Below are 144,179 nucleotides of genomic sequence, written 5' to 3' on the forward strand. Positions count from 1 at the left end.
GCCAGTACATTAGGAACATGCTCCATGATTACATTTTTTAACACAAATCATTAAATTTGCTTAAGGTTATTTCTGGTCAATAGTATTTTTCATTAAGTAGTATTCACTCTTGGGGGAAGATAATCTATGGTCTATACAAAGGTGGCATAAAAATACTGCTTTGTTTCTGGTACCCCCTTGATGTGGCTCAATATCTTGTGGGATTGTTCGTTTCTTTGTTTTAGCCCCAGCCACCACATTGAACTAAAATCTTCAGGGAACAAGGATTCTTAAGTCTGTTACCTTGCTATGGGACTTCCCTGGCGGTCCAGTGGCTAAGACTTCACCTTCCAATGAAGGGGGTGCAGGTTCGATCCCTGGTTGGGGAGCTAAGATCCCACATGCCTCGCGGCCAAAAAACCAAAACAGAAGCAATATTGTAACAAATTCAGTAAAGACTTTAAAAATGGTCCACATCCATTGGTTCTGTTTTATGTTTTGTTTTTTTGGCCGTGAGATATGTGGGAGATCAGCTTGGAGCTTTGTGTCCACCTAGACGGGTGGGATAGGGAGGGTGGGAGGGAGATGCAAGAGGGAGGGGATATATGTATATGTATAGCTGATTCACTTTGTTATAAAGCAGAAACTAACACACCACTGTAAAGCAATTATACTCCAATAAAGATGTTAAAAAAAAATGGTCCAGGGCTTCCTGGTGCGCAGTGGTTAAGAATCCGCCTGCCAATGCAGGAGACATGGGTTCGATCCCTGGTCTGGGAAGATCCCACATGCCACGGAGCAACTAAGCCCGTGCACCACAACTACTGAGCCTGTGCCCTAGAACCTTGGAACCACAGCTACTGAAGCCTGCGCGCCTAGAGCCCGTGCTCCGCAAAAACAGAAGCCACCGCAATGAGAACCCACGCACAGCAATGAAGACCCAACGCAGCCATAAATAAATAAATAAATTAAAAAAAAAAATGGTCCACATCAAAAAAAACTTAAAAAAAAAAAAAGTCTGTCACTTGGTTAGTAAACCCTAATGCAAAGAGTATAGAGCATGGTGTTTCAAACCTTGGCACCATGGACATGTTGGGCAGGCTAATCCTTTGTTGTGAGGGCAGCCCTGTGCATTGGAGTATGGTTAGCAGCATCTCTGGCCCCTACCCACTACCACTAGCACCCTTCCCCCCAATTCATGACAACCAACAATGTCTCCAGGAAGCAAATTTGCTCCTGGTTGAGAACCATGGCCCTAATGCATTACCTCACTATTGCCTAAATTAAAGTTTGGCCATTTCTGTCTACCTACACTTTAGCTATGAACCCAGTCCATTCAGTAAATATAAACGTGGGAAGAGTTAAATATTTAATATTGAGGGTATGACAAATGTCAGGAAACCGAAGCCACAGATTGTAAATTTAAATTAGTAACTCTTATTGGGTTCAAGGGCACAGTCTAACTTGGAATTCACTGACTTTGCTTAATCTGCATATAATTTTGCTTTATTTATGTGGTTATTAAGTATTCATACCCACTCAGGTATGAATCAAGCAGGTACCAAATCCGATCTGATACACTATGTCACACTCTATGCAGCTACTCAGAACATAAGATGTGGTGTCTCCCCTCAAGCTGTGGAAACACATTGTAATATGTTATTAGATTCTAGGCTGACATTTTGGAGTAAAAATATTCAAGTGTCGTTTTTGGGGGGAATAACAAAAGCATATTTGAATTTCTTGTCATTTTGTTCAAATTAAGAAATAGACACGTGAAAAAGCATAAGCAAACTACGAGGAACTCCATATAAAAACTCAAGTGATCTCTATCAATAATAACAACAACAGTTTATTTAATAGCAGGAAACATAAAGAAAGATCAGAAAGTTCACTAAGATCTCAAAAGCAGTGTTTTTAAGGAAATTTCTCAATAGTTCAGGTCTCAAAATTTACCATTCAGTCTTCCACAGGTTTACATAACTCTGGCCCAGAATCATGTCAAGAAAAGTCACTTCTTAGATATGCTTACCTTATTTATTAAAATTACACAACTTGCTCTTATGTAGTTGTGAAATTAAAGTAATGGAAAATAATTTAGGAGACAAAAAAAAGAAAGATGTAACATATAGTAAAGTGAACAATTTAAAGATTCAGCAAGAGCAGTGCCTAGGAGTTAAACCAGGCCATCAATAAAACACTATAACAACTAGCACTATGCCAACCTCAGTGAAGAGTTCAAAGGAAATCCATCCATCCATTCATTCAACAAAATCTATTGAGGGCTTCCTATGTGCCATACACTGTTCTAGGCTCTGAGGATACAGCAATGAACAAAACTGACAAAAATCTTGCCTTCAGAAAGCTGACATTCTATCTGAATAATTCTTACATAAGAGAAGCAAATGAAATGCATGAAATAAGAAGAAAGAACTGGGCTTCCCTGGTGGTGCAGTGGTTGAGAGTCCGCCTGCCAATGCGGGGGACGCGGGTTCGTGCCCCGGTCCGGGAAGATCCCACATGCTGCGGAGCGGCTGGGCCCGTGGGCCATGGCCGCTGGGCCTGCGCGTCCAGAGCCTGTGCTCCGCAATGGGAGAGGCCACAACAGTGAGAGGCCCACATACTGCAAAAAAAAAAAAAAAAAGAAGAAGAAAGAACTACAATGTGAGTGCTGCTTCCACCAACATGCAATAGGAGGAGCTTGAAGGAGGGCTTCGATCAATGAGGAAGAGTCAGTGGGGGTGGGACTTGAGATGAGCCTTAAATGATGGAGCTTGATTCAGACCCTTGCTACTCAAAGTGTGGTCTAAGAATCAGCACTATATGCACCACCTGGGAAATTGAGAGCAATGCAGAATCTTGGGCCACTCCAAACTTGCTAAGTCAAAATCTTCAGTTTAAAAATATCCCAGGGAATTTCTATGGACATTAAAGTTTAGATGGCACTGCAGGTTTCTGGTCAAGCTGGCATTAAGTGTGAACTGAGCTGGTGGGAAATAGAGACTGGATTGTGGCCTATCGTCAGTTTAGAAGTGGTGAGGGCCTGGACTTGAGGATGATATCCTTTGCCATCTGAATGGATAAAGAAAATGTGGTGTACATACATGAAATGGAATGTTATTTGGCAATAAAAAAGGAAATCCTGCCATTTGTGACAACATGGTTGGACCTTGAGGGCATTATGCTAAGTGAAATAAGGCAGACAGAGAAAGACAAATACTGTATGATCTCACTTATATGAGGAATCTAAATAAATACCAAACTTATAGAAACAGAGAGTAGATTGGTGGTTGCCAGGGGAGGGTGATGGGGGAAGTAGGTGAAGGTGGTCAAAGGGTTCAAACTTCCAGTTAGAAGATTACTAAGCTCTGGGGATGTAATGTATGGCATGGTGACTTATAGTTAACAATACTATTTTGTATACTACTTGACAGTTGCTAAGACAGCAGATCTTAAAAGTTAGAAGGACCTGGGTTTGAATTCCCAGCCCTACCACTTCTTAATTATGCGATATTTGGCTCAAATTATTTAACCTCACTGAGCCTTTTTCTGCATTTCTGCAAAATGGAAGAAAAGCAATGTGACCTCAGGGGATCCTTGTAAAGATTTAATAAGGTAACATATATATAGCACTTAGTGGTCCCTGGCACAAAGAAAATGGCACCCATTAACAATAACTATATTGATAACAATAATTTGCTATCTTTTGAGACAGATTCTAAAGGAACAAGAGAAACATTTATTGTCTGCCGGAGTCCCAACACTGTGTTCGGTACAGACCTACAACAACCTGCAAGTTAGGGAACTCCATCCACATTTTAAACTGGCACTTGTATTACATATTACAACCCCTTGTGGGTTCTCAAAGGTTCCTTCATAATGAGATGACCATAACTGCTATTATTATTATAGCGGTTGTTATTGTTAGGTTATTCTCAAAAGAGCCTGTCTCCCTGCTGGAGTGAAACTTCAAATGGGGTGGAGGCAGGGAGTTGCTAAAACCACTGCTGTGTATGCTGAGTTCAGTAATACGCCCATCTAATGACCCAAGCTCATTTCCCATGCCTCTATTTCCTCATTAATTTTTCTGCCGATGTACCATCTGTTTTCCAACTTCTCTCTCTCTTACATGTGCAGAACTTGTGATGAAGAGAAGCCCCAGTCTGGTCGCCCTCACCAAACCCCCCAACTGACAGCCCAAGAGATAGGTAGGGGTAGCCTCAGTTCTAAGTCACCTGAAGCCTGTCTGGGGGCGGGGAATCCGGAAAGAGGAGAGTGGTCACGGACCCGCCCAGTGGCCCGGCCCCAAGCTGGGGAAAGAGCAGGGGTCCACCGACTCGGCGGCTCTCTGCGTCCCCGCCCTCGACCAGATCGGGGAGTCAAGAAGGACTTCCAACACCCGCCAAGTTTCAACTCAAGACTTCTGAGAGGCCGCGTGTGCCCGAGCCCTTGCACGCCTGCCTGCAACGTGGCCGCGTCCGGGACGCCCTCGGACCCCGAGGGTCACCCGAACTCTTCCCTTCTCTCTCCAGGCCGAGCCGTGTTCCAGGCCCCCCTGTCCGCGGGTTCTCCTCTCCGTGGGCCGGGAAAGCCTCCCTCCTCTCGGGCTCCAACCACCCCAGCCGAGCCCCTTCCCTGCGCGGAGCCTTAGCTCTCCTGACACCGCCCGGCTGCAGGGCGGAGGCAGGGCCAGCGGCGGAACCGCCCCCAACCGCCTCCCCGGCCCGGCGAGCAGGCGGGTGGCTGGGGCGCCTCCACCTCCTCTTCCTAAAGCGGCGAGGAGCAGACGAGCGGCATCACTCGAGCCCAGGTCCCGGCCACCGCCACACACGGTGCCCAGCGTTCAGTAGGGGGAGCAGCAGCTGAGGCGGCTGCCACAGCGGCGGGCCGGCGCCAGAAAGGTAGACTGAGTCTCGGGGAGCCGCGCCGCGGACCGCCCACCTCCCGTCCCCGGGCCGCGCGCGCCACCCGCCCCGTAACCCCACTCGTATGTGTCCTTCCAGGCCCCGGTCGAAAAGCCTGGGAGGGCCGCCGACCTACCCCCGGAGGAGGAGCCAGTCGGAGCCCAAGGCGCCACCGCCGCCGAAGCCGCGCGGAGCTGCTTTCGCCTTCATGGCCCACTCACCGGTGGCGGTCCAAGTGCCCGGGATGCAGGTGAGGACGCCCGGGCCTCCCCCGCCGTCCACGTGACTGCCCGGGAGCCGGGGGCGCGCTCCGCGCTGGGCACGGGCGACGAGAGGCGGCCCAGGGCTTCCCCGAAGCCGGGCCGGGCGCTCCGGCCAGGTGACCCGGGAAGAGCGTTCTCAGTGTTTCCCGGCGTGTAAGCTAGGTGGTGCACTGCGCCGGCCGGGCGCGGAGGGACTGGGGGCGCGGCGAGGTGGGGATGCTGGGGGACGAGGGGGGGTGCACGAAATAGCCCGGAGCGAGACACCTGCGCCGGCTGAGCGTGGTACGGTTGGGGGTTGGAGGTGGGAGCACTTCACTTGGGAGAGATGGAGGTGTCTCGGAATTCGTGGGGTAAAACGCAAGTGGTGCTCCCCCCTCACACACACACACACACACACACACACACACACGACACAAGTTGGGGCGGAGCAAGGCAACGGGGTGTCGGTGGTGGCGGCTTTGAATTGGGCTCTTCCTGTATGCGTAGAGCAAAGAGCGAGGTGAGTTCTTTTCCCCTTTTGGTGCTGCTGCTTCAGGGCCAAGTTGTATCTCGCTCCCCCAACCTGGTCCAGCCCATAGGGTGGCGTGAGAAATGCAGGGTCCTAAGTTAGAGTAGCGGAGGTGATGACTCCCTCGCCCCGCCCCCTGCCTTTCCCACAGGAGGTCTGTTGCAATGCGGTTAAAGGAAGCTTTTTGTCCTGAACAAGGGACTACTTGCCTGGGACCCAACTTTTTATTCGACATCTTCCCAGCTCTCTCCCATTATATTTTCATTTTATTGAAGAAGAAATAAGCTATGGCCACACACTTTTTATGCTGTTATGTTTTTAAATCGGTGCATTTCAAGCTATCTACTAAATGTTATCCAAGTTTACTGACTTTTAAGCGTTCACATTTTTTTTTTTTTCCTTTGCTAGACAGTCTAAACAACCTAGTTATGAATAGGTCAGAGACTAGAAACACTTAAGCCTCATTACCTTCTAAAAATGTGAAAGCAAACTTTTTCTACGTTCAGAAAAAATGTTTAGAGTAGTAAACAGCTTATGTTTCTAGTAGAAATCAAAGTGCTATGGATTGGGGCCTCAGTTTACTAATTAATTAATGGAATTCATTTTTTTAAAAAAGCAGTTGGTTACATTTGATGCATGGTCACACAAAAAAAGGGATTTTTAAAATACTTTCCCCCAAAAGGACCGTTTGTGTCGGACATATATCTAACCTAGGACGCCTGTGTCTCCTAAGCACCAGGCCTTTTAGCTAAATATAGGGCAAGTCTGGGTTGAGTCCCAGGAAGTCGCTGTGTAGTTAATAAAAAAGAAAGGAAGAAAAAGGGAAATGAGAAATATTAGGGCCTTTTTATAGGTTGATCCATTCAAGCTTTACAAAATGCCTCAAACTTCCTTCTTCTCACGCCACCCCCCTCCTTCCCTCCCTCTTTCCCCCAGCCACTGCCCCTCACCCCATTCATTCAGTTCTGCCTTTGATTATATCAAGAGAATTAGTAATTTGCGTTACTAACTACAGTTTTGCTCTGTCTGATGTGGAAGAAAGTGCGAAATTTTTCCCACCGTGCTCTCCTTTCCATTCTGTGAAGAGTAGAACGTTACGGATGTGTAGTTTGTCTCTGAGGGTCTCGGTACTTCTCTCTCCATTGTGCACGCGCTGCCTGCGTGCGTGCGTCAGCAGATTGAGTGCCTCCCGTTCATCAAGTTTGTGATTCTGGGGAACTCTGTGTGCTGAGGAGAAAATGGTTTCTGGTCTTTATTTCATTTGTCTTGACTTTATTTGATTTATATGGTTTCTGGTCCTTATTTGATTTGTCTTTATTTGATTTATATGGTGTAGGAACTGCTTGCTGTTCAGTATTTATTATGGCTCCCTGCTTTGTTTCATTATCTGAGTTCCCTATCTCTTGAATTTTAAAATCTTAATTAAGGTGGTTTAGAATGTGAATCACATATTTTGAATGATAAATTCTGCTTTTCACTTTATGTCTGCCCAAAGTTGTGATTACTTTGTCTACCCTGATTTGGAGAGGGCAATCATCTCAATATTAGAAAAGAGGAGAGGAATATTTATTTGTCATTTTCTCTGTCTGAATGAAATGGTAAATTCTTAACTTCTTATTTCCATTTTCTTTGTATATGTGGTTCTTACGCACTTGGTGCAACACAAAAGTTTTCCACTTTTAAAATTGTGGAGTATCCTAAAAATAAATTTGATGGCATGCAGTGCGACTCTTGAGCCTAGACTACTTTGACTATTCTTTTGTTTAAAAATATTGCAGATGAGATGCAGAAATATATCACGAGCTTGTAGAATTCTCCTCGTGTTTTGTGAAAGAGGGGCAACTTTTAGACCTATAGAGTAGTAAGAAAATGTGAGTTAGCCATGTGTTCTTGAAATTCATGTATATTATTTCCACAAATCTGGGTGAAGTGGTCGACTGGCCTATTACTTTTTAACAGTTTATTTTAGGGAATTATGAAGATTGATGGAAAAAATGATTTTTCCAGAAATAAAAACAAATTTACTTTATCCACAGTGTTTTTCTCCCCCCTGAGGAGAGACGTGAAGTCGAGCTACCTGTTCTATCACTTAAGACTTCCAGCATTCCTGACTTTCAAACAAAGAAATTTCTGTTGCCACTAGTTTAAAATAGAAAAGAAACTTGGAGTGATGAAAGAAAACCCAGGATTTGGTCCAGTTCAAACCCTTCCTTGTGAATTAGTTATTCAGACTCATATTGTTAATATTTCTTAATATTGTGGTAATGAACTTTTTGCCATATTACACCAAATGTGGAGGGTATGAATTTTTGGGGTACTTAATTTGTGCTTACTTCTCTAGTATATAACTAATTTTCCATACCGGGAGCTAAACTCTTGAAAAATATTTAAAGCACAACTTAAAAAAATAAGCCAATAAACCTGTTTCTTTCCACTCAAATATTTACTCTTTAATGATTTAAAACATGTTTTTTCTTTGAAGTTCTCAGTTGTAAATCATACTTAAGTTTAAGATATTTCCCCTTAGAACCTGCATTAGTATTTATGAAGACAAGTGTTCTAAATTGGGTGTTAAATCTTTCATAAAATGTGGGTGGGAGAATAAGGTTAAATGTTGAATTAGAGTACTAAGTATTATTATGTTATGCTTTGTGTTATGCCTTTTGTGAAAGAATTTTTTAAACTTCCTGCTAAAGAATTTAAACATTAGTCTTCATGTATCTTTAAATATGATCAGGGTGGTACAGTTTGTAAATGGTAGTTATTTGAGATGTGAGATGGAAATGAAGTTTAAGGATTAATGAACACTTTATTGGAGACTTTTATCTAAGAGTTGGAAAACATTGCCTTGCATTGGTGAACCTAGTTACTGGGTTCTGGGAAGGATACAGAAGTATACTACATGATGTCTGCCCTTAAAGATCTTAAAATGTTGTTGGGGAGACAAATCTAGCACATGAAATATCAAATAATGCAAAATCTGTGATACTTTATAATAGAAGTTGCTGACTGGAAGAGTTGAAGGCTTGCCCCCAAAGGATTTTTAGGATCCATATTGGGGAGGGCATTTCCAAGCAGGGAAATACCCTGAGCAAGTGTGTGCGCGCACACGATCTTTGAGCGTGGGATAAAATCACTTGACCTATGATGAAGAATTACACTAGAGAAATAATAGGGGGTAAGATTGGAAAACTTGACTGCGTCCAGATTATGGTGGTTCTTGAATGCTAGGGAAGGGTTTTGGCCTTCAGACTAGCCACTAAACATTTCTAAGTAAGGGAGGCTCAACGAACAAAGTTGTATGTAGGAAGAGAAATCTTAAGATTGGTTGAATGGATGAGCTGGAGGATTGAGAGACTTGAGGCAGTTTGATCTACTGAGACTACTTCAACAAGGTATTCATATCTGTACAGATGTAATGGACCTTGCATTGACTGATTGCCTTCCCTATGCCTAGTACTATGAGGTAGAAAATATAATTACCAGACTTGTAATTAGCTAGTTACAGGAGGAAGAATCGAAGCCTTTGTGATGTTGAATATGGGCAACTGGGACAATTATGGTACATCCAAAAGAAATCGGAAAGTCAGGGAGAAGAGCCAGATCCAGTAGAACATTAATGATTTCTGTTCTAGGCTTGTGAAATTCGAGGTAACAGTGGGATGACAAAATAAAAATGTAGAGCTGTATGTCTATCATCTTGATTGTGGTGATGGTTTCAAAGGTGTATACATATGTCCAAACCCATCAAATCGTATACATTAAATATGTACAATTTTTTTGTATCTCAACATGCCTCAGTAAAGCTGTTTTTAAAAATGTCCAGCAAATACTTGAAGATATAGATCTGGAGCTCTGGTCATTCATCGGACATTTACTGAGCATTTACTATATGCCAGTTTCTTTACTTGAAACTGAAGGGTGGGAGCCACCAAGGAGGGAAAGGTCATAGTGCCAGAGAGCATGTGGAAGTGAGGGCACTTGTGAGGCAGGAAGCATAGGTGGAGGGTTGGCTTGTAAGAAAAGGAAGGGTGACTTAAGATGCATGGCGGGGGGGGGGGCTTCCCTGGTGGCGCAGTGGTTGAGAGCCCGCCTGCCGATGCAGGGGACACGGGTTCGTGCCCTGGTCCGGGAAGATCCCACATGCCGTGGAGCGGCTGGGCCCGTGAGCCATGGCCGCTGAGCCTGCGCACCCAGAGCAACGGGAGAGGCCACAACAGTGAGAGGCCCGCGTACCGCAAAAAAAAAAAAAAAAAAGCATGGAGGGATGAGAAAATGTGTCAGGATCGGGAAGGAGTTAACTGGGGTGAGGGAACTTCTTAATTTAACTCTCATCATGAAACCTAAATTGGAGAAAGAATTCAGTTTGGTGTCAGAATCTAGTATGTAGGCTTCTTACCTTCCTTTCACCTTCTGAAAGGACTGATCAGCTTTGCAATTTGAGGTGGAAAGAGGTAGAGAGCAATGCTTGCACTAATAGATAAAGCCAAACCATTGTCCTCGTTGGTGGGAAGCATATTCAGAGATGTTGAATATGCTAATGATAGTGGCAGAAGACCAGCTGAAACAGAATAATCAAAGACAACTGTGAGCTGGGAGAGTTGGAGGTAGTTGCAGGGTATGGGGTAAGCAGGCTGGGGGCTGAACGGAGAGTAAACAGGAATTGGGCATGGTAGGACATGTGCCTTGAACACTAATGAGGGTCTAAAAATGGCACATGAGGACAAATGTCCATCATGTACCTCCCTTGCTTGAGTTATAGAAAATGAGAGAATATAATTTAGCTGGTACCTAGGAACCATTGAACATTGTGATACTGTCTTTTTTTATTCTGCCTTTCATTTATTCAGTGACCTTGAGCAAATCATCTACAAAATGGGGAATAATAAAAGCTGCATTTCCTTTGCCTCAGTGAGGTGCTATTAGGATGAATTAGCTATCATCTGTGGAGTGTATTTTGAACTCCTTCATCAAAGGTGTTATGATGTATGTGGGCAGTTCATCCTACAGAACAATGCTAGGCTAATCACATGAAAACACTGTCATTATCCCCTCTCACTCCTGCTTGACAACCCATGTTTTTCTATTGAAATCCAGTCTCCCCACCCCCGCAAAACACCCACACACATACCACCACCACCAGACCCAAAGTCTCCTGCTCAGCTTTCCAGACTTTCTGTTATCTGGCTCCTCTCTACAGATCTGTACTTAGTTATTTCTACTCCCCAACAAGAAATCCCTTTTGTTCTACCATGCCAGTTGCAATTCAGCAATCACTGACTGGCCAAATCCTACCTGATTTTCAAGGTCTCCATCTTGCTTTCCCCATGAACTTTCTCTGAGTGTTCCAGGCTACAGAAATCACTCCCATTTCCAAGCACCTGTTATATCCCTTGTCAGTAGCAGACAGTCCAGTCCTTGATTTATATACTGCCTTAGATTTTCCCTAATTATATATGTTATACTTGTCTCCCAAACTAGGTTGTAAATTTCTTGAAAGCAGGGACCATGTATCTTACTTTTATTTATACCGTTAGGTATGAATTATATGTAAAAGTGTAGGCTAGTGAGTGCAGTACATATAGACTAGACTTTTCTGACTTTTTTCCATTCTGTTTCTGTAAATATATTGTGTAATGCTTGAATTCTTCTAGCTCATGAAGGCTAATTTATGTGTGTACAATGTAGAGATTTTATACTTAGTAAAATGATTTTAATGTATTACATGTAATAGGTCTAACAAAATATACTTGTAACTAATCAGCTGTCCACACACTGAAGCTCTCATTCTCATCTTGCAAGACCTTTGAGAGAAAAAGGAGCCCTCATTCCTTTCCTAGTAACTAGGGCTGATTTCAGACAAATTTATGGCTTTGGGAGAAATAACCTCTTGTTCCTTCCCTTTGTTCCCCCGTCCCCCAAATATACAAACAAATAAATAAAAGAAACTTCTTTACTTCTCTGTCTCAGCCGTCACATTAGAAAGAATCTGATACATTTCACTGATATTAAGGTGCTTTTGATTAATGGCTCACTATGTGACCTCTCCCACGGATGTTCACATGTTACAGGAAGTAATGCCTTTTAAAAAGAAATATAATAGTAGAATTTCAAACTGCTTGGTGATAATTTTTGAATGAATTGTATCTTTTGAAAGAGTCGTGGTTTTACTCATTTGTTGCTAGAAAGCAGAGTTAGGAGAACAAAAACTAACACTATTATTAGGTGTGATGCAACAAACTCCTTTTCATTTCTTGTAGTTAAGACCCAAAGAATTTCTACCACAGGTACATATAAAACAATGTCTCTGGAGGAATGCCATGAGGTAACTCATTTTTAAAAGAACAAAAATCAATAAAATATGCACAGCTAAAATTTTCACTCCATCATATGTACATTTCTCATTTGGTCATCTGCCACTTTAGACCAAGGTGTTATATGGTAGGGACCACAGAAAGCAAACATTTAAATAAGATATTAACTAATTCCTCTCAACAATCCTATGAAATAGGAAGAGTTCTCCAATAGGAAAATGACTTCAAATTTATATTTAAAAACAGAAGAGCATATTGCTGGCCAACTCTACCCATCATCCTCTTTGTTGTCCCTCCCCCAAATCCCATATATTTCAAGCAGATCTTCTGAAATGCACATTCAGAGAAACCAGGAAACCTAGTGCAGAGCAGATCCCATCCTTCTCCTCTATTCCTGCTTGTCTCTCCCCATTACCTCTCACCAGCATTTACCTTACTGGGGATAGAGCTATACTCTCCCTCAGCCTTTTCTGGACTTGTTCCAGCAGACTTCTGACAGCAGCCTGCTGGCCTTTCTTTTCCTTCATTTATCATACGATCATGGATTAGAATGATTCGTGTCCTAAAATATTGGATTAGCCATTGGTACGACAGCTTTGGATATTCTAGCAAAATATGAACAAAATTGTGGTTCATACTTCCTGGGGACTAGAGTAAACAAAACTATAGACAGCTTAGGTGTAAGAGTTAAAAATATTCTAATTCTCTTTTTTAAAATGTCCACTCTCCTCCTTTTTGATCAAGTACCTTCAAGAATGTGCTGCTGAGGAAATCCAAGGCATTGTGTTTTTATCTTTTTCTCATGAAAAATGTTTACAGAAAAAAACTTCTCAACCTTTCTTTAAGATCCTTGTAACAGAGATCGTGTGTTCGTAGTGGTATTTTTTCCCCTCTTCCCCTTTCACCTGTTTTATAAAAAAGTGAGGAAAAGAAATCTGTAAAACCCTATCAATTTAAAATGTAAAGGACTGAAAAAAGTAGGGTTCAAATCAACTATCATTGAATTTTTCAATTTGTTTATTACAGAACAATAGAGTGTCTAGCTGAAGAATAACAGTTGCTTTGAATTATAGAAATAGCTTCCCAGTATCAACTTAATGAAGTTTTTACTGGATTTGAAATCCATACCATACTAGATATGTTAGGGAATTTCTAAGCACGCTAGTGAATTACTCTACCAGATTTCAATAGTGCCTAGTAACACAATCCTAGGAGTGAATTTTTGGCAGGTGGAGTAAAGACTTCAAGGACATTTAGACGCATCCAGATTTTTCTTTGAAAATGCATTTTTGAGTTGCTCTGTTAGTGCCTTTTTATCTCCCTCCCCCGGCTTTCCATTAAGCCATTGGCTTTGGGACATATCACTTTACAGTATGTTATATTAAGCTAGGATTTAACTGCTTGCTGCAGTATAGTATAAATAACATAGCAGTGGGTGATAGGGAAGGGATGGGCAACGTAGATAATCAAGTGGGACATAAGTTGTTATTAATGCAAGAAAATTTGGGGCAGCTGAGCCAGTAGAAACCATAAAGTCATAATTTCTTCCCAGAGCTAGGTTCATCATTATTGTTGCCCCCTAGAGCTGGGAAAGTTTCTGGCCTCCCTGGTCTCAATTTCCTGCTGCCTGCCTTAACTTTAAGTAGAAGCATAAAAGAAACCAATCAGCAAAGCATGCACACATGCTACTAAGTATAGGGATAGAAAATAGAACTTTGACCTCTTGTGGTTAAGGAGACTACAGTCAGTGTGTCTAGCAGCCTCAGGGAAAGAAGCATATTTCAAACGTATGCTTTTTAAGTGCTACCGACCCCATGGGAAGAACAGTTAGCAAGCTCATTAATTAGGGTCCTGTTTGCTTCTCTAGTTTTATTTCAAATCCTTTGTTTGAACTTTGCTCTGAGCCTTCCTATGTGCCTGTCAGTTAATGGTAATATATTAGACTTTCCCAAGTTGGACGCTGGTGATCCAGGTTTAATGTCTTTACACGCTTAGTCTTCATGAAACAACTGGGTGTGATTTAAGCTAGAAAATTATTAGCAGCAAAGTTTGGAAGACCCACATTGTGTAGGACATAGTGCTTGATACCTATCTTTGAGATACAAAAAGTATAAAGGAGTCCCTGACCTCAAGAAGTTTATACTGAAACTGAAGAGATTAGACATCTACACATTTAGGCATCTAACAATGCAGAGCAATAGTAATGAATCCCAAATGTGATAGAAACTGACATAGTAGCATTCCAAGGAACATCAGACTAAGGAAGGGAATTATCATTTATAGAATGCCTTTATGCTAGGCACTTGTGCTTTTGTCACTGCACTACCTTGCTTCTGGGCAGGGCATCCCTGAACAGACCCTTAAAGGAGAGTGGGAGACAGGCAGGAGAAAAGGCATAAAGGGACACACACAAGGTTCCTTCCATAACAGAGGTGTGAGGTAGGTGCTTGTTGCCATGAACTACGTTAGGACCAAATTATGAAAGGCCTTGAATGCCAGACTGAGACAGTTATTTTTAACTCAGTCTACAGCAAGTTGTTGTTGTTTTTGTTGTTGTTTTTTAATCAAGAAAGTGAACTGATGAAAGCAATGGCTCGTTGTCTGTTTTTGGAAGATTACATTAGGCTTCCAAACTAACAGGCTGGGTTGGAGAGGGAAAGGCTAGATATAATAAGTGGATGTTGTAATAGCCCCCGCTTTAGCTGTTAAGGGTGTGATCTAGGGCAGTGATGGTCAAGCTTGAGCATGTATCAGAACCACCTGGAGGGTTTTTTAAAACACAGATTGCCAGGCCTCATCTCCAGAGTTTCTTTTTTTCTTTTCCTTTTTTTCTTTAAACATCTTTATTGGAGTATAATTGCTTCACAATGTTGTGTCAGTTTCTGCTGTATAACAAAGTGAATCAGCTATACATATACATATATCCCCATATTTCCTCCCTCTTGTGTCTCCCTCCCACCCTCCCTATCCCACTCCCCTAGGTGGTCACAAAGCACCGAGCTGATCTCCCTGTGCTGTGCAGCTGCTTCCCACTAACTGTCTATTTTACGTTTGGTAGTGTATGTATGTCCATGCCACTCTCTCACTTCGTCCCATCTAACCCTTCCCCCTCCCCATGTCCTCAAGTCCATTCTCTACGTCTGCATCTTTATTCCTGTCCTGCCTCTAGGTTCATCAGAACCTTTTTTTTTCTTTTAGACTTCATGTATATGTGTTAGCATACGGTATTTGTTTTTCTCTTTCTGACTTACTTCACTCTGTATGACAGACTCTAGGTCCATCCATCTTACTACAAATAACTCAGTTTTGTTTCTTTTTATGGCTGAGTAATATTCCATTGTATATATGTGCCACATCTTCTTTATCCATTCATCTGTCGATGGACATTTAGGTTGCCTCCAGAGTTTCTGATTCAAGTAGGTCTGCAGTGTCCGTGAATTTGCATTTCTAATGAGTTCCCAGCTGCTCCGTTGATCTGGGGACCACTCTGAGCACCATGTAAGGAAGACTTGACAGACCTTGGTGACTAATTGGATATGGGAAGGGCAAGAACATGATGGGAGAGTAAAGACTCAAAGATATTGTCGAGTTTGGGAGAAAATGGGTTTATTTTTAAAACTTGAATTTGAAGCACTGGCCACACAACCAAGCAGAAGCAATTAGTAACAGGTTTGTTCAGGAGTGAAGATGGAGATGGGAGGTCCTACATGGAGAGACATAGTAGATGAAATTGTGAGAAATCAAAATAACATGATTTTCAGTCATCCTTCCAAGAAGCTGAACTCAATTTTGTATTAAGTTTTGTAGCTTCCAAAATCTCGCCGTCACCCACCACTTCTGTGCTCCTTGATCCAGGTAGGTTTGACAGCTCAGTAAATGCTCTTCAAATGCAAACACTTTTATTAAGAACATGAAATCTATTTATGCTTATACTTGTGAAAATGCAGTTTGACTAAAGTGAAATAAAATGCCAATTTCCTAAATGCCAGTAAGTGGCACCATTTACCCCAAAGATAGACATTTTAAAGACTTTTTCCAATTTTGATACATCTCATCAATTTTGTTGTACAGAATCCCTTTCCCTCACTCTGTATTCCCGCCTCCCAACAAAACCCGGATGTAATAACTCTGAGCTGCTATTATGTCAAAAATACCCATTCAAAGTTATCATATTCCAAAGCCACCTTGTGTTTACATATGGAAATTCTTGGAGGGGAGAGGACGTTACTTCTGAATCATTAAGGAAATATCAAACCACTTCCTAAATGGCCTTTCTGACTCCAGCTTCTGCTCTCTAAAATATTCTCTATACCTGTCAGATTAATATATTACCATTTGCCAACAGGTGCCGTGTAGGAAAGCTCAGAGCTCAGTTTAAACAAAGGATTAGAACTGAAAATAAGAGAAACAAATGGGCCTACTTAATGAGTTTGCCAACACCAAACAATGTGAGCAAACTTGATTCCCCACTTCATTCACCAGCCTTGGACCTAAGTCACTTTTCAATTTCTAAAATGAACACACAGCTAACAAAACCGAAATTATCCTTCAGAATCGAAGATGTGCCACCAGTGAGGTTGTTCAAAAACGTGTAGAAATGTACCTCTAAACACATTTTAGGTGATGTTTAATTGCCATTAAAATAAGTTCCTTGAGTACCTAGGGGACTTTCTCCCCCTTTAGGCAATACAATTTGTTTGGGTGTAAAATTCTGATATGTTTACCTTATACCTCTCACCTCTTTTTTTTTTTTTTTTTTTTTTGCGTATGTGGGCCTCTCACTGTTGTGGCCTCTCCCGCTGCGGAGCACAGGCTCCGGATGCACAGGCTCAGCGGCCATGGCCCACGGGCCCAGCCGCTCCGCGGCATGTGGGATCTTCCCGGACTGGGACACGAACCCACGTCCCCTGCATCGGCAGGTGGACTCTCAACCACTGCGCCACCAGGGAAGCCTCCCTCTCACCTCTTTTGGGGTAGCTATCTCTTTTCCAGGATACTTAATTACTTTTGTGACCCATTTTTCGTTATTTTGGATGGTAAATTAAGTTTTCATTGGGGAAAATTGATGGGGGCTGTGTGTATATGCACATGAAATGTATATTGTACATGAAGTATATTTTGTGTTTGAAAACACTGTTGATCTATTCAAGAAAATGAGGCTCAACATTGGCCAGTAGAGTTTTTAGTCAGCTGTACCAAATTTAGACATAACTATTTTAAAAAGTAGAAAAGTGCATTGTCAAAATAAAAATGGGTAAAAGATAGGATGAAGCAGGAAATGATGATTTGGTAATGTCATTTAAGAAGGTCTGCATATAAAAGGAATTCAGTAAAATTGATGTAAAAATTATGTACTCAGTAAAAATTATGGTATCCATGGATTTGCTAAATATTTTTATTATATAGTAAATATATAGAGTTCTTTACCACCTTTAAAAAGATTTATAAAAATCTTTAAATATGTATTTATAAAAGGTAAATACATATGCATATATGTACCTATGACTAAATACATAACAGTGTTATCAGGATTTTACACGTTGCAGTTTTATCATCACTAGTTCCTTTTTCTGTCTTTAATATTTAAACTATTACTATCCTTAAAGGAATTGGACTCACAGCAGTCTATTCCATACAGTAAACAGGTCATGGAAAACAACTTTTAATGAAATTCAGTACCAGTGTTAAGCTGTTTTAGTGAATTAGAATTGGATTGAACATTACGTAGGATTATATTAAGATTCTCAATTCTCTGCTTAATTTCTCCCATAGAATAGTCTTACAGAGAATCATTGCATCAAAGGAACTGCTTTTGATAGATATAAATCTGTTTACCTATTAGTAAAATCAGAGGCATATGAGTAGTATACAAATGACTTCTGGTTAACAGAAACTTGTGATCATTGTCTAAACTCTTATTTTGAAGCTAAAATTGTTATAGGTACTTTACACTAGATTCTAAGGTGGTAGGGAATGGAGGGGGTTAGGGCATTGGATTCTGTTTTAGTGGCAAACAAAATCTCATACAGGAGAGCTGCTTTTTTTTTAACTATTTATCTCTTCATGAAAAATGGTGACTGTCACTGAAAGATCTTTTTTTACTCTGTCACAGGCTTCCCAAAGGGTACATAAAATGAAAACGTGGGATTTAACAGGTTAAATAGTGAATCAGGTTTTAGCATAGGTGACACCTCCATCGTCGTCTTTTCGGACTGTGATTTCTGGTAATAGCAAGTGAAAAAAAACTATCACCGCTGTTGCTATGGCTCTTCTATGTGCTGAGGTTCAGACATCGTTTTGGAGGCTGCAGTGTAAACCGTGCTTTGGGAAGGTAGAATTTCATAATACCACAGGATTTCTGCTGCTCATGAGCAGACAGAAAATGTAGGTGAGGGAAAAGGTGTTGGACACTGGAAGAAGAGAAAGACAGTATTTCCTAGGAAGGGAAAAAGTAGTCTTTTGCTTTAAAGATTGAGAATTCTCTCTATATTTTTTAGAATGGGAAATTTCTCTACTTTCTGCAGAGAGGAGAAAAAGCTAACAGAAAAGGAAATTGGGGAGGTAATAGTAATTCATTTCTTTCTTGTTGCTTATGACTTCTGTGATAAAAGTTACATTTACGTAATCGACTTGTTATGGCAAGAAAATGTAAAGAGTCTTTTGTGGTTGGGAGAAAGCTTGTGAAAGATCAGGGGGAAGAGCTGACATCATAGGGATGGTGATTTCAGCTGCTTTTCTGTTTACGATGTGCAATTTTGGTGGCGTGTGTACTGCACCAATAAATTGTTTCTAGACACTTGGAGTCATTTTGGGTGGCCTTTTTTTCCCTCTGTAGGCAAAATGAATACTTTTCATTAACAAGGAAAAGTGCCAGATTATCACTGGATTATATCTGACTAATTTGGACTGTTATTTGGGGATGGGGAAGGGGAGGCTAAAGAGAAGAAATCTTTCTTCCAAATGACTGGAATTAATATGATTGTTACTTTTCCAGTAGGTTCTGGCCTTAAAATTCTCCCTCAGGGAATGATTAAAACAGTTTCTTGGAGCATTTCAAGGCTGTGTAGCATCTCAGATTTACTTTTAAATAAGTTTGCTTAATCACACTTTTTAGCACCACTTGATTTATGTCTTGGCTGGGAGAAGAATTCTAGAGAAGTTTGTAGTCCAATTATTTTTTTCTAAGAAGACTTATGGATACCAAATACTATATTATTCTATTGTTGGCTTTTAACTTTCCAATAGTTTAAAAGGTATAAATGTCTTCATACTTGGAAAAAAACAACAACAACATTGTATTTTGCCCAGGGATTGCAGCCCCCTCCCCACTTTCCAGGATAGAGACAGCTTTCTCCCATTGTCCATCCACGTGCCTGGGTTTTTGGGGAGAGTCAATCTGTATAACCCAAAGCAATTTAATTTGATTACTCTTGTGTGTTATTCTTTAATGGCAGTGTGTCGTGCAGTCATAGTGTAAGTATGATCCTGATTGAAAGATAAAGCACAGTTTTAGATGATTTTTTAAAAACCCCTTTAACTCAAAAGATGATCCATATATTGTAAAAGAATATTCTTATTTAATATGGCCGAGTGATTCCAAAGTTTGAGAATTTAATTCTTTTTTCCTAGTAGGACACTAAATTGTCTTCTCCTAATTACTAGAATGAAGAATGTAGTGTATTCTCTTCCTTTATACTGTGAAATAATGCCTGCACACATCTCCTCAAATGTAAAACTGTGAGCTTTGGGGATTCTGCTCAGGAGTCTGGACCTAGGCTATTATTTATAAAAGATAAGAGATCATGTATTCATTCCAAGCAAATTTTGAATTGGATGTAATTAATTTTCTCCTGAGGCAATTAATGTGTAATTACTTTTCTACTATGTGTAATTAATTTTCTACTAAGAGGTAGTAAGGCTGTAATGTTTGGCTTATGTTTTGTACAAAAGGAAGTTTCCTTGAAATTTTGCATTTTCCCCTCTCCCTTGTAAATATTTTTGAGTGCCTGTATTTTTTAAAAATAATAATGATCACCTTCTTCCAGTAGTGTTTTTGGAGCTTTGTTAATCTAATGCAGCCTTTCTCAATTGCAATTGTCATTCTGCACCACAAAACAGAGACAATGGTATGAGTTAATGTTTTCTCAATTCTCCCAAGAAGGACACAACTAAAACCATTCTAGATGCACTAGAGAGGAGTTTATTTATTACACACAGTAGATTCCTTAGAGCAGCAGTTGGCAAACTATAGTCAAGGGCCAAATCCTGCCTGCAGTCTGTGTGTAGCCTGAAAGCTAAAAAAATTTTTTTTTTTACATTTTAAAGAGTTGTTAAAAAAGAATATATGACAGAGACCAGAGACTGTTACCTGGCCCACAAAGCCTTTAAGACATTGACTACGTGGCCCTTTACAGAAAAAGTTTGCCAAGCCCCTGTCTTAGGGCATGGAACCTCATTGAGAATTGCTGATCTAAAAAAAGGAAGCATTATATAGTATTTCCTCTGGGATTAGGTATACAGTAAGATAATAGGAAAGTTTCTCTTTTTGAGGTAACTGACTTGTATATTGGTCCCATTATTGTAATGCTTAATTCAAGGAAAGACTCCAGATCATAGTTAATAGGGAAATACATTTTTATTTGTTTTCTAGACAAAATATTTAACGGTTGAGTGATATAGAAAGTTCTGTTGGTAACAGAAAATGAACGATAAATTATGTGTATGTATATACAAATATATTTTAATATTTTTCTTAGTTTCTATAGCAAAAAAATAAAAGTGACTGAATTTTATAGGACTATGAGGGAAGACATTGAGTGCTTTTATCACTATTTTAAATTAAGGAGCTATATCTATTAGAGAAGGAAAGTGAATAGAGAGAATTAGGCATCAGATATAATCACATTTGTTTCCTCCTTGTACTGAATAAGTGTCTTCACCCTACAATTAGCATCTCAGGTACCTTGTCAGCAGTAAGGAGAATAGTACTTAATCAAAACTGCATTAAAATTATCAGATCATAGCATATGAAGTAATTAGCCTCTACCAAATGCCACTTAACTACTTGATTTAGTAGGAGAGGTGCCATCAGCCATAAAACATATATTGGTCAATCACAAAATTATCAAGGGAGAAAAAGACCAGCAGGCATTATTTGTAATTTGCTGCTGATTTCCTTTATCTCCATATTTAGTTAATCATGAAGTTCTAGCAGTGCTTTTTTCTTGGGAAATGTCAGACATCATCCCTTCTTTTATCATGCCATTCTGGCCTCTGTCACTAAATACACTTGGAAAGTTGTGCTGACAACTTTCCAAGGCAATGTGCAGAAATAATGAAATTACCTGAAACACAGACTTTATTTTTTCACTCATCTGCTAAAAGCTTTCAGTGGCTCCCTACTAACCTGATCAGAAATTCCTAGGATGGATGAGTCAAGTGAGGCTTCTGAGATGGTCAGGAAAGGCATCACTGGATGGCTGAGCTGGCTTTAAGACTGGGTGGGAAGAAGGGAAAGAAAGGAAGGGAATGAAATTAGGCAAGACAAGGAAAGACAAATGGACGTCTAAGGTTGTGTTTTTCAAAATCTTCTGTGGGTCCTTTTGGGGAGGGCCATAAAGATTTGTTTGGTGAATGGTACTTTATCTCTGGTTAGGGCTGTAAAATGATAGGGTACCAGTCAGCTCAAGTTGTAGATCACAGATCTTTTTGGGTAGCATACTGTTCAAAGCATTCTAATTACTTTGAATTGCTCATCAAGATGATTTTCGCTATGGCAGTTCGCAAACTAATTAAGGAACTTTGCCATTTGTCTGCATCCTGAGGTTACTTGTTTGTCATTGCCCCCCCCCATCCCCAGCTAGAAATCACTCATTATAAAATCAAAACCGCCAAGTATTTTATAAAGATCACTTCCAGTTCTAAAATCCTATGGTCCTTTAAAGTTTCTAAACAGATTGTATAGCATATTTTTTGGAGGACAAAATCAGATTTTGTACATGTATTCAAATTTGGTACTGGATGTTGATTATCCTTATTGGAGAATTACAGTTTCGTTAAGTTGATTGCAAAGTGAACAGGACCATCTATTCCAACTACTAAAATATATTACCTTAGCCATGGTTTTATGGAGAATATGTAAACAGCCTTATGTTTATAATGGTATTTCTTAAAAATTAAAAAATTCAACTCATATTAGTAGGTATCTCATAATTTCAGTAGCATTTTCCCCTTTATTTGAAAATTTAGTTTTCTAATATTGTGCTTTGGTGACATGAATAGATTTCAGCAATGTCAGCACAGATCAATGGGGATTAAAAACTGATGAATCTGTACCTTTAGGGATAGGGATTAGAACATTCACAAATGTTATTGACAGTGGGGTGTAGGGTAGGATGGAGATGGGTTTGAGAAACAGTTACACATACACATCCCACTTTACTTCGTTTCTGAGTGCATTCCTATTTATTAATGCACTGCTCCAATTCTTTTAAAGAAGTAGATAGGTCATAAAAAATAATAAACATTATTCTTTTAGCCATGCACCCATACACACACATAAACACACATTGTGATGATATTTTTCACTTTGGGGAAATGAAAAGTGGGAAATGGATTGTTGAGAAATTAGGGAACATTCTTTCAGAGCATTCTATAATCTCTCTGCTCCATTCTTAGGGCTGGCCAAGATTAAAATTTTTGCTATTGACACATCATGCCATCGGTATCATTTTCTTGGGATCAAAGAATGTTAAAGCCAGCAGGACCCAAGAGATAAATTTCCTTAGTCCTAAGATTCCATTGGGTAACTCCTTGCAAATACTATTTGATTAAATTCGTTCAAAGTATAGATTTGATTAAAGAGGGAAATGTTGGAAGGAAATTATACTGCAACGACTTTCTCATGAAGAATGAAAAGGTAAGTCTATGTAAAATTCCACTTTTTCAGTGTTAATTTTCTAAAAGAACTCATGGTGTTAATAATTTAGTGCTGTGCTTACAAGTTTCAAACCTATTGATTTTAATTGGAGTTCCACATCGAGAAGGAAGATAGACAGTGAGCAAATCAATTTTGTTTTAATTCAATGCATTTTAATAAGTGTGCTGAAGATTCATTATAACATTATCCATGATAGTTTGATATTTGCTATAAGGGGCCTCTGCCTTAGATTCTATCCAAAGGTGTTTATTTCTGAAAGTGCTAGAATGACATCCTTTAATTTTGCCTCTAGTATGGATAGCATAAAATGAGGCTCTCAGTGTCCATCATGTTAAAGTGCCCTGTGTGGGTTTGATTAAATAATGGCCTGTTTTATCATTTATATATTAGCAGAATCTTTGTCTTCCTCTCATTGTATAGCCTTGTCTTCCTTTCCAAATGAGTATTTTATAGTTAGAGCTTGTTATCAATCCCAAGCCATATTTATACAATATCCTGTCTAGTCAGTAATAATCCCTTTAACTTTAACCTTAATGTTTATGGTTAAACCTGATCCTTGATTGAATTGTGCATTTCTATATGTGTTCAGCCCAACTAAATAAAAAGAAATGTTTGGCAGAGTGATACATAGACTGTAGCTCTTTGAGGCCTCTAATCTTTGCATTAATGTATGACATCATGCGAGACTCTCTAGGACATACAGTAGTCATGTGGCTCTGTTTAATAGTGATTACAGATGTGCTTCCAGAATCAGATTTCCATATGCCACTGAGGTGCATCCTTGTGTGTATGGTTCCTACCAACTCTCCTTAGAGTATAGCTCCATATTATTTCAAGAATTGCTGTTTTTCGTAAAATAGGTAGCTAGTGGGAAGCAGCTGCATAGCACAGGGAGATCAGCTCGGTGCTTTGTGACCACCTGGATGGGTGGGATAGGGAGGGTGGGAGGGAGGGAGATGCAAGAGGGAGGAGAGTGGGAACATATGTATATGTATAACTGATTCACTTTGTTATAAAGCAGAAACTAACACACCATTGTAAAGCAATTATACTCCAATAAAGATGTAAAAAAAAAAAAAAAAGAATTGCTGTTTTGCAACCCAAAGAGCTCCCCAGTAGAAAGGAAAAAACTCAAAGTTGTCACTTTGGAAAGTTTTATTATGTCAATCACATGTGAGAGTAGAGATTGACTTAGAATCTCATAACTATTTTAACATCCTTCAGTTTATTGAATGTAATCTTCCTTGTACTGAAAGTCAATTCAAATTGCAAATGGAAGGATAACCTCATGCCAAAGATTTCATCTTAGGAGGGCCCCCAGGTAAGCACCCTAAAAACATTCAAGAGCCACAATATACGAAGTACTGTACTGGGTGCTGTGAGGGTACCTGGTGCTTAGTGAGATAGAGCCCCAACCTCAATGAGCTTACTCATTAGAAAATAGCAATAGAAAAGTCATGGCAATGAAAGAGAATGCAAAAATAATGAAATGCGTGCTGTAATGGAGGCTCAAGCAAAGGGCTGTGGGAGGGCAGAGGGTGAAACAATTGAATTTGTTTGGGTGATCAGGTTCCCCTGGGGAGTTCGGAAGGTGGTTTTTTGTTTGTTTGTTTTAATTAGAGATGCGGATTTCCAGAGGAGAAGTAGGGTGTTGTTGACTGCGAAAATGGCATGGCCTAAAGGCTCAAACATAAGAAAGTAGAATTGTACCCCAATGGAACATTGCATTTGTTTGTATGTCTAAGCTACTACTTACTGAAGCATTGGGTTTGAGATATGGTAAGATATCCCTGAAATTTTCCCTTTGGTCCTTTAGTTTTGTTGGATGTTCTAGTTCTGTATATGGGCAAATATAACTGCATTAGTTTCTGCATGCCACTTTACTTTCTGAATGAATTTACAATTAAAAGAAGAGGAAGACGAATATAACCTTAGGTCCTGTATGAGCTGAACTCCTGGCTCCCCTTGTCTTCCTTGGAGCAGTCACTCATGTATAATGGGCCATGGCCAGTGTGAGGGGCCAGAGGTCAGTCTGGATTGTAGTTCACTCTGCTACTCTTTATCCATCCATCATCCTTGGCTTCTGAGCCTGCTTCATTATAGTATCAGAGAGTTGGAACTTGAATGCAGCCTACTCTAATTCTGAATTTCTTACTGGAACAATGGGATAGTATATACTTTTCATTTGAGCCATTGTATACCACTGTAGAGTTGGCCATGTGGCCAATGCCAGTTCATTCCTTACCTTAATGATTGCTTCAGAACTAGAGTTGGCAACTGCTAGTGATAGAAGGAGGGGAACAAAGGGATTTGGCTTCTAATGCTTCACTAATTCACAGTGTTAGAACAGTGAGGGACTTAACAGTTCCCTGAGCCCACCTCTCTCCCTCATTATACAGATGGTGAAGCCGACATTTAATCGCTGATTTCGTGTAATTTCTGGGATAAGCAAAATTATGCCAATTTTGCCTGACCTCTCTGCTGTTTACCTCTGTAATACTTATAAGAAACCAGATCTCCTTTTTTCCTTTGGAATGGCTGTGAGGTCAGAGAGAAATGAGCTAAATGATGCAATGGAATCTGCGTCCAGCATTTATTGTGATGATAGCCTTGACTTTTGGTTATTGAAAGAAGAATGTGATTGTTTGCAGGATGTTTCCTTCCCTTTACCTATGGATATAAGGGTTTAAGGGAACTTCAGCTCCCAGAGAGTTAGTCAAAAAGACAAAATTAGTTATTTCCTTTAATTTAAGAGGTCTTAGATCCAAAGGTGATTTACCTGGCTGAACAAAATAATCTGACATTTCTACTCTCAATTAAAATACTAGGAATTTAAAGATCTGGGAAATGGAGCTAATAAAAGTGCTGCCTGTTATGACTTTGTTTCTTGCTTGAGGATTTCTAAGATGGAGGAAGCTATAATTAAATTTCTTCTCAGTCTTTCTGTAGTTCAGCTTTGTTGAGAAAAATGTGGCATGTGGTAAAGTGACAATAGAATCAAAGAAGTGTTTCATTCTTCTTTACCGGATTGTACATTGGACTGTCCTGCAAACTTATGTAAAGAATTGCATTCTTCACATCCCAGAATGTGTCCTGCTTACTTCATTGTTCTTTTCCTCTGATCTGAGGTTGGGTAAAAAGAAGAATGCAACTTAGGGGGCAGAGGAAGCTCTTCTCTTATCCTCTCTTGAGTAGGAGGAATTAAGATGAAGGAATATTATCAATTTTTCTTTTGTTCTTAAAGATGAAGTAGACTCAGAATTATTAATCAGGTGAAACTCTTCGAGCAGCTATGTCAAAATCTTTTGTAATAATTTCAACAGAGTTATCCTTTACTAAAATATTTGCATTCTGAGTATTTTTGCTAATGAGGTGCATTTACAAACAGGAATAATAGGGCTTCCCTGGTGGCGCAGTGGTTAAGAATCAGCCTGCCAATGCAGGAAACATGGGTTTGAGCCCCGGTCTGGGAAGATCCCACATGCTGCGGAGCAACTAAGCCCATGCGCCACAACTACTGAGCCTGTGCTCTGGAGCCCATGAGCCACAACGACTGAAGCCCGCATGCCTAGAGCCCATGCTCCGCAACCAGAGAAGCCACTGCAATGAGAAGCCCACGCACCACAACAAAGAGTAGCCCCCCTCGCCTCAACTAGAGAGAAAGCCTGTGCACAGCAACGAAGACCCAACACAGGCAAAAATAAATAAATTAAAAAACCCCAAAAAACAGGAATAATAAAGGAAAGATGAAAAAGTACTTATAAATTTAATTTTATTTTTGCCTTATGAACACATTTTTCTTGTTGCTGTGCACAGTATTGCTGAAAGTTTAAATTGTTGACTTTATGCTTTCCTATTACAACCAGGGCTGCCTTGTTGCTGCCTCATCCATCTTTAAACTGCCTTTTAAGTGGGTGAGTAAAGACAAGGACTCAACTGTGAGTTTAGAAAATGCTGTCTGAAGACCACAAGGAAGCCCAGGGCTGTTTTAACTATATCTCTGACTACATTTCATTTATGTCATTATGTACATAAAATCAAATAATTTGACTTCTACTTTATGTTGCAAAAGCAAGTTATAATTACCTTTGAGAGATGTGGGTATTCAATAAGAATAGGTTAACTAGGAACATTTTCTTTATACAAGTATTTTGAACTCTCACAGACATGGAAATACAAACTCAAACAACTGACCACCTCAAGAGATTTGACTTTAAGCTCAATTCTTCTGTTTAATTTGAAACACATACAGACATAATTAATTTTGATCTTAGTTCTTATTCTGTTATATGCAAAATGTAGTGAAGCTAAATATTTTACTTCATAAATATAAATCACAGAGGTCTCTTAAGATTTCCATAAAATTTCATCAGATACTTGTAATATGAACCTGAGGTAAGGTAGAGGAATACTCTGCTAACATCACATTCTTCAAAAATTTAGAAAAAATTGTGAGGAGTTTGCTTTATGCTTCTCATTATTAAAGTAATCTGAGTATTCACATGGTCATTTGAACAATTCTATGCCTATATAAAACCTAGCACAAAAGTATTGTCTTTATTCTTGGATAATTTCATCAGTTTGAGGGTCTTTCTTCTGAACAGAACTGAAAACCTTAGTGTTAATGGTTACTGAAGTCTACAATAAATCACTGATAAAGCTGGAATTGGAGCTGTTGGCTTCCGGACATTGGGTCCTATGGGAATCATGGTATAGAATACCGTTGCTACCTTGCCTCCCACACTTTAGAGGCTACCCCAATCCAGTCTAGTTATTGACATGGAAAAATGGTCCAAGTATAGTAACCTTGTCAGAAAGTCAAGATTACATACTGTAAGACTCTAATATGAACTGTTTGGTAATTGTGCATATATACAGGGATCAGTCAGTTGCATAGTCGTTCAAAACTTATAAGAAATCGTATTCAAAGAATAGGAAAGTCCTATTTTAAATTTTTTCGAATTCTTCTAAGTTTAAATTTTTTTCAAATTCTTTTTTTTTCAATTTCTTTAAGTGTAGGGATATTAGTATGTAGACATTGGATAGTTGTGTGATCTGTTCATGATGGAAAATAATTTTGGTTTTATAGCAAAAGGGTATAGTTTAGGTTACAAGCTGTAGTGAAAGAAACTTAGACTTAAGAGTCAGGAGACTTGGGCTCAAGTTTGAGCTTTGCCACTAGTTAATTGCCTTATATCACTGAACAATTTGTAACCTCTCTAGACTACAGTTTTTCTCCCTGTAAAAGTACATTTTGGATCAATCTAAATTCCTTTTATCCTGCTAAATTCATTCCTTGCTAAATTCCTGTTCATCTCAGAGATTCTATAATTATTTTAATTCCAGGATTTCTGTTTCCATTTTTAATCTCTCCCTACATCTACCATCATTTTGACATAAATGGCCTTAAATTTCGCAGCTTCTGTTTGGTGGTATTAACCTAGGACACAGCAGGCAAACAATAAATGCTTGTTGCTGACAGTGGTGATAAGGAGTTGCATTAAATAACAATTTCCTTCCAGCTCTAAACGCCTATGACTGTTATGGTTCTATCCAGAGAGAAGTCAATTGTGCTTAGATCATATATAGCACTTTAAAAAGACAGATAGTGTCCTGTGGTATTGAACGCAAGTAGTGCTAAGGGGTAGATGGCTGTTGATTTTTAATCTTTCCCTTTTTTCTTCTGGCAATATCTTGATTAGGAAGCACGCAACAGACTTTTTAGGCAGTGTTCATAGGGCAATTGAAAAATCTTAACATACCATAATAAAACGAATTGAATTTGAGGCTTATGGAACCACTAGAGAAAGACTTATATTTCTATGCATTCCATATTGTTAAATGACATGTAATAGTACAGACGTGGAGGTAATCTAGAAAAATATTTCCTCTTTAACTTAGGAGAACTAATCTGAGCACCTTAAAGAGGTAGCTAACTGGGTGTATCTCTAGTTTTTAGTACATTGTTAAGCTAATGTTTTTAGTTACTCTCTGTGATTGTCAGGGCATCCTGAGTTCATTGCAGATCCCTTCTGGTTGTTACCACTTGAGAGGCTGGAATGAGTAAGAGATATTCCTTTCTAAGCCTTGATAGCATTAGCACATTCTTTGCTCATAATTTCCTGTGTGCCCCTCCTCATTAGTGAGTCACTGATAGGCCAATACACAGATGATTCTTTGTAAAGTGCAGAATGTATTTTATAGTCAAGAGCACTCATAGTATGGATTTTACTAAGGTTGGGAGGCAAGTGCAAAACCTAGTTTGAGGTCAGCCTTGCTGACTTTGGTTCTCGGTTTTTGAAGGTTCTTTCACCTGAACTCAACCCTTCTTGGTAAAAACCTCTGAGAAATCTATCTTCCTTTTCCTGAATCTATTATGTTTTCACTTTCAGTTCCAGACTAGAGGGCTTACATAGCTACCTCAGATTCAAAGAAACTAGATTCTTTATCTTTGGTTCTTTCCTACCTTTGGCTTTCCAGGTCTTCATACTGCTAGAAGCCCAAGCCTAATTCTAATTTGGCCTACAATTTTCTTGTTTCTTCTAATCACCTATTCTTAATGTCCCCTGATGGGGTTCAGGACACACTAACCCCAAAATATGCACTTTGGCATGTTGAATATTTTAAGTTGAAGGAGTTTGAGAAAGACCTCCCCCACACTGCTGCCTTGAAGCAGGTCAGAAAACTCTCATTTGAGAGGTGCTCTCCCTATGCCCAGAGGAAAGGAGCATCCTTATCTCCAAAGACAAGGTGGCGCCAAAAAGAATCGGAACAAACAGGCGTTGCTAAGTTTCCCACAGTTTGCTGTATTTAGCTCATACCCTTTGCCCAATCACTCTTTCCGCGACGTTCCACTCTTCATCAAACTTAGCATAAAAACACAGGTTTAACCATTTCTTTCAGTCTTCATTTCCATATGGAGGTTCCAGTGTCATGTAAAACTTTATTTTAAATTATATTCTTTTCTTCTGTTCATCTGTCTTAGTTTAAGTTTCAAACCTAGGCAGAGACCCTAAGAGGGCTGAGGAAAAAATTTTTTGCCCCTACACCCCCCTCCACAGTTTGTACCCATTTTCTAGAAGCTAACTAGACCTAAACTTTTACTCTTTGTCAATATTGACTGTTAACTCAAAATGGCCATCAAATACATCATAGCTTATTATATACCCTATTATTACATAGACTGTATTGGGTAAAAATTATTCAAGAATACATACATAAGGAGTATGGGATATGTTGCATGAGTTTGGGTAAATGTTACATTTACAGTCTTATTCGAGGTGTCCTTAGAACGAGTATAGCAGGACTTAATTTTTAAAATATAGGTATGTATATGTAAATACCAAAGTCCTCTTGGTTTTATTTTAATCTCCAAGATGTTCACTTTTAGTGTGCAGAGTTAGAAGAGAGCCACATGCTTGCCTGGGAAAAATAGGGATAATGAGTTCCCTATAATGAAGGATTCAAATTTCAGATCTATCTGCTCAGTGGTTCCTAAATGCTGATTTTAAGACTGGTGCCAAAATGACTAGATAAAAAATAGTTTGGAGTACATTTTTAAACAAATACTGATTCATGGGCCCTAGTCTCAGAGATTCTGAATCAGTAGTTTTGGAATGAGGCCTATGTATCTGCATTTTAAAAGATGTACTGGTGATTCTAATGTGTAGCCAGGACTGGAGAGTACTTAGAAAGCCTTTAAGAGAGTTCTTCCAGCCCTCTAATTCTGTGATTTAAGTATACAAGAAGCCTTCTTCCATCTGCCCCTGACTTTCCTTTTCTTTTCCTTTTTTAAAATTATAGTTGATTTATAATATTATAATAGTTTCAGGTGTACAACATAGTGATTCAATATTTTTATAGACTATACTTCATTTAAAGTTATTACAAAATAATGGCTATAATTCCCTGAACTATACAATATATCCTTGTTGCTTATACATAGTAGTTTGTACCTCTTAATCCCCTACCCTTATCTTGCCCCTCCCTAGCCCCTCTCACTACTGGTAACCACTAGTTTATTCTCTGTATCTGTGAGTCTATTTCTGTTTTGTTATATATATTTATTTGTTTTATATTTTAGATTTCACATATAAGTGATAACATACACTGTTCATCTTTCTCTGACTTATTTCACTAAGTCCATCCATTTCCAGGTCTACCCATGTTGTTGCAAATGGCAAAACTTCATTCTTTTTGATGGCTGAGTAATATTCCATTGGATACATATACCACATCTTCTTTATCCATTCATCTATTGATGGACACTTGGGTTGTTTCCATATTTTGGCTATTTTAAAGAATGCTTCTCTGAACGTTGGGGTACATATATCTTTTTCAATTAATGTTTTTGTTATCTTCAGATATATACCCAGGAGTGGGATTGCTGGATCATATGGTAGTTCTATTTTTAGTTTTTTGAAGAACCTCCAAACTGTTTGCCATAGTGGTTGCACCAATTTACATTCCCACCAACAGTGTACAAGGGTTCCACTTTCTTAACATCCTTGCCAACATTTGTTATTTGTGGTCTTTTTGATGATAGCCATATTGACAGGTGTGAGGTAATATCTTATTGTGGTTTTGATTCACATTTCCCAGATGATTAGTGGTGTTGAGCATCTTTTCATACACCTGTTGGCCATCTGTATGTCTTCTTTGGAAAAATGTATATTCAGGTCCTTTCCCCATTTTTAAATCAGGTTGTTTGTTTTTTTGATATTGAGTTGATGAGCTATTTATATATTTTGGATATTAACCCCTTATCAGTTATATCATTTACAAATATTTTCTCCCACTCAGTAGATTGCCTGTTCTTTTTATCAATGGTTTCCTTTGCTGTGCTAAAGCTTTTAAATTTAATTATGTCCCATTTGTTTATTTTTGCTTTTATTGCCTTTGCCTGATGAGACAGATCTAAAAAAAATACTATGACTTATGTCAAAGAGTGATCTGCTATGTTTGTTTTCTTCTGGGAGTTTTATAGTTTCCAGTCTTACATTTAAGTATTTAATCCCTTTCAAGTTTATTTTTGTATGTGGTGTGAGAAAAATTTTCTAATTTCATTCTTTTACATGTAGCTGTCCAATTTTCCAGCATCACTTATTGAAGAGACTATCTTTTCCTCATTGTATATTTTTGTCTCCTTTGTCAAACTGACCATAAATGTGTGGGTTTATTTCTGGGCCCTCTATTCTGTTCCATTGACTTTTGTGTCTGTTTTCATTCCAGTACCATACTGTTTTGATTACTGTAGACTTGTAGTAAAGTCTGAAGTCAGGGAGCATGATACTCCACCTTTGCTCTTTTTTTTTTTTTTTTTTTGCGGTACGCGGGCCTCTCACTGTTGTGGTCTCTCCCGTTGTGGAGTACAGGCTCCAGACACACAGGCTCAGTGGCCATGGCTTACGGGCCCAGCCGCTCCGCGGCATGTGGGATCCTCCCGGGCTGGGGCACGAACCCATGTCCCCTGCATTGGCAGGCAGACTCTCAACCACTGTGCCACCAGGGAAGCCCACCTTTGCTCTTTTTTATCAAGATTGTTTTGGCTACTCAGGGTCTTTCGTGGTTCCATATACATTTTAGGATTTGTTCTAGTTCTATAAAAAAAAGGTCATGGATATTTTGATAGGGACTGCATTAAATCTATAGATTGCTTTGGGTAATATAGACATTTTAACAATAGCAATTCTTCCAGTGCATGACACAGGATATCTTTCCATTTCTTTGTATCATCTTCAGTTTCCTTTATCAATGTTTTATAGTTTTCAGAGTATAGGAGTTTCACCTCCTAGGTTAAATTTATTACTAGGTGTTTTATTCTTTTTGATACAGTTTTAAGTGGTATTGTTTCTTTAATTTTTTTTGATAGTTCATTAGTAGTGTATAGAAAGCAACAGATTTCTGTATATAATTTTGTATCCTGTAACTTAACTATGTTATTTATTTATTTTTTTGGTGGAGACTTTAGGGTTTTCTACATAAAGTCTCATGTCATCTGCAAACATTGTAGTAACAGTTTTTACTTCTTTCCTTCCAATTTAGATGCTTTTTATTTCTTTTTCTTATCTGATTGCTGTGGCTAGGACTTAAAATACTATGTTAGAAGTGGTGAGAGGGACTTCCCTGGTGGTCCAGTGGTAAAGAATCTGCCTTCCAATGCAGGGGATGTGGGTTCGATCCCTGGCTGGGGAACTAAGATCCCAAATGCCATGGGACAATTAAGCCCGTGTGCCACAACTTCTGAGCTGGTGCACCTCAATGAGAGAGCCCGTGTGCCTGCACACTACAGAGTCCATGCACTCTGGAGCCTACACACCACAATTACAGAGCCCACACACCGCAAATAGAGAGAGAAAACCCGCATGCCACAACTGGAGAGAAGCCTGCGTGCTACAATGAAGACCCCACACAGCCAAAGGAAAAAAAAAAAAAGAAGTGAATAAAATAAATGTTTTTAAAAAAACATATGGCCATGTGACGTTAAAAAAAATAAGTGGTGAGAGTGGGCATCCTAGTCTTCTTCCTGATTTTGGAGGAAAGATGTTCAGATTTTTACCATTGAGTGTGATTTTACCTGTGGGTATGTCATAAATTACCTTTATTATGTTGATGTGTGTTCCCTCTGTACCAACTTTGATGAGAGTATTTATCATGAATGGATGTTGAACTTTGTCAAAAGCTTTTTCTGCATCTATTGAGATGATCATTTGATCTTTATCCTTACTATTGTTAGTGTGATATATTACAGTGATTGATTTGCAAATATTGAACCAATCTTGCATCCCTGGAATAAATCCCGCTTGATCATGGTGTATGATCATTTTAAGTGTTGTATTTGGTTTGCTAATATTTTGTTGAGGATTTTTGAATCTATATTCATCAACGATATTGGCCTAAACTTTTCTTTTCTTATAGTGTTTTTGTATGGTTTTGGTATCACAGTAGTGGTGACCTTGCAGAATGAATTTGGGAGTGTTCCATCCTCTTCAATTTTTTGGAATAGTTTAAGAAGGATAGGTATTAGCTCTTCCTTATATGTTTAGTAGAATTACCCTGTGAAGGCATCCAATCCTGAATTTTTGTTTGCTGGGAGTTTTTCTTATTACAAATTCAGTTGCACTAGTAGTGATCAGTTTGTAAATTCTCTGTTTCTTCTTAATTCAGCCTTTGCAGGTTGCATGTTTCTAGAAATTTGTACATTTCTTCTAGATATCCAATTTATCGGCATATAACTGTTGGTAGTACTCTCTTATGATTTGTTGTACCTCTGTGGTATCACTTGTAATTTCTTCTCTTTCATTTTGTATTTTGTTTTATTGCGGTCCTCTTTTCCTCTTAGTAGAGGTTTATCACTTTCATTTATCTTGTCAAAACAGCAAGTCTTAGTTTCATTTATTTTTTTCTATTGTTACTTAGGCTCTATTTTATTTATTTTTTCTATGATCTTTATTATTTCCTTTTTTCTGCTGACGTTCAGCTTTGTTTGTTCTATTGCTGTTCCTTTAGATTGTAGGTTAGGCTGTAGGAGATTTTTTTTTTCTTGAGGAAGGCTTTTGTCACTATAAACTTGCCTCTTAGAACTGCATTTGCTGCTTCTAATAGATATTTTTTAACATCTTTATTGGAGTATAATTGCTTTACAATGGTGTGTTAGTTTCTGCTTTATAACAAAGTGAATTAGCTATACATATACATATATCCCCATTCTCCTCCCTCTTGCATCTCCCTCCCACCCTCCCTATCCCACCCCTCTAGGTGGTCACAAAGCACTGAGCTGACCTCCCTGTGCTATGTGGCTGCTTGCCACTATCTGTCTATTTTACATTTGGTAGTATATATAATACATGCCACTCTCTCACTTCGTCCAAGCTTACCCTTCCCCCTCTGCATGTCCTCAAGTCCATTCTCTAGGTCTGCATCTTTATTCCTGTCCTGCCCCTAGGATCTTCAGAACCATTTTTTTTTTAGATTCCATATATATGTGTTAGCATACAGAATTTGTTTTTCTCTTTCTCAGCTACTTCACTCTGTATGACACACTCTAGGTCCATCCACCTCGCTACAAATAACTAAATTTCATTTCTTTTTATGTCTGAGTAATAATCCATTGTATATATGTGCCACATCTTCTTTATCCATTCATCTGTCAATGGACACTTAGGTTGCTTCCATGACCTGGCTATTGTAAATAGAGCTGCAATGAACATTTTGGTACACGACTCTTTTTGAATTATGGTTTTCTCAGGGTATATGTCTAGTAGTGGGATTGCTGGGCGTATGGTAGTTCTATTTATAGTTCTTGAAGGAACCTCCATACCGTTCTCCTTAGTGGCTGTATCAATTTACACTCCCACCAAAAGTGCAAGAGGACTCCCTTTTCTCCACACCCTCTCCAGCATTTATTGTTTGTAGATTTTTGGGTGATGGCCATTCTGGCCTGTGTGAGATGATATCTCATTGTAGTTTTGATTTGCATTTCTCTAATCATTAATGATGTTGAGCATTCTTTCATGTGTTTGTTGGCAATCTGTATATCTTCTTTGGAGAAATGTCTATTTAGGTCTTCTGCCCATTTTTGGATTGGGTTGTTTGTTTTTTTGATATTGAGCTGCATGAGTTGCTTGTATGTTTTGGAGATTAATCCTTTGTCAGTTGCTTCTTTGCAAATATTTTCTCCCATTCTGAAGGTTGTCTTTTCGTCTTGTTTGTGGTTTCCTTTGCTGTGCAAAAGCTTTTAAGCTTCATTAGCTCCCATTTGTTTATTTTTCTTTTTATTTTCCTTTCTCTAGGAGGTGACTAAAAAAGATCTTGCTGTGATTTATGTCATAGAGTGTTCTGCCTATGTTTTCCTCTAAGAGTTTGATGATGTCCGGCCTTACATTTAGGTCTTTAGTTTATTTTTGTGTATGGTGTTAGGAAGTGTTCTAATTTCATTCGTTTACATGTAATTGTCCAGTTCTCTGAGCACCACTTATTCAAGAGGCTGTCTTTTCTCCATTGTATATTCTTGCCTCCTTTATCAAAGATAAGGTGACCATATAGGTGTGCATTTATCTCTGGGCTTTCTATCCTGTTCCATTGATCTATAATTCTGTTTTTGTGGCAGTACCATTACTGTCTTGATTACTGTAGCTTTGTAGTATAGTCTGAAGTCAGGGAACCTGATTTCTCCAGTTCCGTTTTTCTTTCTCAAGATTGCTTTGGCTATTCAGGGTCTTTTGTGTTTCCATACAAATTGTGAAATTTTTTGTTCTAGTTCTGTGAAAAATGCCAGTGGTAGTTTGATAGAAATTGCATTGAATCTGTAGATTGCTTTGGGTAGTAGACTCATTTTCACAATGTTGATTCTTCCAATCCAAAGATATGGTATATCTCTCCATCTGTTTGTATCATCTTTAATTTCTTTCATCAGTATCTTATAGTTTTCTGCATACAGGTCCTTTGTCTCCTTAGGTAGGTTTATTCCTAGGTATTTTATTCTTTTTGTTGTCATGATATATGGGAGTGTTTCCTTAATTTCTCTTTCAGATTTTTCATCATTAGTGTATAGGAATGCAAGAGATTTCTGTGCATTAATTTTCTATCCTGCTACTTTACCAAATTCATTGACTAGCTCTAGTAGTTTTCTTGTAGCATGTTTAGGATTCTCTATGTATAGTTTCATGTCATCTGGAAACAGTGAGAGCTTTACTTCTTCTTTTCTGATTTGGGTTCCTTTTATTTCTTTTTCTTCTCTGATTGCTGTGGCTAAAACTTCCAAAACTATGTTGAATAAAAGTGATGAGAGTGGGCAACCTTGTCTTATTCCTGATCTTAGTGGAAATGGTTTCAGCTTTTCACCATTGAGGATGATGTTTGCTGTGGGTTTGTCATGTATGGCCTTTATTATTTTGAAGAAAGTTTCCTCTATGCCTACTTTCTGGAGGGTTTTTTTTTATATCATAAATGGGTGTTGAATTTTGTCAAAATTGAGATGATCATATTGTTTTTCTCCTTCAAGTTGTTAATATGGTGCATCACGTTGATTGATTTGCATATATTGAAGAATTCTTGCATTCCTGGGATAAACCCCAGTTGATCATAGTGTATGATCCTTTTAATGTGCTGTTGGATTCTGCTTGCTAGTATTTTGTTGAGGATGTTTGCATCTATGTTCATCAGTGATATTGGCCTATAGTTTTCTTTCTTTGTGACATATTTGTCTGGTTTGGTATCATGGTGATGGTGGCCTCGTTGAATGAGTTTGGGAGTGTTCCTCCCTCTGCTATATTGTGGAAGAGTTTGAGAAGGATGGGTGTTAGCTCTTCTCTAAATGTTTGATAGAATTCATCTGTCAAGCCATCTGGCCCTGGGCTTTTGTTTGTTGGAAAATTTTTAATCACAGTCTCAATTTCAGTGCTTGTGACTGGTCTGTTTATATTTTCTCTTTCTTCCTCGTTCAGTCTCAGAAGGTTGTGATTTTCTAAGAATTTGTCCATTTCTTCCAGGTTGTCCAATTTATAGGCATATAGTAGCTTGTAGTAATCTCTCATGATCCTTTGTATTTCTGCAGTGTTAGTTGTTACTTCTCCGTTTTCATTTCTAATTCTGTTGATTGGAGTCTTCTCCCTTTTTTCCTTGATGAGTCTGGCTAATGGTTTATCAATTTTGTTCATCTTCTCAAAGAACCAGCTTTCAGTTTTATTGATCTTTGCTATCATTTCCTTCATTTCTTTTTCATTTATTTCTGATCTGCTCTTTATGATTTCTTTCCTTCTGCTACCTTTGGGTTTTTTTGGTTCTCCTTTTCCTAATTCCTTTAGGTAAGGTTAGGTTGTTTATTTGAGATGTTTCTTGCTTCTTGAGGTAGGATTGTATTGCTATAAACTTCTCTCTTAGAACTGCTTTTGATGCATCCCATAGGTTTTGGCTCATTGTGTTTCCATGGTCATTTGTTTCTACGTATTTTTTGATTTCCTCTGATTTCTTCAGTGATATCTTGTTTACTTGGTAGTTTATTGTTTATTCTTCTTGTGTGTGTATTTTTTTAGAATTTTTCCTTTGATTGACTGTAGTCTCATAGCATTGTGGTCAGAAAAGATACTTGATACGATTTCAATTTTCCTCAAATTACCAAGGCTTGATTTGTTACCCAAGATATGATCTATCCTGGAGAATGTTCCATGAGCACTTGAGAAGAAAGTGTATTCTGTTGTTTTTGGATAGAATGTCCTATAAATATCAATTAAGTCCATCTTGTTTAATGTATCATTTAAAGCTTGTGTTTCCTTATTTATTTTCATTTTGGATGATCTGTCCATTGGTGAAAGTGGGGTGTTAAAAGTCCCCTACTATGAGTGTGTTACTGTCGACTTCCCCTTTTATGGCTTTTAGCATTTGCCTTATGTATTGAGGTGCTCCTATGTTGGGTGCATAAATATTTACAATTGTTAAATTTTCTTGGATTGATCCCCTGATCATTATGTAGTGTCCTTCTTTGTCTCTTGTAGTAGTCTTTATTTTAAAGTCTATTTTGTCTGATATGAGAGTTGCTACTCCAGCTTTCTTTTGATTTCCACTTGCATGGAATATCTTTTTCCATCCCCTCACTTTCAGTCTGTATGTGTCCCTAGGTCTGAAGTGGGTCTCTTGTAGACAGCATATATGCGGGTCTTGTTTTTGTATCCATTCAGCCAGTCTATGTCTTTTGGTTGGAGCATTTAATCCATTTACATTTCAGGTAATTATTGATGTGTATGTTCTTATTACCATTTTCTTAATTGTTTCGGGTTTCTTATTGTAGATCTTTTCCTTCTCTTGTGTTTCTTACCTAGAGAAATTCCTTTAGTATTTGTTGTACAGCTGGTTTGGTGGTGCTGAATTCTCTTAGCGTTTGCTTGTCTGTAAAGCTTTAAATTTCTCTGTCGAATCTGAATGAGATCCTTGCTAGTTAGAGTAATTTTGGTTGTAGGTTTTTCCCTTTTATCACTTTATATATGTCCTACCAGTACCTTCTGGCTTGCAGAGTTTCTGCTGAAAGATCAGCTGTTAACCTTTTGGGTATTCCCTTGTATGTTATTCATTGTTTTTCCCTTGCTGCTTTCAATATTTTTTCTCTGTATTTAATTTTTGATAGTTTGATTAATATGTGTCTTGGTGTGTTTCTCCTTGGATTTTTCCTGTATGGGACTCTGCACTTCCTGGACTTGATTAAGTATTTCCTTTCCCATATTAGGGAAGTTTTCAACTCTAATCTCTTCAAATATTTTCTCAGTCCCTTTCTTTTTCTCTTTTTCTTCTGGGACCCCTATAATTCGAATGTTGGTATGTTTAATGTTGTCCCAGAGGTTTCTGAGACTGCCCTCAATTCTTTTCATTTGTTTTTCTTTATTCTGCTCTGCAGTAGTTATTTCCACTATTTTATCTTCCAGGTCACTTAACCGTTCTTCTCTCTCAGTTATTCTGCTGTTGATTCCTTCTAGAGAATTTTTAATTTCATCTATTGTGTTGTTCATCATTGTTTGTTTGCTCTTTCGTTCTTCCAGGTCCTTGTTAAACGTTTCTTTTATTTTCTCCATTCTATTTCCAAGCTTTTGTATCGTTTTTAGTATCATCACTCTGAATTCTTTTTCCGGTAGGCTGCCTATTTCCTCTTCATTTGTTTGGTCTGGCGGGTTTTTACCTTGCTCCTTCATCTGTTGTGTGTTTCTCTGTCTTCTCATTTTGCTTAACTTACTGTGTTTGGGGTCTCCTTTCTGCAGGGTGCAGGTTCGTACTTTCCATTCTTTTTGGTGTCTGACCCCAGTGTCTAAGGTTGGTTCAGTGGGTTGTGTAGGCTTTGTGGTGGAGGGGACTAGTGCCTGTGTTCTGGTGGATGAGGTTGGATCTTGTCTTTCTGGTGGGCAGGACAGCGTCCAGTGGTGTGTTTTGGGGTGTCTGTGACCTTATTATTATCTTAGGCAGCAGTGGTTTTTGTACTTCTTTGTTCATTTCTTCTTCTTTTTCTTCCCTTGTGGTTTGTGGATTTTCTTAAATGGTATGTGTGTGTTCCTTTCTTTTTCATTTTTTTTAAATCTATGGTTGGCTTTTGATTTGTGCTTACCATCAGTTTCCTATATGTTGGCCTATAACTATATCTACTTGTTTTAAACCGGTAGTCATTTAAGTTCAACCACATTTTAAAGATATACATTTTTTACTCCTCTCCCCAACATTGTGTGTTTTTGATGACATATTTTACATCTTTGTGTTTGTCTCTTACCTTTGTATCATTGTACTTGATTTTACAATTTTTGTCTTTTTTTTTAAATTAATAAACTTTTTTTAGAGCAATTGTAGGTTCACAGCAAAATTGAACAGAAAGTACAGAGCGTTCTCCTATACCCCCATGCCCACATGTGCACAGTATCTCCCCCCGTTATCAACATCCTGCCCAAAAGGGGTACATTTGTTAATTGATGAATCTACAGTGATATATCATTAGTACCCAAAGTCCACAGTTTACATTAGGGTTCACCTTTGGTATTGTACATTCTATGGGTTTTGACAAATGTTTGACTTGTATCTACCATTGTAGTATCATGTGGAATAGTTCAGCTGCCCTAAAAGTCCTCTGTGCTCCAGCTATTCATCCCTCCCTCCCACCTAACTTCTGGCAAACACTGATCATGTTACTGTCTTCACAGCTTGTCTTTTTGCAGAATGTCATATAGTTGGAATCATATAGTATGTAGCTTTTTCAGATTGGCTTCTTTCACTTAGTAATGTGCATTTAAGGTTCCTCTATGTCTTTTCATGGCTTGATAGTTCATTTCTTTTTTGTTGTTGTTGTTAGTTTCTGCTTTATACCAAAGTGAATCAGTTATACATATACATATGTTCCCATATCTCTTCCCTCTTGCATCTCCCTCCCTCCCACCCTCCCTATCCCACCCCTCTAGGTGTTCACAAACCATGCTAGTTTACTTAAGTGATGGGTCTACATCCTTTACTATATGTTTTCCTTTACTAGTGGGATTTTTCCTTTCCTATAAACTCTTACTTCTTGTAGCCTTTTCTTTTCCATTTAAAGAAAACCCTTTAACACTTCATCTAAGGTCAGTTTACTATTGATGAACTCTTTTAGTTTTTGGTTGTCTGAGTAGTTCTTTATCTCTCCTTCAATTCTGAATGATAGCCTTGCCTGGTAGTGTATCCTAGGTTGTAGGTTTTTCCCTTTCAGCACTTTAAATATATCATGCTACTCCCTTATGGCCTGCAAAATTTCTGCAGAAAAATCAGCTGATAGCCTTTTGGGGGTTCCGTTGTATGTGACTCTTTATTTTTCTCTTGCAGACTTTAGAATTCTCTCTTTATCTTTAACTTTAACCATTTTAAATCTGATATTTCTTGGTCTGGTTCTCCTGGGGTTCATCTTGTTTAGGACTCTCTGTGTTTCCTGTACCTGGAAATCTATTTCCTTCTTCAGCTTCGGGAATTTTTCATCCATAATTTCATCAAGTACATTTCTACCCCTTTCTCTCTCTCTCTCTCTCTTCTCCTTCTGGGACCCCTACAGTGCAAATGTTAGTATGTTTGATGTTGTCTCATAAGCCCCTTAAACTATCCTCATTTTCAAAAATGCGTTTTTATTTTTGCTCTTCTGATTGCATGATTTACATTCTTTTATCTTCCAGATCACTTAGGCATTCTTCTGTATCACCTAATCTTCTATTACCTCCCTCTAGTGTATTTTTCATTTCAGTTATTGTATTCTTCAGTTCTGACTGGTTTGTTTTTATACTTTCTAGTTACTTGCTAAAATTCTCACTGTGTTCATCTATTCTTTCCCCAAGTTCAGCTAGTATTCTTATTACTAAAGCTTTGAACTCTTTATCTGGTAAATTAATTATCTCTCTTTCATTAGGATTTTTTTCAGGTTTTTTTTCTTGTTCTTTCATTTGAAACATATTCTTCTGTCTTCTCATTTTGTTTAACTTTCTCTGTCTCTATGAAGTTAGGTGATAGAGTTACCTATCTGACGCTTCTGTGGGAGCATCCCTATACAGTCTACATGTGCCCAGTGGCTATGGTAGGAGAGCCAGATCTGACGTGAGCAAGAGTCACATCTTCCCTCAGGGTGTGCTGGCAGCTATCAGCTTGGTAGAAGGTGGTGCTGGAGATGGAAGGGCTAGAGCCAGAGCCAGGGCTTCTTCTATGCTCAGCGGCCATCACTGCCTCACTGGGGGCAGAGTTGGTGCCCAAGGTACTGGAGCAGAAGCCCTGAAGGTCAGGTCTGAGCTGGTTCCTTTCCCTCTAAGTGTGTGCACCACCCCCCTGGCAATGGCACCTCTGCCACAGTGGAGAGCAGCACTGGAGCAACAGGTACTAGAGGGGGCCTGCGGGACAGGCCAGGGTAAGTGCTGGGACAGTCCCAGCAAGTTAGTCCGAGCCCCAGGCAATTTTCAATCTGCTGCTTCCTCGTGTGCATGCTGGTAATGGCTGCCTTCCCCTTGTTCAGAGGCAGGGTTGGGTCCGAGGCAGCTCCATTCTCTCTAAGTGTGAACACTCTCCTTGGCAGCAGCAGCCTTTGTGGCAGTGGAGAGCTGCACCAGAGCAAGAGAGGCTGTAGTGGGCACCCGCTGCAGGCTGGGAAGCAGGCTGTGGCAGTTGTGGGAAACCAGCCAGAGCTCCAGGTAGTTTTCAGTCTATTTCCTCCGCCTTGTTCCCTGGGAGTAAGCAAGTGTGTGCATGCTCTTCATGAGTGGAGTGTCAGTTTCTTACAGCCCTCTGGTAAGTCCCACTGGTTTTCAAACCAGCTAAGGGGACTCGTCTTCCCAGAGTCAGGCCCAACATGTGGCTTGAACCCATCACTACCCACAGAGGATCCTTGAGGCTGTGATATCCCCTGCCTCTTGTGTGTCCCCTCCTTGGGCACTTGTCCCAACTAGATCGCTTTTCCTCCCTTCCTGCCCAACTCTGTGCAACTCTTTCTTTATAGCCTTGGTTGTAGAAGAGCCTTTATGTCAGGCTCCAGGTTTTCAGCAGGAGTTGCTTCATATGTAAGATATATTTTGATGTGTTTGTGGAAGGAGGTGAGCTCAGCATCCTCCTACTCTGCCATCTTGATCTCCCTCCCATCTGCCCCTGACTTTCCACAGGAGACAAGTAAGGTGATCATCCTACATTTTCCCCCTTTGGACTTCCTCAGAGTATTTCCATACTAAAAGGTTGTTGTTATCTTTGCTGTTTTAGTGGCAATGATACTGTCTAAGACTTAAATTTGTAACAATCTACCTATAGCTGAAGAGTCCAAATCCAAGCTAAGGAAGGACAGGTGATGAAGGTCAAGGAATAATGAGAATGTCCTGAGATGGATCTCTGAGGTTTTCATTTTCACAGATGCATTTTTGTGCAACGTGTATAAGTCATCTACCATTAGTTGTAAATCAATGTGACATTAATTTAGCCATTCATCCTTTTTGCTGCTGCAGAACTTAGAGCTCCTTCCTGGGCTATGGCTTTAAGAGGGCAATGCAAACACAGATATAGAAGTAAACTAATTTTGCAATAGAGATAGAAAGATTTAGAAATTTTAATATTCTTAAGAGACTATTTGATTTGTGTTGAGAGGGAGCTGACTTGATTTTCTTAGAGGCTCTAAAGAAGAGTGAATATGAATGATTGGGCAAGCCAGCATCTTTATAAAGGTGGTTTTTAAATTGCATTGCTTGGAGTGTTTACCATTTATTTACTTGACTTTTGCCCTTGCATGAAAAACCAAAAGGAAATATGTCTTACTTTGGTTTAAGAAGCTGGCGACGTGGTGAATGGGGAGTTAGAACTTAGGTATTATCTATCCCAGATTCAGGAAGTCAGGGAGATGAAGTTATACGAATGAAAACTTGTTTTCAAGGTTCCCTCCACTCTGAAAATTGGGGTTTTGCATGAGAAGTTTTAGTCCCAAAATAAAAGATTGGGAAGTGCAAATGTTGTGTAAATGAGAGATCTTTCTCTTTTTCCAACTTGGTATTCCTTGATTGAAAATCTTATATTTATTGATGAGTTAGGATTCACTTCAGAGCATGTTTAAAATTCAAAATGTGACTTGATTTTTAAATCTTTGATTTGCATACTTTCAGGAACCCATTTATTATAGAAATCAAGAACAGCTGTGTTCTCCCTAAGGTTGATTGTTTCAGTCAAATCCTTTTAAAACACGAATTAAGAAGATTAGGATTTAATCTTTGTTTCTTCCAACAACAACAAAAAATCTCATCATAGAGTTAATATACCTCCTAGTCCAGAATGTGTTATCAGAAAGTACATATTCAGTACTGTCTACTTTTTAATCAATGGTATATTTATAACTTTTAGATTATTTTGTAGTTACGTCAGAAAAACTGAAAGATTTGCTCTTTTTATTTTTCCAAATTCACTGAATTTAGGAAGTTATAGGGTGGTGAACCTATCACTGAGCTATTTGGTGAGTATTTTTGCTGCAAGGTACTAGAAAGACAAGAACCATCACCAAAAGTAGGAAGAGGTAACTTGTGGGTTAGCTATTATACAATGTCTTGGTAAGAAATTAAGCACCAAGTAAATCAATAACGATGGTACGCAAGTTTTGGAGAAGGTATTATAACAAAATGTTAGCATTAAAGAAACATTTGCAACCTACGAAGCCTAAACTATTTTTAAAAGCTCATATGGGCAGCTGAAGATGTATTTGTCCCATGTGAATACTAGAGGTGGGTGGGGATAAAACAAGTAGCTTGCCATATCAAAGAGACTATGGCATACATGGAAAGTGTCTTTTAGAAATAGGAAAAAATCCAGTCAAGGAGAATGGGGAAGCTTATACATTTAGCAGGTCATGTGCGAACTGTCATTTAGGCTGGTTGAAAAAAGAAAAATTGGCGAAATTCTTTAAAATCAGTCATAAGTTTTTAAGTTACTCAAAAGCAGGCAGTTTACTGGGTCTATTTGGTGATCATGGTGCAACAAACTTGACAGAAAAATAATAAACTTTAATGATCTATTTGTCTAATAAAAGAAGATATAAAGGAACATGCTATCTCAATAATTTGTCCCCTGAAATTGATGACCAGGTTCAACTGTAATAAATGAACAGATAATCTAGGTCCAATTAACAAATTAAATATAGACAGTTCATCAGAACTATATAGCATCCTTCTATATTTTGAAGGAACTCAAAGTAAGGTTTTAGGTCTGGACTAATAAAGCACTTAAGTATAAGTTAGATTGACATGTATACACTGCTATGTTTAAAATAAAACACCTTCCCATGAAAAAATAAAAATAAATAAAAAATAATAAATTAATAACATGCCATTTCTGTGAGGTTTGGAAATCTTTTTTTCTACTTGATCAGTAGTATATATTCAGCAATATGAGTTTAAGTAAGGTTAAAGGTTATCTTGTGGGAGTAAAATTTGAATTCAGAATTGTACACTGTTAGATAAAGGATATTTCTGAATCAGGAAAGGGCAGTGAATTTATAAATCTAAGTCATGCCTATACATCTGTTAACCTAAAACCTTATGCTTGATTCAGATTTTGTTGTAGCAAAATATTGATTTATTCTGGATTCCTACTGTGAGATGTGTTGTGAAAGTTCAACATATTACCATTTCCTTATGAGTACTTGCAATCATGATAAAAGCATAGAATCTTATTTCAGCCATTGATGAGAACATTACATACAGATAGGATCCCAAGTAAAGAAGAAAAAAAGGACTTGTAGATTTTTGGGTCTTTTGTGCTCTGTGTTGTTTATATGGTGGTTTAGAAGTATAGGTGCAGTGATGAGGATGTCCAAGTTGGAGAGAGAGGAGATTTAAAAGGTAACATTTTGCTGATGGAATGTAAGAATTTTAACAACTCACCTACCTATAGCTTAGATTAGGTATTCTCTCATTATCACTACCATTGCATTAATGTGCAAACTGTGTATATTCAGCTGCTTTATTCTAAAAAGAGTCTGGCCCTTTGGTGTGCACCAGAGACAACATTTGCTATAGGAGATTGTGATCCTTAGCAGGATCAGCTAAGCCCACTTAGTGTGGGTGATCCAATAGAATATGGACTAGTTGGCCATTTGGGATACAGTTGTTCTAACAAAGCACATGCGGAGAGTCAAGGGAGTTTGTATGCTTTTTTTTTTTTAATGTGGTATTGTCATGTGATTCATTTTCCTTCATTTAAAAACTTGATGCAAAATGTTTGTGCTCTTTCTTTCTCTCCCCACCCCCCCTTAGAATAATATAGCTGATCCAGAAGAACTGTTCACAAAATTAGAACGCATTGGAAAAGGCTCCTTTGGAGAAGTGTTCAAAGGTATTGATAACCGTACCCAGCAAGTGGTTGCTATTAAAATCATAGACCTTGAGGAAGCCGAAGATGAAATTGAAGACATTCAGCAAGAAATAACTGTTTTGAGTCAGTGTGACAGCTCATATGTAACAAAATACTATGGATCATATTTAAAGGTAATGTGTACGCTGGATTATTTAAGTCATAAGGTATTTTCATTATAAGTATTTCTCTTTTTTTAACTCTGTTTTTCGAAAGGCAATGTCTTAAATTAGGATTTGACAGCCTTTGGCTTCAGACAGAACTCAGCTCCATTTGTAGTGCCAAAATAGGCTGGTTTTAGATTTAGCAGCTGTATCCTGAATGCATCCCAGTACTCAGCTGCAACATTTTTCCACACCTGAACTTTTGGGTTGATAGAGGAACAGAAAGGCAGCTGAGCCTTGAGACATATCCTTTGCCTGGAAAGAGCTTTCTCCCTGGGCTTTTACACATTATTCTCAATGGTCCAGTCTGTCTCAACCTCAGAATTGATGGCATATGTAAGTATGTCACTATTCCATTGAGTTATGGTGGTTATTTACACATCTCTCTCTCCCTCTAGGTTGTAAGCTTCTTGACAGCGGGGAGTTTAGTTCAACCCGTCTTGGTTTTCACATCCCTTAGCACAGAGCATGGCACATCTTAAGTACATGATAAATATTTGTTGAAATGGAATTAGATAGATTAATATCTGTTCCCCCCCACCAAAAAAAAAGTTGGATTTTTAGTTTCTAGGATTATGGAATTAGCAGACACCTGAAGTTCCAGCAGATGGAGTTATTACTGCATCACAGAAAACTCTTTGGTGACTAAAACCTGAGTTCTTGGGTTCCATATTTATAGAGTCAGGATTTGTGTCTATTGAAATATAAAACAACACATAATTAGAAAAATCTAGCTTAGAGTTTAAATTATCTTAAAATTTAAAAAATGTATCCCCATATTGATATTTTTTAAAGGAGGGCAGTATTAGTTAGATCTTTGATTTTCAGAGCTTACGAGGGGGAAGGTTTTTTTGTTTGTCCATCTATCTCTAGGCCAAAAGGGTGTGTTTATAACCCATCAGGCTGTTGGCCTGCACAAAAATTGATGCTGTCTTTTTATGTTCTGCTGATCAAATATACCCTAGGATAAACTATCTATATTAGTTAATACTGATATAGAAATTCATCGATTTCCCTGGCTTTTTTTTTTTTTTTTTTTTTTTTTTGTGGTACGCGGGCCTCTCACTGTTGTGGCCTCTCCCGCCGTGGAGCACAGGCTCCGGACACACAGGCCCAGCGGCCATGGCTCACGGGCCCAGCCGCTCCGCGGCATGTGGGATCTTCCCGGACCGGGGCACAAACCCGCGTCCCCTGCATCGGCAGGCGGACTCTCAACCACTGCGCCACCAGGGAAGCCCTTCCCTGGCTTTTTACAGAGCCTAACCTTTTTTTTGGCTGCGCTGCACGACTTGCGGGATTGAACCCAGGCCCCCTGCAGGAGAAGCGCAGAGTCCTAACCACTGAACTGCCAGGGAATTCCCCACAGAGCCTAATTTATTCTAATAGTACGTGAATTAGGTGACTGTGGCATTAATGCATAGTCGAATGAATCATTAAATAGCCAAACAGTCACTATGTGTCACACACTGTACTAGGTTATGGAGATGTAAAAGTGAACAACTCCTGCCATTAAAGAGCTCACAGTCTCATATTGCACTAAAATAGTGTAGATTTTGTGATTGAATGTGTACAAGGTACAGATGAGGCATAAATAAGAAAATGGTCACCTCTACCCTTTTTTTCCATGATGGTATGAAGGAAAGGCTTCCAAGAGGAGGTGATACTGCTGGTAGCTCCTATACAATATACTTTTAAGTGTTAGCCATTACTCTATTTTACTGTATACCTAATTACTTGATTCTTTGTGGTTCACTTTGCTTTTATATTCTTTCCTAAAAAGCTTATTTAGTGGGTCAGATTCCTTTTTAGGAATCCTATGGGGGTGGTCATTCAATCTCAGTGGTTTTAAGTCTCCCTTCTAATTTCCATAGCAGGCGGGGTTGTAGGCAGCCCAGGGAATTTGTTGTTGGTGGTGGTGATGTGTGTGTGTGTTTTGCTTATTCTGGTTTACTCTTTCTGGATTGAATCCTTGTAATTCCAGACCCACTCTAGAGCAAATCTGAACACTTGCTATTTTTAGGCACCTGTATCAGATACGCTAGTTTTGGTGACTGACTTATATTAAAGAAGCCCTATTTAAAATGCGCTATTGTATATTACATTGAAAATGGGTACTGACATGGTATTGAGTTTTATTGTTTGCTTACAACCTTTCTTTATTCATATTCAGTACTCACATGGAAAATGAATTATAACTCTGTTTTTATTATTTATTCCTAAGATTTCACATTTAAAAAAATTTTCCTCATAGTGTACATGTACTGGTCACCCAAAAAATACTTAATCTTTTAATAAATCCAACTGATAGTTTGTTTTCTCCACATCTTGATTGTTGAATGTTCTCAGGCCAGTTAGTGATATAAAACTGTTATCCAAGATGTCTTCTTACAGAATTAAACTGCATTATTTTTGTCTCGTTTACCCATCATTAATTAAAATACATGATGAGAAAGCCTACTTTGAAGAACATGTTACTTCATGATAAAATTGTAGAAATTCACAGATGGCTGCTATTGATTACATTTGTATCTAGATTATCTGTACACACACATATTATCTCTATATGGATATACATATATATGCACAGAGAAAAAGAAATACGATTTTATAACTCTTTAATACCATTTAAATTACTTTCTTAAATTGACCACTTGTTTATTTTCCATTTATATTAAATCATAGTGTAACTTCACAGGCTTAAATTTTTTTAAACTAAAATCACATCAGATATAACAGGGTTCTGTTTAGTTCAGTCAGTAAAATCAAGGCTACATCCTCTAAGTACCATCGGAGAACTGCATCATCAATCGACTTATGTTCTTGTTGTGGCCCATCCTTCCGTTTCAGATGACATGGGAGATTTTGTGAGTCAAGTTAATTGAGTAAAGTAGGATACAGGTTCTTCTCAGGTTGTCCTAACACAGGACATAACCAAGACCCTCACTGTTAGCTGGAGGAAAATTTATTGCACTTGAGAGAAAATTATATGCTCTCTGCAACTGTATGTAGTTGTAGCACTTTCCTTGAGACATGCAGAAATGTACTAGGTATTCATTTTGACTGAGCTCACTGTATAACTTCGTTTATAAAAACAAGAGTAAAAACCAGACAGACACATCAGTATGACCACAATATTTTCCTTTAATTTTACTTCACTGCAGATTTTCTTGACAGACAAAGTTAGTCTTTATGACGAGTGCTAAAATAAGCAAACCCTTCCCTTCTGATCTCATAACATTGGAAGAATCTTTTATAATCTTTAAATATTTTTCTAGTTCGATGTAAATCTTAAAATGAAGCTCACTCAGGCATTGAATAGAACTTGAATCATGCCTTTATTTGCTGCTGAAAATTGCTTTTAGATTTCTGTTTATGTTAAGGAAATATGCCCCCCTCCACATACCACAACGACTGATATTTATTTTTAAAAAAAGAATTGAATGATTGAAGTAAAATATTCCAGAATAGAGTCTGTACAGTTTTGTTTCCTTCTCATTATTTTTCCCGAGACTTTTGTGTGTGCTTATTTCCAATGTATGGCGAATGTTTCTGGAATATTTCTGGAATATTCTTTAATTTTTAAACATCATAGTTTTCTTATAAAACTTGAAGGAAATTGGAGAGGGAACTATTTCCTCCTTGTACAGTGGTTTTTTCTCTCAAAATAAGAATAGCTTTAAACTTCCTATAATACACCTCTAAGAAGCCCCATATTAGATTCAATTCAGCAGATATTTATTTTTCGGTCACCTACTCTGTGCACTCCTCTCATTCTGCATATTTGCCCTGGTCGGTCTCATCTACTTTATTCTGACAATTTCTAAATTCATGTCTCTGGTTTCAGCCTCTCTCCTTAGCCCCAGATAGGTATATCTAACTTGTCTCATATCTCCCACTTATCTGTGGGTAGGTACATCAAGTGCAATAACCCAAAACGTGGGGAATAGCATTTAAAGTGGGTCTTGAGTATGATTTTGATAGGGTTTGGGATGTGAGGGTGGGGTATAGACAAGGCATTCTAGACTGGAAGAAAACGATTCCAAGGTGGTAAAGTATCTGGCAAGATGATCTCTACTATTCCTTGCAGTGATATAAGATTTCACATTCTGTTTCTTTTCTTATTGTGGTATAATATATATCATGAAAGTTACCATTTTAACCATTTAAAATGTACAGTTCTGTGGCATTTCATGCACTCATGTGATTTTGCAACCATCACTAGCATTCATCTCCAGAACTTTTTCATCTTCCTCAACTGAAACTCTGTACCCATTAAACTATATAACTCCCCATTCTCTCCTCACCGTAGTCCTTGGTAACCACCATTCTACTTTCTGTCTGTATGAGTTTCCCTACCGTAGACTCTTCATATAAGTGGAATCATACAACATTTGCCCTTTGGTGACTGGCTTATTTTACTTACACATGCTGGTTTATGTGGTCAGTGTTATGATTGGCTATCTGCTTCATAGACCAACCTACTTAATTCAACATGTACTTGATCTATGTTCAATAATTATCTCATAAATATATATAATGGGTATTTTAAATGTTTTTTTAAACATTTTTTCTATGAGCAAATGAATTCCAAGTTCCACAGTAGCATTTCTCCCCCCTATAGCCAAGTGTCTGCTTTAGTGGCAAATTCAAAGGCCCCATGGGGTGATGGAGTTGATACTCCAGACACCAGTGATTTGTTAAAACTAGGCTCCAACTTCTCCCCAGTAAACAGTATAACTCTGAAGTACTTAACTCTTTTTTAAAATTTTTATTGGAGTATAGTTGATTTATAATGTTATGTTAGTTTCAGGTGTACAGCAAAATGAATCAGTTATACATATACATATATCCACTCTTCTTAAGATTCTTTTCCCATATAGGCCATTACAGAGTATTGAGTAGAGTTTCCTGTGCTATACAGTAGGTCCTTATTAGTAATCTATTTTATATGTAGTAGTGTGTGTATGTCAATCCCAATCTCCCAATTTATCCCTCTTCCCCCCTTCCCCCCGGTAACCATAACTTTGTTTTCTACATCTGTAACTATTTCTTGAAGTACTTACTCTTTAGGCGTTCTGAATTTTGGAACGAGAGCCATTTCTTAACCCCTAACTGACCACCCATGTTGATGCAGGGCTTTATTTATTTATTTATTTTTGGCTGTGTTGGGTCTTTGTTACTGCGTGTGGGCTTTCTCTAGTTGCGGCGAGCGAGGGCTACTCTTCGTTGTGGTGTGTGGGCTTCTTATTGCGGTGGCTTCTCTTGTTGCGGAGCACGGGCTCTAGGCGCATAGGCTTCAGTAGTTGTGGCGCGTGGGCTTAGTTGCCCCGAGGCATGTGGGATCTTCCCAGACCAGGGCTCAAACCCGTGTCCCCTGCATTGGCAGGTGGATTATTAACCCCTGCACCACCAGGGGAGTCCCTGCTGCAGGACTTTAAACTTAACTCCTCCAACCCATTGTTAAAACATTTGGATCATTTTATAATTGGAGAAGTGACATTTTTCCTTCAGGGACTTCCTATACTTAAATGTGCCAGATATATGGTTATGGTTTAGAGGTTTAGAGTCATTTGGCTCTTTTGGATTTGTAAACCAGTATGTAGATATCAACTTAGTCTTTTAAATTATTTAAGAACAAACCAAACATACATATTTGCATTCTCCAACACAAACATCTTTTACCAGAAATCAAAGATAGAAATTGTAGTCCCCCAAAAGAATACAAACACAGGGTCTAGGTTTTTTGGTTGGGTTTGGTTTGTGATTGGTGTTTTCATTAAGACCTGCTGTGGACAAGGAACAAGTAAGAGCCTGTGTGGGTTAAGCTTCCTTGAGTAGGGAGGAGCCCCACTGGCTCGCCATTCCTGCCTGTGCCCACTCGGGCCTCGCTTCCATTCCCCTGCCTGCCTCGCAGTCTTCTGAATGTTTGGACCTATGACCATCCTCCAGCGAGGTTTGTCTGCAGAAGTGACAATCAGAAGGAAGCAGCCAGAAAAGCTATGAGGCAGCTCTGGTTCCCTGCCTGTTTCAGAAGAGTCCTAGTTCCACTGAATAGCTCGCTTGCAAAGAGGAAGCCTTCTTTTCAGATCGGGAATTTGCTTAGTCATAAGTTTACTGACTTTTTAAGCTTTCTATGAATACATTTTGGTAGGTTTCTGTTTGAATCGGTACCAAAAAAAAGACACACATTGTTTTTAACTTGGAAAACAGGCGCTTTCATTCATGCAGAACTGCAAAACAGATAAACATGTTTTATAAGATCTTTTTATTTTTCTTTGAATGTCAGGTGAATGGGAAGCATTCTGAGTTCATGAGGTAGAATGTAGTACTTAGGAAAAAAACGTGGCAAAAGATAAACTTCTCAGGCTGTACGGCATTGTGAGAAACACTTTTTTCTTCTGTAGAAAAAAATAGGAAGACTCATCAGGTTCACAGTTCTCATATTCTGAGTCCTAATTTCTATACATGGAAACAAGTTACATGAACCACTCCTGGAACTCTTCTCCTCTCCCACTGTTATGGGGATTTATTTCCTCTCCTGCCTACTGTATACACCACTCTTTCTCTTCTCAGTTCAAGCTGGCCTGCTGTGACAGGAGAGAGTTGATGTCAAGATGGGTGGGGGACATTGTTCCTTTCTTTCTCTTATACATTCTACATAATGTCAGCATCTTAATTTAACTGAGCCTTCCCTCCCCGGACCCTTACCCTACACCACAACCCATTCCCCCCCCACTACAGTGTCCCCTAAACACTCATCATCATGTTATTGGAGTCCATTCTCTGCCATAATAAAGCCCCAGTCTCATGGAGACACTTGGAAATTTTGAATGGAACTCCTGAGTACTTCCCAGGGATTTTGGAGTTTGAGGACTACTGGCAACAGCTTGAGAATCTTCATTCCACAGCTGGGACTGTAAAGGTGAGAGATGTGTTCCTGGCATCCCAAATCGAAGCACGACACTGAATATATTTTCCCCTAGAAACATTGTTATGGTATAAATGGTAGTGTCTCTGGTATTCTTTCTGCTATACTATGGATACCTTTGTGTTAAATTGTCTTTTTGGAGGACACTGCTCCAGGAACCTAGGCATTATTTTTATGGGAAAATGCTTGCTTTCCAAATTCCAAACATCTTACTTAAAAATGGACTTTTGGAACACAATCCATTCACAACTTGGCTATTGGCCAGTTTAGCAAAACCAACCATTCTGCTTTCAGTCAATTCTGTGGTCCTACAGTAATTCAGAGAATACCACTCATGAAATGGTATGGAGAGAGAGATGTCTTCCGTATTTCAAAATATAGCTGAAAGAAAAATGATTTAATGATTTATTCCAAATTTTATCTGATGTAGCTGAATGGTGTGTGTATGTGTGTGTGTGTGTGTATGTACACACCTGTTTTGTAATTCAAACAGACGTGTTCCCCCTATGAGCTCCATTTCCTCTTGTACAACTTACAGTGAAGTTAATTCTACATGAATTAATCATAATGCTTTTTAAGCTACACACTCCCTTTCTCTTATCCATTTACCTCTGGGGAGAGAGGGGTCAATGTTCTTTCTAGGTTCCATATGTGTACGAAAAATCCCCGTTAATCCTGGTTGGTAAAAGTTGTAAAGTACATAAAACAAAAGCCAAAAACTAAAATAAGGCACAGTACCCAGTGTCCTCAAACTCTAACATCACATGGGAAGTACCCAGAAGCCCCATTCAAAATTTCTACAAGTCTCTATTTACCTCCTCATTCTTTTTTTTTTTTTCCTCCTCATTCTTTAGTGTAACTATCTTTTCCTTTCAGTATCATTATTCAAAATAATTTAAAGCGATGGCTTTTTCTGGGTTTTATAAAAGTTGCTAACAGTTAAACAATAAGGAACAATAATGTGTTATTTATTTAGCTATATCATATGGTAAATCGGTTTAAGGGAGGGCCAAGACTCAGAACTTGACTTTCATTTGTAATAGTCTATGGAAAAATATATTCTGAGTTCCAAACAACTAATTTTAAACCTGTATTTTAGAACCAGTACATTAGTATGTCAGATTTAACATTTATGCTAGTATGTTACTTAGCTCAGGTTTATAATTATTAAACTATTTCATGGCTTTTACAGGGTTCAAAATTATGGATAATAATGGAATACCTGGGTGGCGGTTCAGCACTGGATCTTGTAAGTATTTTTAAATAATTACACACATATATCCATACTTGTACTTTTTTCTTTTAATTGGAGTAAGCAATGGTTTTTGGACAAGCTAAGCAGTTGTTTAGTTAATATGTTCACTCTGTCTTCAGGACTACTACTCTTATATAGGTTCAGCTATATTGCAGGGTTCTGCACATTGCTGGCATTCTTAAAGTATATAAGAAATGCAAACAGCTTAATAAAATAAAATTCCCCCCAAATTAGGAATGAGTGTGTGACAGTTGCCGTCAGTTTAGAGTTTTACTTTACATGCTTATCCCTGAGAAGACTCAGTGTTCTTAGATTTTTAAAAAAGATATCATTCAGATAACTGTCTCTAAAATTGGCTCTTGGGTTCTGACCAAGAAGGCCTACAGACCCAGCTCTCTGCAGAGTTCTCTCTGCCCCTCTATAGGTCATTTGGAAATGTGATGGCATCTTTGTCACAATGACTTGGAAGTGCCACAGCCATTTTAGTGGGCAGGGACCAGGCTGCTACAATCCTGCAGTATGCGGGAGAAGTTCTAACCAATGAAGATATGTTCGTGCATGAAATGTTTTTGAGAAACACTGGTTGTTTTCCCCAAGTGGTGTGATTCTGTCAGTGTTGTTCCCCGCCTTTTAAATCTTTATTAATATGACATTGTATTTAAAATGCAATATGAATGACTAGAGACAAGTTTGTGTAGTAGAATAACCACTGGGCTGGCCTGTGGGAGTTTGAGGTTCTAGCGCTGGCTCTATTTATAACTAAATCTGTGACTGTGAACCAGACACATAAATTCCTTGGACTTGGATGTCCTATAAAACAAAGAATTTGCACTAAGCTCCTCTTCCATGTTTAATATAATATGACTTTTATATAATATGCTTCTGCCTTTGAAATTATAGAGTCTGCTGTTTCTAAAAGTAATTTTAATTCTTATTTTTTAAAGTGGAGATGAGTTTTTCTGACTAAAAGTAATCAAATATTTTTTAAAGGCTTTCATCCTGACTGCCAATGACTCCAAAGTTTCAGATAATCCTGTGAACAGAAATGACCATAAGCGATTTTCTTCCCTTTAAACGGAACCATACTTAAACCATTCTAAAGAAATGGTAATTAAACTTGATGGAGAGCCTCATCTTCTAGGAATTCATCGCAGTTTAATCAGTTGCTGAGTTAGGTCATCCTTCCTTGTGTCTAATGTAATTCTTATATCCTAAAGCTAGAGTTCATTTTTTTCTTTCTCTCTCCTCTCTAGTGAGAGAACATAATTGGTGTTTCTTTGGATAATAATCCTTCATGCCTATGGAGTCTGGTCTCATTCTCCTCTTGCCGTTAAATGATCTCAGCTCTATTTCTCTTGTCACATGGTTTGATTACACAATAATTTTTTCATTAGCTCCACAAGAAGCCTCACAATTGCTCCACGAGCCTCCTTCCACTTCTTAAATATTAAGAACCCTTTCCAAATTTATCACAGTTAACTGCCCCCAAAAGTGCTTACCATGTCACTTCCCTGTTTTGTAGGCATTGGCAAAGCTAGTGCACTGCTTTCATCGGATTTCTGATAGCAATGTGAAGCACTGGACACTGGCCCAGCCCTAACTAATACAATCTGTATCCCCAGTAGTAGTTTGGTCAGTTTTATGAAATCTCTGAATGAAATGATTGTGAGATCATAATCTCATTCTGCCATTCTGATCTCCACCTAAATACAACAAATACCTATTAGCATAAATTCAATGAACTTAAAATGTTCTTAAAATCAAGAGACCTAGATCCTAGTCCTGGTTCTGCCATTGACTAGCTGGCTAATACTGGGCAAGCCATTTAACCTGTGCCTCAAATGTTCAATGAAGAAATTAGATGAGTAATCTCTCTAACTCTGTTTTTCTAGCCCTAACGCTTAATGATACTGTGATTTAATTATAAACCTCATTTGACTGGACTTTGTAGGCAGAGCAAGTGATGAGAAAATGTGCTACTTCTTCTTCATATATAGTCCTGTACAAATGAATGCTATCATTTGGGGGAATCTAAGAAAGGATCAGGCTTAGAGGAGGGCACTGCTACCAGGGACAAGAGAAATCAGGAGGGATGCTGGGTAGAGTGTTCATCCCTTAAACTGGTGACTGACTAATGGAACATGATTATGACCAGTATTGATGTCAACATTATATAGTGTATACCTCAAGATTCCCTCCCATTCTAACAAAAATAATTAGTTGTATGTGAACAGACTTTGAGCATACTGTACATTATTTTATTGAATTGATTATACCTTACTTCTTTCCAAATAGAATTGCAGTGACTTACAATAAAAACACATATAATAAGGTTAAGAGAATAAAACATGAGCACCAAGGGGAAAAGTTGGAAACAATATGCTAACTGTAAGAGAAAGCATAACAAAACATGGTGCATTAGGGACTGGCTGGAAGTCAAAAGAGTATGAGGAACACCCCCAAGCCCACAAGTAGATAGTCTCTGAAAGGGAAAATGTCCCTCTCTTGAATATCCTCAGTTGACAACAGAGGCAAATCACATAAGGCCAGTACACTGCCCTGGGGGCAGAAGTGTTAGCTATTAGAGACATGATATGGTCTTCAGTCTTTGGAGAGAAGCTCAGTTGTGCGCTCCAGGGACAGTGGACCAAGATCTTGCGTCATCTCTCCCAAGGTTGCATTGGAAATTTTTTAAAAAGCAATCTGTGTTCCATCTACTTTACCTTCCTTCTCTTTCCAACTCCCTTATTTCTCCTTTTCTGATCATTATCATCATGGCTAAGGAAACATTTTCACCACAAGGTTTGGGACAGTTTTCTGTCTGATAGTGAACAAGAAAAACGCAGCTCTACCACCACCCCATTCCCATTTCCCTGCCACCCAGGCGCCCCTACCATCCCCCTCCGGTACCCAGTTAAGTGAGATTTTACTTTTACTGAATTTTAAACTGGACCTAAGTATACCAGATAAGCAACCACTTTTCTGTTTGTTTTTACTTAAATATATTTTTAAAATTCTGTATTATCCAGGGCACTTTTAGAAATCCTTCAGAATGATAGCTAGTATCTTTTATATGGACCTTGCCCAATTTCCTAAGTGACTGAGGGTATACCTCCTCTGGCCCTGTCAACATTTTATAATCAGTGATACTAAGTACTAATCTTAAGTAGTATGACATTTATCTTTAACTTATTTGGTAGTACCTCAGAATTTCATTGCCAGCAATCAGTAAAATAGTATGCCATTTTCACCTTTTAGATGACTTTAATCACTGCTGTTTAAAAAGAAACTTTTGGGGTGGAAGTTGATATATTTGAAAGTAAACAGATAATGTTACTTAGGAAAGGCACCTATTGAACTATGAACATCCCTGGAGTATACTATATATCCAGAGCATAGTTAATATTAAATGGTGAGACCGAAGTGTGGTTTTTATTTTAAGCTGTTAAATTTCAACATGAAAGTGCCCTTTATTCAGAATAAATATGGCATTCATGAAAGATGAAATACAGAAGGTGCCAAAGAGCTGTGAATCCCTCCCAGTGTGAGGCATAGTGGGCAATATTTGATTTTCACCACCTCTTCCCTCCTTCCAGCAAACAGAACTCTACCTCAGCTCTGACTTTAGATTCCCACCCTTTCCTGTAATAATATTGTACAGTCCACTGTTTGTGCTTTATGAGGTACCAGAATTTTAAAATAACCATTTATTTTAAGGAGAGATTTTCAGATATTCCATTACAAATTCTCCTGAAACCTAATCATTGCTTTCCTTGTATTGCAGTTAAAACTACTGGCTTTAGTACAGGGAAATGTGTTACATTTATTTGAAAAAACGTATCCCTCCATAATTTGATATTTTTTACAATGAAAGTCTGAATAGTTTAATTATTATATTCCTAGCTAAAATTTAAATCTGAGTCTCAAAAAAGGCTCTATGCTTTACAATGTTTTTGAAATACACAAATGCTAAGAACTGTGCTACAGCTGACCTATATGATCAAATTTGGTTGCTGCAAAAATCTTATGGACCGTCTGATCTAAAAATCAGTTCGGTGTAAATATTTAATAAGTTTTAAACAGCAAATGCCAAAATTTAAGTAGCTGATTTCTTTTTTCCTATCTGAGAAAAAGAAATCTAGTTCTGTCATTATTTAAGCATGTTTCTTAGATCTTTGATGTAAATATTTAAGAACCTTAGGATTTGGAGCTAGTATATAGGTTGTACTATCTTTCAAGATTAAACTTAGTCATTAAAAAACCCTTTCTGCCCTTTGACTTAACTTTCCTCACCTTTTAAATTTTTCTCATTTGTTTAAATATTGGTTTAATAAACAGAACTGCTTCATATATCTAAGCGATTCTCTTATTTCAAAGAGAATGTCAAGTTCGAACTTCATTGTTCCAAACTTTTACATGTATATGTATGTATGTGTTTTTCCCCCTAAGCTGAGAGCTGGTCCATTTGATGAGTTCCAGATCGCTACCATGCTAAAGGAAATTTTGAAAGGTCTGGACTACCTGCATTCAGAAAAGAAAATTCACCGAGACATAAAAGGTATACAGAAGTCTAATGTGAACCTGAGAAAAACAGATGCATTTTGAGGAAGCTGAGGGTTTTTTCATCTCTTTTTCCCTCCTAGCTGCCAATGTCTTGCTCTCAGAACAAGGAGATGTGAAACTTGCTGACTTTGGAGTTGCTGGCCAACTGACAGATACACAAATTAAAAGAAATACCTTTGTGGGAACACCATTTTGGATGGCTCCTGAAGTTATCCAGCAGTCAGCTTATGACTCAAAAGTAAAGTGTTACCTGTACAAACTATTTTGTTTTTAATATTAAGTTTTATGTAGCGTACTATCCTATTTAATAAACTGCCTTAATACTCCTTCCTTTTAAAGTATTCCTAAAGCTAGAGTCATGTCAGTTGTTGCTGGTAAATCATACGTTCCCTTGTTGCTGGTAATATTTGGACCTTCTTCCCTTCAGTGGCCTTTCATCCTACTTGGAATACAATCCAAAGTTCTTACTATCACATATGTGTCTCTCTACAGTCTGGCCCTTGTCTACCTCTGGCTCATCTCTTATCACTCTCCTCTATTTTCTTTTTTTTTTGATCTCTCTTCACTTCCATTTTTTAAAAAATTAATTTGTATTGGCCCTCTATTTTCTATCTGCTTCAGCCACAGTGGCCTCATTGCTGGTCCATAAACACAGCAAGTCCCCTCTAGCCTCAGGACCTTTGCACTTGCCTCTCCCTCTATCTGGAATAGCCTTTCTCCCAATTAGGTCTCTGCTTAAACATTACCTACACAGAACAGTCTTCCCTGGCCATCCTGTGTAAATTTGCAGCCCTTTTACCTTATTCATTATTCCCTTATCCTGATTTACTATTTTCTTCACAGAACTTAGCACCATCTGACATCCTATTATTTATTTATTTATCTGTCTCTTCTACTAGAACATAAGCCCCTTGAGAGCAGGGATTTTGTCTGGTTTGGTCACCACCTGAGTCCTCAGTGCCTAGAATACAGTACCTGGCACAAAGTAGAGTATTTGATCATTTTTTTAAATAAATGAATTACATTAATAAAAATTTATTAACATCACATTTCTTGAGACACTTTCATATTGTATGACCATTAGACTCCACAGGTTATTTTGTGGCATTATGTTGGAATGGAATTTCAAGGTAATTGTTCTTTCCTCCTTACCTTAGGCTGACATTTGGTCACTGGGAATTACTGCTATTGAACTAGCCAAGGGAGAGCCACCTAACTCCGATATGCATCCTATGAGAGTTCTGTTTCTTATTCCAAAAAACAATCCTCCAACTCTTGTCGGAGACTTTACTAAATCCTTTAAGGAGTTTATTGATGCTTGCCTGAACAAAGATCCATCATTTGTGAGTATATATGCTATGACTACTATTTTCTATGATCAGATCTACATAGAGCCAGTGTGGTTTGTTCAACAGTGCCTGTGAAAACTGTCTAAGATCCATCAGGAACGTGATTCTTCCCTCTGTGTTGCTAATTTTGTTCAGTTGTTGACAAGATCCGTAGTTCCTTCTCTCCTTCCCCTGCATCTTTTTCTCTTTTTTCTATGGTCCCTAGCTGCTTCTTTATTCTGTTGATCATTTCCTATTTCAGGGGGAAATAAAGTTCATTTTCTAGGGTATCATTATGAAAGTATATGTATAACTAGTCACAATGATTTTTATTCAAGTGTGTTTTCATTTTTCATGAAAAGTTGTTTGCGTTTCACTATTTTTTATTTAATGTTCAGAAATTCCAACACGAAGTTGTATACGTTTCCTGAAGTCTAATGAGCTCCATTCATTTACTTGGCAAAGTTGATTACAGTTGTTCTACTGTTTTGAAAATAAAACTGCCCGATGACTTCGAGAAACTAGAAATATACAGGAACTGAATTTGATGTGACAATGTTTAAGTTGCTAATGGATATTCTCATAGTAATAAAATACTAGGGGGAAAAGTATCCCCCACAGCACCTGGTGTTTGTATTTAGATGCGATATGAATTAATGTGTGATGAAGAAGGGGGTCATATGATATGTACAGATAATTAACAAAGTTACAGCCTTGCTAGTTTTCACCCTTTTTTCCAATTTACAGTAAATATAATAAAAGTATTTTAAAGCACTATTTTGAAACGTTTTTAAATTTTTACTTAATTATCAAAGTCCTGCCATGTGTTTCTCTGCTTTTAAGAAAGCCCTGCTGCCTGTTGCTAGTAGGTAGGCCACCTTTTGCCCATTGGGCTTTAGCAAATTGGTACCAAAATAGTGAATTTATTTTGGTTGCCTTGAGCCACTTCAAAAATAGAATTAGCTATTGTCCTGTGGCATTTTAGTTATCCTCATATCTGCAGACATACTTTTACACCTTTCGGCTTAATAGCTGAAGTGATTTCTTATCACTCCTTGCAATCAAAAGAGCCTAGAAATACTCATGCATCCTTTCTTTTTTGTTCCTTAGCGTCCTACAGCTAAAGAGCTTCTGAAACATAAATTCATTGTAAAAAATTCAAAGAAGACTTCTTATCTGACTGAACTGATAGATCGATTTAAGAGATGGAAGGCAGAAGGACACAGTGATGACGAATCTGATTCTGAGGGCTCTGATTCGTATGTACCAATTATTTAATTTTTATGTAGATAGCCCATTTTAATATTGCATATATTTTAACTGTGATCCAATATGCTTTCTCTAGCATAAAATATAAACCTTATTCTAAAGTCTGACTTTAGAAACTGTGAAAATCTTTTAAAATCACCGTCTGTGAAGTACAATGAATTTGGAAACACGTTTTTTTTCTTAGAAGTGAATTGCTTTAGTTTTGAATGGCCTCGGTCTAACCCCTAGTGGATACTTGAGTATATTACAAAATTTTGGAACAAGATTCGATTTAAGGTGTTTTACTAGTTTGCCCAAAGTGATGAGGAGCAATGTCTTCTCTTACTTTGATGGCAACCTGCAAAATCCCTCTGGAGAACTAACGTTTCCCAGCTCTTGGCCATGTACCAAACCGTGATCAGACCGGGACATTGAAATATTCATTTATATCTCATTTGTACACCCTAAAAAGTTGCATTGTTTCTTAACTGCAGCATTTATACTAACATTTTAACCTCTAAGTCCATAATTTAATTTACTCCTTCGCTAGCTGAATTGACACAAAGGCAACACCAAATTTCTTTAGATATACTACTTGCATTTATGAGAAATTGCCCAACTTTTAAAAGGTCTGAAAAATACCAGGATAGTTGTTTTTACTCTGTTCTAATGGTTGTTGGCCTTAGCTGCCCAATGAGAGTCACCCATGGAGCCTTTCAAAAATGTAAATCAACTATACTGCAATATAAAATAAAAATTAAAAAAAAAATCACAAGCCACGCTACAGGAGATCCTGATCTAGTCAGTGGGAAGGGGTTGGGGCAGGGCTTTATATATAGTAAGAGACCTTCACGTGTGATTCTGGTACACACTTAGAGTTGAGAACCATTGCTATTCTTCAGTAAAAAGCAGTGTCGATTTGAAACTGAGATCAAATGATTTTTTATACATCGGGACAATTCTCCGTTCGGAGTCTGGCTGCGTTGATTAGGTATTTTCACCAAGCTGTATCATTTAGGAACTTACAGAAGTATCTTTGGCAATCTCTTTAGGGAATCCACCAGCAGGGAAAATAATACTCATCCTGAATGGAGCTTTACCACCGTGCGAAAGAAGCCCGATCCAAAGAAACTACAGAATGGGGCAGTATGTATATGGAGATGATCACTTCCTCTTGGTAGACTTTTTCAAACTATATAGTGAGAGTATGATGGCCAAAAATTGTTAGAATTTAATACCCCAAACGCTCATCTACCTCACTGTGTCCATAGTAGGTTTCATTTGCCATTCGTTTTGAGCTAATTAAGGAAAGGTCATAGAAGTCATTTAAGTGGCGATTGGTATGTTTTAAAATGCATTTTACCTAGAGCTATATAAACCCATTGGAATCGTGTATATCAGTTGTAATCCTCTACGTTAGAGAACTTATGGATGACGGATGGGAATTAGTGATGGGAAGAAAGCATGGAAACTTGCCCCGTATTGGGTCTTTTGGGAGGAGGATTCTGATGAATGCACATGAATGATTATTTTAATGTCATGTGTATAATCTGTAATGTTTGTTCAAAGGAGCAAGATCTTGTACAAACCCTGAGCTGTTTGTCTATGATAATCACACCTGCATTTGCTGAAGTAAGTACAGATTCATTAGCTTTGGATATCTATTTTAAGAAGTATAATAATTTTAAATGTTATAGCTATTGATCTTTCTCAGCTTAAACAGCAGGATGAGAATAATGCTAGCAGGAATCAGGCAATCGAAGAACTGGAGAAAAGTATTGCTGTGGCTGAAGCTGCCTGTCCTGGCATCACAGATAAAATGGTGAAGAAATTAATTGAAAAATTTCAAAAGTAAGCTTGAAATGTCATTTTAAAAAAACTATTTTGACATTTTCTATTGCATGTTCATTTATGATGCGATAATATAATTACCTACTTGATTGAGTCATTCTGTTTATTCCTAACAAAGTCAATTCTTAATAGTCATATGCTTGAAAACTCTTTGTTTGTTGCCCATCTTAAACATTAGCTTTTGGAATTATTATCTTTGGGCATTACAAGGTAGTTTTCCACTGAACGAAATGGCCTGGCTTTTTTTTTTTTTTTTTTTTTCCCCTCTCCCTGTTAGTAGGAGTACAGACAAAAGGTCAGGGGACATATTCTTATTTGGACCCTTGTAAATACCATTGAGGAATGCTTTCATTCTTGCCACTACTCTTATCACACTGCTGTTCACATTGTTTCAGTGCTAAAGTTCATTAAGTTTAACCCCCATAAGAAAAGTTAAGGATTTTAGGTAGAGAAACTCAAATGAAGACTCTAAAAGGTTCTTATGTTTGATTTTAGTTTCTATACTGCCTCTTGAACTGTTGCTTTAACTTTGTTCACATTCAATAAAGTTCTTACATTTAATTTTTAAATTCCCTTTAAAAACAAGACTTTTGTATGCATATACAAACACAACTCCTTAGCTCAAGCAAGTTGTAAAAAGCACTACTAATCTTAGCCTTAATCCCATTATATTGCTTCTCAGTGCATCTTTATATTCCTTTGTATTTGTGATGCTGCTGGGATCAAGTTGGAACAAACCATACAGCCTGTAAAACACATAATCTCCTAGATCTTTCTGGCTGATAAAGCCTATTTATACTCATCAGCTAAAGCCCCTCTTAAAATCCCTTAGTTTTTAGTGGAAACCTCCCCTCTTTTCCAATTTGCAAACAAATCAATTGGAAGTTGTAAAATCAGACGCAGAAGGGATTTTTGAACTGCTTTACATTTTAACGTTTACATGATGAGACGCAATACAATTTTTGTTTGCTGAATCAATTCTTTCATTGCAGAGTTCATACAGATGTAAAATAGACACATGCATAGTTGTATATCAATTTAAGTTTTTCTTAATTTTATAGGTGTTCAGCAGATGAATCCCCCTAAGAAACTCCTTGTTAGTGGCTTCTATTTCATATGGACCCAGAGAAACCCACCAAAGCTACTTCAAGCTTAACAATGCTTAACTCATGAGCTCCACGTGCCTTTTGGATCTTTGCGACATTGAAGATTTGGAAGAAGCTATTCAACTATTTTGTGATGGTGTTTATCATTTTATATTTTAAAGAGATTATTTTGTAAGGAATAACTTTTAATACTATAGTTTCACCTGTATTCTAGTAAATGTTGAGATGCAGTTTTGCTTTTAGGTATCATTATTACTTAAGTTACTAGAATGAATACCTTTCATGTTTTGATCTTTAGTTAACTGTACAGTTATGAAACATACAGCTCTTTCAAAGTCATCCTAAATATTCAACTTTTGTAATCATCAAGCCTCAAAAAGCTTTTTTTTTTTTTTTAAACACAAGCATATTCTAAAAATGACTACTGGTGGGGAGGCGGAAACAAGTCACACGTTCTTAAAGCAGAAGGTTTTTTTTTAATTTATTTTTGGCTGTGTTGGATCTTAGTTTCTGCGTGAGGGCTTTCTCTAGTTGTGGCAAGCGGGGGCCGCTCTTCATCGCGGTGCGCGGGCCTCTCACTATCGCGGCCTCTCTTGTTGCGGAGCACAGGCTCCAGACGCGCAGGCTCAGTAGTTGTGGCTCACGGGCCTAGTTGCTCCGCGGCATGTGGGATCTTCCCAGACCAGGGCTCGAACCCGTGTCCCCTGCATTAGCAGGCAGATTCTCAACCACCGCGCCACCAGGGAAGCCCAAAGCAGAAGTTTTTAATAAGCTCTTAGAAATGAAACCTGGAAAATTATTGACTCTTCTCCCAAGTGGGTATGATATTCCAGGCAGCTCAATGATGATCACATCTGAGAGCCCTGCGTTTGAAACATTTAGAGGCAACATGTAGCAACAGAGGTACCTCTTGGTGTGCAGTATTTACTTTCTCTTATAGAAGACACAATTGACCCTTATTTAACATGGTTGGAAAGTTAAAGCAGTACTAATTAGCCAAGGATGGATTTTTGGTAATACCGGAAGAATTAGTTTTTAATTCATTTTTAAAATCAACTCAAATCGCATATTATATGCTTGGATTTGGGGAGCTTAAAAGAAGCTGATTATCATGTGATTATAAATACCTGATCAACAGGTATGAATATAATTTACACCAGCATATTTTTGTCATGGTCATAAAATGTCCTATAAACTATTTATACATTTTTTTCCTCATAACTATCCAATACATAAACATCATTTGTTCATTTTTGAAAGGGTATTTAAATAAGCGTTTTCTAGTTCATATGAAAATAACCATAGTACAGGATGATTTCTGTCTGTGCAAAGGTAAGTTAGACTGTACAGTTAATTTTCAGTTATATTTATGGTACTGTTACATGGGTAATACCTTTTTCTTTTAAGCCCAGTATATATATTATGCCTGCCTAAGTTCTGAAGTGGGGCTGTATTTCAGTAGTTGTAGAATCATTGATATTAATTAGTTTTGATAGTTAATGTTTTATTGTTTGGGTCTGAACAATTTGGTTTTTGCACAAAAGTCATTTTAATAAACCTGAATAATTGCCAAATATTAGAAGAAAGATTTTCTTCAAGTGAAGAATACAGTTTTTAGTCAAAGCGGCCATTACCTCTTCCTTTTTTGTAATAATACAGACACTTGAATAAGTTGTTTTTGTGTCATATGCCAAGAAGATTTTTTCATTGGTGCCTATACTGTAATAATTACTTTTAACACATTGTATTTTGAAGTAATAGTTCAGTTAAATTTTTCACCTGCTATGTAACTGAAACTCAATTACAGTTTATAATTTGTAGAGGTCTGGTGGTAATTTTGCAGCTCATATCATGTATCAAATGAATATTTTTATAAAAATAAAAGCAACAAATTTTTAAATTGATTATTTGAAACTGTACAGCACAGCTGCACCATGGATAGAAAATTGTATTGCTTATTCATTATAGTTATTAGTCCTGTAAACTGTTTCTGGGTAAGCATACTTCAGTGTTTTGGGGGGGGGGGTTAAAAATAAATATTTAAATTTCCTGGTCCCCAGTGTTAGTTTTCTTGAGGTGGGGGTATGGTGTGGTATTTTAATTGTTTCAAATCATTTCTCCCGTCCCCTTTCATTTATTGTTGGAACTTTTACACCAGTGTTTCCATTGGAAACTAGAAGGTATTCTTCACATTTTATTAAACATTGATTATAGCTCCAGTGAATATGTCCTGATTTCTGCCTCCTGTCCTGACAAAATTATTAATAGAGTCCTCTTTCACTCAAAAAAATGTCCTTCCTAGGTTACACAATAAACTTTATGGTCACCCTAGTTACAGTTTTATTAGGAAATTTTATACAGATTTGAACGCTCTATTTCTCTGGGGGAAACAAATTTCACAAAGATTTCTAGAAACTGAGATGAGAAATAGCATATAATCCTAAAAGAATTTGAGTTTTTCCTAGAGAAAAGGTCAAAGATGAACTTAATATAGCTTTGAGTATCTATAGGATTAATATATAGGTGATTGGGTTTCAATATTTTCTTATTATTAAATAGCTATTCTAGACTTGTGAGTTACCGGATTCGATTCCAGGAGCAGGAAGGAAAGTGCTAGCATGTTGGAAAGAGGTGGAGTGAGGTATATTGAAAGGGATTTTTGTGGTGTAAGGACTAGGAGAGTAAGGAAACTATTCCATCCATCTTTTCTCCATTCAGTCATATATAAAAATAGCTTGCTTACATGATTGCATCATTTCTTTGAAGTCACTACCTAACATTATCTTGTAAATATGTTTTACTTACCATTAAAATCAATAAAGAAAATAAAGTTCTCAAATAGAATGCTATACCTTCCAAGGGAAATAATAGAAAAATTTTGAATCGGCCAAGAATAGAATTTTGAAAAAAAAAAAAAGAATAGAATTTTGGTTCATTAACTCAGCCTGGAGTACTATCCTTTTTTTTTCAGCTACCCCGATTCTACCACTTCTCCATCCCTGACTGTACATTTTTACCTGCTTCCCTCCATTTCCTTGTTCTCTAAATGTCCCTTCCCTTAATTGTAGGCTAGAGCCAATTACTTCTGAAACTGACTGAAACAAAATGAAGTTCATACTTACAACTTAATTTTCAAATAAATGGGTTTCCGTCACTCTTTATTAAAATGCTGTTCATCTCATTTCCTTGCCTACATGCACACAACAAGATATGGCAAAAAAAAAAATGCTTGCAGGAGAGATTACATAAACAGACCAACATGTTAACTTTTATCTTTCACTACATATTACAGCTAGTTAAGAATAGAGAATAGGGCTTCCCTGGTGGCGCAGCGGTTGGGAATCTGCCTGCCAATGCAGAGAACACAGGTTCGAGCCCTGGTCCGGGAGGATCCCACGTGCTGCAGAGCAACTAAGCCTGCACACCCCAGCTACTGAAGCCCGCGCGCCTAGAGCCCATGCTCCGCAATGAGAAGCACACGCACCGCGGCGAAGAGTTAGCCCCCGCTCACCGCAACTAGAGAAGGCCCACGTGCAGCAATGAAGACCCAACACAGACAAAAATAAATAAATAAAATAAATAAATTTATAACAAAAAAAAAAAAGAATAGAGAATAAGTCAAACATCATATTATCCCCATCAGGCAGATGTCTGGCTTTAGAAATTGATCAATTCCTGAATTCCTGAGGTTTAGAATTCTGCCAAGTCCTAGATTAATTATAAACTTGTGTTCTGTTGAGAGGATCTACGTTCCTTCTTGTTCCTGAAATATAGGAGAGCCATGCTCCCCCTAACATATGTTATAAAAATTGAAGTCTTTGGGGCTTCCCTGGTGGCGCCATGGTTGAGAGTCCGCCTGCCATTGCAGGGGATGCAGGTTCGTGCCCCGGTCCGGGAAGATCCCATATGCCGCGGAGCAGCTGGGCCCGTGAGCCGTGGCCGCTGAGCCTGTGCTCTGCAACGGGAGAGGCCACAATAGTGAGAGGCCCACGTACCGCAAAAAAAAAAAAAAAAAAAAAAAAAAAATTGAAGTCTTTAACATAAAACAGGGCCATTTTTACTGGGTCCCACACGAATAATGAGGACTGAAACCTTTAGTTGTAGTATTGTTTAAGAACAACATGACCAACACACTCACAGTCTACTAAATCGCTAAATGATATCAGAACCCAATTCTATAGGTCAATCCATACTGTCACTGTTCTTCAGTGTTGAAGAGCCTGACCTTCGTTTATAATGTCTCTTCGGGGAAATGTATAATGGAGATGACAAATACCCACCTCACTCTGCTATGGGGCTGGTGAGGAAAGGGCATGTTCCAGAATGATTCAGAGGGAATAGAAGAGTGAGGCTTGAGGAACGGGGCAGAGCTGGATCTTTCATAAGCTAAGTGCCTAATCTTAGAAGAGTCCCTTAATACCAATGCATAGTAACAAAGAAAGTGGTTTTTGCAGAAGGTTCCTTATGTTTCACCTAAGTTAGTAACATGGAATTGGCCTGGAAATGTTCATAGGGTTCACGTTTTAAGCTAAAAAGTAATTACATGGTTTTCACAAAGTCGTATCTTCAGCACTTGATGTATTGAAAGAGACATCTTCATCTTCTTCATCTAGCTGTAGGCTACCAGAAGACAAGCGGATTCTGGCCGTGGGTGAACTTATTCCTTTGTCATACAAAGAGTAGTAGTCTGGTTTAAGAATCTCTGATTCAGAATCACTGGATTCACTAGCTACATACCCTTCTGTTGCTCCCTGATCCACTAAAACTGTTGGAAACTCCTGCTCTGCAAACACATATGTAAACAGGTCAGCTTTACGACTCAGAGCAGGACAAGGCCCTAAAGGTCTAAATTCTGATCCAAAAGGAAAACGGATAGTTTTCATGTCTGATTGGCTCTGGGACCGTTTAGGGGTTGGCTCTTGAATGTTACATGCAAATGCATCTTCTAAATTTGGATCTTCCTCTTCTAGATCTACATTGAGGTTGCCCCTGCCAGTAGTTTGGGCCATAGCTTCTTGGAGTTCTTGAAAGTCTTGCTGAAAGCTCTTCATTCTGAGGTTCCTTGGGCTTCTTTTGGCTGGCTTCATTGCGGTAGGCTGTAGATAGCTGTCTGGCCTTTCCCTTTCCTCTGCCATGATCGGAGACTGTCTGGGCACCTGGGGTGGTCTGTCCACATAAAAGAAGACTTGGGGAGGCATAATATCAACCTGCTGACCAGTACAAGGAATATAGGGCACATCTGTGTAAGTTAGCTGCCTTGCTGGACTCACTTTGCTTGTAAGGGCAGAAGATGTGCTCGTGTGATTGTCAGCAAACTTACAGCTTGTTTGGAAGGAGCTTAGAGGACTCTTTTCCTCATAGTGGTCAGGATCGGGGTCGGTGGTAAAGACAGGGTCTGTATAAATAAAAGGGAACGAGGAACTGCTCTGGGACTGATGTAATGATGTGGGCTCTGCCTCTGGTTTGGAATGCTCCAGCTCGGCTGCAAAGGTCACCTCCACTGCAGAGTTTCTCCTCCTGCTGTCCAGCACAGGCTCAGAGGCGTGCACTCCATTCACATTTCGGTAGTACCCACTGCCATAGGCTAGTCTCAAATCTTCCACCTTGAGAGAAAGAACATGTTGGTGAAAGAAGGAAAAAGCCATTTGGTTGGGGTGGGGGCAGGGATCTAAATCAGCCTTGAATTTTCAAAGGTAGTTTTTCACAAAGGCCTTTCAACCCATGTTCTATGCCAAGGTTGATAGATAGATACATAAAAGGTAATAACTTGTACCACATCCCAATTTACGTGCAGAAAAATACACATGACACTTTCCTTTCTCAACACCATCACACTCCCAGCCTCCGCATTCTCTATCTGCTTGAGCCAGCATCGTACTTCAAGCAATATGGTTAAGTAGCTGTATTCACGAGCTAGGAGTTCTGTCTTTTGGTCCTGGCTCTGCCTTTATTTGCTGTGTGACCTTAGGCAAGTCTCCTAACCTCCCTGTTCCAGCCTCCTCCCTATTTTCTGTAAAATGGTGGGGAGGAGGGCTGTAAATGGCATGAGACGGTCAATCAATAGATGGTACCTTCCAGCATTATACCTCTGTGATGCCTTTCAGATAAAAATTGCCTCTGACTTGAATGAAGACAGAGTTTATGAGACCTCTAATTAATTTTTTTCAAGGGAGAGCAATGGTTCATACTATAAAACTCAAATGAAGCCATCATCTCACAGTTCCAGGAGAATAGTACTTTGTTCTTAACAAAATTACATAGCAAAAGTACTTTAAAACCTTGACCCAAGGGACTTCCCTGGTGGTGCAGGGGTTAAGAATCCGCCTGCCAATGCAGGAGACACGGGTTCAAGCCCTGGTCTGGGGAGATCCCACATGCTGTGGAGCAGCTAAGCCAGTGCGCCACAACTACTGAGCCTGCGTGACACAACTACTGAAGCCTGCGCTCCTAGAGCCTGTGCTCTGCAACAAGAGGAGCCACCGCAATGAGAAGCCCGCGCACCACAACTAGAGAAAGCCCACGTGCAGCAACGAAGACCCAACGCAGCCATAAATAAATTTATTTATTTATTTTTAAAGTTACTTTTTAAAATTTTATTTTTGCGGTACACGGGCCTCTCACTGTTGTGGCCTCTTCCGCTGCGGAGCACAGGCTCCGGACGCGCAGGCTCAGCGGCCATGGGTCACGGGCCCAGCCGCTCTGCGGCATGTGGGATCTTCCTGGCCCGGGGCACGAACCCGTGTCCCCTGCATCGGCAGGCGGACTCTCAACCACTGCGCCACCAGGGAAGCCCTAAATTTATTTATTAAAAATAGAAAAACTTAAAAAAAAAACTTAACCCAAGACCTTATAGCTTCCTCTAAGCCTTAAGATTTTCATAGGTAAAAAAGCAGCTTTTAGTTTTAAAAATACAAAGCCATAGAAATTCGTTTGGATCTGCATTTTGCAAGATGTTAGCAATACAGCTTGCAATTTAAAGACGTGCCAGATCTTTCCAGTCTATAAGGCACACACACCAGTTTACCCAATGGTCTTCTATTGGCTGGAGACTGAGTTGACAGACCTCCCCAGGAGGCTAATCCAACTTGACCAGAGTAACCTTTTTACATACTGGGAGATTCTGGCAGAATTAATTCCTGGAAGCACTTGAAATGTGCATGTATTACATTTATATAAAGAAGAAGGAATTTTCAAAAACCTTACTTGTTTTGACACATCATAGAGGAGGTCTGGTGAGGACCTGCACTGTCGTTCATGGTACTGAGATGGGTAATGTTTCCTGAAATCCCCAAACAGAGAAGGAATTGAAATAGTATTCATGTGAGTACAGGATCCCTATAAATCTCTAAATTCAACTTAAAAATCAATGTGACAAGTGGGAAGCGACCAGATAACACAGGGAGAGCAGCTCGGTGCTTTGTGACCACCTAGAGGGGTGGGATAGGGAGGGTGGGAGGGAGGGAGACGCAAGAGGGAAGAGATATGGGGACATATGTATATGTATAACTGATTCACTTTGTTATTAAGCAGAAACTAACACACCATTGTAAAGCAATTATACTCCAATAAAGATGTTAAAAAAGAAAAAATCAACGTGACAAAGAGAAACAAAACCATGTACCTTTCAAATGGCAAGCTCTTCAAACTCCCCTTTTTCCCATATTCCAAAAGTTGCCTTTGGGTTCTTCCGCTATTATAAAATCAAGATAAACAATTTTATGAATGCCCTTTGTAACCCAGTAGGCTAACTAAAACTCAAAAGTGTCATTTATTGTTGAAATCGAAAGATTCTGGATGAATGACATATGTCGTGAATCTCTGACCATCACATTAATAATATACCCATTTATCCGAGGATCTGGCAGAGCAACCTCAACTATTCAGAACCCAGAAATTTTTAAACGCTTCTGAACAGCGCTATATAGCAGTTACAAATTCTGGCCTTGAAAACGAATATACTTTCCTTTAAAGGCCTTTCCCCTTCCTCCAAATTTACACATAGTTTCTAATGAGGCTATTTGTCTGGTCTCCCAATCCATGACAGGAGAAAAACAGCTAACTAAACAGTAGAAGAAGGTTGCTCCAGTCAGACATACACTAGCAAAGAAAGCCAGCTGATTGCTGGGAGAAACACAAGAACCAAAAAAGAAATCACTAACATAATAAAATCCAAAAAGTCTGGGCCATTTATCACTGTGGTGCAGGGTCTGACATGCCTCCCCCGCCCTGAGGCTGCCACTGCACTACAGCTGCCAGCAGAGGATAATAAGTGATGTTTATAATAGGTCATTAAGAAAAGGGACAAATATCCTCAGTATCATCTGTTTAAAAAGGCAGGGATTTGTAGAATACATTTTGGAAAGAGTCCATAAAATATATATACATTGTAAAAATCTCACTTTTTACTGGGGCAGGCTTCTACTACTTGAAAAATCCTTCACAGGAAGCACTGGATTCGAATTTTTTATCTTAGCTAAGAGTTTGAAAGCGTCTTCCAAAGAACTCCTAGGCTGGTGGGATCAAGTAAAAACAAGTTCTTATTTTGACCTCGCTTCCTTTCCTCCAAGGTGTTAACGTGTAGTAAGGAGCCTCCACTACAATATTGTTCAGCCTCTCAAATCCCTTAGCCCCTGCAGTGCTTTCTCACCCTATCTTTCTCCTAACTACCACCAAAAGGATGTTGTTGAGCTGTCCTTCCTATGGCTAGCATGTAAGTTGCACGTAAGGAAAACAGTAGGTTCATTGACTACGTTTTCTCAAACGGCATATGCCCCCTTATCCTTGCAGAAATTCTGATCTAACCTCTTAAGTGGGGTGTACACCTGCCCCTACCTCCCTGTTAGGAAATATTGACTTAATGAGTCACACAGAGAATGAGCAGTAAAGAGCATAATCCTTTATGTGATTGAAATGGATTCTTTATTGCTTCTAGAATTCAAGCTCCTCCTACTGCCTTCCATGCTATTGAAAAGAAGTTGTGTGTTTAGTTAGCCTGTGTGCAATATTTAATTACCTGTAGCGGAAACTGGAACCCTTGCTGCAGAGTAGGGTTTTGGGCTTTGATTTGGGCTCTTCAGAAAGTCTGAAGAAAGCATGGTACTCCACACAAGTCTTCCAGAAAGCCTTGCAGGCATCTCGGCTGGCCATGGTGAACTCCAAGGTATCCTTGCACAACACCTGTATAAACCAATTTCTATCAAGCAAAACATCCTTCAAGAATATCAAAGACCTTCAAATCCCAACGCCTTCTAAACTATTGGTCCAGGGGCCCATCCAGCTTCTGATTTTCCACTTGGCTCCCTTCGGCTTCACACCTACTGAAACCAAATGATTGGCAAACTTCCAAGGAACAGACAGGGCCACTGCTCAAAAACAGAACCTTCTCTAAGAAGCAAATCTTGCTCTGCACACCCTCCTCACCTCACACGCTTTTTTACCCCCTCTTCTCTGCCAGGAACATATTTATGAAGTTGTAAATTAGGTTAAAATGAACATCAAAGGACATCCTTTCAAAGTGACAAGAAGTTATAAATGACCAACAGGAAAAGGGGAGGGAGGAGGAGATCTTTCTTACAAATGGTAGCCTTTATAGAATGATTGTATATACATGAGTCTTTTTAACACACCAGCTAGAAACATTCTCCCTCTTTATGCTGCCTTGTTCTATGATGCTCTGTGCTGCTCATTTAGCGTATTCTAATCGGCTGTAGGGGAGCTTAGTCTTTCAGACCTAAAGTGCAAGGTTGCCCCATCTCCTGACTCACTATATACCCCCATTTGCCCATGCACGTGTGCAGTCCACTTTGCTGCTCCCCTTCTCTCATTCCTCTCCAGGTCCCTGGATGCAGCCCTGGGATTCGTCACAAGCTTTGCACTGGATTCAGTCTTCTGAACTGCTCAAATGAACACTTTTATCTAAGGCTAAGGTTCAGAGAATGAAGCCCAAACTACTGAATTATCTGTAGGTCAAAAATGTAGTTGATACATATTTTTAATTTCCTTTATAGTCATAAAAAATTATTTCTAGCCCCTTTGTCCCACCCTGTACAATGCAGCCTTGCCCAATAGTTGCTTCTTTTGCTTAATATATACCCACTCCCCACATCCTGCTTTGGGACAGAGTAGGTATTCAATTATTTGGCATGTAGTAGGTGTTCAATTATTTTTGCTTAAGGAAAGAAGATGAAAATGCTTTATAAAAGGAAGCAAATAACGTTGAATCAATATGTCCACAGTCTTAGATCTGGGCTCTTTCATTTGACTTACCAAATCCCTGAAAAATGGTTTCTAAGGAGACTTGTCTTTCATCCCAGCCACCCCATTTTCCTATTACTTTATTCATTTTGAACTGCCAATAGGATTTCTTAGTGTTTTGCCTTTAGTAAAAATATGACTAAAGCTCTGGTTTATTTATGTTGAGGCAAAAGAGGGAGAATATTATTGGTCAGGGCCAGGCAGATTTCATCACTCACAATCAAACCATTTGCAGAAACAACCAAGAAATCTCAAGTGAGTAGAAAGTAAAAGAAGTTATTCAAAAGCTACTTACCAAGATGTTGGCATGAAGTTTGATGAGAAAATGTTTTCTCTTAAAACTCAACTTGCGGATTTTAGCCCAGTTGAAAGTATTTATCTTTGTATTTCCCTATGATGAAACACATGACAAATTTCAGGATGAATTTCAGCACAAGCTGGTTTGTAAGACAATGCAAACCTGTTGGAAAATGCACTTCATGAACAGGACTATCCTTGATCTATCTCTAGCACAGACTGATCCAGTTGTACTAGATAGAAGCTATGGCCAAAGAAGGCATTCCAGGTGGAACACAAGCCTGCTCTGAAATGCAAGTAAGAAGGGGCATGCCTGGCAAAAGTTTCTAACCAGGATAGGGGATCACAGTAGAAAAAGATTGCAGGTATCCGGGTATACCCCACTTTTCGAAAGTTCACTTTATGCCACTTCGCTTTTACTTCGCTTTTACGAAAGACCCACATTATTACAAGTTTTTGCTAACTGAAAGAAATCCAAGGAGGATTTTTGATTTTACTCCAAAAAAGGAGAAAATAAAAATCAGCATTTGTTTTGCAGTGAGCTGTTATAGAGCCAGCACACACCCTGAGCAGTGAGAGTGGCACCTCTTAAGCTCCTTCCCCAGGAACTACACTCTGCTCGGCAGCTCAGCATCAAGCCACCATAGCTTTGAACTGTACATCGGTACTTTATCTAGATTTATTTTGTGCACCCATTAGCAAAATATGTCCTCAGGTAATGCTTCTTCACTTTACACTCTTTCAGCTAGGAAAGGTTTCATAGGAATAATCTACTTTCAAATAGCAGGGGAAACCTGAACTGCAATAGCTCCTCTAATCTCACCCCCTTCCCAGGTTTCCAAATTCAACTGCTTTAAAAAAAAATCCCATTTATTCTGCCACCTCATTTACTCAAACCCCTTCAATAGCTCTGCACCACCTACATCAACTCTAAACTCTTTTGGCTTGAGTTTTTTGCCCCAACTATATTGACTATAACTTTGATCTCACTGCTCCCAGAAAACACCTTTCCATCCTACTCTGTACCTTCCCTCCCATAGGTCTCCTCATTCTCCTTACCCAGAATGACTAGCACCTCCTCTAGGATATTCCATATCATTGCCATAGCCTACACCCATTTCTAACTCCTCTGAACTCCTTTAGGTCTCCTGGACTACTCAAACAGTTTAACTCTCTTGTTTGTTTGTTCACATAGTCCAAAAATCAAAGGGGGCACAAAAATAAATATATTGAGAAGTCTCATGCCCACCACTATCACTCCTACCTCTGTCCCCATCTAACCACTGTCTACAGGTAACCACATTATTTTGTTGGGTATACTACTTCTGCAACTAAAGTAAATGTGATAGATTAGCTTTTGATTACTCATTGTCTGATATTGATCGTTATTTCTCTGGTCGTTCAAAATAAATTGTGACTATCGTAATGACAGGAGCCATATGTCATGCTTAATGTTAGTTTCTTGATTATGTCATCCTTTATCCTTCTCAGGGCCTTTGCCTGTGTGCCCTTTCCCTGGAACACCCTCCTTCATCAGCCAATCATATCCCATTGGTCTGGATAATTTCCTCAGGTCTTGCTTAAATGTTAAGTCCCTTTCACATGTGTTACCTTAGCATCCTGTGCTTCCTCTAGCACAAAGCACATCACATTTGTTTGTAATTACTTGTTTAATTGCCTGTCTTCCTCCTATGGGAATTTACGTTCCTATTAGAATTTAAGTCAGGGTCATGCCTGTTTACCTCTGCAGCTCTAGTACCTGACACAGAGTGGATGTACAATAAATATACTGATAGAAGGATGAATGGATTGCTGCCCAACTATAAATATACTCAAACTCATTGAATTGTACCATTAAAACAGATGACTTTTATGTTATGCAAATTATAGCTAAATAAAGCTGTTTTTTGTTAAAGAAAGAATAGTACAATGAAGAACAGATAAAGGATACTCAATACATAAATACTCTTTGACTGGATTTCAGGTAGGACAAAATAGACCATCTATGTTGTTCCCAAATGTCCACAGAAGTATTCACAATGAAAGAGATCACAACTAACATGACGGTCTTGCTCTCATACCCTTCCCATTTTCTCTCATGCAATAGGAAATAGCAAGAATCAGGGTTAGCAAGAATAGATACATGAAAGCAATCTTGAGAAAGAAAAATGGAGCTGGAGGAAGCAGGCTCCTGGACTTCAGACTATACTACAAAGGTACAGTAATCAAGACAGTATGGTACTGGCACAAAAACAGAATTATAGATCAATGGAACAGGATAGAAAGCCTAGAGATAAACCCCCACACTTATGGTCACCTTATCTTTGATAAAGGAGGCAAGAATAAGCAATGGAGAAAAGACAGCCTCTTCAATAAGTGGTGCTTGGAAAACTGGACAGGTACATGTAAAAGAATGAAATTAGAACACTCCCTAACGCCATACACAAAAATAAGCTCAAAATGGATTAAAGACCTAAATGTAAGGCCAGACACTATCAAACTCTTAGAGGAAAACATAGGCAGAACACTCTATGACATAAATCACAGCAAGATCCTTTGTGACCCACCTCCTAGAGAAATGGAAATAAATACAAACAAACGGGACCTAATAAAACTTCAAAGCTTTTTCACAGCAAAGGAAAACATAAGCAAGATGAAAAGACAACCCTCAGAATGGGAGAAAATATTTGCAAATGAAGCAACTGACAAAGGATTAATCTCCAAAATTTACAAGCAGCTCATGCAGCTCAATATCAAGAGAACAAACAACCCAATGCAAAAATGGGCAGAAGACCTAAATAGACATTTCTCCAAAGAAGATATACAGAGTGCCAACAAACACATGAAAGGATGATCAATATCACTAATCATTAGAGAAATGCAAATCAAAACTACAATGAGATATCATCTCACACCAGTCAGAATGGCCATCATCAAAACATCTACAAACAATAAATGCTGGAGAGGGTGTGGAGAAAAGGGAACCCTCTTACACTGTTGGCGGGAGTGTAAACTGATACAGCCACTATGGAGAACAGTATGGAAGTTCCTTAGAAAACTAAAAATAGAACTACCATATGACCCAGCAATCCCACTACTGGGCATATACCCTGAGAAAACCATAATTCAAATAGAGCCATCTACCACAATGTTCATTGCAGCACTATTTACAATAGCCAGGACATGGAAGCAACCTAAGTGTCCATCGATAGATGAATGGATAAAGAAGATGTGGCATATATATACAATGGAATATTACTCAGCCATTAAAAGAAACAAAATTAAGTTATTTGTAGTGAAGCGGATGGACATAGAGTCTGTCATACAGAGTGAAGTAAGTCAGAAAGAGAAAAACAAGTGCTGTATGCTAACACATAGATATGGAATCTAAAAAAAAAAAAAAAGGTTCTGAAGAACCTAGGGTCAGAACAGGAATAAAGACGCAGATGTAGAGAATGGACTTGAGGACACGGGGAGGGGAAAGGGGAAGGTGGGATGAAGTGAGAGAGTGACATGAACTTATATATACTACCAAATGTAAAATAGATAGCTGGTGGGAAGCAGCCACATAGCACAGGGAGATCACCTCGGTGCTTTGTGACCACCTAGAGGGGTGGGATAGGGAGGGTGGGAGGGAGACTCAACAGGGAGGAGATATGGAGATATATGTATATGTATAGCTGATTCACTTTGTTATAAAGCATAAACTAACAACCATCATAAAGCAATTATACTCCAATAAAGATGTTTTAAAAGATTAATAAAAAAAGAATAGATACATGTATATGTATAACTGAATCACTTTGCTGTATACCTGAAACTAACACAACATTGTTGATGAACTATACTCCAATATAAAATTTAAAAATGTTATTACAAGATAATGGATATGTTTCCCTGAGCTGTATAATATATCTTTGTTGCTTATCTAAAAATAAAAAAGAATCAGGGTTTGAGTGGACTGGGTAAAAATTCCCTCCTGGGTGAACAGGTGTGCCTGTGATCCATTGGGTCTTTTGTCCTTCAGTGTGGCTCTCGTGCTGTAAAGTTTATAACCATATAAATTAGAAGGTTAAGATTCTTGTTGCCAAGTCTGTACCTGATGTGCTTTGTGACTTATTTCAGTGCTCTAATTCGGTCCTGAGGGTCAGTGGGTCTGAAGCCACCCCTTTCTTTGTCACAGGTGATTTATTCCAAAACCTGTCTAGGTATCTGCCTATCATTCTGAAGCTTCTTAAACCTTAACTTAGATCTAAATTCATTGAATGCTCACAGATATAAGAAGCCCAAAAAGACTGAAAAACTGTTGAAAAATATGTTCTGGCCACATTCTAAGGAGTGAGGATTAATGGTGATGGAGAGAGTCCTCTCTGGAAAACAGAGTCCTGGGAAAAGGATGAGTCAGTAAACATCAACCATTGCTTTCAGGGTTGGGCACTAATTCCCTACTAGCTGGCACTGGGCACCTCCAACAAAACTGCTAACTGAATGAGAATAACCCTTCAGGTTGTTTCTGGTGGATTTGGACAGGCTGAATGCACTTTATGTCACAGCCTAAGCTTTTAGGATGCCAAAAACCTGTATTCTTATTTAGGGTCTAAAAGTTCCAAAGAGCCTCTTGACTTCATCTCTTCACCATGCTGGCCTGATCTAATGTGTGAGCTCCTGAGAATCAAAGCAGTCAGCTCCAGACTGCAAATGGAAGCAAAGCACATCAAGGGGAGGAGACTTACCCTAAACTCTTCCAAGCACTGCCTCCCTTCCTTGCTGGTGGTAAGACTGAGGGGTGGGGTCACCTTGAGAATGGACATTCAAGTTTGAGCCAAGATAACACCCAAAACTGAAGACTTTAAAGGAAAAGAGCTGTTACCCGTAACACCAGTATGCCCATGTGAGCAACAGCCAGTTGGATCTGCATCCCTTCACCATCACTGGCAGGGCGCGGCCTGATGCCGTACATGTCCAGCTTCCTCGCTATGTCCAGTAGCAAAATGTCAGATTCAGCTGGGCTCCTGCCACTGCAAGGGGAAAGAATTTATGAGCCTAATAAATCCAGCAAGAATGACGCCTAAAAAAAAAAGAATGACACCTCTACCCCGAGAGCTCGAAGGGGAACTCAGTGTTTTCTTGAGCCTGAAGTTTCTCTGACTTAAAGGCTTGCAGCTTCAGTCTTCCCTGCCAGCAGAACAGGCGGAAGCAGATGCCAGGGAAAGTACTTACATGTGCTGCTGATGGAAGTGCACGATCTTGCTCTCTAAATCGTCTTGGTTCGGTAAGTACCGGGTTTGTGCCAAATATTTCCTATCTGTTTCTTCATGAAAGTCTCCCAGTTCTGCTGCATGACAGTAAAGTGACGTTTTTTACATTACCATTGATGAGTTAAGCAGTGGAGCACCCAGCAGACCCTCTGACCTCCCGCAAACAGCCCTTTCTTTGCAGCCAGTGCAGCCCTAGACCTCCTGAACATATGTATATTTGTTTCAGGATATGGGTGGTGGGGGAGGAACTAACTGGTTCTTCTTCAAGTAAGAAGCAGTGGGTTGCTATGAAGTCACAGACACAGTGTAGGTCTTAAAGGCTCCAGGATCATAGATGAATATTTTCTTATTTTCTTCTCCCACATTCTGTTTATGATCTCTTCTACTTCTGATCAGTCCCTGTTATGAGTTGAACTGTGACCTCCCTCTCAAATTCATATATTGAAGTCCTAACCCCCAGTACCTCAGAATGTGACTGTGTTTAGAGACAAGGCCTATAAAGGAGTGATTATTTTAAAAATGAGGCAGTAGAGTGGGCCCTAATCCAATCTGATTGGTATCCTTATAAGAAGAGGAAATTTGGACACCAGGCACCAGAAATGCAGGTACACAGAGGAAAGACTGGGTGAGGACTCATCAGGAAGGCAGCTATCTGCAAGCCAATGAGAGAGACCTCAGAAGAAACCAAACCTGCTGACACTTCAATCTTGGATGTCTAGCCTCCAGAAGTGTGAGAAAATAAATTTCTGTCCTTTAAGTCACCTAGTCTGTTGTATTTTGTTATGGTAGCCCTAGCAAACTAATTCAGCCCCCTAGCCTCCCTCTGCCTTGATCAGGCATTATTAAGAAAGGAGAATACAAATGCCAACCTCAATGCAAGCCAGTCACAGCCATTCATCACTCTGTACATTGGGAATCTAGTAAAACCCTGCTATATGGAATCCCCAGTCAGTGAATAATTCTGGAAATTATTCTCACTTTTCCAAATCACTGGAAGTTTATCCCTGCTCATAATCTATTCTAGATGTATCCAATTTATTGTTATAAACATCTATTATAGCACTGTGCCTACAAAGGCAGTTGAGGTATATAGGATTATCTGTCCCTACAGTAAATGGCTTGAAACTGTTTGGATTTTTGAATTCTTGTGTGTTCTTTATAATTATTATGCCTTTTCCCTCTCTGTCAGATTAATAGGAATCACTTCCTGGTCATTGACTTCCCCTGAAGAAGTCTCTACTTGGTTCCAAATTGTGACTTCTAATCTACCATAAAATGGGCACCCAAAACAATTTTTACAATTAAAATTCACATTTTAACACGAAAAAAGGGGAATGCAGATATCCAAACCTGTTAGCATTTTATGAATTATAAGAGTAAATAGACTCTCCATGGAATCATGTGGTGCTCTCCTATTGAGTAAAATTCATGGACATGGGGGCATCAGTTTTGAGTACTAGAAAGTTATTTTCTCTTTTGGCTTGGTTTTCTATTGTATTTTATACAGATGGCATGCTCATTTTTAGATAGGTGAAGTGTATTTATATATTTCAAAACCACATTAGAATGAAAATCTTTATATAACAAGCTTTCTTAAAAAGACCAAATCAATGGCTCTTTTATCTATTTATTTTTTCCCCAAATTGATAAATGTACAAATCTCATTAAAACTTAATCAGGCCCACCCATATGGTTTCACTAGTTAATGCTATCAAATATTCAGATAAGATACAAATACCAATTTTTCACAAACTCTTCCAGAAAATAGAGTAAGGAACATTTACCAACTCATTCATGAGGCCAGTATTACTCTGATACCAAAATCAGACACAGACATCACAAGAAAACTACAGATTAATATCTCTCATGAATACAGAGGCAAAAATCCTCAACAAAATACCAGTAAACTGAATCCAGCAACATATAAAAAAGAATTATACATCATGACCAAGTGGGATTTATCCCAGGAGTGCAAGATCAGTTCAACACGTGAAGGTTAATTAATGTAATATGCTATGTTAATAGAATAAAGGACAAAAAATACATTATCATATCAATAGATGCAGAAAAAACATTGGGCAAAATCCAACACCGATTCATGGTAAAAACATTCAACAAACAAAAAATTGAAGGGAACTTCTTCAACCCGATAAAGTTGGAAAACCTACAGCTAACATCATAATAATACTAAATGGTGAGAAACTGAGTGCTTTCCCCTAAGACCAGGGACAAGACAGGGATGTCTGCTCTTGCCACTTCTATCCAACATTCTACTGGTGATTCTAGTCAGTCAGTCTATATATATATATATATATATATATATATATATATATGAATCACTTGCTGTACACCTGAAACTAACACAACATTGTAAATCAACTATACTTCAATTTAAAAAAAGAGCACACACACACACAAAGAAAATGAAAAGTCAAGCCACAGATTGGAAGAAAATTTCACAAATTATATATCTCAAAGGATTTTTAATAAGAATATATAAAACTCTCTTAAAATTCGATAAGACAACCCATTTTAAAATTGGCAAAAATTTGAATACGCATTTTACCAAAGAAAACATGGGAATGGTTAATAAACAGATGAGAAGGTGCTCAACATCATTAGTCATTAGGAAAATGTTAATTATAATTGCAATGAGATTCATTGCACTAGAATGACCATAATCACAAAGATAGACAATACCAAATTTTAGTGAAGATGTGGAGAAATTGGAAACCTCATACATTTCTGGTTTTATTGTAACAATTTGGTGAACAGTTTGTCAGTTTCTTAAAATGTTAAACACAAATTTACCTTAAGACAAAACAATTACATTCCTGGAAATCTAAAGAGAGATGAAAACATGTGTCCACACAAAGACTTGTACATGAATATTCATAACATTATTCATAATAGCTAAACTGGAAACAATCCAAATGTCCCTGGCCAAGTAAATAGATAAATAAAATGTGGTATACCCATAAAATGGAATACTACTCAGCAATAGAAAGGAACAAACTGCTGTGATTCATGTTACAACATGCATGAATTTCAAAAACATTGTGTTGAATGAAAAAAGCCAGATACAAAAGACCACATATTTTATCATTCCTATTACATGAAATGTCCAGAAAAGGCAAATCTATAGAAACAGAAATTAAATTAGTGGTTGAGTGACTGCCAATGGGCATGAGAGAGCTCTTTTGGCATGATGGAAATGTTTGAAAACTGGGTTGTGGTAATGGTTGCACAACTCTGTAAATTTACTAAAAACCATTGAGTTACAGACTTAAAATGAGTGAATTTTATGGTATGCACATTATACCACAATAGAGCTGTTTTTTTTTTCTTTGCGGTACGCGGGCCTCTCACCACCGTGGCCTCCCCCGTCGCGGCACAGGCTCCGGACGCCCAGGCCCAGCGGCCATGGCTCACGGGCCCAGCCGCTCCGCGGCACGCGGGATCCCCCCGGACCGGGGCACGAACCCGCGTCCCCGGCATCGGTAGGCGGACTCCCAACCACTGCGCCACCAGGGAAGCCCAATAGAGCTGTTTTAAAAAATAAATTAAACACACACACACACACACACACACACACACACACACACACATACCAATCTTTCTGTTTATTAAGCACAAGTATTAAGCACGAGACCTTACGTTGACCCTAAGGAAAACATAGAAACACATAAGACCATGCTTCTTTTTTCTCTCCACGCAGGACTATAACAATCTAGGAAGAGACCTATGACATACAAATGAGTAAATATCATTAGTGATAGAAGGCGGCATGTGGTGTGAGCACCTTCACTGTTACCACGCTGGTCCAAACTACCATCATCTCTCTCTCTCCTGCTGTCGTCTGTTATCTTGTCTCCCCACTTCCACCATCCCTCATAAAGTCTATTTTCTCTCATTTTTAAAAATTGAATAAATTTGACATATAACATTGCAGCAATTTAAGGTGTATAGTATGTTACTTTGATACATTTATAGATTGCAATATGGTTGCCATTGTAGCAATATTTATCACATTACATAATTATAGTACAATATTATTGTCTATATTCATTAAACTGTACATTAGATCACTATGGCTACAAATTTCTGTTTTCACCACAGCAGCCAACATGATGTAGTTAAAACCTAGTTCAGATCATTTCACTCCTCTGTTTCAAATGCTACAGTGGCTTCCCATCACATTTAGAGTAATGTCCTAGGTCTTTAATACGCTTTTAAGGCCCTCCATGATTACCGTCTCCCTCTCTCCCTCAGTTTCAGCCATCCACAAAGCCTGCTTAATGTTTCTTGAATACTCCCAGCATGCTCCTACCTCAGGCCCTTTGCACTGGATGTTCTCTGCCTGGAACTCCCTTCCACCAGATTTCTGCATAGCTTGGTCTTTTACCTCCTTCAAGTTTTGTTTAACTATCACCTTCACAGTGAAGCCTACCCTGACCACCTTATTTAAAAATTCAGTACCCACCCCCCGAATTTTCCTCTCTCCCTTCCATACTTTATTTTCTCCAGTGCACTTATCACCTTCAAACTTACATTATATATTTCCTTATTTTGGTCTGATTGTCCTCCACTGCCAAAATGTGAGCTTCACGAGAGCAAGGATCTTTTTATTTCACTGCTATGTTCCCAGTACCTGGCATGTGGTAGGTACTTAATAAAATTTGCTGAGTGAATGACAAAGAAGAGTTACTGTACTAAGGGCATTCATAAAAGGGAGGCTTCATTTGGAATGTACAAACTGTATTTGGGAGGAAGAGTCTGGCTAGAGCCAGAGGGGCGTGTAAGAGAGATTTAAGCAGATGAGGTCAGAATGTGGAGGTTCTTGAATGCCTAGAACATACATATTAGATGAATAAATAAATGAGCAAACGAATGAGTATCCTGGCTGTGTTCTGCACACTGTCTTAGCAACCAGTGAAATAATCTTACCTGGATGGATTGTGAAGAGCTGACTCCTTGAAACCTTAGCTTTTTTTCTATGGAAAGAGCTTCTATTGACAAACAAAATATCCTCTAGAAAAGCTGAAGTGTTCTGTGCTATGCCTGAAATGGCCACTAGGGAATGCTCAAATCCATAATGTTGAACTATTAAGAATGAAATTGGGCTCCCCCATCAGAGGCTGTCTGGGGAGCCCCAATCCTCTGACTGCTGCCTTAAACAGGCAGCTAACGGAGAAGGATAAGTCTTCCAATATTGTTTTCTCCACCTGCCTTACCCCATCTCCCGACCCCACCGCAAGAACAATTACTGGACATATAGTTAGTGTCCTTGGCATTCAAGGCCCTTCAAAATGATGCTTAGTTTTTTGCCACCTCTCCTAAACAGACCCTATGCTCGAGTTGTACTTGAGCTGCATCCTCTGTATATACTTCTTCTTGTACCATCACCTTTTTTTCTTTTCTGCTTTCTCTGCTTATCATTACATATCCAATTCCTATGCATCACTTTAAGGCCCAGCGCAAAAGCCATCTCATCCATAAGCCTTCCCTGATAACTACTGGTCTCACTGCCTTCCTGAGATCCTGGGCTCTCATCCTGTCTCACTTATGAGTCACTTGGTAAACACTGATTCATATACTGTCTCTATCCAAGCCCTTCATTCTGGAGTTCCCAGTGAAATCAGAAATCTACCATTTCTGGACTATCAGGAAGGCAATGGATAGAGGTCAAAAATGAACTTTTGAAACAAAAAAATGAAGTTATGATCCTTCAGGAACAGTAAGGAACAGCCTATTCTTGGACGGCCTCTCTAGAAGAGAGAGAAAGTCCAGCCAGCCCTAGAAGAAGAGATAATATTTCCAGCTGCCTTAATCCTGCCCTCGGGGATACAGGAGCAGCCTGACGTGCCCAGCTTCACCCCCTCCCAGGAAAGGCCCCACTGTTCCCCGGGCCTCTTTTCCCTGCCTACATTACTCAGCCTAGTCCAAGAACTTGGCTGCTAGGATATGGGGAACTCTAATACACGCCTGGGGCCTTTTTCCCTTTTAGTCTCTCTCCACCTGCTGTACTCTGTGCTTTGTTCTCTGGAATCATGATAAAGAGCAACATGGGAATCACATTAAACGTGACAATGTGCTGCAGAAAGCACGTACCAGAAATGGATCCTGGGGCAAGCAGAGGGAGTGGGGGCCTGCCTAGCAAAGTCCATGCCCAGATTAGTCCAGACCAGCTCCTGGAGAGCAAGCCTGGGGCAGTGGGAGGCCAAGGTTAGACTGAGATAGAAGAAAATCAGCATTTACTTTTAATCTACATAACTGCTCTGTGAGAAGGCATTCTTGTCACTCTTTTAAAGACTAGGGAACTCAGGCAAAGACAGATGAGGGGACTTCACCCAAGGCTACAACAGTTAGAACGTACAAACAGGATTTGAATCCAAATCTCAATGACGACAGTAACCAGCCTCTTTCTACTGGACCCTGCCATTTCTATATATCTCATCCAGGCTTTCTCTCCTCTACAGAGAAGCGCTAACATGATGATAGGGATGTTGAGGGTGCTCAACCTCTTTGCTTGGTTCTCTAGCTGGCTGATAGGCCCAAAGCCGACATTTGCTACTTACATTGTAAGATGTGAGATATCATCAACGCTGTACAGTTGTCACTGCATGGAAGCCTTCCCAGAGCCAAATCCTTCTTTATTTGAAGAGTAAAAAGATACCTGCAAAGAAGTGGGGGGAAATCTCTTGAGGAAGAAACAGGAACAAGAAAGAAGCATTTCCCTTCTCCCAGATCAAGATGTTTCAAGAAAGACACGGTGCCCCCAGTCAGGGAGATGCCTCTTGGGGGTGGTGAGTAATGCATAGGCTTTGCTTCGGCCCCTAACCAGCACTAGACCACAACTCGGCTGATCCAGCATTTCAGCAGGCCTCACAGCCATTAGGAATCACCCCGGCCAAATCCTCCCGCCAACTTGAGGGAGTTGGCCAACCATCCTCTGGTGATTTCTGCCACGTAGCAAAGCCACATACCCAGCCAGAGAGAAAGGGAGATTCAGCAAGAATAAGCCTACTCAGGAGGCCAGTACTGCTCTGTTTACAAAATGCTATCAAATACTCACTATCGTAACAACTTAGAAGGCTGGCATCATCACCACATGTTCCAATTACGGAAAGACAGAGGTTAGGCGATTTGGGCAGAGTCATATCACCCCAAGACAGTGAAACTGTGGCAAGACCTCAGGTCTGCCTCTCAATTCTAGGCTGCCTCCTATCCAAAAGACTGTGTTTCAGAAATCAAGAACTTGAGGCCGTGATTCTGCCCCTTCACTTGGACCACTGTTTCCATATCACCAGAGCCCAGCCTAGCCCTTTGCACAGAGCAGGTATGGGATTACTGTATATTGAATGGAATGAAGCCAGACTACCCTTTTTCCTACCGATAATCAGGGACCCATAAAGTACACATTGGTATCCAGAACTCTGCAAAACAGATGGCATTTGTCCCACACTTTTAAGCCCTTATCAAAGGCAATCAACTTTTGAAAAGGTGTGTATAATTAAGATTCTACTGCCGACTATGTTCCCTCTTGGTTCAAAATTGGTTCCAAAGTTTTATTTTATATATTAAAACACTTACTATCTACTGTGGGCATTTCCCTAAATAAGATGTAATTTTCTGAATAAAGTTCTATCTAGATTTTTTTTAAACCAATTAAGACTTGACAGCAATGTGGTGAACCAGAATTAATTGCACGTGATAGATGAAAATGCAGACTGGGAAAAAACAGGTGAATTAGTAGGTGATTATTTAATTTACAAAGCCATTCATTATAATCCTTCAAATTGTGATCTCTCTTAATGGATTAGAAATGATTCATTAGAAAAGTTATATTTGCACACCACTCTGAGAAACTCACATAGTGGCCCCAATCAAGGCATCCTTGTAAAGTCAACTACAGTTAAGTATTCTCAAATGGACCAATGGGGAAAAAATAAAGGAAGTCTAACCGTTGCCATTACCTGCTTTCAAATATAGATGTAAATGGGAATAATCAGCCTCAATTGCTAAAGGGGACGTGAATTTCATTTTACTCCTAGCAAGAAAGAAAGTAACCTTCTTGTCATTTGACACATTCCTTGCTGTTAAGAAGGCAGCTGCCTGCTGCAAATACCAAATCCTTCCTCTGAACAGCTGATGAATCATTTATCATCACATTGATTTTCTCATTCTTTTTTTTTTCCCAGAGAAAGTTTATCTCCATCAAAATTGGTTACAATTTGAGACTCGACTGAAATGAGTTAGCAAAGGCAAACTGATAGAGATACCAAGACATCAAGTTATCTGGGAAAAGGGCCTACAACTCACAAATTTGGAGAGGATTGGGAGAGAGAGACTGACTTTTTTTTTTTTTTTTTTTTTTTTTTTTTGCGGTATGTGGGCCTCTCACTGTTGTGGCCTCTCCCGTTGCGGAGCACAGGCTCCGGACGCGCAGGCTCAGCGGCCATGGCTCATGGGCCCAGCCGCTCCGCGGCATGTGGGATCTTCCCGGACTGGGGCATGAATCCGCATCCCCTGCATCGGCAGGCGGACTCTCAACCACTGCGCCACCAGGGAAGCCCGAGACTGACTTTTTTAAAGTGACTTCTACAAAGACCCCTCAGAAAAGAACCCCCCCCACACTTTACAAAAAGGGTGAAGAAAAATTGGCCATGAACCATGATGGGGAATATTTCAGGTAGAATAACTGCCAACACGCTGTGACCTTGATCAAGTCACTCTAGTTCCCAGGACCAGTTTCTGCATCTGTAAACCAAAAGGTCTGGACTAGATTATCTCTTACATTCCTTCTATGTGTAGAAGTCTGGAGTCTAAAGTCTAGAAAGCAGAGTAAGGTTTGGGGAGTGTTATGTTGACAAAGTATTTTTGAAGAAGTAGGTTTACATGGTCATTTTAAAGGGCATTTTTATAAATATAAAAATACTTTAAAATGTTTCATACTTTTTAGCTTTTTAATTTTTTGTAAGTATACAAATATTTTACTTATATAAATTATTAATAATTATTATTAATAATTATAATAAAATATCAATAATTTATAATTATGCAAAATAATTTATTAAATTATTTTTTATATTTTTTACTTTTCTACTTTCAAAAAGGTTTTATAAGTGTATGTCACCATCACTTTCTACCTATGGGATATACACACACACAAACGTGCACACACACATGTGCACACAACCGTTCTCAGTCAAGCTGCCCTCTGATTAGAACACAGATGCAATGAAGGCAAACACTCTAACTGTTGTAGTAGTTAATGGCTTAACCCCCAAGTGGGCACCCAGGCTGGTTACCACTTTAAGAACACCACCCTTCCTTCTCCCTGAAGTCCCTATCCTTTGGAAGATTAACCCTGGGGACCAGCCAGGTCGTCCTTCTCACCAACTTCTTACGATCTCCGAGAGTGACTGAGACCCAAGCCTTCCAAAGAAGGCTAGAAGCCCATTCCCTGATAAATGGAGAATAATGATTAAGTAACATCATGCATCATGCAAGTACTATACCTTGTAAGCTCTTCTCGCAGATGTCCAGGGTCCACTGGGAAAAATTTCACCATAAATTTGAAAACAACCTCCTTAGGATCTTAAAACACAATATCTCCATAAGTTTTATTTAAATGTCCATCACAACAGTTACAGGGCTTCTCTCTTTCTCTCTCTCTCTCTCTCTCTCTCTCTCTCTCTCTCTCTCTCACACACACACACTCCCCTCTCCTCTTCCCTCCTCTCCCCATCACTCCCTCTCACAGACTTTGCATTTAAATTTCAATTTTTCACATTTGTGAGCTGTTGCTATTTTTGAATTGTGCCTCTATGTGGATAACAGTTGGGAAAGTTCTCCTGCCCCTCTTCCTCCTTTCTCTTTCTTTGAGTTTCTTTTTGTAAAGATGTGCCTCGTTTGGGGCCTACTGTGTCCTCTCTTAAGAAGTGTTCCATGTAGAAAAATATACCACTTGCTACTTGGGATTCTGCATTCCTGGCTGAGAGAAGGGCCCAGCTATAGAGGCAGGTGAATATCAGCTGGCTCAAGGATTCATAAAGGGAACTAGAAGTAGTAGGGACTGAGGCCTCTGTGTATCTTAAAATCTACATGAAGAAAACATATCTACTTGCCTTCACTCCTACTTGCATTTGAAAATAAGAAGCTTTCTGTATCAAAAGCAAATACACACACGCAGCATTAACACCATTAATTCAGTAAATATATGTTGCGTGCCTATTGTACGCTAAGCATTGTACTAGAGGCTCCTGGAAATAAAAATACAGTTAAGCACTCAAAGGTTGGTAGAAGAGGCAGACACCTAGACAGACAATCACAGAACCACAAAGTGTTATAAGCCCCGAGTACTGGGTAAGAACAAGAGGGAGAAAAGAGTTTGGAGGAGGTCAAGGAAGCCTTCCTGGAAGAGCTGACATCTGAGTAGGGCTGCCAGATTTAGCAGATAAAAATATAGGCCTCCCAGTTAAATTTGAATTTCAGATATACAATGATTGCTTGGGACATACTTATACAAAGAAATTAGTCTTTGTTGATCTGAAATTCTAATATAGTTGTTATCTGAGAAGCCCACACCTGAAGTTAGTTTTGTTCAAATTAGGAGAGGTAGGAGTATGAAGTGGTCAGAGGCAGAGGTAAAGGCTGAAAAGGCAGGCAGAGTCTGGTGCTTTGAGGATCATGTTAAAGAGTTTGGACTTTATTCTAAGGACAATAGGGAGTCATGGAAGCATTTCTAAGCAGGAGACTGATGTGGTCAGGTTTGTATTTGCAATAGTTCCCTTTGGGAGTAGTGTACATGATGGATTGGGGGGAGTCAGTTGGGAAGCTGTTGGGATCATGTGACAGATTATCAATACGTAGTGGGAAAAGACAGAACTGTGGGAGACACCAACACGTAGAGAGCAGGAGGGGGAAGTGACACGAAGCAGCCTTTCCCAAAGTGTGGACTGAAATCCACCTGCAGCGGAAGCAGCTATGGAATTTGTTAAAAATGCAGGTTGCTGGCCCCCAACTTGGGGATGAGGCCCAGCAATATGCATTTTAACAAGAACTGCCCCCTCCTCCCGGCCCATGATCCTAATACACACTGAAATTTGAGAACCACCACACTAGATTGTGACATATAGGGTTCGGGGGAATATTTCATGCATAGTAGGCACTCAAATATGACCTGAAATGTCTGTGATGGGATTAAACTGAAAGACCTCCTGGAAGAAGGTGAATGGCATTGCTGCTTGACATCAAGGATGCTCGAAGATTTACAGGTCTAGAGTCAGAGATGTATTCCTAGAGCCAATCCACAGAGTGCTGTCATTACCAGGGTTCTCGAAATTTACTCAAAGATCCAGCAGCCTGATTTTCCTCATCTCAGGCAAAGTTAAAATGATTTTTTTAAATTGCTAAATTTACTGGATGGATGAAGGATTAAAATAATACATCAAAGCCCTTTTCTCCGCTTATATTAAGGCGAGGAACAGTGTGGTATTGTTGAAATATTTTCAAGTTGTAACTGGGAATTCTATTCCTTAAGTGATTTTCCATACTTACTTTTTACTTGCTTTGTAATGGACTTCAGAAGTTCCAACCAGACCTGTAATAACATTAATGAAAGAATTGGTAGAACATGGCACTGAGTATTGTTTTTTTTGGTTTTTTTGATAGCAGATTAAAGTCAACATGAAACAAACAAATATCAAGACTCTTTAGACTTCTAAAGATAGTAAGAAACAGCAACGTCAAAGAAATGCTGTGCTTCCACCACACTCAATCTGTCGCATTCTATTTTCCCAATGACAGTGCACATTGTTGATCTATAAATTCTTTGCTGTTGACATTTGAGTCACTGCTCCCCTGCCTCAGGAGAATGACAGAGGTGTCATATACAAGGCTCATTAGTTGCCACAAAGACTAATGAAGGCACGTGGCTCCACATTTGAATCCTACAGCCCCCAAATGCCAGCTTAATAATCATAATGAGGCTTTCTGGGAAGGAGCCAGATAACAGATCCACCAAGGCAGAACACAGCGGGCAGAACATCGGGAATGTTAGGATGAGAGAGAGGCAAGGAGCATTCCCGAATACTACTGGTGAGGTTAGGAGTCTTCAGTTTGGAGGTTGAGGTCCAGCCTCTGGAAAGTCAGAATAAAGCACAGAGACCTCTTCACACAGTGGCAAAAGAGGAGCAGAGGGTGGAAGAGTTTGTGCTTGGCAAACTGAGGTGACTTTTAATAGACAAGGAGGGGAGATAGTTATTAAATCCACTCATTTTGCAAGGGTTTAAATGGTTTTTCCTTTTGCAGTTGGGGGTTTGAACCCTGCATATCTAGCAGCAAGCTGCATTTAGAAGCAATTCTAGACACAAAGAACCCTATAATGAAACCAACTTACATTATTTCCAGAATGGCTACAGAATTCTAATCCAAAATATTCCTTTTCAGCAAGATTTAGATGGCTGCAACTCAGGTTAAACAGCGCCTTCCCGGATGACTTTTGCTAAACAAAACAAAGAGACCATAGCACAGTTTGCGATCCTAAGCTGATATTGTTGCTCTAGTGTGGGGTAAAGGGTAGAAGCAACTAGACTCTCTTCAGTTTCCTTTAAGCACTGTTTTCAGGCCCTGTATCCTCCCAAATGTTGTTGAGTTTTCCACACAAATACATGCATCTATCTGTAGATTGTTTTAGCGGTACCTCTTAAAAAGCCTCAGATTAATGACAAACCCTCTTGGAAAAAGACAGCCTTGCACTTAACTACGTATGGCTAGATCTGCAAATCTACCCTTTCAGTGGAATTCTTTCATCAATTCATCCCACAGGCAATTTGAAAGATTTTCCCCAAATTGACAGGTAGTTTAATCAAGATGCAAATCTGACCTGCTTAAAATCCTTCAGTGGCTCCCTTCAGGATAAAGTCTCTACTCCTTAGCAGGAAGGCTGGGCCCTTTCCCTCATGTGGCCCTGCCTGCCCCTCCAGCCTCATCACTTTCCCTTCCCCCTTCCATTCTAATAATCGCAGCCTGCTCATGTTTCCCCACATGTCAAGTAAATTCATGTCTCCATGCCTCTGCTCATGTCATTCCTTCTCCACAGAACGCCCTTCCCACCTTTCTTTGCTTTGGCTTCCTCCTACTCAGCTCAGATGCCACTCCCCGGGAGACCTTTGGAGCCAAGGGCAACCTCCGTGCTCCCAAACACTCTTGCTTACCTCAAACATGGCACTTCTCACACGGGATGTCTATGTTCCCCGTTAGACTGAATTCCTTCATGGCAGGGGCCTTGCTTTAATTGTCTTGTTACGCACCAGGTCTAACTCAGAGCCTGGCACATACTAGGGGTCTTGAATGTTGGTTGATCCAACATGAAATTGACCAACTTCCTCCTCCGAGCTCCGCGAGGAGATTTCATTCTACAGCTTTTCCCACCATAGCTGCATCTAGCATACTCCTTTCACATAAGGCCACACATATTTTTTTTTTTTCTTCATAAAGCCCGCATACACTGGGAGCACAAAACAGTCCCTTTTTCAGGCTTCTCTGAGAATAGGAGCTGTGAAGAGCTCTCTGTGAAAATCTCTATGAGCTGAGTGGGGCTGGAGCTGATCTTCAGCCAGCATTGCTGAGGCCGAGGGTTGCAGTTGCAGGGAGGACGATGATGGGAAAATTGGGCCCTAGCTGATAGGCACAAAGACACGCTGCTGAAAACCCCTAGTTAAAGCCAAGTCACACGGTGCCTCTGGTGCTGCAAAGGAAGCTGGGTGCAGGGAAATGTAGTTGGAAATCACCGACGCATAGAATTAATGCCAACCTTGAGAGGTCAGAGAGTCCAGCCACCCTCCTCCCACACCCCACCCTCTCCCTCAAGGCAGTCCCACACGGAACAGAACCCACATCTGGTATTTAATAGCTTCCAGGAAGGCGACCTCCCCCATCCCCTTCCCCCAACGACCCAAAATGCTCCCCTCTCCCTTGGACTTCTCTCCACTTGGTTTCGTAGTCCAAAGCTCCACCAGCTGAGATTCATGAGGGTTAACCAGGGTCCTATTTTTAAATGCAAATAGGATGCAGAGGGTGAAAGCTACTGCATCCTTAGCGCCTGGAGAGAGAGCTGAGGGAAAGGGGGTTTGATTTTATGTGGGAGGTCACATTGGAGCTGTGATCCAGGAAAAAGGGGTCAGCCCATGGTGGGGTTCGGGGGCTTGAAGGGCATTAGGGGGCAGTGGGGGAGGGGGTGTCTGGGAGGGAGGAGGGAGGGGGCGCTTCTGCCTATGTGGCAACCTTGCCTAGGGCAAGTCCTGACACAGACCATTCCAGACAGATGAAATCGCTCCTATTTTCAAAGTCCTCCAGACAAGGAGCTGTTATGGGATTTTTATTATGAATTAAAAATTTTTCTAAAGAGAGAGAGAGATGACAGCAATACTTTTTCCAACACCAAAGAAACGTTTCAGTCATGAGGACCAAATTCCGTCATAGACTCCAGTTTCTTTGCAAACAATTTAAGAAACTCAAGATTTTCCTTTCTCCTCCTCATTTTTTCTTTTCTTTTTTTTTTTTTTTTACCATTGGGGTGCTTAATCATCGCCATCAATGCTGCCACATTCCATGTGTTTGTATATTTAAATGTTTCTGCAGTCACAAAGAATATATAGCCATTCCTGTAAGGTTTCCAATCCAGGCTGCCTTTTTGCTCCCTTCTGTAAGATCCCACACCATGTTTATAAGAATAATCCCCTGATTCGTCCACCCCTGTACATCTTGCCAACTGGCTCTAAAAGCCTTTGGCATTTGTGCATTAGGAGGTCAGGAGCTCATGTGGCTCAAGCTCTCTACCCACATCTCCGGGAGACGCATTTCCCTTCAACCCTCCGTAGTGTACGTTGAAATTGGCCAGCCTAGTGGAATGTGTTGCACAATAGGTAAGGTCTTGGTTCTGTCTTAACATGCAGCCTTTAATTTTTTTCAACCAATTCCTCAACTTGTATGTTATGATTATTTTTCTCATAATATCTCTATATACAACTTTCCTATTTTCTCTTTTCTGGACTTCTGATTCTCTTTTCCATTGCTTGCTCTTGTTTAAGCTGACACTTTTCAACATTCTAATCAAGCTCCTTAGTGGATCTAAATTATTTATCACTGGGCCTCCCACTCAAGGAACTGGAACTCCAATCCTGAACCCTGTCTTATATTCATCTCCCTTGGATTACAGTAGAGCAGTGTTTGCCTTTAAAAAAATCACACACACACATATAACTTAAAACTTTTCAGAACTTGTATTTATAATCTTCAGCTTACAAGCTCGGTCTTAACCACTGGACACTGATTTCTTGGGGCTCCAAACTCATCTTCTCACGGAAACAATAAATATTCAAGGTGACCGTTTCCAAAAAACAGCCCACCAAATCTTCTATGCACATAGGGCTGTCATATAACAGTTTATTAAAACAAGCCTGTATTGTAATCCTGCTCTACCCACTTACTAACTGGATGAATTGGGGCAAATGTTTTAGCTCACAGATTGATCTCCCTTTTCCAGGTACCTGAAGACAGAAACCATGTGTCTGAGTACCTGGCATTATATACAGTGATTGGAAAAGAGTGGACATTCCATAAATGTTTACTGAATAAATAGATGAATGGATCCGAACATTTAACTTGATTCATGTGCATTAGCAGGACAGTCCTCTCAAGAGGAAGAACAAATTAGTTACTATATGACCTAGGGTAAATTACTGAACGGTTCTGAGCCTTGGTTTACTCATCTGTAAAATGGAGATAATAATAGTGTTATGTTACAGAGTCATTGTGTGGATTAATCAAGATAATTCACATCAAGGCCTTAGTACTATGCCTGGCACATCACAAGACATAAGTAATACACACATATATTTATAGATATAGAGAGAGAAGAGTCTGGAAGAATACATACCAACCTGTTAACAACATTATTGCTGGAGAGGGGTTTAGATTAAAGGGAACCTTACCTTTTTAGTTTGTACATATCTGGATTCTTTTTTTAAATGAACAGGGACAGTAGAAACTCTCTTAATAAACTTTAACTCAACAACGCACAGAGAATGCTTTCCATTCCCCCTTTAAAACATTGACAGATGCCTAAGTCATGATGAAAGCTCATGGCTAGTAAGCTAATATGACTTTGCACTTCTACATCCATCGACTGAGTCTCAGGCTTGATAATAATTATTTTCTTGAACATATTTTGACAATTCTACTTATTATTGTAATTATACAATTTAATTATATTGTATGTATATCACAAGAATCATGATCACTAATAACAAGAGTAGTTTCTGTGAAAACTAAATTGAAAAAAAATCAATAAGGGGGGAATCCCCCAAAATGTGCTGTCAAATTAGTTTTGGGTAGGACAGCAGTAAAATATTGGGGGATAAAATCTGGAAGGATTCTGTACTCAAATTTTTCCACATTAAATGAACAAATACTGGAAATCATAGATGATGCCTTATGCATATAAGTCAGAGAAGAAAAATGGAAACACCGATCAGAAGTCCTTACTCAAAATGCCCTTGACCCTGCATCAAAAGCTTGGCATATGAATATAAATGTATACGTTTTATGTTGAAGTAAGAAGTTTAAGGTGTTTGTGTGTAAATGTACATATATATTATGATTTTCTGCTTTGGCAAATTTTATCAATTAACTGATCAACAATCACCTTTGATCACATTAGATAACAGAGATTCTAATGCATCCACATAATGACTGTGTACTTCAAAAGAATGTAGGCTACAGAATTAAGGTTTCAGAAAAGGATAAGCTGGAACAACAGCGTATTATTAACAGTAGCATGATAGGCCATTTTAATTTTATAATGTGTATTGTGTTTCTCTGGAAAATATAACAAATATAAGGAAAATTAAAGAGTCTTATAGATGCTTCTCCTGTTTCCAGTGCTGATTCCCACATTCAAAATATTTCTCATGCTCCCCTCAGGAAACTGTTTTTGAAGTCACAGATAATAATCACCCATTCTTCTGATTTTATGGTTATGCCTCATTTTTGAGTCCCAAAATATGACTATATAAACTCCGGTGACGACAACAAAATAGCAGAGAGAGAGAGAGAGAGAGAGAGAGAGAGAGAGAGAGAAAGAGAGACCTGTCTCTTCCTGTTTTATAAAGCCATCTGTCCTATCAGGTTAGGGCCCCACCCTTATGACCTCATTCAACCTTAATTACTTCCTAAAAGTCCTATCTCCAAATACAGTCAGATTAATCACATGGGGAGTGGGGTTAGAGGTTCAACATATGAATCTGGGTGGGGGGGGATACAATTCAGTCCATAGCAATGACCCAACTTGATAGCCCACTTTAGTTATCATACTTGCTCTTTATGACTTTTGACTCTTTCCAAACACGAAATCCACTCTCAAATAATGAAGACTTGTGAGTCATTTTGGAAGCAATGTGCCCAGTTACAGAAGGCCAAAAAGGAGTTCCAAAATGTGCTGAGTACCTGCAATACACAGGAGAAGGCAGCACATCACGGTGGCTAAGAATGTGGGCTCTGAAGCCAGACACAGCTGGCTCTAGTTCTGACCTGTCTACCTGCTAGAGGGGTAATCTTGGGCAGACTATTTAATCTCTCTGAACCTTCGCTTCTTCAGTTGCAAAATAAGACTGTCAAACACAGAAGGGTCACATATTATATGATTCTATTTATATGAAATGTCCAGAACAGGCAAATCCATAGAGACAGAAAACAGATTGGTGGTGGTCAGAGACTGGGGGGAGAGGGGAATAGGGAGTGACTATTAACTAGTATGGGGTTTCTTTTGGGGAGGATGCATATATTCTGGAATTAGATCGTTGTGATGGTTGTACAACAATGAATATATTAAAAACCATTGAATTGTACACTTTAAAAGGATGAATCTTTTGGCATGTGAATGGCGTCTCCATTTTCAAGAAGGGTCATAGCGAGCATCTAATGAGACTATTCTTGTCGAGTACTTTACACAGTATCTGGTCCAAAGGAAGAGCTCAAGAAATGTTGACTGTTTATAGGGCGACTATATAATTTATCATCCAAATTGGGAGGGTTTTGAGAGTTGACAGGGCACTAGTAATTGTTATACTGTCACAATAGGTGTAAGCCAGGACTGTCCTGGACGAACTCTGATGTGTGGTCACCTGGTTATTTGTATTTGGGCCACTCCAGGGGGTCTGTTTTGACAACGGCAGCATTTATCTGAATATTCAAAATCTGGAATATTAAGAATCAGAGACATGACTATTCGTTTCCCCTCATAGAAACCGGTGTCTGGTGATCATTCCTCCAGTAGCAAGTGAATGAGGTACCTTTCAGTCATGTTAACCCTGGCTCCGTATTTTTATAGGTAAGGCTCAACCGTAACAACCACACAAAAAAACAGGGAGAGAGAACTGCTTCACCAGTCTTAACCTTCTCCCTAATAAACATTTTAAAAGTCGATCCCTCTCCTTTAACATGTTTTTTCTCCATTCTTTATTCTCTTTCTTCAGTTCTCTTTGTTTTCCTGTTGTAATTTCCCCCTGTGCAAACTCCAGGCTTACTTTTGATGCGTTTGCCCTTTTCCTCCTATATATGCCTTTACTCTTTTGTGACACTTTCTACAACCCCTTCAATTCAACACACAATACTGACTGCCTGTTCTGTGCCAGGTACTTTCCTGAACTGCAGGGATACCGAGGTGAACAAGACCCAGGCATTACCACCAAGGAATACATAGGCTGGCAGGAAAGGCAGGCGCGTCAACAGGTGATCGCAGTGGTTGGGGCTAAGTGTGCTTTTAAGCTTGTATGCAGGGGTTAATGTGATATCACGCCCAAAGGGCACCTAACCCAGAAATGTGGGTGAGGGTATAGTACATGGATTCTTTTTCTAAAAATTAATTAATTAAATAATTTTTTGGAGGGCTACATTTGGTCTTCGTTGCCACTCAGGGGTTACTCTTTGATGCGGTGCACGGGCTTCTCATTGCTGTGGCTTCCCTTGTTGCAGAGCACAGGCTCCAGGTGTGTGGGCTTCAGTAGTTGTGGCTCGCAGGCTTTAGAGCGCAGGCTCAGTAGTTGTGGTGCACGGGATTAGTTGCTCCGCGGCATGTGGGATCTTCCCAGACCAGGGCTCGAACCCGTGTCCCCTGCATTGGCAGGCGAATTCTTAACCACTGAACCACCAGGGAAGTCCCTGCATAATGGATTCTTAACAGTGGGGACACCTAATCCAAGATAGGATGGAGTTAGCCAGGTGAAGAGGAGGAAAAGAGAAGGGTGTCAGAGGCAGAGATTAGAAAATAGGGTGTGAACAACTCGATTGTAAGCAGTGTGGTGTTCCTAAAGGAGCGAGGGAGACACAGGGACACTGAGCTGGAGCCTCACCAAGATGGGCAGAAATCTTGTAGAAAGTGTAGACCAAGATGCAGAAATCTTGTTCTGCATCTTGGTCTACACTCCCTCACCTCCATCCAGCTCTCTGTTTGTAAGCAGCAATAGGCACACACTTCATTTACAGAGTTTGGACCTTTCCGAAGGAAGGTAAGTCTTTCTCCATTCCTGTTGTCTGCAGGCTACATCCAGAAACCTCAGAACCCTTTAAGTGTTAAACCCTGGGACTGCTCCTTTTAAAGGGCTGTTTCACTTTTCATTAAAAATGCAAATATCCTGGGGCTTCCCTGGTAACAGAGTGGTTAAGACTCCGCCTGCCAATGCAGGGGACAAGGGTTCCATCCCTAGTCCGGGAAGATCCCACATGCTGCGGAGCAACTAAGCCCATGTGCCACAACTACCGAACCTGTGTGCCAGAACTGCTGAATCCTGTGTGCCTAGAGCCCGCGCACCGCAACGAAGAGCAGCCCCCACTCACTGCAACTAGAGAAAGCCCACGCAGCAATGAAGACCCAACGCAGCCAAAAATAAATAAATTAGAAAAAATTTTTAATGCAAATATCCTGACATTGCAACAAACAACAGCAAAAATCCAACACATATCTTATTCATCTACCAATATAGTCAGATGCAACCAGTTTTCTAAAAACGAAGTTGGACATACTTTCAAAATTTACACTGTGTAAACGACCCGGGGAACTAGGAAACAGAGCTCCTTTGGGGCAGGGCAGAAGAAAGTACTGGCCAAGCTATAACCCTCCTGGGGGTTCAACTCCTGGTAAAAAGAGAACTGCTGAGAGTGGTGAGAGGCTAATTACCAGGTAGCTGCAGTTCATTCTAAAATGGAGCCCTCTCTGCAGGCAGTCTAGTCTTTCAGCATCTGGTAGAGAACAAGGTGCAGTTAGACACATCAAAGAACAAAGAATAAGTAGGATGTCAAGGGAGGCCCTTTCCCCAGAGCCCAGAGGACTCAGCAATAAACCCCGGAGGGAAGAACAGTTTAAATGGGTACTTAAGACTTCCTGGTGGTGGTAAGCAGAGAGAACAAGCCTTGTAGTTGCTTGTGCACGTGTGAAATTCACACCAAATTACAACTGGTTTTTATTTTATTTATGAAAACATAAAGCAGTTCAAAGTACTGCCTGTGTGATTGATGGAAGGCTTAAAGTTGCTTAAGATTAACAGCTCAGAAAGATTTCCGGCCCACGTGGCTGTCCTAGGGGAGTCCTGAAGGATCAACCTGAGCAGCTGACTGACCACCCGCCCCTTTTTTTTCTATTGAAGTAGAGTTGATTTACAATGTTGTGTTAATTTCTGCTGTACAGCAAAGTGATTCAGTTATGCCTATATACCACCCTCTTTACCTGCAGCCATGTTGATACTGATTAAACTAAGTTCAGAAGGGAATTCGGGAGTCAGAAAGCTCGTCTAGGCCCTGATAGATGATACTTCCTAGCAGACACCCTTTTCAAGCTCTAAGGGAATGATGTATTACTGCCTGAGGCCTTAGGTTGGTTTGGCAATGATCTGGACATGTTCCATCTGATTCATATGCTTTGCTGGAATGTGTCTAAGAGACTCTCCTTGCTCAGAATTGCTCTTCATACTAAGGAAAGAAAAAAACAAAACAAAACACGATTACCACCCTAATAGCAATCTTGCCCCCATTCCTGGGACATTGAAATTACCATGCCTACATTGGAAAAGCTGTTCAAAAGTGACAGTGTAATAATGGCATTCTCAAGCCAGTGCTCCCAAGTCCTGTCGAAATTACTAGCTACTCGGGTAATTAAAACAATTATAATTGTTTGTTTCCACTTAATGCTTTAGCACTAAATCCACGTGCTGTGTGTGATGCACAACCAGCTTCCAAATGGTAGTCGGACTTTTCTTTTAAACTTCAGGTTGATAAAACATTCTGTGCATATCTATCAATCTGAGACATTCAGGACACAACAGAGATCATTCAATGTCATGTAATCTGGGCCCTTCATTTTATAAGTGGGGAGATTTAGATCCAGACAAGGGAAGAGACTTGCCCAAGATCTTCCAGCAGGTTAATAGCAGATCTGGGATTGGAACCCAGGTCTTCTGGCCTCCAGTAATGGGCTCATTTTATTACACCGGGCTGTCCTTAAATATAAAGGGAAAACTAATATCTAGATGTATGAAGGACAACAAAAAGAGATAAACACCTAAACTTGTTCCTTTGATTCACTCTTTCATGTTCACTGTTTTTTTTCTTTACCATCTTTTCTCAACTTTTGACTGTACTGTTAACTCACCTTTCTCTTCTTCTGCTTATTACTCCAATGTTTCTCCTTCTTTAGCCTCCCTTTCCTTGATTGTTCTACATTCCTGACTCTTCTTTCTAGAATCAGTTTTACTCCATTTATAAAGTGTTCACTATGTTGCCCAGCAAGGCTGTGAGCAGGTTGGAGGCCACTCTGTTCTGACAGGTTGTGAACTTCACAGAAACTCTAAAAAGAAGCCATTAAACAATAATTCCTTTTAAAACGTCTATTTAATAAGAGGCCATGAAACCCAATGTATCAGGGTTACTATGGAGAATCTGTTTTGGCTGAACAGAAAATCTTTTAAAAAAATATTTCAGAAACGATTCCAAGTTAAATGAATCAAGAGACACATGTGGAGTTTAGGGTTCCATAAGAAAGTAGTATTTCAATGTATAAAATATACACGAGAATGTTAAATTCTGGATGATGGGATTATACTTGCATTTTATTTTCTTCTTAGTGCTTACCAGAATATTCTAATGAATTTATGTTCTGTCATATATAGAAGCTGGATTTGAAACTTGAAAAAAAATCAGAAAGAGAAAGACAAATACCATTTGATATCACTTATATGTGGAATCTAAAATATGACACAAATGAACCTATCTATGAAACAGAAACTGAATCAAGGACATAGAGAACAGAATGGTGGTTGCCAAGGAGGAGGGGGTTGGGGGAGGGATGGAGTGGGAGTTTGGGGTTAGCAGACGCAAACTATTATCTATAGAATGGATAAACAACAAGGTTCTACTGTATAGCACGGAGAAGTATATTCAATATCCTATGATAAACCATAATGGAAAAGAATATATAAAAAAAGAATGTATATATATGTATTACTGAATCACTTTGCTGTACAGCAGTAATTAACACAACATTGTAAATCAACTACACTTCAGTTTAAAACAAAAGAATCTTAGCATCAAATTTTGAAAAAAAAAGAAAATTGAAAAATAAATGAACCTCTAAAGGACTTCTGAGTAGCAAAACGAGTGGTCATCTGAGCCATCACTCAGGCTAATCTGTCATGAAGTGTCTCATTCCCCCACTCTTTCAACACCCCTACGTTAGCCAGGTGTGCATGCTTGTCAACACCTGTGGACTAGGTTAAGGGACCAGCTCTGCCCCCCAGCAAGAAGCCTATAAGGGCTTCCTGCCTGAGTCTCAACTTGGCTTCTTGCCAAGCTCCACTCTTGCAGAAGTCACTCAGGACCTGTGATTTCATTCCTCTTTCCCTATGCAGACATCTGCCTTAGTTCTTGACCCTTGTTCACTTAGTCTGTTTACTTGGGTTCCTGCTGTTCGGTTCTGGATTGGACCTACAATGCCCATGGGCTAGGCTCCACTCAGCTCTGCTCTCCCCTTGAGTAGTCTCCACCTCTGTTGTGCACACCACAGGTATTTCATGAAGATTGTGGTTTAGCAATATAACTTAACTCCTGGGCCTGCTTGCAGCCTTTTATCCCTTTCCTCCCAGCTACCCTGGCATACAGTCATGGAAGTCCTGAGTGCTAACTCCCTCCTGTGGGCCTTGGGGCGACTTAGGCTCTACAACCCAAAGCCTAAGAGTCGCATACTCCTCTCAGTCTGACTTAGTCTGGGCTGATACCAGGTTTGCAGAACACTGCCGTCCTCCCTGCACAAGGCTACTTCAATACGGTGGATCTATGGTTAGTGTGCATAACTCAAAACAGTTGTCTGGGATTCTCTAGCTGTACTCAGGGACAAGCACAACCAAGCCCAGGAAAATGTTAATTCATATATTTTATTCAATACTGCACATCTAAAATTCTAATGTACAAGAAAGAAAGGCATGGTATTCTTTCATTGAAATGAGAGAATTCAATCTTTCATTGTTTCAGCAGATAGTTATTGAGCATCTACTATGTTTCCGGTTACCTATACTACAGACCATACTACAGACTGTCACTGATGTCACTGAATTAAGAGAACCTATTGTGTCCTTTTGGGTGCATAACCCCCCTCCACGTTGAGCCCCAAAGAAGGACCTAGCTTTTTTGGCTTCATGCAATTCTCAGATGCCCTATACCTTATCGTTCTAACCCTGTCCATGTCTCTGAACCGTTTCCATTGTTCAGCTATCCCCTGAAAGCACCCCAACAGCTCTTGCAGGTCCTCCTTACATTGGGTCAGTTTTTCCCTGAAACAGCCAACCTTGTTGTGTCTGCATCACCACTCCCAACACACACAAGAGCTAACTGCTTAAGATGTGAAATGCCGAGATAACTCCAACACAGTGGCTCTTGAAAAACAAACATTAAAGAGATTATAGTGGTCGAGTGCATGGGCTCTTAACCCAGAGTGCCCCATTCAAATCCTGTTTCTACCACTTACTACTCCGTGACTTTGGGCAACCTACTTCACCTCTCTGCCCAGTTTGCTCATCTGTCAAACAGGGATACTCCATTGAGGGTTTCAGTGAGTTAATATATGTAAAATTTACATTAGTACCTAGTAAATGATAAACATTCTTTTGATATATATTAGCTAGTATCATTACTATTTAGGCTGGAAACGAAGTGAGTAGTAATTGTGGGCTAGTGGGCAATGGGGTATTTGCGGGGCAGGTGCCACTTTGAGTGGAGCCTCTATTTTGACTGCTTATGCAGCAGCCATTTTTTTGGTTTCTTTTGTATTTTTAACAACTTTATTGGAGTATAATTGCTTTACAATAGAGTGTTAGTTTCTGCTTTATAACAAAGTGAATCAGCTTTACATATACATATATCCCCATATCTCCCCCCTCTTCTGTCTCCCTCCCTCCCACCCTCCCTATCCCACCCCTCTAGGTGGTCACAAAGCACTGAGCTGATCTCCCTGTGCTATGCAGCTGCTTCCCACTAGCTATCCATTTTACATATGGTAGTATAGATAAATCCATGACACTCTCTCACTCCGTCCCAGCCTACCCTTCTCCCTCCCCGTGTCCTCAAGTCCATTCTCTACATCTGCGTCTTTATTCCTGTTCTGACCCTAGGTTCTTCAGAACCCTTTTTTCTTTTTTAGATTCCATATCTATGTGTTAGCATACAGCATTTGTTTTTCTCTTCCTGACTTACTTCAATCTGTGTGACAGACGCTAGGTCCATCCACTTCACTGCACATAACTCAATTTTGTTTCTTTTTATGGCTGAGTAATATTCCATTGTATGTATGTGCCACAACTTCTTTATCCATTCATCTGTCGATGGACACTTAGGTTGCTTCCATGTCCTGGCTATTGTAAATAGTGCTGCAATGAACATTGTGGTACATGGCTCTATTTGAATTATGGTTTTCTCAGGGTATATGTCTAGTAGTGGGATTGCTGGGCATATGGTAGTTCTATTTGTAGCTTTTTAAGGAACCTCCATACTGTTCTCCATAGTGGCTGTATCAATTTACACTCCCACCAACAGTGCAAGAGGACTCCCTTTGCTCCACACCCTCTCCAGCATTTACTGTTTGTAGATTTTTTTCATTATGGCCATTCTGGCTGGTGTGAGGTGATGTCTCGTTGTACTTTTGATTTGTATTTCTCTAATGATTAGTGATGTTGAGCATTCATTCATGTGTTTGTTAGCAATCTGTATATCTTCTTTGGAGAAATATCTATTTAGGTCTTCTGCCCATTTTTGCATTGGGTTGTTTGTTCTCTTGATATTGAACTGCATGAGCTGCTTGTAAATTTTGGAGATTAATCCTTTGTCAGTTGCTTCATTTGCAAATATTTTCCCCCATTCTGAGGGCTGTCTTTTCGTCTTGTTTATGGTTTCCGTTGCTGTGCAAAAGCTTTTAAGTTTCATTAGGTAACATTTGTTTATTTTTGTTCTTATTTCCAGTTCTCTAGGAGGTGGGTCAAAAAGGATCTTGCTGTCATTTATGTCATAGAGTGTTCTGCCTAGTTTTTCCTCTGAGAGTTTTATAGTGTCTGGCCTTACATTTAGGTCTTTAATCCATTTCAAGTTTATTTTTATATATGATGTTAGAGAGTGTTCTAAATTCATTCTTTTACATGTAGCTGTCCAGTTTTCCCAGCACCACTTATTGAACAGGCTGTCTTTTCTCCATTGTATATTCTTGCCTCCTTTATCAAAAATAAGGTGACCATATGTGCATGGGTTTATCTCTGGGCTTTCTATCCTGCTGCATTGATCTATATGCCTGTTTTTGTACCAGTACCATACTGTCTTGATTACTGTAGCTTTGTAATATAGTCTGAAGTCAGGGAACTTGATTGCTCTAGCTCCGTTTTTCTTTCTCAATATTGCCTTGGCTATTTGGGGTCTTTTGTGTTTCCATACAAATTGTGAATTTTTTTGTTCTAGTCCTGTGAAAAATGCCATTGATAGTTTGATATGGATTGCATTGAATCTGTAGGTTGCTTTGGGTAGTATCGTCATCTTTACAATGTTGGTTCTTCCAATCCAAGTACATGGTATACCTCTCCGTCTGTTTGTATCACCTTTAATTCCTTTCATCAGTGTCTTATAGTTTTCTGCATACAGGTTGTTCGTCTCCTTAGGTAGGTTTATTCCTAGGTATTTTATTCTTTTTTTTGCAATGGTAAATGGCAGTGTTTCCTTAATTTCTCTTTCAGATTTTTCTTCATTAGTGTATAGGAATGCAAGAGATTTCTGTGCATTAATTTTGTATCCTGCTACTTTACCAAATTCATTGATTAGCTCTAGTAGTTTTCTGGTACAGTCTTTAGGATTCTCTATGTATAGTGTCATATCATCTGCAAACAGTGACAGCTCTACTTCTTTTTCTCCAATTTGTATTCCTTTTATTTCTTTTTCTTCTCTGATTTCTGTGGCTAAAAGTTCCAAAAGTATGTTGAATAATAGTGCTGAGAGTGGACAGACTTGTCTTCTTCCTGATCTTAGTGGAAATGGTCTCAATTTTTCACATTGAGAATGATGTTTGCTGTGGGTTTGACATATATGGCCTTTATTATGTTTAGGTAAGTTCCCTGTATGCCTACTTTCTGGAGGGTTTTTACCATAAATGGGTGTTGAATTTTGTCAGAAGCTTTTTCTGCATCTATTGAGATGATCATATGGTTTTTATCTTTCAGTTTGTTAATATGGTGTATCACATTGATTGATTTGCTTATTTTGAAGAACACTTGCATTCCTGGGATAAGCCTCAATTGATCATGGTGTATGATCCTTTTAATGTGCTGTTGGATTCTGTTTGCTAGTATTTTGTTGAGGAGCTTTGCATCTATGTTCATCAGTGATATTGGCCTGTAGTTTTCTTTCTTTGTGACATCTTTGTCTGGTTTGGGTATCAGGGTGATGGTGGCCTCATTGACTGAGTTTGGGAGTGTTCCTCCCTCTGCTATATTTTGGAAGGTTTTGAGAAGGATAGGTGTTAGCTCTTCTCTAAATGTTTGATAGAATTCGCCTGTGAAGTCATCTGATCCTGGGCTTTTGTTTGTTGGAAGATTTTTAATCACAGTCTCAATTTCAGTGCTTGTGATTGGTCTGTTCATATATTCTATTTCTTCCTGGTTCAGTCTCGGAAGGTTGTGCCTTTCTAAGAATTTGTCCATTTCTTCCAAGTTGTCCATTTTATTGGCATATAGTTACTTGTAATCTCTCATTATCCTTTGTATTCCTGCAGTGTTAGTTGTTACTTCTTTTTCATTTCTCATTCTATTGATTTGAGTCTTCTCCCTTTTTTTTTGGTGAGTCTGGCTAGTGGTTTATCAATTTTGTTTATCTTCTCAAGGAACCAGCTTTTAGTTTTATTGATCTTTGCTATCATTTCCTTCGTTTCTTTTTCATCTATTTCTGATCTGATATTTATGATTTCTTTCCTTCTGCTAACTTTGGAGGCTTTTTGTTCTTCTTTCTCTAATTGTGTTAGGTGTAAAGTTAACTTATTTATTTGAGATGTTTCTTATTTCTTGAGGCAGGATGGTATTGCTGTAAACTTCCCTCTTAGAACTGATTTTGCTGCATCCCATAGGATTTTGGTCATCGTGTTTTCATTGTCATTTGTTTCTAGGTAGTTTTTGATTTCTTCTTTCATTTCTTCATGGATCTCTTGGTTATTAAGTAGTGTATTGTTTACCCTCTGTGTGTTTGTATTTTTTACAAATTTTTTCCTGTAATTGATATTTAGTCTCATAGCATTGTGGTCAGAAAAGATACTTGATATGGTTTCAATTTTCTTAAATTTACCAAGGCTTGATTTGTGACCCAAGATATGATCTATCCTGGAGAATGTTCCATGAGCACTTGAGAAGAAAGCGTACTCTGTTGTTTTTGGATGGAATGTCCTATAAATATCAATTAAGTCCATCTTGTTTAGTGTATCATTTAAAGCTTGTCTTTCATTATTTATTTTCATTGTGTATGATCAGTCCATTGGTGAAGGTAGGGTGTTAAAGTCCCCTACTATGAGTGTGTTACTGTCGACTTCCCCTTTTATGGCTGTTAGCATTTGCCTTATGTATTGAGGTGCTCCTATGTTGGGTGCATAAATATTTACAATTGTTATATTTTCTTCGTGGATTGATCCCTTGATCATTATGTAGTGTCCTTCTTTGTCTCTTTTAATAGTCTTTATTTTAGAGTCTATTTTGTCTGATATGAGAATTGCTACTCCAGCTTTCTTTTGATTTCCATTTGCATGGAATATCTTTTTCCATCCCCTCAGTTTCAGTGGGTATGTGTCCCAGGTCTGAAGTGGGTCTCTTGTAAACAGCATATATATGGGTCTTATTTTTGTATCCATTCGGCCAGTCTATGTCTTTTGGTGGGAGCATTTAATCCATTTACATTTAAAGTAATTATCAATATGTATGTTCCTATTACCATTTTCTTAATTGTTTTGGGTTTGTTATAGTAGGTCTTTTTCTTCTCTTGTGTTTCCTGCCTAGAGAAGTTCCTTTAGCATTTGTTGTGAAGCTGGTTTGGTGGTGCTGCATTCTCTTAGCCTGTGCTTGTCTGTAAAGCTTTTTATTTCTCTGTTGAATCTGAATGAGATCCTTGCTGGGTAGAGTAATCTTCATTGTAGGTTTTTCCCTTTCATCACCTTAAGTATGTCTTGCCACTTCCTTCTGGCTCACAGAGTTTCTGCTGAAACATCTGCTGTTACTCTTATGAGGATTCCCTTATATGTTATTTGTTGTTTTCCCTTTGCTGCATTTTTTTCTTTGTGTTTAATTTCTGATAGTTTGATTAATATGTGTCTTGGTATGTTTCTCCTTGGATTTATCCTATATGATACTCTCTGCACTTCTCAGCTTATATAATTAGTACTGGTCATTCGGGCTCAGGTTAGATATCTTCTCCCTCTATGCAGGAGCACAGGCTCTAGGAGCATGAGCTTCAGTAGTTGTGGCGTGTGGGCTCAGTAGTTGTGGCTCATGGTCTCTAGAGTGCAGGCTCAGTAGTTGCGGTGCACGGGCTTAGTTGCTCCGCGGCCTGTGGGATCTTCCCAGGCCAGGGCTGGAACATGTGTCCCCTGCATTGGCAGGCAGGTTCTTAACCACTGTGCCACCAAGGAAACCTGTCTGACCATCCCCGCAACAAACACACTTCAATCTGTGTTAGGGGGGGGACCTTGAAGATGGCGGAAGAGTAAGACGCGGAGATCGCCTTCCTCCCCACGGATACACCAGAAATACATCCACACGTGGAACAACTCCTACAGAACTCCTACTGAAGGCTGGCAGAAGACCTCAGACCTCCCAAAAGGCAAGAAACTCCCCACGTAACTGGGTAGGGCAAAAGAAAAAACAGAGACAAAAGAATAAGGACGGCACCTGCACCAGTGGGAGGGAGCTGTGAAGGAGGAAAAGTTTCCACACACTAGGAAGCCCCTCCGCGGGCGGAGACTGCGGGAGGCAGAGGGGGGAGTTTCGGGACCGCGGAGTAGTGCACAGCGACGGGTGCGGAGGGCAAAGCGGGGAGATTCCTGCACAGACAATCGGTGCCGACCAGCACTCACCAACCCGAGAGGCTTGCTGCTCACCCACCGGGGCGGGCGGGGCTGCGAGCTGAGGCTCGGGTTTTGGTTTTGGACGGAGCTCAGGGAGAGGACTGGGGTTGGCGGCTTGAACATAGCCTGAAGGGGTTAGTGCACCACGACTAGCCGGGAGGGAGTTCGGGGAAAAGCCTGCACCGGCCGAAGAGGCAAGAGACTTTTTCTTCCCTCTTTGTTTCCTGGTGCGCGAGGAGAGGGGTTTAAGAGCGCTGCTTAAAGGAACTCCAGAGACGGGCGCGAGCCGCGGCTAAAAGCGCGAACCCCAGAGACGGGCGCGAGCCGCGGCTGAGGGCGCGAGCCCCCGAGACGGGCGCGAGCCGCGGCTGAAAGCGCAAACCCCAGAGACGGGCGCGAGCCGCGGCTACAACCGCGGACCCCAGAGACGGGCGGGAGACGCTAAGGCTGCTGCTGCCGCCACCAAGGGGCCTGTGTGCAAGCACAGGTCACTCTCCACACCCCTCTTCCGCGGAGCCTGTGCAGCCCGCCACTGCCAGGTTCCCGGGATCCAGGGACAACTTCCCCGGGACAGCGCACGGCGGGCCTCAGGCTGGTGCAACGTCACGCCGGCCTCTGCCGCAACGTCACGCTGCCTCTGCCGCCGCAGGCCGGCCCCGCACGCAGTGCCCCTCCTTCCCCCATCCCCCAACCCCCGGCCTGAGTGAGCCGGAGGCCCCGAATCAGCGGCTCCTTTAACCCCGTCCTGTCTGAGCGAAAAAACAGACGCCCTCCAGCGACCTACACGCAAGAGGCAGGGCCAAATCCAAAGCTGAGCTCCTGTGAGCTGTGAGAACAAAGAAGAGAAAGGGAAATCTCTCCCAGCAGCCACAGAAGCAGCGGATTAAAGCTCCACAATCAACTTGATATACCCTGCATCTGTGGAATACCTGAATAGACAAGGAATGATCCCAAATTGAAGAGGTGGAATTTAGGAGCGAGATCTATGATTTTTTTCCCTTTTCCTCTTTTTGTGAATGTGTACGTGTATGCTTCTGTGTGACATCTAGTCTGTATACTCTAGCTTCCACCATTTGTCCTAGGGCTATATCCGTCCATGACTTTTTTTAAAAAATTCTTTTTCTTAATAATTAAGTTTAATTGTAATAACTTTATTATACTTTACCTTCGTTCTTTCTTTCTTTCCTTCCTTCCCTCCCTCCTTTAGACAACGAATCACCCCAAATTGAGGAGGTGGTCTCAGGGAGCAGGATTTATGATTTTTCCCCCTTTACCTCTTTTTGTGAAGGTGTATGTGTATGCTTCTGTGTAAGATTTTCTCTGTATAGCTTTGCTTCCAACATTTGTCCTAAGGTTCTATCCGTCCTTTTTTTTTTTTCTAAATATTTTTTTTAATTCAATAACTATATTATACTTTATTTTATTTTTACTGTATCATCTTTCTTTCTGTCTTTTTTTCCTTCTTTCCCTCCTTCCTTCCTTCCTCCCTCCCTCCCTCCCTCCCTCCTTTCTTTCCTTCTTTGCTTCTTTCTTCCTTCCTTCCTTTCCTCCTTTCCCTCTTTCTTTACTCATACTTCTACTAATTCTCCCTACTTTTTCTCCCTTTTATTCTGAGCTGTGTGGATGAAAGGCTCTTGGTGCTCCAGCCAGGAGTCAGGGCTCTGCCTCTGAGGTAGGAGAGCCAACTTCAGGACACTGGTCAACAAGAGACCTCCCAGCTCCACATAATATTAAACGGTGGAAATATCCCAGAGACCTCCATCTTAACACCAGCACCCAGCTTCACTCAACGACCAGCAAGCCATAGTGCTGGACAACCTATGCCAAACAACTAGCAAAACAGGAACACAACCCCACCCATTAGCAGAGAGGCTGCCTAAAATCATAATAAGGCCACAGACACCCCAAAACACACCACCAGATGTGAACCTGCCCACTAGAGAGACAAGATCCAGCCTCATCCAGCACAACACAGGCACTAGTCCCCTCCACCAGGAAGCCTACACAACCCACTGAAACAACCTTAGCCACTGGAGACAGACATCAAAAACAACGGGAACTACGAACCTGCAGCCTGCAAAAAGGAGACCCCAAACACAGTAAGATAAGCAAAATGAGAAGACAGAAAAACACACAGCAGATGAAGGAGCAAGATAAAAACCCACCAGACCTAACAAATGAAGAGGAAATAGGCAATCTACCTGAAAAAGAATTCAGAATAATGATAGTAAGGATGATCCGAAATCTTGGAAGTAGAATGGACAAAATGCAAGAAACAGTTAACAAGGACCTACAAGAACTAAAGATGAAACAAGCAACGATGAACAATGCAATAAATGAAATTAAAATCACTCTAGATAGGATCAATAGCAGAATAACTGAGGCAGAAGAACGGATAAGTGACCTGGAAGATAAAGTAGTGGAAATAACTACTGCAGAGCAGAATAAAGAAAAAAGAATGAAAAGAACTGAGGACAGTCTCAGAGACCTCTGGGACAACATGAAACGCACCAACATTCGAATTATAGGGGTTCCAGAAGAAGAAGAAAGAAAGAAAGGGACTGAGAAAATATTTGAAGAGATTATAGTTGAAAACTTCCCTAATATGGGAAAGGAAATAGTTAATCAAGTCCAGGAAGCACAGAGGGTCCCATACAGGATAAATACAAGGAGAAACACGCCAAGACACATATTAATCAAACTGTCAAAAATTAAATACAAAGAAAGCATATTAAAAGCAGCAAGGGAAAAACAACAAATAACACACAAGGGAATCCCCATAAGGTTAACAGCTGATCTCTCAGCAGAAACCCTACAAGCCAGAAGGGAGTGGCAGGACATACTGAAAGTGATGAAGGAGAATAGCCTGCAACCAAGACTACTCTACCCAGCAAGGATCTCATTCACATTTGATGGAGAAATTAAAACCTTTACAGACAAGCAAAAGCTGAGAGAGTTCAGCACCACCAAACCAGCTTTACAACAAATGCTAAAGGAACTTTTCTAGACACGAAACACAAGAGTAGGAAATGACCTATAGTAGCGAACCCAAAACAATATATAAAATGGAAATAGGAACATACATATCAATAATTACCTTAAATGTAAATGGACTAAATGCTCCCACCAAAAGACACAGATTGGCTGAATGGATACAAAACAAGACCCTTATATATGCTGTCTACAAGAAACCCACTTCAGACCTAGAGACACATACAGACTGAAAGTAAGGGGATGGAAAAAGATATTCCATGCAAATGGAAACCAAAAGAAAGCTGGAGTAGCAATTCTCATATCAGACAAAATAGACTTTAAAATAAGGACTATTAAAAGGGACAAAGAAGGACACTACATAATGATCAAGGGATCGATCCAAGAAGATATAACAATTGTAAATATTTATGCACCCAACATAGGAGCACCTCAATACATAAGGCAAATACTAACAACCATAAAAGGGGAGATCAACAGTAACACATTCATAGTAGGGGACTTTAACACCCCACTTTCACCCATGGACAGATCATCCAAAATGAAAATAAATAAGGAAACACAAGCTTTAAATGATACATTAAACAAGATGGACTTAATTGATATTTATAGGACACTCCATCCAAAAACAACAGAATACACATTTTTCTCAAGTGCTCATGGAACATTCTCCAGGATAGATCATATCTTGGGTCACAAATCAAGCCTTGGTAAATTTAAGAAAACTGAAATTGTATCAAGTATCTTTTCCGACCACAACGCCATGAGACTAGATATCAATTACAGGAAAAGATCTGTAAAAAATACAAACACATGGAGGCTAAACAATACACTACTTAATAATGAAGTGATCACTGAAGAAATCAAAGAGGAAATAAAAAAATACCTAGAAACAAATGACAATGGAGACACAACGACCCAAAACCTATGGGATGCAGCAAAAGCAGTTCTAAGGGGGAAGTTTATAGCAATACAAGCCCACCTTAAGAAGCAGGAAACATCTCGAATAAACAACCTAACCTTGCACCTCAAGCAATTAGAGAAAGAAGAACAAAAAAACCCCAAAGCTAGCAGAAGGAAAGAAATCATAAAAATCAGATCAGAAATAAATGAAAAAGAAATGAAGGAAACAATAGCAAAGATCAATAAAACTAAAAGCTGGTTCTTTGAGAAGATAAACAAAATAGATAAACCACTAGCCAGACTCATCAAGAAAAAAAGGGAGAAGACTCAAATCAATAGAATTAGAAATGAAAAAGGAGAAGTAACAACTGACACTGCAGAAATAAAAAAAATCATGAGAGATTACTACAAGCAACTCTATGCCAATAAAATGGACAATCTGGAAGAAATGGACAAATTCTTAGAAATGCACAACCTGCCAAGACTGAATCAGGAAGAAATAGAAAATATGAACAGACCAATCACAAGCACTGAAATTGAAACTGTGATTAAAAACCTTCCAACAAACAAAAGCCCAGGACCAGATGGCTTCACAGGTGAATTCTATCAAACGTTTAGAGAAGAGCTAACACCTATCCTTCTCAAACTCTTCCAAAATATAGCAGAGGGAGGAACACTCCCAAATTCCTTCTACGAAGCCACCATCACCTTGATACCAAAACCAGACAAGGATGTCACAAAGAAAGAAAACTACAGGCCAATATCACTGATGAACATAGATGCAAAAATCCTCAACAAAATACTAGCAAACAGAATCCAACAGCACATTAAAAGGATCATACACCATGATCAAGTGGGGTTTATTCCAGGAATGCAAGGATTCTTCAATATATGCAAATCTATCAATGTGATAAACCATATTAACAAATTGAAGGAGAAAAACCATATGATCATCTCAATAGATGCAGAGAAAGCTTTCGACAAAATTCAACACCCATTTATGATAAAAACCCTCCAGAAAGTAGGTATAGAGGGAACTTTCCTAAACATAATAAAAGCCATATATGACAAGCTCACAGCAAACATCATCCTCAATGGTGAAAAACTGAAAGCATTTCCACTAAGATCAGGAACAAGACAAGGTTGCCCACTCTCACCACTCTTATTCAACATAGTTTTGGAAGTTTTAGCCACAGCAATCAGAGAAGAAAAGGAAATAAAAGGAATCCAAATCGGAAAAGAAGAAGTAAAGCTGTCACTGTTTGCAGATGACATGATACTATACATAGAGAATCCTAAAGATGCTACCAGAAAACTACTAGAGCTAATCAATGAATTTGGTAAAGTAGCAGGATACAAAATTAATGCACAGAAATCCCTGGCATTCCTATATACTAATGATGAAAAATCTGAAAGTGAAATCAAGAAAACACTCCCATTTACCATTGCAACAAAAAGAATAAAATATCTAGGCATAAACCTACCTAAGGATACGAAAGACCTGTATGCAGAAAATTATAAGACACTGATGAAAGAAATTAAAGATGATACAAATAGATGGAGAGATATACCATGTTCTTGGATGGGAAGAATCAACATTGTGAAAATGACTCTACTACCCAAAGCAATCTACAGATTCAATGCAATCCCTATCAAACTACCACTGGCATTTTTCACAGAACTAGAACAAAAAATTTCGCAATTTGTATGGAAACACAAAAGACCCCGAATAGCCAAAGCAATCTTTAGAACGAAAAAAGGAGCTGGAGGAATCAGGCTCCCTGACTTCAGACTATATTACAAAGCAACAGTAATCAAGACAGTATGGTACTGGCACAAAAACAGAAAGATAGATCAGTGGAACAGGATAGAAAGCCCAGAGATAAACCCACGCACATATGGACACCTTATCTTTGATAAAGGAGGCAGGAATGTACAGTGGAGAAAGGACAGCCTCTTCAATAAATGGTGCTGGGAAAACTGGACAGGTACATGTAAAAGTATGAGATTAGATCACTCCCTAACACCATACACAAAAATAAGCTCAAAATGGATTAAAGACCTAAATGTAAGGCCAGTAACTATCAAACTCTTAGAAGAAAACATAGGAAGAACACTCTATGACATAAATCACAGCAAGATCCTTTCTGACCCACCTCCTAGAGTAATGGAAATAAAAACAAAAATAAACAAATGGGACCTAATGAAACTTCAAAGCTTTTGCACAGCAAAGGAAACCATAACCAAGACCAAAAGACAACCCTCAGAATGGGAGAAAACATTTGCAAATGAAGCAACTGACAAAGGATTAATCTCCAAAATTTACAAGCAGCTCATGCAGCTCAATAACAAAAAAACAAACAACCCCATCCAAAAATGGGCAGAAGACCTAAATAGACATTTCTCCAAAGAAGATATACAGACTGCCAACAAACACATGAAAGAATGCTCAACATCATTAATCATTAGAGAAATGCAAATCAAAACTACAATGAGATATCATCTCACACCAGTCAGAATGGCCATCATCAAAAAATCTAGAAACAATAAATGCTGGAGAGGGTGTGGAGAAAAGGGGACACTCTTGCACTGCTGGTGGGAATGTGAATTGGTTCAGCCACTGTGGAGAACAGTATGGAGGTTCCTTAAAAAACTACAAATAGAATTACCATATGACCCAGCAATCCCACTACTTGGAATATACCCTGAGAAAACCAAAATTCAAAGAGAGTCATGTACCAAAATGTTCATTGCAGCTCTATTTACAATAGCCAGGACATGGAAACAACCTAAGCGCCCATCATCGGATGAATGGATAAAGAAGATGTGGCACATATACACAATGGAATATTACTCAGCCTTAAAAAGAAATGAAATTGAGCTATTTGTAATGAGATGGATAGACCTAGAATCTGTCATACAGAGTGAAGTAAGTCAGAAAGAAAAAGACAAATACCGTATGCTAACACATATATATGGAATTTAAGGGAAAAAAATGTCATGAAGAACCTAGGGGTAAGATAGGAATAGAGACGCAGACCTACTGGAGAACGGACTTAAGGATATGGGGAGGGGGAAGGGTGAGTTTTGACAGGGCGAGAGAGAGTCATGGACATATACACACTAACAAACGTAGTAAGGTAGATAGCTGGGGGGAAGCAGCCGCAAGGCACAGGGATATTAGCTCGGTGCTTTGTGACAGCCTGGAAGGGTGGGATGGGGAGAGTGGGAGGGAGGGAGACGCAAGAGTGAAGACATATGGGAACATATGTATATGTATAGCTGATTCACTTTGTTGTAAAGCAGAAACTAACACACCATTGTAAAGCAATTATACCCCAATAAAGATGTTTAAAAAAAAAAAAAAAACAAAAAAAAAACAAAAAAACAAAACAAAACAAAAAAAAAAAAATCTGTGTTAGGTGCCGCTCTCCTGTTGTGCCATTAAAAAACTCTTTGCCACTGCGTTTGTATAGATCATACTGTAGTGTACCTGGTTTTTTACATTCTGATTCTTCCACTAAACTATGCTGTCTTTGAGGTCAGGTACTATTTCTTATTTTTCTCTGCATCCTCATTAGCCAACCCAGTGTATGGAAGCAATGAGGGCTCGTAAGAAGTTAAGTGAGTGATGAATGAATGAGGCAGGATAGTAATACCTATTTAACACACTTATTAACTAATGATTGTATGAAATAATGTAAGTGGAAATTTCTGGAACATAGGCCAGGAAATTGTATCTCATAGCATTGAAGGCAATTGACAGTAACTTTATGACAGATCTCGTGAAATCATTTGAAATATTCTGAGTATGAAATTCTGGAGAACTTTTTCTTTGTTTAAGTCTGTTGAAAGGTGAATTTCCTCATCATAGAAGGAAGCTCAGAGGACAAAAGACCTCTTGTTTAAGACAGCTAAGCCCAGCGATTAGTGGTGAGGCGCCATGCCTAAGTGCTTTCAGGGCCTGGGGTCAGCTAGCCCAGACAGACCCCCGCTTCCACCCTAGCTCCACACCTTGGACCCAGAAGAGAAGGAGGAAGTGGGTAAGGAGAAAGACAGGGAATAAAGGAAAGGAGGCTGGAGTAAGATTCTGTGGGGGTAATAATTGTAACTTTTGCCTAGCAGCTGTGTTTAGAACAGGCAAGCTATACATCAGAGAGTTCCACAGCCCCCAGAGAAGAGAAGTGCCCCCCTGAACGCCTGTCACTTTGCATGCTCCCTGAGCTCTGCAGCCTTCAGCAGATCTTCCCTGTGGTGCCTTGCCCTGGCATTTCATTGGCCAATTCCTTCCTACCTCCTGTGGTGTCAATGATCTGTTCAGGGTGGATCTCTCAGCAGTAGAACTGGTCTAACCAAATGTTTTTCCAGTTCTGACAGTCTGGCACACAACTGCTTAGTGGCACCCAGTATCACAAAGGCCAGCATCGCTCTCTGCCGCTGGGATAACATGCTCCAGGTCCTTTTAGGAAATTGCTGGGTCAGTCCTGCCACCTCCTGGGTGGTTCTGCCCCTCAAACCAAGCCCTTTTGACCGCAAGATATTGGACTCAGCTCAGCCAGTTTGAAGAATTTCTGTCGCTAAGTTGCAAGTGACAACTTCACTGTCTTAAACCACAAGCTAAGGCTAAGCTCTTATTAGTGTAATATATTTGTATTTGTGACTGGTCAAATAAGGATGCAAACAAAAAGTAAATGACATTTAATAGAAAGAGAGAAACTCCTGTAGAATCCAGAGGAATCTTGCCCTCGAGCAAGTTTCACTCTGAGAGAAGCTCTGCAGAGAGCTCTTGCTACAGGGTAGGGAGCCTCAGCTGGTCCTCCCCAGCACCCAGGCACCAGGTGGGGCCCTGCACTGTTCTGAAAGGTGAAGGGGTGGCAAGGCCCCAACTAACTGAAACCCTTCACAGAGATTCCCACGAGTGCAGACTTGAACAAACGTCCAACCGCCACCCACCCAGCTCCAAAGAGAGTTCCCCAATCCCCACCTCCAGCACCTCGAATGTTCTTGGCTTCAGACTCCCTCTTCCTGTCAGCTGTGGGCTTGGGAAGAGAAAGGGCAGGAGAGGAGTGGAGTGGGAAGGCTTGAGTCCAGGCCTCTCCTCTGAGCTCAAGCATCAGGAGAACAGCCTGACAGCCAGGTGACCGCAGATACGATATGGGAGCCCTAGAGGGGTATGACAGGCAGCACCTAAACCACATTTGGCCCACAGTTCCACCTGGCCCCTGGCCAGACAAAGCACAAGCACTTTCTTTCTCTTTCAGTTCAATTTATTCTCTGAATCAACAAACCTTAGGCTATGAGGGGCAAAGCAAATTCAGGAGTTTAAACAAAGGCATTCATCAGGCAGCTGGGGCCCCCTGCAATGAAAAATAAATCCCTGGCAAAGAAATGGTCAACATTGGCTAGCCTGGGACATTATGACTCCAGGATGATTTTCTCTGATGTGGTTTAGAAGCTCCTTTGCTTGGAGTATTGTACTTTGTACAGGCAGAGGGGTGGGGATGAGCTGATACGGTCAGCCTGTTGGTCAGTCTGTCATCAAACAGTGATTGTGCAACTAGTGTGGGGCAGGCTGCTTGGAACTAGAGGATACGTTATCATGTCCTGGAAAACCAGGAAGCTTTACAACACATTATAGCAATCCCACTCGAGTCACAAGCCCACCACCAAACCAATGACCAGCCAGCGTTTTTTATTTTTTTCTGAAGTGTGAACTTATTCCATAAATGCATGCTTTATATTTAAGTTATATTTCACAATACAAACATAATGCTTTTAAATGCATAGTTTCAAACAATTTTTTTTAAATTGTTAAAAATTGAAGTATAGTTGATTTACAATATTGTGTTAGTTTCAGGTGTACAGCAAAGTGATTCAGTTATACATATACCTATATATGTATATTCTTTTTCAGATTCTTTTCCATTATAGGTTATTACAAGGTATTGAATATAGTTCCCTGTGCTTTACAGTAGGTCCTCATTGTTTATCTATTTTATATATAGTAGTGTGTATATGTTAATCCCAAACTCCTAATTTATCCCTCCCCCTCCTTTCTCCTTTGGTAACCATAAGTTTGTTTTCTATGTCTGTGAGTTTGTTTCTGTTCAGCCAGGGTTTTGAAACTAGACAGACTGGGGCTTGAACCCCAGCTCACTCATTAACTTAAATAGCAATGTGACCTTGGATAAGTCAACCTTTCTGCACCTTGGTTTACATGCCAGTAAAATAAAGATAAAAATAATGTTCTAGGCCCCATCAGCTTGGAATATTGCTGCTTGGATATAAGTATCAGGATGTGTATCCACCACCTAAATTTGGAGCCAAATTCCACAAGGCATCAATGTAGCAAATACCTTTATAGCACTTGCTAGCACTGTTCTAAGTGTTTTACATATATTAATTCATTTAATCTTTGTCACAATCTTATAGAATGAGTATTAATATTATTTCCATTTTATAGATGAGAAAGCCCAAGGCACAGACAGGTAATGGAACTACCCTAGATAGGACACTCATTTGATTTGTGTGAACATAACATGAAGTAGTGCATGCAAAATTCACCTAGAACATAGGCTATTGACAAATACTATCCATGATTAGTAGTCAGTAGTATTGTTGTTATCATTATTATTAACTGTGTTAGTGTTACTATGAGTAGCTACCACAGAGTAATTTAAAATGTAGTTAAACACACTGGCTTAGAGGCCAAGATGGCCGAGTAGAAAGACCCTGATCTCACCTCTTCTCATGGGCACACCAAAATTACAACTATTTATAGAATAACTATCGATGAAAAAGACTGGAACCTACCAGAAACGATCTTCTATAACTAAAGATATAAAGAAGGAACCATAATGAAACAGGTAGGAGGGGTGGAGTCACAGCATAGTCAAGACAAATACCCCTAGGTTGGTGACCCACAAACAAGAGAATAATTACAATTGCAGAGGTTCTCCCCAAGGATCCAAGGGTCTAAGCCCCACATTGGTCTGCCCAGCCTGGGGTTCCTGTGCCAGGAATACAAGCCCCCAGAACATTTGGCTTTGAAGGCCAGCAGGGCTTACTTTCAGGGGACCCAGGGGCTGTGGGAAATAGAGACTCCACTCTTAAAGGGCACAGACAAAATCTCACATGCTCTGGGACCCAGGGCAGAAGCAGTAATGTGAAAGGAGCCTGGGTCAGACCCACCTGCTGATCTTGGAGAGCTGCCCAGAGAGGAAGGAGGCAACTGGAGCTTACCCTGCGGACATAGACACTGGCGGCACCCATTTTTGGGAGGTCCTTCTACCACGTGGAGACTGGTGCAGGCAAATGCCATTTTGGAATCCTCCCTCTGGCTCCTTAGCCTCAGGACCCAGCCCCACCCACCCCCACCAACCTGTAAACACCAGTACTACTGGGATGCCTCAGGCCAAACATCTAGCTCCGGGGAGACACAACTCCACCTACCAGCAAGCAAGCTGAGACCACAGCCACCCCTGGACATGGCCCTATCCACCAGAGGGCCCAGGACTCAGCCTCACACACCATTGCACAGGCACTAGACCTGGGACCCTCTGGGCCCTGCAGCCAGAGACCCCAGGACACAGATCTACCCACCACTGGGCAGGCACCAGCCCCAGGATCTTTGGCTCTGCCCAACAGCAAGCCTGTTCTAGCCTTGGAACCAGCCTCACCCACCAGCAGCAGGCAGACTCCAGCTCCAGGACAACCACAGACTGCCAACACAGCCCACCTACCAACAGACCAGCACTAGCCCAAGGACCAGATGAGCCCAGACCCCACCTACCAGCAGGCCAACACCAGCTCTGAGACCCCTGGGTCCTGCAGCCAGACCCCTGGACTCAGCTCTGCCTACCAATGGGCCAGCACTAGCCCCAGGACTTGGCTTCACCCTGTGGTTGTCAAGCACCAGCCCTGGGATCTCCTGGACCCTGACTCCAGTGAGCCAGCACTAGCCTTGGTGCCCCAGGTGTTCCACAGACAGCCACCTTGTGACCCAGCCCCACCAACCAGCAGCCAGTAGCCTCTACACAAGGCAAAACCTGGCAACCAACCAGACTTAGGGCCAACCACACCTATGAGACCACACATTGTAGTCAACCTACTACAACAGAAGGACCCACGCAGCCACATGGGGGCACCCCTAGAGCATATAGCTGGTGACTAGAGGGGAGTGCACTGTTCGGATGCATAGGACATCTCCTACATAAAAGTCACTTCTCCAAGATCAGGAAACATAACCAACCTATCAGATACATAGAAATAAAGAACAAATTAGGCAAAATGAGGCAACAGAGGAACATATCCCAAATGAAGGAACAAGATAAAACCCCAGAAGAAGAACTAAGTGAAGTGGCGATAGGAAATCTACCCAAGAAAGAGTTCAAGGTAATGATTGTAAAGATGATCAAAGAACTCAGGAGAAAAATGGATGAACATCAAGAAGTGAGGAGTTTTTAATAAAGAGTTAGAAAATGTTAAGAACAACCAAATAGAGATGAATAATATGATAACTGAAAGAAAAAATACACTGGAAGGAATCAATAGTAGACTAGATGATACAGAGGAATGGATCAGTGAGCTGGAAGACAGAGTAGTGGAAGTCACTGAAGCTGAAAAGAAAAAAGAATGAAGAGAAATGAGGACAGTTTAAGAGACCTCTAGAATAACATCAAGTGTACTAACATTTGCATTATAGGGATCCCAGAAGGATAAGAGAGAGAAAGAGGCAGAGAACATATTTGAAGAAATATTAACTGAAAACTTCCCTAACCTTGGAAAGGAAACAGGTGTCCAAGACCAAGAAGCACAGAGAGTCCCAAACATAGTCAATCCAAAGAGGCCCACACCAAGATAAAGTGTGTGCAGATGACATGATACTATACATAGAAAATCCTAAAGATGCCACCAAAAAACTACTAGAGCTCATCAATGAATTTGGTAAAGTTGCATTTCTATACATTAAAAATGAAGTATTAGAAAGAGAAATTAAGGAAACAATTCCATTTATGATTGCACCAAAACAACAAACTTACCTAAGGAGGTAAAAGAACTATTCTTAGAAAACTATAAGACACTGATGAAAGAAATTGGAGACCACACAAACAGATGGAAAGATATACCATGTTCTTGGATTGGAAGAATTAATATTGTTAAAATAACCATACTACTCAAGGCAACCTACAGATACAATGCGACCCCTATCAAAATACTAGTAGCATTTTTCACAGAACTAGAACAAATAATTTTAAAATATGTATGGAAACACAAAACCCCCAAATAGCCAAAACAATCTTGAGAAAGAAGAACAGAGCTGGAAGTATCATGCTCCCTGACTTCAGACTACACTACAAAGCTACAGTAATCAAAACAGTATGCAACTGGTACAAAAACAGACATATAGCTCAATGGGACAGAATAGAGAGCCCAGAAATAAACCACACACTTTTGATCAATTAATCTATGACAAAGGAGGCAGGAATATACAATGGAGAAAAGACAGTCTCTTCAATAAGTGGTGCTGGGAAAACTGAACAGCTACATGTAAAAGAATGAAGTTAGAACATTGTCTAAGACCATATACAAAATAAACTCAAAATGGATTAAAGATCTGAATGTAAGATTGGAAACCATAAAACTCCTAGAAGAAAACATAGGCAGAACAGTCTTTGACATAAATTGTAGCAATATATTTTTTGGATCTGTCTCCTAAGGCAAAGGAAACAAAATAAAAAATAAACAAGTGGGACCTAATTAAACTTAAAAGCTTTTGCACAGCAAAGGAAACCATGGACAAAATGAAAAGTCAGCCTACTGAATGGGAGAAAATATTTGCAAATGATTTGACCAACAAGGGGTTAATATTCAAAATATATGAGCAGCTCATACAACTCACTATCAATCAAACAAACAACCCAATTAAAAAATGAGCAGAAGACCTGAATAGACATTTTTCCAAAGAAGACATAAAGATGGCCAACAGGCATGTGAAAAGATGCTCAACATTGCTAATCATCAGGGAAATGCTAATCAAAACAACACTGAGATATACTGACAGAGAAAGACAAATATCATATGACATCACTTATATGTGGAATGTAAAGAAATGATGCAAATGAACTTATTTATAAAACGGAAACAGACTTACAGACATAGAAAACAAACTTATGGTTACCAAAGGGGATAGCAGGGGTGAGGCAGGGGAGAGAGATAAATTAAGAGTTTGGGATTAACATATACACACTACTATACATAAAATAGGTAAACAACAAGGACCTACTTATAGCACAGGAAACTATAGTCAATATCTTATAATAAGCTATAATGGAAAAGAATCTGAAAAAGAATATATGTGTGTGTGTGTGTATGTGTGTGCGTGTGTGTGTAACTGAATCACTTTGCTGTACACTTGAAACTAACGCAATATTGTAAGTCAACTATACTTCAATAAAAAATATTTTAAAAAACAATGATATATCACCTCACACCTGTCAGAATGGCTGTCACCAAAAAGAAAACAAATAAACACGGGCGAGGATGTAGAGAAAAGGGAACCCTTGAACACTGTTGGTGGGAATGTAAATTGGTGCAGTTGCTATGAAAAACACTATGGAGTTTTCTCAAAAAACTAAAAATAAAACTACCACATGATCCAGCAATTCCACTCCTGGGTATACATCCAAAGAAAACAAAAATACTAATTTGAAAAGATACATGCACCCCAGTGTTCATAGGAGCATTATTTACAATAGTCAAGACATGGAAGCAACCTAAGTGTCCATTAACAGATGAATGGATAAAGAAGATGTGATATATGTATGGATGGACCTGGAGGGTATTATGCTTAGTGAAATAAGTCAGATGGAGAAAGACAAATACTATATGATATCACTTATATGTGGAATCTAAAAAAGAAAACAAACTAGTGAATATAACAAAAGAGGTACAGACTCACAGATATAGAGAACAAGCTAGTGGTTTTCAGTGGGGAGAGGGAAAAGGTGAGGGGCAAGATTGGGGTAGGGGATTAAGAGGTATAAACTATGTATAAAATAAATAAGCTACAAGGATATATTGTACAGCACAGGGAATATAGCCAATATTTTATAATAACTACAAATGGAGTATAATCTATAAAAATTGTGAATCACTATGCTGTACACCTGAAACTAATATAATATTATAAATCAACTATGCCTCAATTTAAAAGAAAAGTATACCTCAATTTTTTTTAAAGTATCAAGTTAAAACATTTTAAAATTAAATGTCGTTAAAGGGTTTGGCTGTTTCCATCTGCTTCCTTAAAGGAAGCCCACCATAATTTTAGGTAACTCTAGACAGTTATTATGGACCCTCTCAGGATTAATGACTCCGGGGAGCGGGGAGGGGGGGGCGGGGAAGAGCAAATCCCCTGGGGCTGCTGACTAAGCAAAGGGCAAGCCGCTCAGAAAAGCAGGATGAATTAACTCCAGGAAGCCCCAGAGGAAGAGCAAATGAGGGGAAACACAGCTCTGTTTTGCTTGGAGGTGGGCTGCAACATCAAGTGTTATCAAAAGAAACTTCAAGTTGAGGGTGACAGACTGTTCTCTGTTGGTTTGCAAAGTATAGAAATAAAAAGGTCTCTAAGCAAGGGAGAGGGGAATTAACATGCTTTTAGCACATTCTTTGCATCAGGAGCCTTACCTCTGGTACTTCATTCATCTTTACAATGATTTCATGAGGTAGGTGCTATGATTATTGCAATTTTAGTGATAAGCGCACAGGCTCAGAGAGGTGAAGTGACTCACATAATGTTCCACACCTTAAAATTGTTAGAGCTGGCAAGATATGGAAAGAACCTAAACAGCCATTAACAGATGAATGGATAAAGAAAATGTGGTATATATAAACAATGGAATATTACCCAGCCATAAAAAGAATGAAATAATGCCATTTGCAGCAACATGGATGGACCTAGAGATTCTCATACTAAGCGAAGTAAGTCAAACAAAGACAAATAGCATATGAAATCACCTATATGTGGAATCTAAAATATGACACAAATGACCATATGTACAAAACAGGAACAGACTCACAGACATAGAAAACAGACTTGTGGTTGCCAAGCGGGAGGGGAGGTTGGGGAGGGGTGGATTGGGAGTTTGTGATTAGCGGATGCAAACTATTATATATAGGATGGATAAACAACAAGGTCCTACTGTATAGCACAAAACTATATTCAATACCCTGTGATAAACCACAATGGAAAAGAATATGAAAAAGAAGGTATATATGTATAACTGAATCACCTTGCTGTACTGCAGAAATTAACACATTGTAAATCAGCTATATTTCAATAAAATAAACTTTAAAAAAATTTTTAGAGCAGAGACTAGAACTCAGGTCTGCCCAAATCCAGGTATATTCCTCTTCCCATATTCCCATCAGTAAATCCAAAACAAAACTCCTCGCCCACCCTAAACTTGCTCCTTTTATTCTGTTTCTCTGTCTTGGTGAATGGAGGCCACCATCCAAACCATTACTTAAGCCAGAAATTTGGATGTCATCTAGACTCCTCAACTCACCTCCTGTATCCAGGCTGACATCAAATGCTTCTAGAAATTCTACCTCATTAACATCTTTTGTATCCATCCTTTCTGTCTGTCTCCACCATTCTCTATCGGGCTGGAATATTGATGTTTGGGCATATGTGTTAGGATAGAGGCTGGCTATCTAAAATTGGAGCCACTGAACTTGAAACTGTTATTCCGATTCTACCTGGCATCTCCAGCACTTAGAACGCATATTTCATTAAATATTGGATGAGCAAATGAATGCATAAATTAATGAGTTAACAGATGCTAATATCCCCATTTTGAGCTTCTTAAGCTCTTTAGTGATTCTCTGTCACCTTCAGGATAAAGCCCAAACTTCATATATATACCACTTGACCCAAATGATATAACTGCTGACCACCTCTGCTTCAGCTTGAATTCAAGCTACTCTCCATCTTCCTTTCAATACTCCACTCTTCACTCACACTGACCTTTTTTTTTCCATGAAAGGGCCATGTTCTCTTTTGCACATTGGCCTTCAATCTTTCCCTTGTGTAACCACCATACAACCCCCTTCCCCCTAGCTTCCACTTTTCACCTCCTTAGCTCCTACTCAGCAACTTAAATGGTATATTATTGGAAAGTTTTTCCTGACATCCCAAGTCCAAGTTTTTAGCATTGATAGAACTAAATCCAAGATAGGTTAAGTGACTTGCCAAAGGCCACACAGCTTGGAAGTAGCAGAGTCAAATTTTTGTCCTGCTTTATCAGACTCCAAATATACATTATATCCTTATATCACTCCTCACAACTCAGGGAGATAATGGGTTAAGTGACTGGCCCAAGATCACACACCTAAAATGGTGCAGTGTTTTGTAGTCCCAAATCCAGGTACATTTTGCCACACCAGAGCAATTCCATTTCACTGGTGTTGAAAGAGTTTTTCTTTATGAAGGGGAGGGGTATCTATTTTGCGATTGACAAAACTACAAAAGATTCCTCATCATTATAAATTGAAAAACCAGCTCCTGGACAAATATCCCAAGGGTAAATACCACTACCAATAAAAAAATCACTAAGCAGTTCTTGGCTTCTTATCCAGCTTGAATAGTGCTCAGTCCTGGCAATGCTTCCCCTCTGCCTCCTTCCAGAAAATGAGGCCTGGTGGCCTTTATGATGGGCTCCCAAGGGAATGGGATAAGCTGACTCACTATATTCTCTCACTGGGTAAGCCACTTGGTACCCACTGTGCTGGTCAATACAGTCACTTAGCAATCAGGTAAATGTAAGTCTTGAGATGTTTCAAACCTCTTATTTTTGACCTTAGCTTTCCCAAAACCATCAAAATAAATGTGCTTTTGGGGGCTTCCCTGGTGGCGCAGTTGGTAGAGAGTCCACCTGCCGATGCAGGGGACATGGGTTCGTGCCCCGGTCTGGGAAGATCCCACATGCCGCGGAGCGGCTGGGCCCGTGAGCCATGGCCACTGAGCCTGGGCGTCTGGAGCCTGTGCTCCGCAACGGGAGAGGCCACAACAGTGAGAGGCCCGCGTACCGCAAAAAGAAAAAAAAAATGTGCTTTTGGGAATTCACAAAAAACAGCTGCTCTTCCCCTTCACTATGCTTCTACAAAGATAGAACTGCAGCAGGCAGGAGGCATATCAGACAGAACTGTGTCAAGTATGGTGATGGGATTATTGTTTTGAAAACTCTCCATCTAAACCTCAGAGAAGCAAACAGTTCAGGCTTAAAAGGAGGTCACCCTCCAAGGATGCTCATTATTACTACTGGTATCTGTGGCTATTGGGTGGTTCCTAGTAAAGCTAGAAACCTGACCTTCTCTATTCTTTCTGAGTGCTCAAAAGCCTTAGCTTTGGTCTTATCCTTCCTTTTTCTATCCAGAAAAATCCCGGTCCCATGTTGAAGAGGCAAAACTAAAACCACAAAAATCTTCCATTTTTTTTGGCCATGCCATGCAGCTTGTGGGATCTTAGTCCCCAACCAGGGATCAAATCCATGTCCGCTGCAGTGGACGCATGGAGTCCTAACCACTGGACCACCAGGGAATTTCAGTTATCTTTTAACAATCGTTACTCTTATTCCCGTTTTCCTCCTGCTTACCCACTCCCCATCATCATTCTGGAGAGTCTTACCAAGTGCAACACTAGAGATGCTGTTGATATTTAAGAGTGATCAATTTCATCAAATAAATTGACCTTGAAAACTAAGATGAGTTTTTACCAACACATTTTCTTCATTGGATTAAACCTTTGGTGGGCATATTCCAGCAATTCTGGAGTCCCATATATATCCTGCATCCCCAAAGACTCTTGGAAATTCAGAAAGGAAAAGTTTGACTAATATTCTCAGAGAGTTCATATGTAAATATCAGTACCCCGTATCTCAGATTACAGATATGCAAAGAAGCTTCAAAAAACCAGGACATTTCAGGGGTCAGACGCTCTTCTCAGTAATCTAACTGAAGGCATTAACAAATTAAAGACATGTCAATCGCAAAGGGAGTTTGTCAACCATGCAATGAGAAGAAAAGGAATCACTGAAGCCCAAGTTGGCAGCTCCCAGCCAGACTCCCCAGGCGAGAGTGTTCCCTTGCTCAAGAACTTTACTTACCCATATGGTAGAGTCGACTGTGCCCGGAACAGGGCCTGGAACATACTAGGATCTCAATAATAATTTGTTAATGAAATGACTAAATGAATGAATAAGTGACTTAAAAGGTGTCAATGACAGGGCCTTTGTGGAGACAGATGCATTACCAGGCTATTCAGTACTAGGATCATAAATCTAATTCCTTTAAATCTGACTCTTCTGCCCTTTGGCATATTATGTAACTGATGAGAGAACCCTAGTGTTCCCAGTCCCACTGTAAATGGTAACACTGGCCTCCTGATTTTAAAATACCAGTTTCTGACTTCAGATTTGTGGAGTGCTGACAAATCAGGCTTCTGAGTCTGTAGTCCTGAGCCAGATCTTGGACACCAGCAAACTCACTAAGATAATGCTACTGGGGGGTGGAATAAAGGGTTCTGGATGTCAATTAGCCTAATCCAGGTGACATTATTCTATCTGATCATCATATTTCTACTACTGTACTTTCTGTAAAAACAACACTAATGCCCAAGATGCCATTATTTCCCCCCATGCCACCAATTATTTTCTTAAATCTTATCTTGAAGAACAATTGTCCCTGGGACTGATACATGCCTCTTGAGACTTCTACTAATTGGTTCATAACAGTCATTAAAGCCTTACTGTATGCCAAATTCTATGCCCTTTGAGGGCCACAGAAACTAGTGTGCAGTGCCAATATTACAGGACTAGGCAGCTACTGACAGATGAGTCTTCAGATACAATTGTACATGGGGTCGTGGGAAGAGTCCTGGATTGGAAGTCCCAGCTCTGCATTCATCTTTTCCCTACTTTCACTCACAGGGTGGAATGGAGGATCAAATGAACTAATGGATGTGAAATTGCTTTTTAAATTTTTGTGTTATCCATTGGCGACCCTCTACTACTACTATTATCATCATCATTTTCATTATCATTATCATCATCATAATTATCAGTCTACTACTGTTAAGGAGAGAAGATACAGTTAGATGGCTGTATGCTAACTTAAGGTTCCCATTTCCCTCAAGACTAAGCTGCCCATGGGACCACAGTTAGTGCTACTGCCACTCTCGGTAATGCACGATTGCTACTTACAGAGCAGCCCTCCACAGAGCAAACGGGATCAGATGCTGTGACACCCAAATTGCTGGGTATCAAATCTCTCCCATTATCTTCCCAAGGAACACAGTGTGTGCAGCTGGAAGAACAGTCTGACTTAAAGCCAAATCATGCTGGCTTCAAGTTGCTAGAATCAGCTCCTCGGAGGTGAATTTGTGAAGCTAGGGTACTGCGCCTCCCACCTACCCCCCCATTTAATTGGATCTGTATTTGAGCTGTACATTCAGAAAGCTCTTCTGTCACTTTTTGTCAAAGATTTCTCTTTGAGTTAAGCTTGAAATAATCTATTAAAAATTTAGCCTAAAGCAGTGTCTTTTGAATCCCCAGCTCACTAATTCAGGTACTGGAGCACTGTGAGTATACACCACCAGCCTGCAAATGGATAAACTACTCAAAAGACATTTTCCACCCCTTAAATACAGTTCCAAGAAAGAATAGGAAATGCCTCATACCTCTAATGGAAGCTATTTGCTATAAAAACAAATCATCAGGTCCGTGGAGCTAGAAATGCCTTTTGCAAATAAAAGTGAAAGGAAGAGACAGCAAAACAGCAGCTGAAACCATGCAGTCATCACCACAAAGCACATGATTCAAATAAAAATGAAATACTATTTGAAAAATGGGTTACCTACACACCCACACAGCAGTTGTCAGTTTATGTATAAGGAAAACAACCAGCATTTTGTATGAATTTCAAAGGAAATGAACTATTTGTTCCTTGTTAGTAGCTAATGTAAATATCAGAGCAAATAGCACTTTTTTATTCCAATAAAATTGTAGAACATTTCCAAATGCTCGTACGTAAATCCTGACATCAAAATGTACATCTCTAAGATACTGAAAGATGAGCTCCAAATGATGTGCTTAACACAATTTGTTCTTTCTTGAAGAGATGAGGTATAATTGTATCAGTCATCTTGTAGCTAGGAATTATATGAAGAACCCTGAACTATAAGTACTAAATCAAACTAAATAGTCTCTTATCCTATTTTTCTCTCTTATACTTGTCATTACTTCCTGAAGTTCTCATTACAACTGCATAATTCTACCCACTGCCCTCCACCCTCCGAAACCCCATAGGTTTTCTTCAGAAAAGGAGGGTAGTGTTCCCCTTCTCCTTTCCCTCAGAACCACAGTTTTCTCCCCACAAATATTCATGGGGTGAGACTCACAGGCAAATTATTTCAATGAGCAATAATACCTTTTTGGGTAGGACAACTAAGTTATTCCTGCTTTGTCTTCTTAAATATATTTAGATTTGCTGTTGTTAACCCTTGAGAAAAGAGAGCCTGTTCTAGAAGAAAGGTTAGTGGGAAAGCATGAGCTACACTGTGATATTAAATACAGATTTCTTTTTCCAAAGCTAAAACCTACAGTCCTCCTTCGTTCGGTCCTAAAGAAGACATAATATCTCCAGCTAATGGGATGTCCACAAATGACCATTATTGAATGAATAATAAAGGAATAATAGCAATGTGATTTCCACTTACATCAACCACAAAAATCTTCTGGGAATCATTCCAAAACTGCACTTTCTAAATGCAGCATTCTCGAGAGAGTCCGTTGGGCTGCGAGCAGGCTCAGAGTGCTGTGAGTTCTGTGACAGGAAGGGGGCTTTCTCAAGGAATTTCACTCTTAGCTGGAGGCAGTGCACTCGGGTCCCCCCACCCCCATCCAGGCACCCCCACCCAGCAGGGCACACTTCTGTTTGCTTGAATTGATGCCCACTCAAGGGCAGTGTGTGATGATCAATAGCATCTGGGCTACCTCCTATTTGGTCAACGTCAAATCCAACTGTGACTCACTCTAGCCCTCTTAAACTCGGTTCCTTTCTTCAAAGAAAAAGAAGAAGAAAACACTTGCAACCCCTGGGGATTTTCTTTATTTCACAGAAGCACGATTTTGAAAACCCTAGATGAAGCTTTGATAAACTGAGAATAGCCATTCTCAAAAGTAAAAGGATTAGAGTTAGTCTCATATTGTACTAGAAATTTCATGGCTGAACTAGGAAACTTTATGTGTAATAATTGTAATTGTTTTGAATGTACGTGATTTAGAAATGAAAATTATATAAAAGGAATATATGGAAAAGCTCAATTCCACGTCTGTCCCCTCTATTCTGTGCCCCCATACATCCCTATCAGTAACCAATTTATTAGTTTTTTGTTGTTGTTATTTAGCCTTCAGTGTTTCTTTATGCAAATACTGTACAAGAAATACGAATGTATTTCTCATACATATTGTAGCATGACTGTTAAACGTTTTGTGCCTTCCTTTACTCACTTCATATATCATTGTTGATTTCTCTTTAGCTTTGCATGGAGAGCTTCCTGATTTTTTTTACAGCTGCATTTTTCACGGTGTAGGTGAAATACAGTTGACTCAAATAATCCCCTATTTGTGGACATGGGTTGTTTCCAACTCTTTGCTTTTATAAACAAAGTTTGAAATGAATATCCTCATATATATGTCATTTTATATGTATGTCATTTTATCTGCAGGATCGATTTCCAGAGGTGGAATTGCTGGGCAAGGGTAATGTACTGGTAATTTTTATAGCGACTTCTATTTCCTTCCATAAAGGTTGTTATGATTTGATTTGTGTCCCCCAAAATTCAAGTGTTTAAGTCCTAACCCCCAGTTACTCAGAATGTGACTCTATTTGGAGATAGGGTTTATAAAGAGGTAATTAAGTTGAAATGAGGTCATTAGGGTGGGCCCTAATCCAATATGACTAGTGTCCTTACAAGTAGAGGACATTAAGACATAGACATGTACAGAAGGAAGACCATGTGAAGACACAGGGAAGAGAAGATGGCCACTTACAAGCCAAGGAGAGAGGTCTCAGAAGGAACCAACCCTTCCAGCACTTTGATTTCAGACTTGTAGCCTCCAGAATTGTGAGAAAATAAATTCAAATAAATTTCTGTTCTTATAAGCCACCCAGTGTCTGGTATTTTGTAATGGCACACCTACCAACCTAATACAAGTGTTGTACCAATTTGCAGTCCTACTCACAATGTATGAGTGTTCCTATTTTCCCCAGGCTCGCCAACAGAGTACGGTGTCAAACTTTTTGATTTTAGACAAATTGATAAGTGAGAAAAAGAATCTCAGTGTAGTTTTAAATTTGAAATTTTCATATTATGAGAGAAGTTGAGTATCTTTTCAGATGTTTCAGGGTATTCTTTTTTTTTTTAATAAACTATCTTTCCATGTAGCTCCACACACTTTTTGAAAAAATACTGGTTATTGTCCCTTTTCCTCAATCTCTAGAAACTCTTTAAAAACTAGGAAATTATCCCTTTGTGATATGAATTACAAATATTTTCCCCATTTATCCTTTGTCTTTGCTTATGGTATATGTGTATGTGTTATTTGCCATGAGAAATTATTTATTTTGGTGAAGTGAAATTTGTCGATCAGTTTTTAAATGGCCTCTGGATTTGTGTCATAATTAGAAAGGCCTGCTTCACTTCAAGGTTTACCATTAGTACTTTTATGGCTTAAATTTTTTTAATTTAAATCTTTGATCTATTTAGATTTTATCTTGATATATGGTGTGAAGTATGGATCAAATTTAACCTTTTTCCAAATAGCTACTCAGTTGTCCTGATGTCATTGATTAGAAAGTTCATTTTTACCCCCATCGATTTGAGAAGATGCCTTTATCATATATTAAATTGCCATATGCATTTGGGCCTGTTTTTGGATTTTTGTTTCCTTCCATGTACTAGTTTCACATTGTTTTAAGTTTTGAGGCTCCAGAGTATGTTTTAATATCCAATAAGTCTGCTCTACTCCACATTGCTCTATATTTACAGAGTTTTCCCTGCTATTCTTGTTTACTTATTTTTCTATATAAGCTTGTACAGTTTCAGGCAAAGAATCAGGTATATTTATAAAGATGTGTTAGAAATTATAAATTTATTTATGGAAAACATATCTTTCTGATGGTGAGTCTTTTTTTTTTAACATCTTTATTGGGGTATAATTGCTTTACAATGGTGTGTTAGTTTCTGCTTTATAACAAAGTGAATCAGTTATACATATACATATGTTCCCATATCTCTTCCCTCTTGCGTCTCCCTCTCTCCCACCCTCCCTATCCCACCCCTCCAGGCAGTCACAAAGCACCGAGCCGATATCCTTGTGCTATGCGGCTGCTTCCCACCAGCTATCTACCCTACATTTGTCAGTGTATATATGTCCATGTCTCTCTCTCACTTTGTCACAGCTTACCCTTCCCCCTCCCCATATCCTCAAGTCCATTCTCCAGTAGGTCTGTGTCTTTATTCCTGTCTTATCCCTAGGTTCTTCATGACATTTTTTTCTTAAATTCCATATATATGTGTTATCATACGGTATTTGTCTTTCTCTTTCTGACTTACTTCACTCTGTATGACAGACTCTAGGTCTATCCACCTCATTACAAATAGCTCAATTTCGTTTCTTTTTATGGCTGAGTAATATTCCATTGTATATATGTGCCACATCTTCTTTATCCATTCATCCGATGATGGGCACTTAGGTTGTTTCCATCTCCAGGCTATTGTAAATAGAGCTGCAATGAACATTTTGGTACATGACTCTTTTTGAATTATGGTTTTCTCAGGGTATATGCCCAGTAGTGGGATTGCTGGGTCATATGGTAGTTCTATTTGTAGCTTTTTAAGGAACCTCCATACTGTTCTCCATAGTGGCTGAACCAATTCACATTCCCACCAGCAGTGCAAGAGTGTTCCCTTTTCTCCACACCCTCTCCAGCATTTATTGTTTGTAGATGTTTTGATGATGGCCATTCTGACTGGTGTGAGATGATATCTCATTGTAGTTTTGATTTGCATTTCTCTAATGATTAGTGATGTTGAGCATTCTTTCATGTGTTTGTTGGCAGTCTGTATATCTTCTTTGGAGAAATGTTTATTTAGGTCTTCTGCCCATTTTTGGATTGGGTTGTTTGGTTTTTTGTTATTGAGCTGCATAAGCTGCTTGTAAATTTTGGAGATTAATCCTTTGTCAGTTGCTTCATTTGCAAATATTTTCTCCCATTCTGAGGGTTGTCTTCGTCTTGTGTATGGTTTCCTTTGCTGTGCAAAAGTTTTAAGTTTCATTAGGTCTCATTTGTTTATTTTTGTTTTTATTTCCATTTCTCTAGGAGGTGGGTCAAAAAGGATCTTGATGTGATTTATGTCATAGAGTGTTCTGCCTATGTTTTCCTCTCAGAGTTTGATAGTTTCTGGCCTTACATTTAGGTCTTTAATCCATTTTGAGCTTATTTTTGTGTATGGTGTTAGGGAGTGATCTAATCTCATACTTTTACATGTACCTGTCCAGTTTTCCCAGCACCACTTATTGAAGAGTCTTCTTATTCATGGGGCATGTATGTCAATTTGTTCAGGTCTACTTTTATGTCCTCTTCTACAATGTTGTATTTAATATAAATTTTCAAACATACACAAAACCAAAGAGTTTAGTACAATAAACTCCCATACATTCATAAACCAGATCAAAAACTGTTATGAGATGAACTGTGTTCCTCCCAAATTCATATATTGAAGTCCTAACCCTCAGTACCTCAGAATGTGACTGTATTTGGAGATAGGGCCTTTAAAGAAATAAGTAAGTTCAAATGAGACTTTTAGGATGGGCCCTAATCCAATCTGACTGGTGTTCTTATAAGAAAAGAAAATTTTTACACACGAGAGAGATCAGGGATGCACACACACAGAGGAAAATTCATGAGAGGGCACAGTGAGAGGGCAGCCATCTGCAAGCCTAGGAGAGAGGCCTCAGAAGAAACCAAACCTGCCAACACCTCGATCCTGGATTTCTAGCCTCCAGAATGGTGAGAAATAAATTCTGTTGCTTATGCCATTTAGTCTGTGGTATTTTTTAAAATTTATTAATTTTTGGCTGCATTGGGTCTTCGTTGCTGCACGCGGGCTTTCTCTAGCTGCGGTGAACAGGGGCTACTCTTTGTTGTGGTGCGTGGGCTTCTCATTATGGTGTCTTCTCTTGTTGCAGAGCACGGGCTCTAGGCATGCAGGTTTCAGTAGTTGTGGCATGCGGGCTCAGTAGTTGTGGCTCGCAGGCTCTAGAGTGCAGGCTCAGTAGTTGTGGCACATGGGCTTAGTTGTTCTGCGGCATGCGGGATCTTCCCGGACCAGGGTGCAAACCCGTGTCCCCTGCATTGGCAGGTGGATTCTTAACCACTGCACCACGAGGGAAGTCCCATACTATTTTTAAACTTTCTTTCTTCACTGATCTGTACAACATGGACGTTTTTCCATATTAGTACATTAGATCTATCTAGTTTTTTTATGCACTATTATATATTTTCTCAGTTCCTTTATTAATAGACATTTGGGTTGTTTTCCCTTATGAACAATACTGCAATAAACATCCTTGTACATAAATCTTTGCACCTTTGTGGTGACGTCTCTCTAGGATAAATTTCTAGCACTTGAAATGGTGGATCACTGGGTCTGAAAATTTATCTTTTAATAGATACTATCAAGTTGCCCTTTGAAAATGTTATACCAATTTTCACTTTCAGCAAGAGTGTGCTAGCTAATACATCCAATGAAACATTAAATAATAGTGCCAATAGTGAGCATAATTTCTTTTCTCCTGACATTAGCAGGAATGCTTCCAGGGTTTCCCCATTAAGTAAAACTCTGGCTTTTGAAGGATACATTTTCAAAAGTACATTTAAACCTGATTGGGTAAGAATCCCAAAACACCACTCTTGATCTATATTGAACCAACTTATCCTATGTCACTAAATAAATAGGCTGGTAAAATTAGACCAACAAAATGCTGTCATCTGATGTACAAGAGAGCATACCTTTGCTAATATTTTGACAGCTCACAGCACAGTCTCCACAACAACTCCAAGTGGAGAGTCAGCTGCAAGGCTGGTGGAAAAAGCTGTAGCTCTGGTGACCAGAGAATCTATTTAAAATCTTACGAGCAATGTGACCTGAGACAGGTCACTTCAGCTCCCTGTGCCTCAGTTTCCTAACTTATAAAGTAAGGTGACAATTCTAATTCGTAGAGTTGTTGTGAGAAAGAAAAGATCTAGATATATGAAATCATAAAATTCAGGGCCTGGCACACAGTAGGCACAAAATGAACGTTTGCTGAATGGGTGAATATCAAGGAAATAAATATAAATAATTCACTGTTTGCTGAAGTTTAAAACAGTAAATGAAGAATGAGTTCTCTCTTTTCCTCTCTCTTTTTCCACCTAGACTTCAGTCCTTCAGTTATTACTGGCAAAATGTTACTAATTGACTGTGATCCAAAACAGGAAACTGTCTTAAAGGAAATTTTCATATTCTACTTTAAAGTAAAAATCCAAAGTTGGGCTCACCCCTGGAAAAATTAGCCTGGCCAGTCTGTCTTCACTTTAGTCCCTCCACACATAAGGAGGTGGAGAGGGAACACTGAGCAGGAGGCCAGAATAGGAGCAAAAGGAGATTGGGCGATGGATCCCAGGGTTGGTGAGCTAGGATGTAAATGGAAGAGTATACTAGATAGCTTTTACCCTTACCATTTAAAAATAAACCTAAATCAGAAATAAAAATAAAAAGCACCACATCACTGTTTTTTCCTAAGATCCAAAGGGTGAACTCTGATACGACTTTAAGGGTAAGAGTTAAGAATTCTGACCAAAATTAGGGCCCCAGTTCCTGGCATTTTATCATTAGTATCTTATTTCTTTGGGGTTAAAGACTATTCTTTTTCAAAAGTTCCTTATTTTTTCCAGCTTTATTGAGATATAATTGACATAAAACATTGTGTAAGTTTAACGTGTACATGCGATGATTTGATACACTTATACATTGTAAAATGTTTACCTCAGTAGGGTTAGTTATCACCTCCATTACCTCATGTAATTACCATTTCTTTTTTGTGATGAGAACATTTAAGATCTACTCTCTTAGCAGCTTTCAATCATATAATACAGTATTGTTAACTATAGTCACCATGCTATACTTTAGATCCCCAGGACTTATTCATGTTATAAGTGGAAGTTTGTACACTTTGGTTGACATCTCCCCATTCCCACCCCCGCCCCCAGTCACTTACAACCACCATTCTACTTTGTTTCTGTGAGTTTGGGTTTTATAGATGCTACATATAAATGATATACAGTATTTGTCTTTCTCTGTCTGACTTATTTCACTTAACTTAATGCCCTCAAGGTCCATCCATATTGTTGCAAATGGCAGGATTTCCTTCTTTCTCTTGGCTCAATAATATTCCCTTGTGTATATATGCCTCATTTTCTATATCCATTTATCTGTAGACTGACACTAAGGTGGTTTCTATATCTTGGTTATTGTGAATAACATGGCAACGATCATGGGAGTGCAATATCTCTTTGAGGACTTGATTTCATTTCTTTTGGATATGTACCCAGAAGTGAGATTACTGGATCATATGGTAGCTCTATTTTTAATTTTTTGAGGAAACTTCACACTGTTTCCATAGTGGCTGCACCAGTTTTATTTCCACCAATTAGTACACCAGGTTTTCCCCTTTCTCCACATCCCTTGCCAAAAATTTATCTGTCTTTTTTTATAATAGCCATTCTACAGGTGTGATGGTAACATCTCATTGTGGTTTTGATTTGCATTTTCCCTGATGACTAGTGATATTGAAACTCTTTTCACTACCTGTTGGCCACTTGTGTATCTTCTTTGGAAATGTGTCTACTCAGTTCCTCTGCTCATTTTTTTTTTTTAAGAAGATGTTGGGGTAGGAGTTTATTAATTAATTAATATATTTTTGCTGTGTTGGGTCTTCGTTTCTGTGTGAGGGCTTCTCTAGTTGTAGCAAGTGGGGGCCACTCTTCATCATGGTGTGCGGGCCTCTCACTATTGCGGCCTCTCTTGTTGTGAAGCACAGGCTCCAGACGCGCAGGCTCAGTAGTTGTGGTCACAGGCCTAGTTGCTCCGTGGCATGTGGGATCTTCCAGATCAGGGCTCGAACCCGTGTCCCCTGCATTAGCAGGCAGATTCTCAAACCACTGCGTCACCAGGGAAGCCCCCCCCCGCTCATTTTTTAATCATATTTTTTGTGTGTTTGTTATGAGGTTTTATGAGTTCCTTCTATTGTTTTTGGATATTAACTCCCTTATCAGATATATGATTTGCAAATATTTCTTACATTCCATAGGCTTCCTTTTCATTTTTTAAATTTATTTTCTTTTGCTGTGCAGAAGATTTTTAGTTTGATTTAGTCCCACTTGTTTACTTTGGCTTTTTGTTGCTTGTGCTTTCAGTGTCATATGCCACCAAAATCATTGCCAAGACCACTGTTCAAGGGGCTTTTCCTCTATGTTTTCTTCTAGAAGTATTATAGCTTTAAGATCTTATGTTTAATTCTTTAAATCCATTTCAAGTAATGTTTTGTGAGTGGTGTGAGATAGGGTCCATTTTATTCTTCTGCATGTGATTATCCAGTTTTCCCTATTCCAATTATTGAAGAGATTATCTTTTTCGCCATTAAGTATCATTGACTCCCTTGTCAGGTATTAGTTGGCTGTATAAGCAAGGGGTTATTTCTGGGTTCTTGATTCTGTTCCATTGGTCTTTGTTGTCTATTTTTATGCCAGTACCACACTGTTTTGATTACTATACGTTTGTAATAACATAGTTGAAATCAAGAAGCATGATGCCTCTCACTTTGTTCTTTTCAGGATTACTTTGGTTCTTCAGGGTCTTTTGTAGTTTCCATAAAATTTTTAGGTTTTTTTTTCTCTATTTCAGTGGAAAATGCCATTGGAATTTTGATAGGAATTGTATTGAATCTATAGATGGCTTTCAGTAGTATGGACATTTTAACAATATTAATTCTTCTAATACATGAACATTAGATATATTTCCTTTTATTTGTGTCCTCTTCAATTTCTTCAAATTGAACAATCTCATGCAAAATTATTCAATATTTTTGCAGATTATATTATATTATAAATTGTTACAAGGTAATAGCTAAAAATTCCCTGTGTTCTACAATGTATCCTTGCTGCTTATCTATTTTATTCATAGTAGTTTGTATCTGTTATTCTCTTACCCCTCGGTTTGTTCCTCTCCCCTTGGTAACCACTAGTTTTGTTCTCTATATCTGTGACTCTATGTTTTGCATATACATTATTTTTTAGGTTCCACATATAAGTGTTTATTATACAGTATGTGTTTGACTTATTTCACTAAGCATGATATTCTCTAGGTTCATCCGCATTTGCTGCAAATGCAGAATTTCATTCTTTTTTTATGGCTGAGTAATATTCCATTGTATATATTATAAATACTATATATATATATATTATATATATATATATATATATATACTGCATCTTCTTTATATATTCATCTGTTGATGGGCATATAGTAATCTCTAATGGTTTTTCTAATTTCTGTGTATCAGTTGTAATATTTCCTTTTCATTTCTGATTTATTTGTTTGAGTCTTCTCTTTTTAAATTTAGTCAGTTTTTGTTGTCTTCAAATTAAAAAACAGCTCTTAGTTTCATTGATCTTTTCTTATTTTTTTTTTGGTCTCTATTTCATTTATTTCTGCTCTGATCTTTATTTCCTTTCTTCTACTAAATTTGGGCTTAGTTAATTCTTCTTTTTCTAGTTCTTTGAGGTGTAAAGTTAGGTATTTATTTGAGATCTTTCTTTTTCTTAATGTAAGTACCTATTGCTAAAGCTCTCCCTCTTATAAGTGCTTTTGCAGCATCCTATAAGTTTTGGTATGTAATATTTCCATTTTTTTGTTTGTTTTCAAGATATTTTTAAATGCTCCTTTTTTGAATTTCTTCCTTGACCCATTGGTTTGTTCAGGAGTGTGTTGTTTTTAATTTCCACGTTTGTGTGAATTTTCGTTTTCCTTCTGTTATTGATTCCTAGTTTCATACCTTTGTGGTCAGAAAGTTACTTGGTATGACTTCAGTCTTCTTAAATTGGCTAAGAATTGTTTTGTGGATTGTGATCTTTCCTGGAGAATATTCCATGTGGAACTTGAGAGGAATATATATTCTGCTGCTGTTGAATTGGAATGTTCTATATACGTCTGTTAGGGCCATTTGCTCTAAAGTATAACTCAAGTCCAGCATTTCCTTCTTTTACGTCTGGTGGTGATCTATCTATTATTGAAAGTGGGGTTATTGAAGTCCCCTACTATTATTGTTACTGTTGTCTATTTCTCCATTCAGATCAGTTAGTGTTTGCTGTAATATATTAGATTAGCCAAAAATTTCGTTTTGGGTTTTTCCATAAGATGTTACAGAAAAGCTCATCCCAGACTGCCCTCAGCCCACATTCCAGCCAGCTCCGTTATGGTGACCCACAGCCCCAGCATTGTGGACGAATGGCTGGCTTGAGATGTGATGAAGGAGATGGGAGGCCATCACATCATGGGCCTCTGTGTGCTCAAGGGGGGCTATAAATTCTTTGCTGACCTGCTGTATTACATCAAAGCACTGAACAGAAATAGTGATAGATCTGTTCCCATGACTGTAGATTTTATCAGACTGAAAATCTACTGTAATGACCAGTCAACAGGTGACATAAAAGTAATTGTTGGAGATAATATCTCAACTTTAACTGGAAAGAATTTCTTGATTGTTGAAGATACAATTGACACTGACAAAACAATGCAAACCTTGCTTTCCTTGGTCAAGCAGCATAATCCAAAGATGGTCAAGGTTGCAAGCTTGCTGGTGAAAAGGACCCCTCGAAGCGTTGGTTATAGACCAGACTTTGCTGGATTTGAAATTCCAGACAAGTTTGTTATAGGATATGCCTTTTGACTATAATGAATACTTCAGGGATTTGAATTATGTTTGTGTCATTAGTTAAAACTAGAAAGGCAAAATACAAAGCCTAAGATGAGAGTTCAAGTTGAGTTTGGAAACATCTGGAGTCCCATTGAAGTCACCAGTAAAATTATCAAATGTTCTAGTTCTGTGGCCAGCTGCTTAGTTAGAGCTTATTGCATGTATCTTCGAGGAATTGTATCTGTTTTGCATTTAGAAAGGTCAGTTGCTGCATTCCTGAACTCTTTATTTGCACTGTGAGTCTATAGACTATCAGTTCCCCTTTGGGTGGATTGTTATTTCACTTGTGAATGAAAAATCTCTTAAATCACACCACTATTGAATGAAAATATTGAAATTGTATCTGTAAGAAACATTTAAAGAGATGAATATATTAGTTTTTTAACTGAGATTTTAATTTTTATATAGTCAAGAAAGAACAGAAGTGAATTGAATACTGTTAATTATACCACTGTGTGTTTAGAAAAGAAGCAGTTTCACTATCAGTAACAGCATTTAGAGGTCATTATGTCATATAAACCATATGTCCTGGCATTACCTTAGTAGGCTTCAGTAGTATTAATTGTATTTTCCCGCTTGTTCAGATTATTTCTGGTGAATCTTTGTCAGCAGTTCCTTTTAAATACAGGTCAATAAGTTCCCAAAAACCTACCCACTTTTGAATTCTTCAATGTAAAAAACCCTTACAAATAAAGGCCTGTCTCTTTAAAATAAAAAAAAAAGGTTACAGAAAAACCCACAAGAACTTTTTGGCCAACGCAAATTAATTTAGTGCTCTGAGGTTGAGTGCATATCTATTTATGACTGTTTAGGTCCTCTTGATGAATTGACCCCTTTGTAATTATATGAGTGACCTTCTTTGTCTCTTGTTATAGTTTTTTCTTAAAGTCTATTTTGTCTGATATGAATACAAGCCATCCCTGTTCTCCTTTTGGTTTGCCATTTGCATGGAATATCTTTCTCCAATCCCTTTGCTTTGAGTCTATATGTGTCCTTATAGCTTGCAGTGAGTCTTCTATAGGGAGCATATTGTTGGTTCTTGGTTTTTTTTTTTATCCATTCAGCCACTCTACGTCTTTTGAGTGAAGAATTTAGCTCATTTACATTTAGAGCAATTTTTGATAGGTAAGGACTCACTAATGCCATCTTATTAATTGCTTTCTAGTTGTTTTGTATTTTTCTTATTCAGGGGTCCCTTATAAAAGTGCCAATAGTCTTGAAAGGTAATCAACTTTTTACAATGGATTTAATAGAATGTCAGAGCCTAAAGGACCTTTCTTAGGTGTATTGACTTATTCTTTTTCTGTGTCTCCCATGAAAATAGTTTTTTATGATCATATAAAAATAAATGTTCATTTTTTAAAGTTTAGCAACATAAACACACAAAGAAGGAATTAGAGTCACCTGAATTTATTCAACAAACCTGAGATATTCACCATCAACATCTTGGTAACTATCTTTAAAAATTATAGTAGTAGTCCTGGTACCATAATTTGCCAACTGGTGATTTTGGTAGGTTGTTATCTAAGCCTGTTTCCTCACCTATAAAATAGGGATAATACTCCCTGGGTAGCAAACCTTGTCAATGTGTCTGTGCTTTGCCCAGATCCCCCTCAAATACCTTTTACTATTTTTGTGTGCCCATCTTCCCAGCATCTATGTATTTTGCTTTTAAAGGCCAGCACTTGAGAAAGTTTTTACGAAGACTGTCCCTGGGAGACTGGAGCCACTTTTCCTAAAAGTGCAGACAAATCAGAAAATCCTGTGAAATTTAAATCTCTCCAGGGCAGCCGTTAACCAATGGCTGATGCAGAAGTATAAAAGCTCAGCTCTGATGTATAATTTACATGTTAGAGCCTCCCTGAAGGATAAAACTAAGGTGGGACTTAGCTCCAAAATTGCACCTTTTTTTTGCTCTTCTCCTTCTGAATCCTACTTGCCCCACTCTTTCAGTTCTCTCCAGTAGTAATTAC

The 144,179-nt window shown here is 39.3% G+C and overlaps 2 protein-coding genes and 1 pseudogene across 2 annotated transcripts; 2 read left to right on the forward strand and 1 right to left on the reverse strand.

Annotated features, from left to right (window-relative positions):
* Positions 1 to 4,297: 4,297 nt before the first annotated feature.
* On the forward strand, positions 4,298 to 66,742 carry STK26 (serine/threonine kinase 26). Its single transcript, XM_032620432.1, has 12 exons — positions 4,298 to 4,880; positions 4,983 to 5,133; positions 46,148 to 46,378; positions 54,529 to 54,585; positions 59,041 to 59,149; positions 59,235 to 59,392; positions 60,312 to 60,497; positions 61,593 to 61,741; positions 62,783 to 62,876; positions 63,300 to 63,362; positions 63,445 to 63,581; positions 64,643 to 66,742. The coding sequence occupies exons 2-12, from the start codon at positions 5,092 to 5,094 to the stop codon at positions 64,665 to 64,667; spliced, it is 1,251 nt and encodes a 416-aa protein (XP_032476323.1). The 5' UTR covers positions 4,298 to 4,880; positions 4,983 to 5,091; the 3' UTR covers positions 64,668 to 66,742.
* Positions 66,743 to 69,210: 2,468 nt separating this feature from the next.
* FRMD7 (FERM domain containing 7) lies at positions 69,211 to 121,339 on the reverse strand. The gene is given in 13 exon segments (XM_032618981.1): positions 69,211 to 70,290; positions 71,891 to 71,966; positions 72,309 to 72,377; positions 73,701 to 73,864; positions 75,237 to 75,332; positions 80,109 to 80,256; positions 80,459 to 80,573; positions 87,075 to 87,172; positions 90,018 to 90,051; positions 92,059 to 92,101; positions 92,900 to 93,004; positions 102,203 to 102,397; positions 121,310 to 121,339. Coding segments are annotated over 13 exon segments (2,253 nt in total).
* Positions 121,340 to 141,705: 20,366 nt separating this feature from the next.
* Positions 141,706 to 142,228, forward strand: LOC116747193 (annotated as a pseudogene).
* The last annotated feature ends 1,951 nt before the right edge of the window (positions 142,229 to 144,179 follow it).

The sequence above is a fragment of the Phocoena sinus genome, chromosome X (genome assembly GCF_008692025.1).
Source record: "Phocoena sinus isolate mPhoSin1 chromosome X, mPhoSin1.pri, whole genome shotgun sequence".
Taxonomy (NCBI): domain Eukaryota; kingdom Metazoa; phylum Chordata; class Mammalia; order Artiodactyla; family Phocoenidae; genus Phocoena; species Phocoena sinus.

Coding starts and splice junctions, on each gene's coding strand:
- STK26 (XM_032620432.1), top strand. CDS start 5,092: ATGGCCCACTCACCGGTGGCGGTCCAAGTGCCCGGGATGCAG. Junction 59,150..59,234: donor AATTCACCGAGACATAAAAG/GTATACAGAAGT, acceptor TTTCCCTCCTAG/CTGCCAATGTCTTGCTCTCA. Junction 61,742..62,782: donor GATTCTGAGGGCTCTGATTC/GTATGTACCAAT, acceptor CAATCTCTTTAG/GGAATCCACCAGCAGGGAAA.